Raw genomic sequence first — 133,516 nt, forward strand, 5'->3', positions numbered from 1 at the left:
ATATCTAAAAGAAATGAAAATACTAATTCAAAAAGATACATGTGCCCCAGTGTTCATAACAGCATTATTTACAGTAGCCAAGAAATGGAGGCAACCTAGTGTCCACCAACAGATGAACAGATAAAGAGAATGTGGTATATATGTACAATGGAATACCACTACTCAGCTATATAAGTAAGTTCAGTTTCCAGAACATATCATGTTCTTTTTTAATCTGTTTTCATCCATTCATCCATCCACCTGTTTATTCACTCAACAGGTCCAATGCCAAAGCCATTCCTGCATTTAAGGGTTTTGTTATGGCAGCAGTCCACTTCCAGGTAGTAGTCTATAAAGAGAATGAAATGTTGCCATTTGAAACAACATGGATGGACTTTGAGGGCGTTATACCAAGTGCAAAAGTCAGACAGACAAAGACAAATACTGTATGGTATCACTTACATGTGTAATCCAAAAAATACAAAAACTAATGAGCAGAATTAAAAAAAAAAAGGCAGACTCACGTGGTTATGAGTGGGAGGGAGCCAGTATAGGGAAGAGGGATTAAGAAGTACAAACTATCAGGTATAAAATAAGCTACATGGATATATTGTACAACATGGGGAGTATAGGCAATATTTTATAACTATAAATGGTGTATAACCTTTAAAATTGTGAATCACTAACTATAGTATACACCTGTAATTTATATATTATGTAGCAGCTATATTTCAACAAAAAATTAATATTTAAAAAATTCTCCGTCCAGATGAGAATCCTGAAGTTGGTTCTGTAGTCGATCACTGGACCAATTTCAAGTAGCCTTTTAAATTCCCAAGAGGGTTTACAGAGAGCCATTGTTTTCCCCTTGGTTTCTGATGGTCACCTCTTTGGAGGAGTACTTCTTCTTTAGCTGCCCATTTGGCTGTTAAGCTGTCTGAACTGCATCATGATACCAGGATAAAAGGCGATGCCTGAAGAGCTGATGCAGGCCTGTAACTGTTGTGTCTCAGACAGGGCCAGGGTCCCGTCAGGGCGGGGCCTTCAGGGCAAGGCAGAGGCGAACTCAGTTCACTGTGCTCAAGGGGCTTTCAGTCTGGTGGGATATGCAGGAAATTTAAAGTATACCCACATATTTCTGGTACCTGGAAGTGGACTGCTGCCATAACAAAACCCTTAAACGTGGGAATGGCTTTGGCATTGCACCTGTTGAGTGAATAAATAAGTGGATGGACGAATGGATGAAAACAGATAAAAAAAGAACATGACATGTTCTGGAAACTGAACTTACTTCAGAATTACTAGAGCAAGGGGTCCATTTTGATGGGAAGTGCAGGAATTTTCCTCATTCAAAAACTATTTATTGCTTATTTTGTTCCTGATACTATGCTGCTATCTAACGCTGCAGTGATGGGCCCAACACACACTGTGCATGAAGCTGGGAAGGTGAGCTGATGGAACCCAGGTACACATAAGGCTCCTCTTTCTCCCTCCACACCTTCAGGGTTTCACAAGGTCTCGACTCAGCTCCTTCTCTCCCTCTGTCTCTGCATCCACCTCCCTCTCCCCTTGGCTCTGAGTCTATATTTCCTGCCCAGACTCGTCTGAGCCCCAGCTCCATCTGTGGCAGGTTGAACTGGTCCACAGAGAGAAGCCCTGAAGACTTCTGCTGGGTGACGACCAGGCTTTTGTTATGCTCGCTGAGGGGTGCCAGCTGGGAGCCAAAGAGGAACACCTCAGTTAATGGGAGAGTTTAGAGAGCTCATGAGGGAAGGGAAAGAGGAAGCAGGAATGAAGAAACTATGTTTCTGCTGTCTGGTGGACAATGTCATTATTATAGCCTAATTCCCCTTGAAATCTTTGGCATATTATCTGTTAATCTATATATAATGTCTATTTTTTATGAATACAGTATCTGTTAGATTAATGGATATATTAATAATGCATTATCATATCTACTGATCATTAAGAAATACTTATTGAGCACCTCCTATGTGACAGTCAGTTAATACACTGTGAAGTGGGCTCTGAGGGTGAGAGTCGCAGAGTGAGGGCAGCATCATGATGGGTATAGGGGCACTTCCCTGGTGGTCCAGTGATTAAGAATCTGCTTGCTAACACAGGGGACATGGGTTCGATCCCCAGTTTAGGAAGATCCCACACGCTGTGGAGCAGCTAAGCCCATGAGCTGCAAGCACTGAAGCCTGCACCCTAGAGCCCGCGAGCCGCAACAAGAGAAGCCACCGAAGTGAGAAGCCTGCGCACCACGACAAAGAGCAGCCTCTGCTGCCACAACTAGAGAAAGCCCATGCAGCAATGAAGACCCAGAGCAGACATGTGCTGTACTGTGCTGAGTCGCGTCTGACTCTTTGTGACCCCATGGACTGTAGCCCGCCAGGCTCCTCCGTCCAGGGGAATTCTCCAGGCAAGAATACTGGAGTGGGTTGCCATGCCCTCCTCCAGGGGAATCTTCCCAACCCAGGGATCAAACCCAGGTCTCCTCCACTGCAGATGGATTCTTTACCAACTGAGCCGTAAGGGAAGCCCCAGTGCAGACATAAATAAATAAATAAAGATGCGAGTAGGGCAATGGGAATGTCTTCCCTAGGGATACCCCTGTCTGACTTGTACGCCCTTCCACAGATATCCATGGAGCACCTGACATGTGCCAGAGGGCTGCAGAGTTGGGCAAAGTAGGCAGAAAGCCCTGTCCTCCTGGAACATATCTGTCTATGGCCTATTTCTTGAGGTCCCACCTCAAGTGCAACCTACTGAACTATTCTCACATTCAGCAAACTTGCTTCTTTTGTATTGTTCCTCTCAGTTTGTGGTGCCTGGGTTCCATATCTTAGCAAAGAACACTCTTATGCACATAATTACTTGAACAGAGTCATCCCTCTCCTTTCCCTGTTATTAACTCATTATTGGCTAATAGCACCTGTTATATTAGACCAATAGCCATTGTTGCTTTACATGTGTGTATTCTCCATTATGAGCTCTATATCAAAATGCCTGGCACATAGGAGAAACTCAGCAAATGTTTATCCAACAGAGGAGGGAAGCAATTGTAATATAGTCAGCACAGGTAGAATACATCCCCCCAGACCTTGGGAAATAGTCCATGATTATCATCCTCCTAGCCTCTCCTCTCCCTCCTGCCTTTCCTAAGGCACTGGCTCGGCTCAGGTAATGACAACTCTTGCTGTATATTTCAGCTGCTGTTTGGCATCAAATCACATCACTGCCCCTGCTCCAAAATCATCACATCCAGGTTTCTCAAATTCCAGTCTGAATGCCTGTCTAGGCCAGGCTCACGCTCACTCCGGGCGCCAACTCTGCTCAGAGAATCCGCATTTTTCAAGCAGCCTCCTCCATCACTGCTCATTCTTCTCTCCACCAGATGTACACAACACTCTTCTATGAGCACCTGCTCCTCTCAACCTAGCAGTGGGGAACCAGCCTACTCATGTATGTCTCATTCATCCATTCATGTTACACCTGGCCTTGCTCTGAAGCTAACAAAGATGTAAGAACACAGCAAGATTCAGTAGAGCCACCACATCCAGTTGTGCAGGGTGTTCACTGCACAAAAACACCCACTGAAGAGGAAGTTGGGGGCTAAAATCCAGTCCATCTCACCCAAGCCATGCAGCCCAGCTCAGGCTACACCTGCCCAGAGATGGCTTCTTCCTCTAATGTGCATAGTCTTCCACGTGCCAGTGAGAATTAAAAGTACAATGAAAGATGAAAGCGAGAAATAAGGCTGAAGACAAAGGACAGCCAGAAAAGCTATGAAAGCCCCCAGCGGCAGACATCTGTTCAAATCCTTGCCCAAGTGTGTCCCTTACGAAAAAGAGAGCCAAAAACATCCAGGGGCTAAAACGAAGAGAAAGGGTAACCACTGCTGCTCCACGGGGAAAGACAAGAAGGATTTTGAAGAACATGTGTCACGCTGCCTTGCACTCTGGTTGTTTCACTGGCCTCATTTCTAGACACATCAGAGTCTAATCAGGTAAGGCAGATGCTTGTGAAAGGGAAGGCAGCAGCCTCGCCTTCTCCCACATTGAAGAATCAGCATCACCAGTTCACAAGAATACACTTACCTGGGAAATGCTTGTGCGTGGGCTCTGGCCCCACTGTACCAGCTACCAACCAGGTAACCTGGGACTATAGTTGTTTTCTTGGATATTTCCGTTTGCACAATTCTGATATGAATTTTGTGGGTAGAGAGAATGGGGAATGGATTCTGTAAAGGCCACAAGACTCTCAAATCTGAAAAATAAAGATCAGTGGCGATCCCTGGCCCTCCCATGCCTGATCCTACTTACTGGCTTTGCTACCCTTGGCAAAACAATTTAAAAGGGCTTTGGCTTTAGCATCTGAGAGTCAATACTGCAACATGTTTCTCACTCTGCCTGACCCACGTTTTACTGACACAGATAACTCAGAGCTACTCAGGAATTTAACTCACCAGTGGGACCAAGAAAGAACTATAACCTCTGCTTACTGGCCCGAGGGTCTCAGATTAAGAATTTTATAAACACTTTGCTTTGCTTAGTATGTGAAATGTGTGAGGAAAACTAGTACAATAAACCAAATGATGGTTTACCTCAGGTCCACATCTTATAAGACCCACTCACAAGATTATATTAACAAATGTAATCAACAAAATGACAAAATATAACATTGAGTCAGCAAGTGTTTCAGGAAGATGATACAGCCACTCACCTGCCACCCCAATGGGGGATGTGTCTGGCTTTGTGGGTGGGAGCTGGGGGTTGGGGGGTTACACAGGGCCCACCGTCCTGGAGCCTGTCCAGGATCTTGGTCTTGTATCTTCTGGGGGCCTGCAGACCACCCGGCAGCTCCCACCTGTGTGCTGGCCACCTGCCAGCCCTCAAGACTCCAGGGCCGCCTCTAGCTTCAGAATAGCCCTTCCATTTCTTTCAGGTAGTCTCTTAACATCTCTGAGTTTGTTAACTTATAAAATGAGAATAACACTCTACCCCATACAACAATTCTTTTGAGGTTTTTTTTGTTTTTTTTTTTTTTGAGATAACATGCCAAGCACTTACTTAAAGTACCTGGCACATTAGCAGATCCTCAACAAATTATAATCATCATCAATCTTCAGAGAAATAAAGCGATAGAATGTAGGGGTACTACTTCTCTCCCTGGTCTTCCTTCTCTGAGTTAACTAGCATCCCAGAAGCTAAAGCAGAAAGTGGACCTCTTCTTTACAAATAAAAAAAACTTTTTATTTTCTATTGGTGTATAGCTGGTTAACAGTGTTGTTATAATTTCAGGTGAATGCAAAGGGACTGAGCCATACATGTTCATGCATCCATTCCAGAGAGCGGGCCTCTTTTTGCATGCCATACACTGTGCCTGAGTTTAGGCCTGTGTGCTGAACACTTGCAGTGAAGACTGCTTTGTATTCAAATCACTGTGGGACTAGAGGCTGAACACGGTCTGGAGAAAGGTGCCCAGCTCTTGACCTGGATAAGCTGAGAGTCTCCTGGAATAATATATCTTCATCAATAACAAAAGGCTCTTTATACATGTAGGGCATAAGACACATAGCCACTTTTTAAAAAAAAAATCTGCTTCAAAGGACAAGAGGCGACCTTTAAGAAGGTATAACTTGACAGCAACAAAAACAACAAAAAAGAATCACCATCAGACTCCTGTCCAAACCCCCACACCGTCACACGACGGGGAAAGAAACCCAAGCTGTCAGGCTTACGTTTGAGAGGAGAGACAATTCAAGTACTTTGTGCAGAAGGAAACAGAGGTTAATGCAGAGCAAATGTTCAGAGGGTGACTCCTGAAAATTGAGTCAGAAAGGCTTCAGTGAGGCCTTGGAGTCAGAATGGGCTTGCATTTTGCAAGCCTAAACAAAAGCCCCCGCCCCAAACCAAACCCAAATGTAAACTGTTACCATCACTGGTGAGACAATCCCTGAGTGATTTTGGCCCCCATACTCTGCCCATAATTAGCTTTATAATAATCAGGGCTCCAGCCAGCGGGGAACATGATAGGCTGAGCATGAGAAAATCGGACTACTTCCATGGAGGCCTGGTACAAGCCTTGGTATAACCCTGTTACAACAATCAGGATTTTCTTTCCATGGCAAGTAGCAGAAACCCACTTCAAAGGAGGATAAGCAGAATAGGAGATTTACTGGCTCCTGGGAAGAGGTGGATTCAGGGGCTCAAACTGTGACTTTAAGGTTCCCTTTACCTTTACATCTCTCAGCTGTGTTTCTCTTTGCTCATTGTCTTTATTTCCTCCAGATGGTGTGGTTTCCTATACCCCTCAACACTGGTGGAGATGGCTGAGTGGAGCTTCAGAACAAGGCTTATTATCCAAAAGGAAGGCAGAGCCTCTCTCCTCTGGCTTTCCTAACAATGACTAAAACAGATGCTGATTACCTGTGTTTCAATCATGTGCCCGACCCTGTGCCAATCATTGGTGTCAAGGGTGAGAGGTCTATTCTCATTGGCCAGACTGAGGACAGGTACCTCCCTGTGTTGGGGGAGGTGAGGGCAGTGGCACCTGAACCACGTGTGATGGAGAAAAGAGTGGCTTTATTTCTAGAAGGAGGGTAAGCTGGGCAGGCAAAAACATCACAAGTCCTCGACTTCTGGTCAATAGGAGAGAACCATTTGGGGGCCAAGGTGCAAACTGATATAGCTAGAGCCTCTATCCGCTAGACTAAATTCTAGATATTTGGAAGGAGAGCAAGTCAATTGGCCTTAAATTGGAATCAGGTTCTCATGAAGAGTACTGAGCCCTCTCCTCCCCACACCATGTTGGAAACCCAGGGACCCAGAGTGACTGTAAAATTGGCGGGACCAGCTTCTGTGCCACTCAGGGAGGGCTCGTGGGTAAGCCAGACATGTCTCTTCCTGATCTCCCTAAAAGACCAAAATAACCTAACAGCCCAGACAGCCGGACTTCCTGACCGGACCCTCCTCTGCTTCGCTTTACCTTCAGCTTGTAGTGTCCACAGAAGTGCAGTCCCAGCTCCTGACACTGCGACAGGTCTCCTCTCTTCCTCGTGGGTCAAGCAGAGTGTTTGCTAAGTGAGCCAAACTACCCCCCCCACTCCTCAGTTGGCCCCAGGCACCAAGGAGGCACCTGATAAATGTTTGCTGAGGCCTTTTCCCAGCAGGTCAGAGTAAGTACTTTTGAAAAATGACGTGGGCTCCCTATTTGTGGTTTATCCATCAGCAGATGAGAGCTCCTTAAAAGACCTGGATGGGCTGTTCTCTAAGACACCCATCCAAGTAAAAAGAGACAAACACCCACAGCCCACACAAACCTGTTTCCCCGTGAGTTAGAAGCTATTAAGTACTAATAACTCCTTTCCTACAAAAAAGCATCCTGAACCCAAAGGGAAGACGGCTTGTTTATTTGCTGAACAAGACTGGTGGCAGCAGAGCTTGAGAAGGTTTTGGCCCTGCAGTGAGAGAAGCTCACTCAGAGTTTTGGCAGCTGTCTCTGACTGCCTCTTGCCTTGATGCCATAATAGAAAATGACCAGCAAGGCTCTTTTCCACTGTGTTCTAAAGGCCCGTCATGGGCAGTCCTGGGTAGGTCCAGAAAATTATTTATATAGTACTGTTACAGGCTGAATCTGCCTAAAATTGACATGTTGACGTCCTAACCCCCCATGCCTCAAAATGTGACTATATCTGGAGACAGGGTCTTTAAAGAGGTAATTAAGTTGAACTGAGGTCATTAGAGTGGGCCCAAATCCAATATGACTGCTGTCCTCATAAGAAGAAGAGGCGATTAGGACAGAGACAACACAAGAGGAAAGACAAGATGAAGATACAGAGAGAGATGGCCATCTCTATAAAGCAAGGAGAGAGGCCTCAGGAAGAAATGACTGCTTCATCTGACACCTAATCTCAGACTTGACTCCAGAATTGTGAGAAATGACATTTCTGTTGTTTGAACCACCCAGTCCATGGTATCTAGTTATAGCAGCCCTAGCAAACTAATACATATGCTTTACGATTTATAAAGCTGTTTTCTCATACCTGAGCTCACTTAATTTTCACAACAATCCAACTGAGTGGAGAGTATTATCCTCATTTTATTGATGAAACACTGAGCCTAAGAAGCTATTAGCCTAAAGTCATACTGCTCAAGAGTAACAGAGCCTTGGCTTGAATCCAGAGTTTCTGATTCCAGACCCCATGTTCTTTCCAATAGACTTGCTTTGTTCTCAGAGTGCTTGGTGCCATTGTTGTCATTTGTTTTTCTGACCATCAGCCATTTAGAGACAGGTTACAATTGGCCCCTTAATCTGGAGAGTGGCTGAGCAATTCTCTCCAGTTTACACAATAAGTTGGTGGCAGGAATGGTATTAAAGCAGCTCCTGAAATTCTGGGTCATTGTTAAGTGATGATTTCTTATTTCTCCTATTCACTCAGCCAAACTCAAAGAGTCAGGAGCTTTGGGGTGGGTGGTTTTGTTCCCAGATCCAAACAGTAACTGGCCCTGCCTCTCACTCCTACTTCAGGTGAGCCTGCTGAAGGCAATCCTGGAATTCAGATGCTCAGCACCTGAGGTCCCGACCCCCCACCCCGTTGTTAACAGCCCTCAGTGCAAGGGCGGGATTGATTTGGCCCTTAAGGATCTGCTTTCATCGTTTACCACCTACTGGGAGGAGAATTGAAGAGGCTTCATCTGGAGTTTGCTTTCAGCTTAAAATAGTCGTGTCTTTTCCTGAGAACATTGAAAAGTTGATATCAAAATAAGCAAAGGAGCCAGACTAGCAAATTCCAGTGGTCTGAATTCTTTTTCCTTTTTGGGGGTGGGGCAGAAGTATGTGATAGGTGCAAATAGCAAGAATTGATATCAGAATACATAAAAGAAAGACAAATTGATACCTATAACCCTATCACCTCCATTTTTTCTTTTGGTGTTCCTTTGTTTCTTTGTCCAGATATGCATGTAATTTTTACAGTTATGCAAAGATGAGATTTTATATTTTTATTTAACATCATAATAGAAGCATTTTCTCACATTGCCACATAATCATCACAATAATCTTTTTAATGGCGCATAAGATCACTTGAAGTGATGGAGCCCTCATTTGCACAATCCTCCTTTCCTTAGTCATTAGGTTGTTTCCAAGTTTTCACTTCAAATGACCCATTCTTTAGCAGACTGCAGAAAAGCGGCTGATTCTTGATTTACCTGGGAGTTTTCTGGTATCAAACAGTGGTTCCGTTTACAGGTGGGTGTCCAGGAATCACCCTGAGGCTGTGGTGACTGATGGAGAGGTCAGCACAGAGGGAAGGCTGGGTGGGGAGGAAGGGCTGGGAGCCAGCGAGCTAGAGTCAGGCGGGATCATGCATTTTCCCACCCAGACTTTCCTGCCTCTCAGGGACCCCTGGCAGCTACTCAGCTAGCACTGAGGTAGGAAGCAGCCTGTGAACACAGCGGGTAAATGACAGAGGGTCCCATTTTGGCTGCCGTAAAAAACCAAACCAACAACAAGCTACCTAAGAAGGTTCTGTGCCTTTGGCTCTTCCCAGGCTGCAGAGCACTGGGTCTCCTGATAATAAATACTCAGGCAACTTGGAGGACCTAACCACTAATCCCAGGAGGCTGAGCAGAAGCGATATGGTAGATTTTGCTCATTTCATCAAGTTGCATTCTGTCTAACCTGATCCTGGCATATTTTCTGCTTTCCTGCAACTTCTGCCTGAAGGGACAGAAGTCCCAACCCAAATGCACAACCCCCCTCAGTCCTGCCCCAGCCAGAAATCCCTTCTGGCTCTCCACACTCCTCCTCCCAGAGCTTCTTACCTGACCCCTTTGGGAAAAGCCCCCAGTTGGTGAGAACTACTGACAGCCTTGGGAAATAGAAACAAGCAGGAAGACAGAGGACGTTCTCATTGCATTGAAAGTCAGCTCCATTTGGAGGCAATTCAAAATGCAAGCGTACTCGTGCAGTCGCTGTTGACCAAGTTAATTTATTGCCTCGTGGTTACAGCAGTGGTCCCACCCCCTTAGAATGAATTGAGTTTGGAGTCTCGTGGCTGGGCAGAATCCTATGGAATTTTCTCCATCATCCTCTTCATGGCCCATCCAAAGGTCATTCAGGGTTTGCCCTGACTGACAATAGAAGAAGCCAACTATGAAGAGTATTTACTGCTAGGTACTAAGCAAAATGCTTTACATAAATATCTCAAATGATCCACATAACTTTATGAAGAAAGGAGTATTATTACCCCCATTCTATGGATGAGAAATTCTATAGATGAGAAAAGGCTCAGAAAGGTCAAGTAACTAACCCCAAGTCATATAGCAGGTAAGTGGTATTAGTTAAGACCAGATTCAGACAGTCTGACTGGAGTGCACAAGCTCCCCACTAGGGACGCCTCTTTTTGCCAGCCTAGCCGCACCACGGTAATAATAATCATTAAACTGAACCATTTAAGTCCCAGGTGCTTTGCTAAGGCATCTGCTTGCATTCCTCAAACTCTTGAATGAGGAAACAGAGAATCAGCGAGGTTAATTCACTTCCCCAAAGTCACATGATTAGTAAGCAAGTATGACAGGGACTATTTTCTTCTAAGGGCTTCCCTGGTGGCTCAATGGTAAAGAATCTGCCTGCCAACGCAGGAGACACAGGAGACGCAAGTTTGCTCCCTGGGTCTGGAAGATCCCCTGGAGAAGGGAATGGCAAACCACTCCAGTATTCTAGCCTGGAAAATCCCATGGACAGAGGAGCCTGGCAGGCTATAGTCTATGGAGCTGCAAAGAGTCAGACATGAACTTAGCGACTAAACAACCACATCCTCTAAAATCCATTTTCTCCTTGTAGAATAATAGATTCCCATTATTAGCTGAATATGTGGCCTTCTAGAATCAAGACTATATTTATTTGCTAGATTTTGTTGAAGCTATTCAAGTCCATGTGACTAAATCATGGATAACAAGATGTAAGCAAAAATGCTTTGTACACAAGGACCTACTGTACAGCATAGGGAACTCTCTTCACTGTTGTATGGTGGCCTGGATGGGAGGGGAGTCTGGGAGAGAATGGATACATGTGCATGTATGGCTAGGTCCCTTCGCTGTTCACCTGAAACTGTCACAATATTGTTTGTTAATTGGCTATACCCCAGTACAAAATAAAAAGTATAAAAGATGCTCTGTGCAACTTCCTGGAAATGTCAGTCTTCTTTCCTCCTTCCTGCTGGTGGAATGCTGACCTGAGAGCTGGAGCTGGAAGGGTGCCAGCTTGAGCCGTGACATGACCAAGGCCACAAATAGCAGAGCCACGAGGTAGAAGGAGCCTGGGTTTCCACGGACTCCATGGAGCCAAGTCCACTCAGCCATCTTGAGGTAACCACATCTCAACTTTTACATGAAGGAGAAATAAACACCCAGCTTGATTAAACCACCATTATTTTGGGTTTTCTGTCATTTACAGCCAAACCTAATCCTAATTAACATAGTGGTGGAGCTGGAATCTAAACCAGTTTGACACCAAAGGCCCAAATTAACCACTCTGACATGCTGTTTCTACTGTACAACTCTATGCCCACACTGGTTCACAATATTATCAGTCTTCCACTCCCTTCATTTGGAGAATCATACAATAAATATTTACCAAGTGCCAGGGCCTGAGCTAGGGAATAAACCAAGAATATAAATACGAATGATTTTGTCAGTGCCCTCAAGGAGTTGGCAGTCCATCTTGAAAGACAGATGGCTAAGCAAATAAATAAAATACAGTGGGACGAGTCCTGTAATCGAGACATGAGCCAGATGCTGTGGGAGCACAAAGAGAGGAGCGACTCACTGCCTGAGGATCAGGGAAGATTTCACCTAAGTGTCGCAGATGAGCTGCACATACTAAGCAGCTGCAGGAAAGTGTGAAGTGTCCTTGGTTCTCATACACCAATACATGTAAAGGTGGTGCTAGTGGTCAAGAATCCTCCTGCCAGTGCAGGAGAAACAAGAGATGCAGCTTCAATCCCGGAGTCAGGAAGATCCCCTGGGGGAGGGCATGGGAACCCACTCCAGTATTCTGGCCTGGAGAACCCCATGGACAGAGGAGCCTGGCGGGCTACAGTCCACAAGATCACAGCGAGTCAGACGCGACTGAAGCTGCTTAGCACACAAGCACCAACGACCTGCCATCTTTTGTCTAGAAGTGCAGCCCATTCTCCTTTCCCTGGGGTTTTAGACTCGGATTCTTCATCTTTTGTCTAGAAGTGCAGCCCATTCTCCTTTCCCTGGGATTTTAGACTCGGATTCTTCATCTTTTGTCTAGAAGTGCAGCCCATTCTCCTTTCCCTGGGATTTTAGACTCGGATTCTTCAGCAGTGGAACCCCGTGGAGCCCCTTGGGGATCCAGACTGCTTTTGTTTGCTGGACCTTCAGCCATGAAGAAAAAACTTAGGTGTGACTCGTAAGGCCAACCTTCCTCACAGCAAGGAAGAAAATAGAAGCAGGACACAGAAGGCCCCCAGCAGCAGGGCTGGATAAATACAGATTCTTCAGCATAGCTGTGAAAGCCAGACTGAGTTCTGTCCGTAATTACTCTGCGTTCGGAAATGGTGTTTCCAATGTGACCTTTCTACCTGCGATTCTAACAGAGGAGCTGCTGTCAGTGTTAATAAAGCCTGGACTCGGCTCTCCTTGATTGGAGCCAATTAGAATTACCCAGAGAGGGCAGCCAGGGCAGCGTGGCCGCTAATGAGGGCAGATGGTGTGTTGGCATTGGCTTCTTTGCCCAGTGAGGAGGGGATGGGAAACTCACCCTGCCTAGCGATCCCCTCTTCCCCCCTCCCATGGCCTCCAACAACTCTACTGAACTATTTCTTGAGCACCAGCTTTAAATCAAGGCAATGAGATCTACTGGGGAAAAGAATATCTCCTGGATAATGAGGCCAAGCAACACTTTTTCTCACTCAGCCTGTATTTATTAAGCAAACTACCACAGTCCCCCTTACCCAAGGGGATATGTTGCAGGACACCCAGTGGATGACTGAGACTGTAGTCTCCTATATACACTGTTTTTCCTTATACATGCATACCTGTGAAAGAGCTTAATTTATGAATTAGCACAGTAAGAGATGGAACAATTATAACAATATATTAGAATAAAAGTTATATAAACATGTTCTCTCCCTCTCTCTCACTCTCAAAATATCTTATGGCACAAATTTAATGCCTTTTCCATTTGAACTAAGCACTTATCACACACTGTGGCATTAACTTTTGCAGTCTGAGCTTCGACAAAGCTAGCACAAACTTCTCAGTGTTGTGTGGCAGTCTGGATGGAAGGGGAATTTAGGGGAGATTAGGTACATGTATATGCTGAGTCCCTTCACTCTTCATCTGAAACTATCACAACATTGTTAATTGGCGATACCCCAATACAAAATAAACAAAAAAAATTAGCATGAATTTCTCTTCCTCTTCACAATTTCACAGACAGAAGTTTCATTCTTACCATAGATCTTAGCAACCTCAGCATAGGATTTTTTTCTTTCCTTATTAAATGTAGAACTTTCACCTTTTCACTGAAAGAAAGCGTTTTGTGACTTCTCTTTGGCGTGTCCGAATTGCCAGCATCACAACTCTTGCACTTTGGGGCCATTATTAAGTAAAACAAAGGTGACTCAAACACAAGTACCACAATATTATGATGGTCATGCTAGTAACTGAGATGGCCACTAAATGCTAATGGGAGAGATATCCTGAATGAAAGGATGATTCACGTCTCAGTGGGAGGAGGTGGGATGAAGCAGGACACTCAGATTTCATCACACTATTCAGTTCAGTTGGGTCGCTCAGTCATGTCCGACTTTGCGACCCCATGGACTGCAGCACACTAGGCTTCCCTGCCCATCATCAACTCCTGGAGCTTGCTCAGACTCATGTCCATCGAGTTGGTGATGCCACCCAACCATCTCATCCTCTGTCATCCCCTTATCCTTCTGCCTTCAGTCTTTCCCAGCATCAGGGTCTTTTCTAATGAATCATTTCTTCGCATCAGGTGACCAGAGTATTGAAGCTTCAGCTTCAGCATCAGTCCTTCCAATGGATGTTCAAGTTTGATTTCCTTTAGGATGGACTGGTTGGATCTCCTTGCAGACCAAGGGACTCTCAAGAGTCTTCTCCAACACCACAGTTCAAAAGCATCAATTCTTCGGCTACTAAGAATAGCGTGTAATTTTAAACTTATGAATTGTTATTTCTGAAATTTCCCATTTGATGTTTTCTGACATGGCTGACTACAGGGTAACTGAAACTGTAGAAAACAAAAAGATTAGGGGGACCACTGTACTCTGGGCCAGGAGAGGTGCCGGGGCAACATGCAATAACAACCAAGATACAAACTTACCATGACGTGAAGGAAGCTTAAGCTTTAGGGCATCCCGTCAGCACAAGTCCTGAAAGGGATGCTAGCAATGCTGTTCACGTTTTGGTCAACTTTGAAAAAGTAAGTTAGTTTAACCACACTCAGTTAGGAATGCGGTCTCTTTCTGCTTAGACTCTGTCACACTTCCCCCAGGGTAGAGCATCAACGAAGTGGCATTGACGGGATCTGGCCAAGGGCAAGTAAGTAGGGGATACGACTAGGTTTGCATTCTGCGGGGGTGTATTAGGTGGTTTGCAGTCACTTTTTAAAAACGTTATTTCTTTGCTATGATTTTTTTGGCTGCACTGGGTCTTCATGCTGCTCATGGGCTCTCTCCAGCTGCGGGGAGCTGGGGCTGCTCTCTCGTTCTAGCGCATGAGCTTCTCGTTGCAGTGGCTTCTCTTGCTGTGGAGCATGGGCTCTGTCGTTGGGGCGCAGGTGCTTAGTTGTTCCTCGACATGTGGGATCTTCCCAGATCAGGAATCATACCCATGTCTCCAGCACTGGCAGGCAGACTCTTTACCACTGGACCACCAGGGAAGTCCTGCAGCCACTTTTTAAATAAACTTCTCTAGCCATCTCAGTGTGGAAGTAGCTGCCAGGAACCCTCCTATTGCCCATGGTATCTTCTCCTCTGGCATGTGGCACTAAGGAGCAGGGCCAGAGTTCGTATCAGATTTGAATACATCCTACAGAAACTGGCAGTGGAAGTATGTGGGTAGTGGAGGAGAAACAAGATTTGAATTGTACAGAGCCAAAAGCTAGTCTATGGGAAAATCTTCTATGTGTAAAATTCTAAATGCAGGATTCAGTTCTCACAGACACCAAGTCATATATACTAGGAATATTCAGTAATAATACAGTGATGCAATTCTATCCTATACCTTTTTTCTTTTTTGGTGACAATTATGCCAAATAGGACTTATCAGAATATGTTTGTAAACTGTAGCAGCCCTACAAACAGCCAGTATGTCTGGTTGTGAAGTCACATGTTTTATGCATCCCAATCATCAATAATAAATCTTATTTTTATTATGCTGGAGGAAAGACTTAATTCACTTTCCTTTTTCTATATAGAAAAGATGACAAAACTGTTGTTATATAAAGAGGTGAGAAAAGAGTATTCAAACAAAAACTGCAGAGGAAGAAAAGTATTGCAGCAGTGTGCTAGGCAATTAATAAAAACATTGTATTACTTTTCCGTATCTTGTGATATTTGTGAAATATTTCAACTTCAAGAGTCCTACAGCTTTCAGCTTTCGGCTGGGAGGAGGCAAAGGTGCAACTTTCTTCAGTTGTCCCAAATCCAGGTTCATCCGACACCAGCTGCCTCCACCATGCCGCCTAAATTCGACCCCAACGAGATCAATGTCGTGTACCTGAGGTGCACCAGTGGGGAAGTCGGTGCCACGTCTGCCCTGGCCCCCAAGATCGGCCCTCTGGGTCTGTCTCCAAAAAAAGTCGGTGATGACATCGCCAAGGCAACTGGTGATTGGAAGGGTCTGAGGATTACAGTGAAACTGACCATTCAGAACAGACAAGCCCAGATTCAGGTGGTACCTTCTGCTTCTGCCCTGATCATCAAAGCCCTCAAGGAACCACCAAGGGACAGAAAGAAGCAGAAAAACATTAAGCACAGTGGAAACATCACTTTTGATGAGATCATCAACACTGCCCTGCAGATGTGGCATCGGTCTCTAGCTAGAGAACTTTCTGGAACCATTAAAGAGATCCTGGGGACCACCCAGTCCGTAGGCCACCACCCTCACGACATCATAGATGATATCAACAGTGGCACAGTGGAGTGCCCCGCTAGTTAAGAACTGCAAAGGAAAAAGAAAAATAAAGGATCATTTGACAACCAAAAAAAAAAAAAAAAAAGAGTCCTACAGTTTGTTGTCATTTTTCTCAATCTAAGCAAATATCCACTTTCACACCCAATTTTGGATTTGTAATTTTTTATTTTTCTTAAAGAGGGTCCTTCAAATTGTCTTAAGTTTCAGGTCCCACAGACATCCCTGGAGCATCCAGTCATGGTTTACTCCCTTTCATAGTCTGATGAGAGAGCACAGTTGCCTTCCCTTGCTCCACACGTGTGTGACCAATGCCCACTGAGTACCCGGTTCAGAGCTAGGGCTGGGCAGGCGCACGGTGGGCGATGGAGCAGATACAGCATCTTCCTGGGTGTGGAGAGGGAGACAGCACTGTCGAGTAAGCTAAATCACACAGCATGCTGTGAGAGAGAATAAGGAAGCAAAGTTTTCATAGGAAATATTTTAGCTGAGACCCAAAGGTTAGGAGTGGTTCAGATGGACTTCCCTGGTGGGACAGTAGACAGGAATCTGCCTGCCAGGCAGGAAACATAGGTTCAACCCCTGGTCCAGGAAGATTCCACACGCTGTGGAGCAACTAAGCCAGTGTACCACAGCTCCTGGAGCCCGCGGGCTGCAACTACCGAAGACCATGTGCCTGAAGCCTGTGCTCCGCAACGAGAGAAGCCTCCACAATGAGAAGCCCACACACCGCAACGAAGACCAGCCCCTGCTCACTGCAATTAGAGAGACCCCATGCACAGCAACAGACTCAGAGCAACCAAAAATAAAATAAATAAATAACTTTTAAAAAAGAGTTGGTCAAACGAAGAATTTTTTAAAAAGAACATGGCAAGCAGAAAGAACAGCATGAGTCTTTACTCATCGTTCTGGGATGGTAAGGGTTTGATGTATGACAGGTATTCAGTAAATATCTCTTGAATTAACTTTTAAAATAAATGCTACAATTTGTGCAGGGCCATAGTGCTATAGGAGCACACAGGAGAGGCGCTGAACCCTTGCCAAGGGCAGCTGGAATGAAGTAATGAGGAATAAGCAAAAGTTGGGTTAAAATTGACTTCCTGGCTTTCAGGAGAAGAAACAGCATGTGCAAAGGCCCTGGGATTAGAGATTAGAAAGCAGTTCTGTATGGCTGGACAGATAGCATGCTAGATTTAGGAAGGAAAGTTTGGCTGAGGGAAGATGGAAAAGTAGAACCGGCAAGAAATGAGGCTGGACATGTAAACCAGAGCCAGATCATGATAGAGCCTCATAAGTCATGGTAAGATGTTTGGACTTTATGTTGGTGAGGTGGTTTTAGCAAAGGAAATGACATGCTCAGATCAGTACATTAGAAAGATTTGGTTGCCAGGTGAAGAGGGGACTGGATAGGGGCTAAGGCAGGAAGACCAAGCAGGAAACTTGGAGAAATGCAAGGGAAGGTGGTGGCCAGAGGCAGTGACAGTGGGGATGGGAGACATAGAGAGATCCCTAGAGGAAGGTTATGGTACCTGAGGCAGTTAGATCAGCAAGGTAGAAGAATCACAACAGGGGCTGGAGCCACGATTGTTCCTAGTTCCTCTTCCTTCAGGAAGCTAACCAGTCTCTTGTTTTTGGTGGAAGGTTTCTTTCCAGTATCAGGGCTGCCTGTGTCCTACTGGTCACACTGGGTTCCATATCTTCATTCACTCCTCGGATCCTGCTCTTTTTTCTCTGACTTCTCGTTGGGTTCAGCCAATGGGAGCTGACAGAAGACTGGAGGTCAGGGGGAAAAGGTCACAGTATTTAATCCCTGTGGCCTCCCTGAGAGAAGGACCCAGGCTAGTTATACCCTTCAGTCTCTCTCGGGACAGCCTTCTCATCTCTACTTTCCCCCTCCCTGGTTTCAGTATTCACTTCCCTCCCCTTCAATTAGGACTTAGGGAGGTTACAGCTCCACTGACCTGTGGCAGAATCACCCCAACATCTCTTGGTTTCCGCATGTCTCATCCACACCTTGGTAAGAGCTTTTGAATCAGACCACATCCCCATAAGCCCGGCAGCCAAATAAGGCCAAGATCATACCTTCAACTCTTTTCCTGGTGACCAACCATCATCTTCCTGTGCACTTTGTCCCATGTCAAGTCCAGTTTCCTCCCGCAGTGTGAAATTCATCTCTGATTCATGGCTCTGACTCTCAGGACTTCCCTAGCACTGCCCGTCCCTGCCCTGTTCAGTCCCTGGGGCTTTCCTCCATCACTGGGGAGACCTGGGGAGCCAGTCATCAAATGACTAGTGGCCAAGGCCCCTTCCTGCCTCCCTGAGAGGTCAGACTACACCTGCCCAATTGCTGTTCTCAGACTCACCATCCTCTAGGCTCCCTGCTGACCTGTAACCTTCATGTCTATCAAGGTGTATGTGTCAAGGTCAGTCGCTTAGTCATGTCTGACTTTTTGCAACCCCATGGACTGCAGCACGCCAGGTTTCCCTGTCCATCACCAGCTCCTGGAGCTTGCTGAAACACATGTCCATTGAATCGGTGATGCCATCCAACCATCTCTTCCTCTGGCGTCCCCTTCTCCTCCTGCCCTTCAATCTTTCCCAGTATCAGGGTCTTTTCCAATGAGTCAGTTTTTGCATCAGGTGGTCATGTAAATAAGTATAAATAATTGTACTTGGAACAGAATCCAATCTTCTTACCTTTCCCCTGCCTATTCTTTTCCTCTACTTCTCATCTCCTTTCTCATCAGGGTCTTTTCCAATGACCTGGTTCTTTGCATCAGGTGGCCAAAGTATTGGAGTTTCAGCTTCAGCATCAGTCTTTCCAATGAATATTCAGGACTGATCTCCCTTAGGATTGACTGGTTGGATCTCTCTGCAGTCCAAGGGACTCTCAAGAGTCTTCTCCAACACCACAGTTCAAAAGCATCAATTCTTTGGTGCTCAGCTTTCTTTCTAGTCCAGCTCATATCCATAAATGACTACTGGAAAAACTGTAGCTTTGACTAGATGGACCTTTGTTGACAAAGTAATGTCTCTGCTTTTTAATATGCTGTCTAGGCTGGTCAGAGCTTTTCTTCCAAGGAGCACACATCTTTTGATAGCTCAGTTGGCATGTGTCTCAGTCTCTGGTATTTGTCTGTTCCTCCCTCCCCACCCCCGGGGGGCAAGGATGTTGCCCCGTTCTTGCTTTATTCCAGCACCTACCCCGGTGCCTGGGACCTAGTGGTTACTGGGTAGCTTTCTGTCGACCAACAGACCAACCAATTGGACTGTCGTTTTCTGCTAGACCATTGATTAGGCTACAGATTTAGTCTTAAATCTTAGAGAAGCATCTCATCAGCATCACAATTATTTCCCATTCATATATGACAACTCCTCAGTCATATATGTATAATATTCATGTGCAACACTCCTTGGGCCCAATTAATGTCTTCATTGGCCCTAAGCACTGCTAAGTACACAAGGACTGACTTCACATGAAAATAAAAATAACATTTTATTTTTTGATCTAACAATTGCTAAAAATTTTAAAAGCAACTTTCTTCTAGATGTTTTGCCTGCAAAAATATGAATAAACTCATTACAGCTGTACTTATGTTTCTTCCTGTTTCTCAGTTTAGTAGGATCCCAGGCATGTATTTCCTCTGTTGGGCGATGGTTTCCATGATGCAGAATAATTCCATTCACTCTATGTGGGTTTTACTAGTTTGACTTGACAAAGTCAAGCCAAGGTGGGGGCGGGGTAGGGTAAACCTCCCCCTCTTTTGTCATCTTGGAAAGATGGAGGGGGCAAGGAGGAGTGAGGAGGAGTCAATTCCCCATTGCATTGCATGTGTTTTTCAACCTTGGCACTACTGAGGGACAAATCTTTGCATGAGACTAACCTACTCATAGCAGGACATTTATCATTTCTGATTTCCAGGTACTAAAGGCTAATAGCACCTTTCAGTCATTGTGACAATTAAAAAAAAAAAAAAAAAAAAAAACTCCAAAATCTTCCTAGGGCGCAGTACTACTTCAGGGTAAGCTGTACCACCTCAGGTTAAGAAGCACTGTGACCTGTGTGGTTGAATGCAGGTGGAAAGAATGTCCTGAATGGTCCTAGCCCAGCTCTTTACATCCTCTCTGTCCCTCCCTCCTGGACGTGCTGAGCCCAGGTCAGCAGATCGCTATGCCCTCAGCCTCTCCCCACTCTGAGCAACGATGGCTCATGTAGTATTTTGTCATATGGTGTGACTCTTGTTATAGCATCACTTTTCATATTAACTCTGAGGGTTTGTTCTAGAACATTTCCAAACCTGCTTGTGTGTCTCTGAGTAAATCATAAGCTCCCAGAGGGCAGAACCCATGTTTTATACCTCTTTATGGAGAAGGCAATGGCACCCCACTCCAGTACTCTTGCCTGGAGAATCCCATGGATGGAGGAGCCTGGTAGGCTGCAATCCATGGGGTCGCTAAGAGTCGGATATGACTGAGCAACTTCACTTTCACGCATTGGAGAAGGAAATGGCAACCCACTCCAGTGTTCTTGCCTGGAGAATCCCAGGGACGGGGGAGCCTGGTGGGCTGCCATCTGTGGGGTCGCACAGAGTCGGACACAACTGAGCGACTGAACTGACTGAACTGAAGGTGAAGTTCGTCCTTGTATACAGTTCAGGAGGTTCTCCTGACAAGTATACTAGGGTGGTTTGCCATTCCCTCCTCCAGTGGATCAGGTTTTGTCAGAGCTCTCCACTATAACCTATCTGTCTTGGGTAGCCCTACACGGCATGGCTCATAGCTTCATTGGGTTACACAAGCCCCTTTGCCATGACAAGGCGGTGATCTGTGAAGGGAGGCATGGTGCGCTGCAGTCCATGGGATCACAAAGAGTTGGACACAACTGGGCGACAGAACCACAACAAGGTGAAATTTAGGTGTAAGGTGACTCAGGAAGAGGCATCTGGAGATCAACGTGGAATGTGGGTCTGAGGAGGAGAGAGGAGTTTGGAGCCTGACACAGATTTGGGATGCAGCTACCCACAGGAGAGCTGACACTGGTGGGAGAAGCTATGGCATTGTTTGAAAAAATGACCACCATCAGGATGTGGGAGGAAATATAATGCCCAACTGAGGAAAAGACAGGATGACAGGCTTGGGGGAGTTCATGGGAATGTTGCTGACTCACAGAAGTCGGCAGGGAGGGGACAGGTCACCAGGACCAGAGCACGCAGGAGTGAAGAGGGGCTGCTCCACAGGTCAGCTGAGGAGTTGAAGGTGCCTTCTGGGTCCTCGTGGTACAGTGCCGAGGGTGGGCCATGCTGCAAGAAGCCAGCAAGTCAGCAAAGTAAGGCAGCAAGTGCAGTTTCCAAGAATTTCAGAAGTGAAGGAAAGAGAGGGCAGTCCCATGAAAGGGCAGCTTGGCACAAAGGAGGCATTCCTTAAATATATCTATTTATAAAAATGTGTAATCAATATGTATATTTATTTTTATAAATATATATGAATATATAGGGGAGACAGAAACAGTTTGTTGGCAGAGGTGGAAGAACTGTTTGCAGTGGAGTGTTTGAAGATGCAGGCAAGCCAGGTCTGGATAGGAGAACATGAGCTCCAGGTGGGGGCTCTTGGACTTGGTCAAGAAACAAACATTCCTGGAAGACAGGAATGATAGCATGCAGGGAGGGTGGGAAAAAATGTATATTTTGCAGTGAAGGGATGGCTTCCCTAGCAAGTTTGCCAAAAACATGAAATAACTCTGACTCTTTATTTATGCAGAGTCATTTTGATGGATGTCAGAAGCTCTTGAGCCTCTTATAGAATGCAGGATTTCTGTCATTAGATTTTAAATGTCTACCCTAGAACATTATAGCTCTAGCCTAGACAGGGCATTTGAGGGCAGGCTCAGAAAAAGGAGATAACACTAAACAACACTACCAATGAGCCCAGAAAACCAAAATGTCTCTTTCATTCCAAGCACAGAGGTCAGTAATAAAAAAGCATTTAATCCACAGCCTGAATGCAAAGGTTAGAAGCGGGGGGAAAAAAAGGCAACCCTAAACTATATGATTCCCACTCTTCCTTTTTACAACCCTGACAAAAGTAGGCAGGAGACAAATCCCATTTGTAAGGACAGCAAAATCTTGATCTCCTCTCTGACCCAAACCGTCTCCATGCATCATAAATATTTCCATAGTCATAAATATCACTGATGAGGAAGCAGAAGGCTCTTAATTGGCTCCAACTCATTTCATGGTGGAGGAAGCTAGGAAAAATGCACTGAATAAGAATAAGACAGGATGAGAGATCTCCTGGGATGAAATTAAAATAGACTCTTCAACCAAAATGATGCTCAATCTATGTGCTGATTTACGCCAGGAAAGAATTAGCTGAAGACTCATTGTGAGAAGTGTCTTTTCCCACTATCCCAGGGCCTTTTCTATCTTAGAAATGCCAATTCTCTTCAAGCTGAGTTTTATGGTGGTTGATTTCATTGAAAATGAGCCACTGTAAGGAAAGAATGGAGCTTGCTAGCATTTATTAAAACCTCATAGCAGGATAGTGGATAAATAAACAGTAGTATATTCATACAATGGAACACTATTTGACAGCAAAAAAGATGGGCCACTAATCACACGTCATCAGGGATGGGTTTCAGAAACATTATGCTGAGTGAAAGAAGCCTTATATGAAAGAGTGCACACTACAGGTTCCATTAGTATTATGCTCTCTAACAGGTGGTCTGTGGTGGGAAAAAGTCCAGACAACGCTTGCCTCTGGGGGTTGGGGAAAGATGGGAAGGGATGCGAGGGAACTTTCTATAATGATGGAAATGCTCTCTGCATCTTGATGGGAGTTCGGATTACACAGGCACTCACATTTGTCAAAACTCAGCAAAAGTACCCTTAAGATCTGGGCATGCCATTGTATCTAAATTTTACATCAAATGAAAAATCTAAACAAAGACCAAGCTTTAGTAATGATATGCATGCTGAAGTATTTAGGGAAAAGTGTTCTGCCGTCTACAAATTACAGTGAAAAGTGCCACTAAAATAAAACGGATTCATGGATGGATACAGAAATGGATAAATACGTGAGAAAGCAATTTTAGTAAGATGTTAATGGTAGAGTTTAGGTGGCTAGTAGACAGCTGTTCCCTGTAAAATTCTTTCCACTTTGCTATGTGTATGAAAAATGTCACAATAAAATGGGAGAAATAAGAATAGTGTGATTCGTTAAAAATACCAAACATTTACTGATGCCCGAGGTTCGCCAAGTGCTTTACATAAATTTTTCCTTATCCTATCCTGATTTGACAGACCAGGAGGTTAGCATTCAGAGAAATGCAGTTTCAGGGTCAGGGACACTTCTTTGCCCTTCTTTTATGTGTGCCCTCCAGATGAAGGCACTTATAGTTTGGGTAACAAACACTCTCTTCTGCACTCACGACCACTAAACCTCCATCCTCAGTGCTGGCTTCTGGTTAACTGGGAAGGTGAAGAGGCGTCCTTGACCACCAATCAACAGTGCCACCAAGCCTAGCTAAACACCTGCTACTTCCCAGGTGGCTCAGTGGTAAAGAATCTGCCTGCCAACACAGGAGACACAGGAGACTTGGGTTTGATCCTTGGGTCAGGAAGATCCCCTGGAGGAGGAAATGGCAACCCACTCCAGTATTCTTGCCTGGAGAATCCCATGGACAGAGGAGCCTGGTGGGCTGTAGTCCATGGAGTCACAGAGTCAGATGTAATTGAACACACACATTCATTATTACATGTAGGGAATTCAAAGAAATAGAAAACACAAGTCTCGGCCTTCAAGAGGCTCCTGCAGAATTGAGCCTAGCCTGGGAGAACTGGACTCTGTGTGTGATTTTGGCACTAATTAGCTGTGTGACCTTGAGCAACTTACTTCAACTCTTGGGCTTTATTCTCTTTATCTGTGAAATAAGGGCTTGAACTAGACCAGCCCTCAGGCTCCTGACCACCCTCATGTTTCTGTGACTCTTGACCTGTAGTAATTTAAGGGTCAACAGCTGGTCCAGATAGTGTTTGCTAACAGAATGCTGACGAAGGAAATCTCTAGATGGAGGGGAGTCGGGGAGGGAAAATCTCCAGGCAATGGGGTCTAAGCAGTGCCCGTGCGGATGGGGGGAGGAGTTGCAAACAGGGGGCCTGGAGAGGGGGACACACAGGACTGTGAAGAGGGAGTGTGACTGGAGAAGGAGCTCAGTTACCAGAAGCCGAGGCAAAAACCAAGCAAACGATCTACACTTTAACTTCTGAGAAGCAACATCCCACCAGAGGTGTGAAGCATGGGAAGTATGTGATGAGATGGTATCTGAGGAAGATTAATCTATTTATTTTCAGTCCTGGAAGAAAAGAGCAGCATAAATAATCACAAATGGCAGATCATTATAAGACTATGTGGCAGACTCTAGAATACCCTTGATCCACGGCTGTCAGGTTACTATCTTGAGAACACTAGGGCTCCTGGGAAGCAAGGGGACACTGGGGGGAGGCAGGCCCCAGCACCCCCTCCCATCCCCACCCTAACCGCAACAGCACTGCTTTCAATGGCTTCATACATGGGAATTCCAGATCAAATTTATTTTTAAATAATTCAACAGACTTCAACTGCACGATGCAAATTAATTACACAAATAAACAGCCAGACAAATGCGTCAGGAGGGGGTTGTTGGAGGAGAAATAATTTGCTGGGCACATGCCTCACACAGCTAACTGATGACTCCACATTTTCACCTGTGAGGTGCCAGCTCTGACAAAGGAGAAGGGTCTTAGGAAGAGGGCAGATTTGGAAACAGCCGTGCCTGTGCCCCATGAGGTTAATGAAACATCCTCACTCCGTGCAATATGCATGTTCAGGGGACTTTCAACTATTAAGCCCCGGGGACCTGACTCAGGCTCAGCAGGGCTCTGTCCTAACTTGATTCCCTCAGCAGGTCCCAGGGCCTCACTCACTTGCCTCTCTTCCTGGTAGCTGCCTCCAAGTAGCTTTGGGTGGGGCACTGTCTCTCCCCACTCCCCGACTCTTTGTGACGTGCTGCCCTAAACAAACATTCAAGAGCTTTCCACTCTGTAAAACTAGACCAGAGTGGCAAAAACAACAAACTTCGGGAGGTTCCACAGGTTCTAGATTCTTGCAGGTGTATTTTGGTTGGCTCTCCTGGCTTTTGTCTTTTTTGCAGGAGATATTAACTGACAGATTCTGCCTTCCACATTTATTCTTGAGTGGTCTCATCAGTGGTCTTCTTTCAGACCTGACTCTTAGATGCCCTTAGGCACAGCATTAGCTCTCCGCTTGTTTCAAGTGCTCCCTGACCCTCTGTCCCACAGAAAAAGGGACTTCCTCATAGCTGTGTTTTCACCCCACTACTTCATGCATGACTTTACGCTCTGCACCCTGGTTCTCTAACACTGCCTGGCAAGTTGCCCAAAGCTTAATGGCTTAAAAAAAAAAAACAAACAAAAAAAACACATCATTTATTCTCTCTCACAGTTTCTGTTGGTCAGGAACTTGAGAAGGACTCAGTAGGGCAGTTCCGGCCCAGGATCTCTCACATGATTACAGTCATACATCAGCTGGAGCTGCGATCATCTGAAGGCTTGGCTGGGGCAGGAGGATCCACTTCCAAGGAGGCTCACTCACCTGACTACTGAATTGCTGCTGGCTCTTGTCAGGGGGACCCAGTTCCTCTCCATCTGGGCCTCTCCATGTTGCTGCTTGAGTGCCCTTGTGGCGTGGCAGCTGGCCTCCCCCAGGCAAGAAACCAAGAGTCCAAGTCAGATGCTGCAATGACTTTTATGCCCTAGCCTAGCCTTGAATGTCATACCCTGTCAACACACAGGGACAGCCCTGCCTCAGGGTGAAAGAGGACCATGAAGGGAGGCAAGGATCACTGGAGGTCACCTTGGATGCTGGCCCACCACACTATAGGAGCGTCAGAAGAGGAGGACCAGACTCAAGCCATCAAGTAGTTTGCAACTTAGTTGGTAGGAGATGGGGGAGAGAAATCTTACATACTTGTAATAGTACGAGGAAGAAGGAGGAGGAGGAGAGGAAGGAGGAGGAGGGGAAGGAGGAGAAAAGCAGCAGCAGCAGAAGGGGAAGGGGAAGGAGGAGGAAGAGAAAGGAAGGAAGGAATAAAGGGAACAACAAAGGAAGGAAGAAAAGGCAAGCAGTACATGCCCTAGAATGCAAATGAGGTATGGAGTAAGCATATAGGAAAGATATAGTCTCTGCTCTCTTGAAGTTTGTAATCCAGTGGGAATGACTGTTTTCATGTCAATTTGGCTCAGTTGCTCAGTCATGTCTGACTCTTTGTGAGCCCATGGACTGCAGCACACCAGGCTTCCCTGTCCATCACCAACTCCTGGAGCTTGCTCAAACTCATGTCCATCACGTTGGTAATGCCATCCAACCATCTCATCCTGTGTCGTCCCCTTCTCCTCCTGCCCTTCAATCTTTCCCAGCATCAGGGTCTTTCCCAATGAGCCAGTTTTTTGCATCAGGTGGTCATGTAATTAAGTATAAATAATTGCACTTGGAACAAAATCCAATCTCCTTACCTTGCCCTGCCTATTCTTTTCCTCTACTGCTCATCTCCTTTCTAATTGAGCTTCGAACATTCGACAACACTGGCCCTTCCTCCCACACACCAAGCTCCCATCTCCCTGGGGACCTTCCACTTCTGTTCCCTGGAATGCTCTCCAGATCTTGCCACAGCCAACTCTTTCTTGCCATTCAGGTCTCTTCATTTAGTTGCCACATGATCTTTTCTGGTTTTGTCATTCAATTCCTCCAACTGGAACGTAAGCTTCATAAGAACAGAGACTTCGTTAACGCACTTGTTACACTGCTGCTGCTGCTGCTAAGTCGCTTCAGTCGTGTCCGACTCTGTGCGACCCCATAGACGGCAGCCCACTAGGCTCCTCTGTCCCTGGGATTCTCCAGGCAAGAACGCTGGAGTGGGTTGCCATTTCCTTCTCCAATGCATGAAAGTGAAAAGTGAAAGTGAAGTCACTTAGTCGTGCCTGACTCTTGGCGACCCCATGGACTGCAGCCTACCAGGCTCCTCCGTCCATGGGATTTTCCAAGGCAAGAGTACTGGAGTGGGGTGCCATTGCCTTCTCCGACTTTTACACACCAAGTGATAAATATATGAGCACATAATGAGTAAATGAAGTACCTCTTTCTGACATGGTTCTAAAATTATATAAAATCATCCTTCTAGAATGTTGTAAACTGAAGCTCCAACCCTGTCTCTTGTTCATCTTGCAATCCAAACCAAGGTTGGTGAATTGCAGGCCTACCCAAAATCTAACCTTGCTGACTCCTCGACTCTGAGCAAACAACATACCTCTGCCGCACCTGATTTTCTGCCACATCTGAATTCAGCAGATCCAGTCTGGTCTGACTGTGTTGCTTGTGTTTTCCCTCGGAGTGGGATCCTCAATTTCTGATTGCCTCCGCTTGGCTTCTGGAACAACTCCCCTTTCTCTCCCCTCCAAGGGAAGGGCCTTCCAGCCTGTTTTGCTGCACTCATGTTTTCAGCTTTCCTGGGCTGAAATATTGAAAACAGTTGCTCATTAATATCCCAGCTTTCCTGCTTTTCAGGAGAAACAATATGACAGAGATCCCCACGCATATTCGTTTTGAAAAAATGGTTTTTAATTTGAAAGTAAATGGATGCTGCTGGTCTGCAGGTCTTTTCACCTGCTGTGGTGTGTGATTAGTGAGGCCTTTCCTCCCTGGGTGGTGGTGCCAGCTAATGGACTCACGCTTCCTCTGTATGTTTATTTATCTCAGTTAATTAAAATTTTGCCAAGTCTTCCTCACCGCCCTCGTGCGTGGCAAGGCCAAACACTGACTTGTGGCACCGATCCAGGCTGGCAGGCTGGGTGGGGGCAGCCATTCTATTAAATATTAATCGAAGAGGGCAATCAGGCCTGTGGGCTTCCACCCCTGGGGTTCTCCTGCTGGGAAGTCACAAATCGATGCCAGAGTTCAGTGCTGGTGGCAACTGTCCCCACCAGGCCTGAGTCAGCATCAGATGCAATTATTTGGAATGGTTATTTGACAATAAATCTGAGAAGAATTCTGGGAGATGTCTCTTAAAAACTGGAATGAATTACATGCACATCTATCTTGAAAGGGGATGTTAACCATCATGTGAAACTCTGTCTTATAAATGATGACGGAGTCAATTTGTCAGCATTAATTTTGAAATTATGGGTTAGATTAAGGCTAGAAGAGTATCCTACACTTCAGATGGTATGAAACTGTGCCTCCACCAGGGCTGGGGGAAGAGATTAAGAACTGAGTGGGCACTCAAGGCCTCTGCTGCCCCATTTTTGGAAATGCTCACAAGTTCACCTTCTCACCAGCCTCCTCCCTTCAGTCACTGTTAGTTGTGTCCTAGCTTTTGAATCATTTCAGCAGGTACCGTGGCTGACAGACTTGGAAGATAAGAACAGTGCTCTGTTGAGCACTGTCAGCAGTGTTGAACACTGTGAGTTGAAGTGTTCTATATGAGTTGAAGTGTTCTATATGAGTAGAAGATGAGAAATCTTCTGGGAAATCTTAACCTCCAGGACCTGTGAATGTGACCTTATTTGAAAATAGGGTCTTGAAAATAGTCAAGATAAGGCCATACTGGATTGGGCAGGCCTGATCCAGTGACTGGTATACTTATAAGAAGAGATCACAAGGACCTACTGTACTGAAACTAACCCAACATTATACATCAATTGCACTTCAATAAAAAAAAGAAGAAAGAAAATAAGAATAGATCACAGAGCCACACAGGGAGACCACCATGTGAAGTGAGAGGCACAGATTGCATTGATACATCTACCAGCTAAGCTGTGCCAAGGATTGCCAGCAATGCCAGAAGGTAGGAAGAAGCAAAGAAGGACACTCTCGTACAGCCTTCAGAGAGAGCAGCCCTACTGACGCCTTGATTCTGGGCTTCCAGTCTCCAGAACTCCAGAGAGGATAAATTTCTGTTGGTTTAAGTCACTGAGTTTGCAATACTTTGTTACAGCTGCCCAAAGAAACTTATACACACTCTACTCCAGGCCCCACTGGTGCCTGCCTCAGCCAGATTGCCTCTCTGCTGGACATCTTATAGGCTTGGTCACCCTGGTTCCCTTCCCTTTCTGAGAGGTCAATACAGTGAAATCCCAACTGGCTAGTAGGTTTACAAAGTGGGAAGTCAGCCTAAGAAGAAAACCTCATCATATCTCAAGTCTTGTGGATGACTTTTGAAACATCGTAGTCTGCCTTCTTGCCTAACTGGAGGTCAGTGAACATAGTAAGATGGTTCATTGACAAGAGAGGATGTTGCTCTGCCTCAAGGGTCATCACTCTAAATTCAAGTCTCCCTGGTTGGCATCACAGATAGAGAGAAAATAAAATATTGGCATAAAATTATACTGACCTCAGCACTTATTCTGGAAATTGAATTTTTATTTTCACATTCCTGACTAGCTCTTTGTCTCTTCTAAAATTTGAATGTATAACAACAACAAAGTGCAGTTAGATAGAGAGCTAGTGAGTTTCTGGTAACCAACCTATCGTTAGGTGAGTTTCCAGCAAACAAGATTCTATATTATTCTGTTGTAGCTGGGGGGAGGGATATTGAACTTGAGGTCAGAAAACCTGGACTTGAATTCTAGCTCCGCTCATCCTTACAACGGCCTTGCAAGATAAGTATAATTATCCCCCAGTTATGCATGGCAGGATGGACTGAGGCTGCCCCAGCCCTTCTCCAAAGAGATACACTTGAGAACTAGAAGGATAGCTTCTTCTTGGTCTTTGTTTTGCTGAGTGGGGCACACCCACTGAAGGCAGAGGTGAACTACTCCCAACAACAGGGAGAGTTTTAAGAAGATATAAAGGTGAAAAGGAGAGAGCAGGAAAATGATTGACAGGGAAGAGGTATTTTGGAGGGTAGGTGGGAAAGAAATGTGTGATGCAAGTGCTTAAGCTCCAAAACATCCAAACACCCATACAATTCAACAAAAATTAAATAAATAACCCAATCAACAATGGGCAGAGGACCTTAACAGACATTTCTCCAAAGAGGACATACAGATGGCCAGTAGGCACGTGAAAAGATGCTCAACATCACTAATTATTAGAGAACTGAAAATCAAAACTATAATGAGGTACCACCTCATACCAGTCAGTCTGGCCATCATTAAAAAGTCTACAATTAACAATTGCTGGAGAAGGTGTAGAGAAAAGGGAATCCTCATACATTGTTGGTAGGAATGTCAACTGGTACAGCCACTATGGAAAACAGTGTGGAAGTTCTTCAGAAAACTAAAAATAGAATTACCATATGATCTAGCAACCCACTCCTGAGAATATACCCAAACAAAGCTATAATTAAAAAAGATATATGCACCCCTAACATGGAAATAACCTAACTGTCCATCAACAGATGAATGGATAAAGAAGATGTAGTACATATATACAATGGGATACTACTCAGTCATAAAAAAGAATGAAATAATGCCACTCGCAGCAACATGGATAAAACTAGAGATTATCACACTAAATGAAGTAAGTCAGAAAGGGAAAGCCAAACATCATATGATATCGTTTACATGTGGAATCTAAAATATGGCACAAATGAGCCTATCTGCAAAACAGAAACAGACTCAAAGAAAACAGGCTTGTGGTTGCCAAGGTGGGGGGGGGGAGGGAGAGGGAAGCACTGAGAGTTTGGGGTTGCATATGCAAGCCATTGCATTTAGAATGAATAAACAACAAAGTCCTACCATACAGCATAGGGCACTATATGGAATAATCCTGTGATAAACCATAACGGAAAAGAGTATTAAAAAGAATATATAAATATGTATATAACTGAGTCACTTTGCTGTATAGCAGAGATTGGCACAACATTGTAAATCAACTATCCTTCAATTAAAATTTTTTTAAAAAAGGTGTCTGATGGAGAATTTGATTTAGTATCTATTATGTAGTATGTGTGTGGGCTTCCCTGGGAGCTCAGGGAAAGAATTCACCTGCAATGCTGGTTCAATCCCTGGGTTAGGAAGATCCCCTGGAGAAGGAAATGGCAACCCACTCCAGTATGTGATCTGTGTCTTCTTCCCTATGTCCCCCCCCAAAAGATTTCTCGCTAATATGTTATTGAGTTGGATCTGGTTGGGCAGTAGGAATCTGATGAGGAACAAAGACCATCCATGAGGATTCAGCTGTCCCAGTGCGAAAAGGGAGCTGAAGTTCAAAGAGCTTGAGTACCTCACCCAGGGTTACACAGCCTCAGGTTCTGAAGTCAGATCTGTCTGACTCCACACCTATGTTCTCTCCTGTAATATACAGCTTATTCTCATCGTCAACTTGCCAAACTATTTAAAGCCCAAGAAGCAGTTCAGGCTGAAACTTTAAATATTTCAAAACTATTTGTATAAATGACCTGAACAACAAGCAATAATGACTTATTAATTACAATTTTCATGTGGCTAGACCTTTGCAGTTTTGAGACGCAGCCTTCATTTACTGAGTGTTTGCTGCTGCTGCTAAGTTGCTTCAGTCGTGTCCGACTCTGTGCAACCCCAGAGACGGCAGCCCACCAGGCTCCCTCGTCCCTGGGATTCTCCCGATAAGAATACTGGAGTGGGTTGCCAGTTTACTCAGTGCCAAACCCTTCCCTGTGCATTTTATGATCTAATCTTCTGAGGAGGCCTGAATAGTAGACGTTTTAATCCCTATTTTACAAATGAGGAAATATTAAAGAGTTACTAAACCAGGTTGCTGGTGAAAAGCAGCAGATCTAAGACCTAACGCCAAAAATCATGTAATTTACTTTCTCAGTAGGTAACATACACATAGGACAATGTTTACCAAGGAAAAGGTCAGCAGTGAAGAGTTAAAGCCTCTCTCTTCACCACCCCCCAGTTCCCTTCCCTGCCAGCCTCATATTACCCACTCTGACCATTACCCACTCTGACTAGTTCCTGAGTGTCCTTCAGAGATATCCTAGGTATTTACACATATTTCCCTGAGGGTGTAGCCTTCAGGGAAAAAGAATGTTTGAAGTTAACCAGAAGAAACAGTGCCTCCCCTCAGCCCTCTCTAAGCTTCAGTTTTAAACTTCTGGAGCTCAGATACAATGGAGTATGCTTTTATGTTTTCCTAGGAGCTGGTGAGGGATACAGAACAGAGCATGCGGTCTGGAATCTGATAGGACTAAGTTCAAGTTCATGCCGAGCACTGGTGACTTGACCTCGCTAAGGCATTTCCACACCTAAAAACAGAAGCAAATATCCCTACCTCCAAGGGCTGCTAGGAGGATAAGAAAATAAAAGTAAAACATTTGGCACATCAGACAGCCTTCTTCCCTCCCTCCTGAACAAGAGCCCATAGCTTTCTCAATGCATCTTTAAGAACACATCTACATGCAGTTTAGTGATCCGCTTTGACCCAATTCTACTTCAAAGCCTTTCCTTCTCTTTCCTACCTCCCACTGCCTCCCACCCAGCTGCCAAGTATAGAGAATACATGAAACTTAGGCCAAGTGGGAACCTGGGATGTTAAAGCCTTTGAGAAAACAGCTGTTTGTTTGTTCATTTATCACCATACTCTTGCCCCTGTCTCATTTGATTACAAGAGTCTGTGGGAAAAATGAAAATCCGTCGGCTTAGACTCGTCTACACAGGGATCTCCCACCCTTGGTTTCACTCTGCAGCAGCTCTGTGAAAGAGGCAAACTGCGACTCGGGTATTAAATGCTTTGGCTAAGAGGCGCGAGGCAGAAATGGGACAGGACCCAGGTCTTCACTGATTCCCTTGCCTTTTGGTTTCTCTAGTAGTTTTTTATGTATTATCACTACTGTATTGGTTAGGATCCATTTGGCTGCAAGCAACCAAAAAGCCAAGCAACACTTGCTCATATAACTGGAAACGCAGAGGTTGGATGTCTTTGGTAGGAACCAAGGACTGTGACTCTGTCCACTCTGCCCCTCTCTTGTTTCTTTCCTCATCTGTGTACTGGCTTCATTTTCAGGCTGGCTTCTCCCATGCCAAAATTATTTATTGCCCTCCAACCAACACATCACAATGTCCAGAGGAAAAGAAAGTCTCTTATTGTGTCTGTCTTATAAATGAGGAAGGTTCTTCCTAAGAGATTCCAGCCAACAATGCTGTTGGGCCTCATTTTCTCAAACTGGAGCCAATCTTGTGGCAGAGTCTGTCATATGTGTAGTCACTCTGTCTCTTTGGAACACTCATCCTTTATTTGGACAAGGTTAAAATTTTGAGTCTCAAACTTCCCTGGTGGTTCAGTGGTTAAGAATCTGCCTCCTAATGCAGGGGACACAGTTCAATACCACATGCCACAGAGCAACTAAGCCTGTGCACCACAACTCCTGAGCCAGACAGGAGAAAGGAAGAAAAGTTAAGATGGCAGGAATAGAGGGGCAGATTAGTCTGGGCCCCAACCTGGGCCATCCTATGGCTGAGCCTCTCTCACCTGCTCTCCTCGCCTCCTCCTATCTCTGCATTTCATTCAGCCTCCTCTTCCTGCCCTAGGTTTGACCGGTTCTGCTACTCCAGGAGTCCTGGACTTTCCCTCTCAAAATCTGGCCATGTTGTAGTAGATGTTTGTCTTTTAGGGGGTATCCATCATTCCCTTCAACTTTAACTTCATATTGCTGCCCTTTGGGAAATAACATATATCCATGCAAAAATTTGTACACCAGTGTTCTTAGCAGCATTCATCATGACAGCCAAAAGTGGAAATGACTCAAAAGTCCGTTAACTGATAAATGAGTAACTGAAATGTAGTATATCCACACAATGGAATACTACTCAGCCATGAAAGAAATGAGGTGCTGACAGATGCTGCAACACGAATGAACTTTGAAAACATACACTAAGTGAAAGAAGTTGACACAAAAGACCACATACTATGTGATTCCATTTATGTAAAAGCCCCAGAACAGGCAAACCTATAGAGACAGAAGGTGGATTAGTTGTTGACAGGGCTTGAGGGGGAAGGTGATTACCAATGGATATGATATTGCAACCCACCTAGTATTTTGCCTGGAAAACTTTTTGGACAGAGGAGCCTGGTGGGCTATACAGTCCATGAGGTCGTAAAGAGTTAGACATGACTGATTGACCACACACTCATGTACTGATATTGATAGTGATAAATGTCCTAATATTGACCATGCTGTTGGTTAAACCCCGTAGAATGACACACTTCAAAAGGGTGAATTTTATGGTATGTGAGTCATATTACAATAAAGCATTATTTAAAAACAAAAGAGCCCTGAGGATTTCTTGGTTCAGTGGTAAAGAATCCACCAGCCAATGCAGGAGACATGAGTTCAATCCCTGGTCCAGGAAGATCCCACGTGGAACTAAGCCCATGTGCCACAACTACTGAGCCTATGCTCTGGACCCAGGGCGCAGGATCTACTGAAGTCTGTGCTCCCTAGAGCCTGTGCTCCACAACAAAAGAAACCACTGCAATGAGGAGCCCATGCACTGTGATTAGAGAGCAGCCCTCGCTCACTGCAACTAGAGAAAAGCCTGTGCACAACCCAGCATGGCCAAAAATAAATAAATAAAATTATTTGGAAAAAAAAAAAAAAAGAGCTCTAATCAAAATAGCTTCTGGTTAAAAAAAAGAAAAAAAAATGCCTTCTGGTGCAAGGAGCTCAAGGTGGGAAGGTGGCCTGGGCTCCTAAGAAGACCACCACCCTGGGTTCTGGAGGGTTCACTTCTCAACCCAGTTCTGCTTCTTGACAACCTAAAACTTCACTTTTTTGGACCTCTGTGTTTTCAGCGGTAACAAGAGGGGGCTTATAAGATCAGTGTTTCCCATACTTGAGTCATTCGTGAGCCATCTTCACGATTATTATTATGTCAGCTGAAGGATTATTTACCTGGTTCTTTAAATAAATGCATTCTTTAAAACCTAGCATCAGCCTAGACAAAAATATTGATAAAATCATGCATTTGCTGTGCTGGTTGCATTTTCCCAAAACACACTGAAATCAACATCAGGTGGTAAATTTAGAAGTGTTCACTCCCCACGTCACCGTCTGATTCCTACCATTTGGGGATCCTGGACTGGGGTCTTCAAGGCTTGTCTAACAAACCAGCCCACTGGGTAGAGGACCAGGCCTTGCCTTTGTTCCTCTCTCAGCTTACATGGATTTTTAATTATTGCCTCTTAGGACGTGGCCTTGTCCCGTGGCCATCCCTCGCTCTGGTTGTGGGAACTTCCAGTCAGAGGATGAAAGCTGTCCCAAAGCTGTCAAGGGGTACTTCCTGAGATGCTGGAGATGGTTATTGTTAATCTAATCTTACAGAGTGGGGAGACTGTCTCAGAAGAGACAGGATTCAAATCCAGATCGTTTCAAAATTCCTGTATTCTTTATATCATAAAAGACTATTGGGTCAGATAATTTGGGGTGGATGTAACTCTCGTTGCCATTAAATCATGCCCTAGACATAACCATCACCTTTGCCTAAGGGCCGGAACAGCACAGAAGGAATGGGACACTACTGTGGCTTCTGGGATGAAAACTATATCCATCAAATTTCTATCATTTTTCTATAATAGTAATAAACAGTAACAAACTCTGCTGTACTTCCTTCATTATGTACATCCCACTAATATTTCCTTGTTCAAAATCCCTGTTCCCCACTAGTCAAGGACCATGTCTTTCTTATTCATTGCTGCTTCTGAACACTAGACCCAGCATTTGGCACAGAGTAGGCCCTGCTCCTGTCAATGCGGGAGATGTTGGTTCGATCCCTGGGTTGGGAAGATCCCCTGGAGAAGGAAACGGCAACCCACTCTAGTATTCTTACCTTGGAAATCCCATGGAGAGAAGAATCTGATGGGCTACAGTGCATGAGGTCACAAAGAGTTGGATACAACTTAGCAACTAAACACACACAGGCCCCTAATAAGTCTCAATTATAAAAGTTCAATTCACTAATAGTCCCTCACCTCAAAGGTCCTCTAGCCTAGGTGCGTATGTTTGGGACGGGGAATGAGGTGGGCCGAGACAAGCCCACAGGCAAGAGCAGGACTCACCGCTGTGTCCCAGCGCCTGCACAGCAGGCAGGAGGAGGTTGGTACGGCCTTCAGTCGTGTACCATACGTGGATCGACGTGGATCCCACATCCTCTGCCATGGAGCAGACGGCTGCAGCCACCTGGGTCCATCTGTGGAAATGGCTTTGATCTGTCCAGATCAGAGAACAGAGCTGAGCAGTGATGCATTTATTCTACCCAACAAGTAATTGTTGACAGTCAACCCCATGCAAAGTCCTGTGCCAGGTACTGTGGAGGAGACAAATGCAACTCAGGCTTGCGCTGAGTCCCATGCCAGGCTCCTGGGTACACAGATCCACCAGCCTAAGTCTGCCAATTCCTTGCGTGGTATTCTTTCCACAGCAGCACTGCCTTCCAAAGAGGATGTCTAAGCTGCCAGGATTAGGAGCATTCTTCCCTTCTGTATCCTCTGGAAAGATGAACCTGGGACTTCTGTACAAGGGTTCTGCAGTGAGCCGGTGAGAGCATTCCTGGGTGAACAGGACTCGTCCTATCCCAGGATCCTTCCAGTGGTGGCTGGGTCAGTATCTAGATGAGATGGAGAGGGTAAGAAGGACCTGCTCTCCGAGGTCTGGATGAGGTAAGATACAGGGTTAGTACCGGGGCGGGGTGGCTGGGTGCAGGTATGCAGGGCCTGTGACATGCTGTGTTCGGGGGCTTCAGTGACCTGGGACTTTTTGGTTGGTTCCTGTCAGGGGACGGGGGCACTCCTTCCTACGGTAACAAGCCCACGAACTCCTTCCGCAGCCTCTGCCCTTTGGGACCAGCAATGACTATGGACCTAAATGCTCTTTGTTTTCTGCTTCTGGCACTCAGCATTCTTTCCCCAGGAGGTTTCTGCCCTTCAGGCTCCCAGAGAGCCAGGTGTGCCCTCCAGGATGAATATAGTGGCCCACCCTCTTGGGAGGCATTTCAGCTGCACAAGCAGATCAAAGAACCAGGTAAGAGTTTTCAGGGAGTCCTAAAGAGATGATGTGGAATGGTTGATCTACATGGGATTTCTCAACCTTGGCACTACTGACATCTGAATCATATCAATCTTTGCCTTGTGTTGTGTAGAATGTTCAGCAGCTTCTGTAGCCTCTACTCACTATGTGGTAGTGAGCAATTCCCCAGTTGTGACAACCAAAAATGTTTCAAACCATTTCCTATGTACCCTGGTGGGTAAGACTGGTCCTTGATTAGGAACCACTGCTGTATAGGCTTCAAGGCTTCAGGCTTGAATCTTGGCTCTATCATTGGCTGCTGCGTGAGCACTGCAGTTTGTTTAATCCAGGCCTTAGTTTTCTTATCTGTAAAATGGGATAATAGTAATATCTATCTCAGAATATTGTTATGAAATAATATGTGTAAGGAATAGTGTCTAGCACATAATAACCACTCAATAAATGCTATTGCTCTTATCACCAGAAACCAAAAGCAGATAAAGTAGAATATCAAAAAAGACTGCTCCATGAACACTTACTGTAGTACAAAATAAGAAATTTAATTAGTTCATTCATTTTCTGCCCTGCTTATTTCTGGAAAACTATTTGAAGCAGCTTAAAATAAAAGCACACACTCTATTGGGCAATTTAAAAAAATTTTTTACAACACAAGGGTAATTTTTATATTTAAAGAAATCATACAGATCAATAAGTAAGCACTAACATCACTTAGATTGATGAGGACAGGACATAAAGCACAAAAATTTATAGGAGAAAATAACATGAAAAAGTGCTCAATAAAGATAAACCAATTTAAATACCAACCAAAAAACAACTTATTAAAAATGTCAGATTAATAGAGGAGGCGATGAAAGTGATAGTCTCATATATTGTAGTTAGAAGCATGACAAATGAAAACTGATTCAGAGATGAAACTTTCTTGGTGGTCCAATGGTTAAGACTCCATGCTCCCAATGCAGGGGGCATGGGCTGGATCCCTAGCTGGGGACTAAGATCCTGCATGCCACATGGCATGACCTAAAAAAAAATTGATTCAGAGATTAATACACTTTAAAATTGGAGGGAAAACTAGACAGGGGGGAGTTAATTTCATCAAGAACTCAAAACTGGGTAGAGTATTCTCTTAAGCAACAAATAGAAACCCGAGCTTCCTAGTAGCCACTGCAAAAATAAAAACATAGCCAAGAGAACTCACTACCAGGACTTCCAAGATCCATCTAGATTTACTTAAGTGAGCATAGTTCACCATCCAACCATCTTTCTTTTCCCAACTTCCAAATGAGATAAACTTTGTTCACGAAACCCAAGAGGAGCTTTTACCAAGTGAGTCTTAACACAAGGGCCTTGAGTAACAGAGTTAGACAACGTTTCAACAGGAGTTCTGAGGCCATATAACATGTGCCTCAGCTAGAACAAAAACTCATCTCAGACACTACATGCAACTCTATGCCTCTGCTCCCGCCCCTCTTTACCTCGAATGCCTTCCCTGCATTTGCTTGCCCCTCTAAGCACAAGTTGGGGCTGGCAGGAGAAGCAGGCTCTCTCCACTGCCTGCTCAGCCGGCCTGCAGGCCCCCTTCCAGGCTGACTACAGGACTGATGGCTAGGACATGCTGCCAGCTGCTGAAACCATGTCGATGGCTTGGCTCTCTGACTGTAGCCCCTCAGTGAAGGAGGCCCACAGCAGCCTGGCACTGGGGGCAGCACTATAGCCAAACTCCCCCAGTGCTATTCTGAGTGACTCCCTGGGGACAAGGAAGCAGGGGAAGGACCCAGCTGTGTGTGTGGAATAAAAGAAGTAGAGGCTAGGAGTGCCCCCAAGGCAAAGGAACACAGTCACCTGAACAGGATGCGGTGAAAGCAGCTCCTTCCCCTCTTAACCTTGCTGTGCCTCAGTTTCCTCTTCTGTAAAATGGGCATAATATTGACTCATGGGGTTATTGTGACGATTAAGAGTTCTACACATGAAGTTCTTAGAGATACAGTGCCTGACATACAGTAAATGTTCACTACTATTACTATTATTTTTATTTTTGCCCTCAGCACTCTTCTGTGTATAGCCTAGATTCAAGCAATATATCTCCTGGCGGGGCTCACAGTGCAGGGAGGTGACACGAAAAGATTTCTGAACCTTTGAATCATTGTGTAGCCCTCAGCCTGGAGACAAGCTATGGGACCAAGTACTAGTTCATGATACACTGGAGGAGCCCTAAGCATGGAGCACTAGTCCAGACCTGCCACTTAACTAGTGCCCTGGTGCCAGGGCCTAGGGCCTTGGGCACATCCTTGCTCTAGTCTGGGCCTCAGTTACTCACCTGCAAAATGAAGAGAAGGGACTCAGTAATTCCTGACTTTGACCATGCATCCACATCATTTCAGTTCAGTTCAGTTGCTCACTCATGTCCGACTCTTTGCAACCCCATGAACCTCAGCAAGCCAGGCCTCCCTGTCCATCATCAACTCCCAGAGTTTACCCAAACTCATGTCCATTGAGTCGGTGATGCCATCCAACCATCTCATCCTCTGTTGTCCACTTCTCCTCCCGCCCTCAATCTTTCCCAGCATCAGGATCTTTTCAAATGAGTCAGCTCTTCGCATCAGGTGGCCAAAGTATTGGAGTTTCAGCGTCAGCATCAGTCCTTCCAATGAATATTCAGGACTGATTTCCTTTAGGATGGACTGGTTGGATCTCCTTGCAGTCCAAGGGACTCTCAAGAGTCATCTCCTACACCACAGTTCAAAAGCATCAATTCTTCTGCACTCAGCTTTTTTTATAGTCCAACTTTCACATCCATACATGACTACTGGAAACACCATAGCCTTGACTAGACGGACCTTTGTTGGCAAAGTAATGTCTCTGCTTTTTAATATGCTGTATAGGTTGGTCATAACTTTCCTTCCAAGGAGTAAGTGTCTTTTAATTTCATGGCTGCAGTCACCATCTGCAGTGATTTTGGAGCCCAAAAAATAAAGTCGGCCACTGTTTCCACTGTTTCCCCATCTATTTGCCATGAAGAGATGGGACCGGATGCCATCTTAGTTTTCTGACCATTGAGCTTTAAGCCAACTTTTTCACTCTCCTCTTTCACTTTCATCAAGAGGCTCTTTAGTTCTTCACTTTCTGCCATAAGGGTGGTGTCGTCTGCATATCTGAGGTTATTGATATTTCTCCCAGCAATCTTGATTCCAGCTTGTGCTTCTTCTAGCCCAGCGTTTCTCATGATGTACTCTGCATAGAAGTTAAATAAGCAGGGTGAGAGTATACAGCCTTGATGTACTCCTTTTCCTATTTGGAACCAGTCTGTTGTTCCATGTCCAGTTCTAACTGTTGCTTCATGACCTGCATATAGGTTTCTCAAGAGGCAGGTCAGGTGGTCTGGTATTCCCATCTCTTTCAGAATTTTCCACAGTTTATTGTGATCCACACAGTCAAAGGCTTTGGCACGGTCAATAAAGCAGAAGTAAATGTTTTTCTGGAACTCTCTTGCTTTTTCAATGATCCAGCAGATCTTGGCAATTTGATCTCTGGTTCCTCTGCCTTTTCTAAATCCAGCTTGAACATCTGGAAGTTCACAGTTCATGTATTGCTGAAGCCTGGCTTGAAGAATTTTGAGCATTACCTTACTAGCGTGTGAGATGAGTGCAATGGTGTGGTAGTTTGAGCATTCTTTGGCATTGCCTTTCTTTGGAATTGGAATAAAAACTGACCTTTTCCTGTGGCCACTGCTGAGTTTTCCAAATTTGCTGGCATATTGAGTGCAGCACTTTCACAGCATCATCTTTTAGGATTCGAAATAGCTCAACTGGAATTCCATCACCTCTGCTGGCTTTATACATAGTGATGCTTCCTAAGGCCCACTTGACTTCACATTCCAGGATGTCTGGCTCTAGGTGAGTGATCACACCATTGTGATTATCTAGGTTGTGAAGATCCTTTTTGTACAGTTCTTCTGTGTATTCTTGCCATCTCTTCTTAATATCTTCTGCTTCTGTTAGGTTCATACCATTTCTGTCCTTTATTGAGCCCATCTTTGCATGAAATGTTCCCTTGGTATCTCTAATTTTCTTGAAGAGATCCCTAGTCTTTCCCATGCTATTGTTTTCCTCTATTTGTTTGCATTGATCACTGAGGAAGGCTTTCTTATCTCTCCTTGCTATTCTTTGGAACTCTGCATTCAAATGGGTATATCTTTCCTTTTCTCCTTTGCTTTTTGCTTCTCTTCAGGACATCATAAAATGCAGATTCCCAGGCTACAGCAAGTTTGGGAAAGGACTTTCCCAGACTTGGGAGTCTGGAAAGGGAGACGGAGAATCTGCATTTTAATAAGCTCCTTGGAGAATCTGCTGTTAAGACATGTTGGAAAGCTATTGACTAGATAACCTCGAAGGCCCTTTCCAATATTCATGTGCTAAATTAAAACGACAGACTCCTGGAGCAAATGGAGATTGGAGTGATCATACACCTTAGGGGCCCGGAGCGAGTGGCCACTTGCCTGTGAGAGAGTTCCAGAAGAATAAGGCTAGTGCCCTTGGTGCTCTCCCAGGGTTTAACCATCCCCAGAGGTGAGAAGTTATACTTTCTGTCTAATCAAACATTCTGTCTTGGCAATCTGCCTCCCACCCTGCAGGTTTTGTTCCCACAGTTGCAGAGCAGGGCTAGTTGGTGCTCTTCACCACACCCTGCACGACCTTGAGTGCTGCTTGAAGTCAGCCTGGTCCTAACAATACCACTGGGGAGATGGATCTTGATTCGGGCCCTTTCTCTCTGTTCTTGATGTCCTAGTTTGTAGGCTGTTAATTCTTTTTGTTTGGACCATATAACAGCTTCTCAGCTAATCTTCTGCCCTTCAGTCTCCCCAGTCTTCAATCTCTCCTTCATGGCACCAGAAGTTATTTTCCTAACCCCAATTTTGATTGCATTACATGCCCCACCCACTCTCCTCAATGCCTACCAATCAAACCTTAATTCAGCCAATCATTCAAGGCCTTTCCGATTCAAAACCAAGCCACATTTTTGCATTTGTAGCTAATTGCATTTCTCTTCCATAACACCCCTCTGGCCAAGAGTCCTCTTGGGCTACCATTGACTATCTTGACTATTTTTGACAGAAAGTTCCCCAGACTTGAATACTGTGGAACTCCATTTCCCCACTACTGCCTGTTTTTTGTGGCAAAATACTGATAACAGCTCATAGATACCAAGTGATTCATGGAACTCAATTTGGGAAACACTCCCTACGCGCTTCCACCTGCTTATCAATAGCTTGACTCTGGGGTCTGCCCAGGTCTTGAACTCCAACTCAGAACAACTGCTAAGGTTGTCACGCCATCTGACATGACAGGTTTCTCTCCATCTGGCTGCTTTTGAATACCATCAAGATTCTACAAAGACATGAAGCCAGAACATTATTCTGTCCCCATACTTAATCCTCCTATGCCTTCCTTCTTGAGCTGGTACTACATTTCCCCCCAGAGTTGAATTTCTCAAGGTCCATCTTGATTTACTTACATGAGCATAGGTGACCATTCCACCATTTTTGTTTTTCCAACTTCCTAATAAACAGCCTCCTCTTCTAATGAAAATTTTTAGCAGGTACATACCTACCTCTCTTGGGGTTACTCCCCTTTCCCACATCTACAATGGATGCTGTTGACTGATCACAGAACTTGCTCCCAAGCCCCACATGTGATGATGTAGATTCAGACTTTTCAACACTCTTCCCCAAGCAGGTATTATCCATCAACCAAAGTTGGCTTGCCAGTTGAGACAGTCCTACTTACCATCAATGACCTAGTTGATTAAATGGCTAATGTGTTTACTAGAAAAGCTCTGATGAGTTTCAGTTTCAACTCTCTTATGGAAACTTAAACTAGAGTAGTCTCTAGTTACATTCTATCTACTCCAATCTTTGAGGCTGGAGGATCTGGGCTGTGGGGGAGGCTCTATTAGAAGTCTCATTTGGCATAAGAATTGAAATAAGATTGCCACGGTCAGAAGGGCTTCAACTAAGAACTGTCTTGGGGCATTGTCTACTTCCCCTCTCCTCCTGCCAAGACCCACAGAAATGTCTGGTGAGCTGGCTGGTCTCTTGTGATTAAAAGTAGCACCTGAGAGGCTATGAAACAAATAATAAACTACCTCTAGAAAGATGAATCTCTGGGGCAGAGAACAATTGGAGATGCCTTTGATGTCCCTGAGCAGTGGCAAGGTTTTCAATTTGGCCTGAACCAATGGAAAAATCATCATTGGAAACACCGATATCTTTGGTCAGATAGCAGGCTGCTCCAGTTTCTTCTCTCTCCTCCACCCCCTCCTTCTCCTCCAAGCTGATCACATTTCCTTGGTGATTTTCATGCTTAGTCAGTAGGTCTTAGGGGACAAGTGTCAATTCCATAGGGACCTTGTCCATATAAACTACTGGGTACTAATGCTATCCTCTGTATGGTTTCTTCCTGCCTGTCCTCCTGCCAAAAGCGCTGATTAAACTACTACTATGTGCTATCGGGTGAGCCCCGCTATGGAAAGCATTTGAACTGCAAACAGGAGTCACCAGGGGAGGCTCTGAAGAGACAAAGATAATAGCATTGCGCAGATCAGCAGAAAAGTGCATTTCAAGTTACGTTCTCTCTTCTTTAGATCTCAAAGGAGCTGTAACTGAGTGGGAGCAAATTGAGAGCCTGGCAGCTAGAACGCAGGAATTCCAGGGATTCCACAAAATCATGAAGAGGTGAACATAGGGTGAATACAAAACAGTCTCAAATCCAGAATACAACTGAGAGAGGTCAGCAGAATACTTTCTAGCCTTTAATTATTACCTGGGACTGTTAAATTGTTCTATACATATTAACTCTCTAAATCCCCACAATAATGCTCTGAATTAAATAGCTCATTATCATCACTCCAAAGATGAGAAACAGAGGCACAAGAGGTTAAATGACTTGCCCAAGGTCAGCAACTAGGAAGAAGGTGGTGGAGTCGGGACTTGAACTTATGTAGCTCTCATTGTAGACTCCTAAACTACCTGAAATATGGACATTTAAACAACAAAGAAAGTGTTAATTCATGGATTGGAGTGAGATAGGATGGATAATAACTGGATGGGGTTTTTGACCCAAAGATATTCTGTCAGTCAGAGATAGAAGTTTTCGGGACTTCCCTGGTTTCCCAGTAAAGAATTCGTCCTGCGATGCAGGGGACACCGGTTTGATCCCTGGTCTGGGAACTAAAATTCCACATACTATGGAGCAACTAAGCCCACACATTGGCCACAACTAGAGAGCCCGTGTGCCGCAATGAAAGATCTGTCATGACAGAACAAAGACCCCATGTGCCTCAACTAAGACCTGACACAGCCAAAAATAGGTGTTTTTGTTTTGTTTTGTTGTTGTTTGTTTGTTTTGGCTGTGCTGTGCAACTTACAGAATCTTAGTTCCCCAGCCAAGGAATGAATCTCGGCCCTCCAAAGTAAGAGAGTGGAGTTCTAACCATTGGACTGCCAGGGAATTCCTGATAGAAGGGTTTTGATAGATGGGAAGCTCAGAGTGCCTAGCATGCCCTCACGCTCCTAAGGAAGGACACACGAGGGCCAGTCACTCCCCTAGACTCACTCAGATCTGCTGGTGTGCCCTTGACAGATGGTCGACTGGGGCTCCAGGGCCTGAGCCAGATTATAGTGTTCATGTTCTTTAACGCCAGACATGGAGACAGATCTGCATGGGTCCCTGTAAAAGCAACCTATATTTTTTACTAGAAAAACATGTGATGTAATTAGTAGTGCAGCAATGTTGCTGGTCCTAGAAGCCTGAAACCCTGCTCTCTGCACTGGACTCTACACTACCTACTGTCCCTTGATTTGGTTTCTTCAACTGTAAACATTTATTCATTCAGTAAACAATTTTGAGCACCTCTCTGTGCCAAGTACCACATGCTAAACTCTGAAATCACCAAGTTGGATTCAGTAGTTGGCCCCCAAAGGTCTATTTACTGGCAGAGACAGACAGGGAAAGGGGTCTTAGGGAAGGCCCCACTCTGGAGGGCCGCACCCTGCCCCTCCTCCCTGGGAGTCAGTGAGCAGCAAATGAGATCACACCGCGGAAAGCGCTTGGTAAACAACAGAGGGGGAGAATGAGGTGCGCAGGGAGGAGGGAAGGGATGTAACCCAGAAACTGTCTGCAGTGTCTGGAGACCGTGGGCAGGCAGCTGACCAAGAGTGCTCAGTCTGGGGCTGCGGACCTGAGTGAGGCCTCCTGGATGCAAGGGGACCAAACCTGAAGCCCTTGAGTCTCTGTCCCAGCAGGCTGAGCCCAAACCCTGCAACCTGGCCAAGCTTCTCTGGGCTCTGCCAGGCAGGAACCTAAACCTGTATGATGTTGCCAGGGACTAGGTGATTTTGTGGCACTGCGCCACCCACGATGTCTTCTGGGTCGTAGCTTGAACGTGACAAAGGCCAGGTCACCCCTCTATTGTGCAGCCCATGAAGCCCAATTCCCACGAATCCCCTTATATAATGAATATCCCCAAGAAACACAGGCCCTAGGCAATGCCAGTTACTACCATTCTCTGTGCTAATGCGCCACCTAGAGGTCAGCGCTAGCTCAAACGATTGTGTGGGTTCGTCTCACCATTTGCCTCGGCCCAGAAAACGTGGAAAAGAAATGTTCAAAGGACTAAAAGGCAAGAAAACGGCAGGTGACAGGTAAGAGGACCCCATCATTCCTCCACCAGGCCCCCTGTCACTTGCTGATGAGATAGTCAAGGGCTGAAATGTCTCAGCTTCTCACTGGACAGGGTTTCCTCTATGACTAGGGACCAGTGTGAGAATGTCACTGTATCTCACATACTGTAAACTCTAGATCTGAAAAGCAAACAGGCCAAGAAAACCCTCCAGTTTGCCCTGCAGCCTAGACCCCAGTCCATCTGCTCCTCCTCTCCTACCCCAAAGTTTAGACTCTCTGTCGAGCTTGGGAAAATAGTTTTTCAGCGGAATAGCCCTCCTCTTAGGGAGAGTTTGCTGATGCTGCTTATATTTCTGGGATCAGCTACCCTATGCAGAGCATGAACACACATTTATCGTGGGCCATTTATTCAGAAGTAGCTGGATGAATCTACAGAGGCATCAAAGATAAGCCAATACTTCAAAATCAGCACAGAGTTTTTTTTTTTTTTTTTCCCTGAAGAAAATCCAAGCCAGATGGTAGTAGAGTATCAAGAAAAGTAAGCCAAAGCTCCCAAACTGAGCAAGGATCCCTTTTTTAAACACTCTTACTTTAGGTTTTTCTCTTCAATCTTTTGCCAGACCTGCAATTTAGTTTCCTACTACTAAGCTTTTTGAACTCAAGCATAATTGGAAAACAAGATACATAAAATATCCAAGCTCCCATTATCCATCAAAGTGTCCTAGTTCAAGCTGCTTGGAGATAGCACTATGTGCAGTATCCATGGATGCCCACAGAGACAATACATCTTTGCCTGCAGGCAGCTTCTGGTTGTTCTTCACACCAAGGACAATTCAAACATGGGGTAAACCCTGAAGAGCCTTAGGTAAACTAGAATGATGTTTCGAATCTATTTTTAAAAAGCTATAGCTGTTTGTCATGGATAAAGTGCAGTCCACTGATTGGCCAAAGGGGCCAGAGGAAGTGAAGTTGCCATTTCCCTTCACCTATACTCTCAACTAAGGTGGATGAACTAAATTCCCAGGTGGTACAGTGGTTAAAAATCTGCCTACCAGTGCAGGAGATGCAAAAGACTTGGGTTCAATCCTCTGGGTCAGGAAGATCCCCTGGAGGAGGTAATGGCAACCCACTCCAGTATTCTTGCCTGGACAATTCCATGGACAGAGGATCTTGGTGAGCTACAGTCACAGGGTCATAAAGAGTTGGACATGACTGGGCAACTGAACACACACACACGCTATATCTAGTAAGTCCAGTTTGCTTCTCCTGGTAGTAACAATTCACTCAGTGCTCACAGCAATCTTGACGTGAGATCTTGAGATGAGTAGTATCATTATCATTGCTGTCTTTCAGAGAAAGAAACGGAGGCTAAAAGAAACTGCATAATTTTCCTATAAGTGAAGTAGCCAAGATTCGAACTCAAGTGTTCTGCTTCCAGTTGTCCCAAGGTCAGCATCTCTCTTGGCATGAAGTCAACGTATTAAGTACTGAAAAGAATGTTATGAAAAACAATTCAGTCTGCCATAGATTGTTGCAAGAATTCTTACAGTCATTAGTACTACACAGTAAGTGGAATTTGTAGACCCTCATTCAGGGTCACTGGAGGTCAGTTCATACAACACACTTTCTGGGAGGATCAATATTTCTCCAACAAAAAGACTTCTTTAGATGTTGGTTCCCACTTCATTCCTTTCATTTAAGCTAGACAGGTTCTTTGCCCCCTATAAAATCCCATGAAAGTGTTGTAATTATTATTCTCTGATAAAGTGAGTTCCCTCCTGGGGCTGGGAGACTGGGTGGGGCCAGCTGGATGCAAGGGGACAAAACCTGAAGCCTTTAGCTTGCTATCTCAGCAGGCCAGGCCCAAACCTTGCAGCCCTAGCCAAGAATGAAGAACCACTGAACAGTAACTGGAAGAAATGAAGACACAATAGGGACAGTGGTGAGGATGGGTCTCTGTGCCCAGAAAAACCAGTGTTTCAGAGCTGGAATGGGGCCTCTGAGAGCATCTGATGGCATTCCAAATGCTCTCTTGGCAGATGATATCAAGACCCAGCAGTTAAGCTACTTTCCAAGATCACAAGGTCAGCGTGTGGCACAGCGGATCAGAATGTCAGTCCATTTGATTTCTAGCTAAAGCCACTTTTTCATTTAACCATAGATTCAGGAGATTGTATCTTGTTTCTAAATAAAATCCAACTAGGAACCCAAATCTCTAGGGATACCCTTGAAATGACTCTTGAGGGAAACCTGACATTCCTTATCTTGAGCTGTTTCAGATGGGATGGAGATGGGATGGGGAGAGCAGGGACAGGAGAGGAGGGAAGGGGCGGGGAGTGTTCTTGGGTGCCCATAACAATAGCTAATAGCTGAAGTTTCCCCCACAGTTTGCTGGGAACTGTGCTTAGTACTTTAAATGCATTACCTCCTCACAACAACCAGATATGGTAGGCATGATCCTTTCTACTTTACAGAAAATGAGAACAAGGCACAAGACTTGAGCTTTCACAATGTGTAAGAGGTGAAGGCAGGACTGGAACAGCTCTGTTCTACATTAAAGACGTGCTTCAAATCACTGACTTTAAAACTGTATGGTTAATTCAGGGCCCAGGGAAACTTAAAATTTTGTTGGTCATAAGAAATCCTCACATACCAGTCAGTTGTCCCTGGAGAAAAGCACAGCTCTACTGAGCCTGAAAGAGGGTATTTCCACCAAGGATGGCAAATGGGGTACTTACAAATTTAGTTTTTTTTGCTTCTTCTGCCCAAACTCTCTTACTGGCGCATGAGAGAAGAGTGCGATGTGCAATACGGAAGGGAACATTCAGGACTGGAGGTTTAGTGAAGACAGAAAGGAAACAGGTTTGCTTTCTAAGCCAAGGTGTGCTTGCTAAGTCACTTCAGTTGTGTCCAATTCTTTGTGAACCTACGGACTGTAGCCCTCCAGGCTCTTCTGTCCATGGGATTCTCCAGGCAAGAATACTGGAGTGAGTTTTCATGCCCTCCTCCAGGGGATCTTCCCAAGCCAAAGGTATTCTAAAAGCCCAGTCCGCCTTCAAGAGCTACAAAAGAAATTCTGTGCCATTCTTTCTATTATTATTTTTCAAGCCCTCCCCTGCCCCCTCCCTACCTATGCCATTCTTAAATTCTGTCACTACCCTCAGTAGCCATTTCACTAACAAATCCTGCATCTGCTAGAATTTGAATTAGACACAAGGAAAGACTTCTGGGGAAAATCAACCAGTCATCTCTGTAAACTGGAAGTTTACAGAGGGAGTAAACAAAGGGAGCCTTTATAGACTCCTTTCCTGGAGTAAAGAAAGTAATATACCCAGCCAGTTCTTAAGGGCTTCTCTAAATTAAGGCTGAAAGGAAGAAACATTGAGACTTTCAACAGGGGAAGACAAGGAGGTAGTTTTCAAACTTCTTCCCTCCTTGAGTATTAAAGTCTTTCCACCTCAAAGGACCTTCCAAAAATGGTACATATTCACAGGTAAGACAGCTGACTAAGGGGCCAGACAAAACTGGTGCTTGTGGAGGAGTGAGGCCCGGGAGGTAAAACTCCAGCCGACAGGATGCATTGCTTTTTCCCCAAACCTGCAACTCATTGTGATTTATTCTGCGCTTCTCCAAAAGTCCAAAGTCCTCAACATTACACACTTGAGTCGTAACCTGAAGTTCCTTTTCAGTAAGAGCTCATCTGTGTGGTCCCCATGCCACCTCCAGATTACTCATATGAAAACAGGGCCCTGGAAGCAGTAATTCAGTTTGATGATAATTGTATTTCTTCTCTGCACTAATTGTTCCTAGCATGGAACATATACTCATGCACTTGTCTCTGGAGCTTGCCCAGAAGAATAAATAATTCAAGCTAGCCTCTAGCACTGCCGACCTTAACCACATGCCTACTGTTTTTGAAAGAGAGGAATTCACACAGCCTTTGATGGCACATTTAAAAAAGACAAAAATTAAACTACTTGATCTGGCATATGACTCAAAAGCAGCCAGTCATTCCACATATGGGATTCTACTTATTGATTTAAAAACCTGGCCTCTCCTTTGGAAAGAAGAATAAAACAGAAGCTTAAAAGCACTCACTTCTAAATGCTTCAAATACCTTGCTTTTGGTTCCAGAGGCACTCAACATACAATCATTTATGCCGTAAACACGTGTCACTTTTTTGTGTTCTGGCAAAGCATCGTTCAGCACTGTAGTAACTGTTGCAACCGCTGTGAGGTTGGCGATGTGCGATACTTCAGAACTCCAAGCATGCCAGCCAGTGTTCACCGGTTTCATTTCCAGTCTCTCTACATTTCAGTAGATAAAGCAGAGAAGCAGCAGCAGCTCAGTAGAAGACCATGGGCTTCGGATCACGTGACTGCACAATTCACTTAGCCTGAGGTGTAAGGTAAGTCTACCAACCTGGCTGGGTTACTGAAAGCCTGAATTAGTTTGCTGGGGCTACTATAACCAAAGACCACTGAGTGGGTGGCTTAAATGACAGCTTATTTTTTCACAATTTTGCAGTCTGGAAGTCCAAGGTCAGTATGTCAGCGGGTCTGGTTTCTTTTGAGGCCTCTCATTGGCCTGCTTTCTCGCTGCATCCTTCTTGCACGTGGTTTTTCTTTGTGCACTTGCAAGTCTGGTGCCCAGATTTCTTCTTGTTAGACACCAGTTACATTGGATTAGGGCCTACGCTAAGGACTTCACTTTAATATAATTACTCTTGAAGATCTTACACAGTCACATTCTGGGGTACTGGAGATTAGGGCTTCAACATGTGAATCTGGGGGGTAGGGAGGTGGGGCACAGAATTCAGCCCATAACAAAGACTAAATGACAAAGTAAGGCCTTGATAAAAAGTTTATTTTTTCCTTTCTAGGTATGGGGTAAGAACCTGTGCTTTGAAATCATGAAGCTCATTTTAACTCCTGCTTCTATTGCATGTTAATTATGTGAATTTGGCTAAGTTTCTTGTTTCAACATCTGTGAAAACCTCCTGCAGGGCTTCCCTGGTGGTCCAGTGGTTAAGAATCTGCCTTGTAATGCAAAGGTCCAGAAAGATCCCTTCTGCTGTGGGGCAGCTGAGCCCCATATGCCATAACTAAGGAGTCTGTGCTCTGGAGCCCGTGAAACACAACTACTGAAGCCTGCGTGCCTAGAGCAAGAGAAGCCACCACAGTGAGAAGCCTGCACACCACAACTAGAGAGTACTCCCTACTCACCCCAACTAAAAAAAAAGCAGCAATGAACACCCAGCACAGCCGAAAGTAAATAAAATTTTAAAAAACCCTCCTCAAACCACTGTTGTGAAGATGAAGTGCTGAGTATGTAAAGCACTTAATGATACCTGAAAGGGGTGGCAGAATATGTTTGCTAAAACTGCATTATTTGTTCCTAGCAGTAACTGATTAATGCTACCAGAGCACCTTCCTTGTCTCCTTAGAAACCTGTATGCAGGTCAAGAAGCAACAGTTAGAACCTTACATGGAACAACTGATGGGTTCAAAATTGGGAAAGGAGTAAGACAAGGCTGTATACTGTTACCCTGTTTAACTTACACACAGAGTTCATCATATGAAGTGTCACATGGATGAATCACAAGCTGGAATCAAGACTGCCAAGAAAAAAAGCAACAACCTCAGATATGCAGATGATACCACTCTAATGGCAGAATGCAAAGATGAACTAAAGAGCCTCTTGATGAGGGTGAAAGAGAAGAGTGAAAATGCTGGCTTAAAATGCAAACATTCAAAAAACTAATAAGATCATAGCATCCTGTCCCATCACTTCATGGCAAATAGAAGGGGAAAAAATGGAAGCAGTGACCGATTTTATTTTATTGGGCTCCAAAATACCTGTGGATGGTGACTGCAGTCATGAAAAGGCACTTTTGCTCCTTGGAAGGAAAGCTGTAACAAACCTAGACAGCATATTAAAAAGCAGAGATATCACTTTGCTAACAAAGGTCCGTATAGTCAAAGCTATTGTTTTTCCAGTAGTCATGTACAGATGTGAGTTGAACCATAAAGAAGGCTGAGTGCTATAAGAATTGATGCTTTTGAATTGTGGTGCTGGAGAAGACTCTTGGGAGTCCCTTAGCAAGAAGATCAAAGCAGTCAATCCTAAAGGAAATCAACGCTGAATATTCATTGGAAGGACTGATGCTGAAGCTCCAATACTTTGGCCACCTGATGCCAAGAGCTGACTCATTGGAAAAGACCCTGATGCTGAAAAAGACTGAAGGCAAAAGGAGAAGGGGGTGGCAGAAGATGAGATGGTTAGATAGTATCACTGACTCAATGATCATGAGTCTGAGTAAACTCCAGGGGATAGCGAAGGACCAAGAAAGCCTGGTGAGCTGCAGTCCATGGGGTCATGAGGAGTCAGACATGAGTTAGAGACTGAACAACTGTGCTTTTTACTTGTCTCTTTTTGTCAAGAGCTTTGGAAACTGGCTTTGATGTTGGCCTATGACCTAAATAAACAAAGTGACCAAACTTGGCCTTAGAAAGTTCAAGATTTCTTGATTGGCTGAAAAAAGCAGCAGAGGTGGCAGATGGAACATTCCCTATAGAGCCTTGATTACACAAGGCTTAGTGTATTTTACAAACATGTAGGTCATAGCAACTGGCCCTGCAACACAGACAGCTTCAGCACTGGGTTACAAGCTTCCAAATAGCTGAGTACAAACAAATACCTTTCATAACTCAGCAGGACTATTACTTGGGCCCTAGTACATCACACTTCAAGACAAAAAAATGAAAAAATCATGGCATTTTTCTTCATTCCACCTAATAAGAGAAGACAATGACAGTGTGTTTTCCTATCAGGAATAAAGTAAAAATCAGCTGCCACTGTACATTTCCAGTCTAGACTTTGACCATATTGAAAGTGATCAATGCCCAGAAGGTTTTTATCCAATGTTTGTGAAGACTGTAAGCACTCTTCAGAACTGGAAAATATCACAGTGGGAAAAATCCTGAACATGAATCAGAAGTTCTGAATTCAAATCCTGGCTCTACTGCCTAAAAACTTCTTAACACTGTTTGATGATCTCAATGAGCCATTTTTGGTAACTACAAAAAAGGAGAGATTAAAATCCTCTGCCCAATCTACATCTTAGGAGTACTGTGTGAGTCAAACAAAATAATGTTTGCGGAACATGCCTCAAAGAATAAACAGCAACAGAGGTGATAATGGGATCAGTATTATGAGCTCGGCCTTCAAACAGTTGACAAACTCAGAGGAAATAGCCCCTAAAACCGTACAGCAAGGAGGCTGACCAGAATACCGACATTCTTCAAATATCTTATTAAAGATTTACCAGATTAGAAAACAGTCTTCAAATTCTTGATGCAGAAAGCACTCTTATTTTAGTTGCCCTGGATCTTCATTGCTGTACACCAGCTTTCTCTAGTTGGAGAGAGCAGGGGCTACTCTCTAGTTGCAATGTGCAGGCTTCTCATTGCCATGGCTCCTCTTGTTGTGGAGCACAGCCTCTAGGCACATGGGCTCAGGAGTTGCGGCTCTCAGGCTCTGGAGCTCGGGCTCAGAAGTTGTGATACATGAGCTTAATTGCTCTGCACCATGTGGGATCTCCCTGGATTAGGAAGCCAACTAAAGTCTCCCGCATTGGCAGGCAGACTTTTTACCACTGAACCTCCAGGGAAGTCCAGCACGCTTATTTTCTAACAAACTGTCAGATGTGCTTCTTTCCATCCACCAGGCATACAGCACCACAGTGGGTAGCGTAAGGAGGAAGAGGAGAACCAGCAGTGCCCGCCTGGGGCAACTCACAGTGCAGGCTGCACCCGAGGCAGGCTGGAGGCTGTGTGTGACTGCTAAACATGGCAGGACTACAGGAGAGTGGCTTTTCCCCATTTTAACATGTACAGCTACTTGGAGTCCCTCTCGAAAGGACCACAAACTTTAAAATGCACCATTTCATTCCTGTCCTTTAGGCAAGAAAAGACCAGAACATCATCATGTATTTTAGCTTTATTGAAGACATTACAGTAGACAAACAAGTAGACAAACACATGCTTTATAAAATATACATTCTCATGTGTGAGAAAATATAAATAGATACTAGGGAAGGGCCACACTGAACGACAACTTGGCTTATAATTCTCTTTACATACATCGAGTACCATGGCTGCTCGGACTGACATCCTCTGACGGGTAAAAAGGGAGAAGGGGAAAGGAGAGGGGAGAAGTAGTGTCTCAGTGGATCAAGAGGCCACTTTAGGTAGCCAAGAGATATCCAAAGAGCACTTGACCACCTGCTGATCAATTAGAGCTGACAAAGATCACTTTACTCCTTACATTTGGAAACAGGTTCAAATCAAGCTGTTTCTTTACCTTCACCCCACCTGTTGGTAGAGATTATCAGAACTGCTAGGAAACACTCAACATACAACCTTGAGGGAGCAGGTCCAAGTATCACTCCTCACACATGCACACAAACACACACACACACGTCCCTCACTACCCACAAAATCTCCAGGTGATTCACGGGCTTTCAGGTGTTGTTAAGAGAAGTTTGTAACATATCTCAATTCAGAACATGTTACTTTTGTCAACAAACCAAGCAGCTGTAAAAGGAACTGAGGAAAGGAAGGAAGGAAGGGAAGGAGAAAGGAAAGAGAGAGGAAGAAGGAAGAAAATTAAGCTTAACTGATGTTGACTTAGACTGTACTCCAAACAAAATTTTTAGGTTAGAAGCAAGAGGGAAAAGCATCTGCCACACTGAACTAGGAAAGAGACCACGTAATGGAAAAATGAAACGTTACTAACAGGTTGCCTAGCAATCTTAACTCAACTTTCTGAGGTCCAATTGCTTCACAATTACTTCTATAATTTGCATCAGAAGCAAAGTAAGAAATGGAAGACATAGCATAAAATGACAGCCAATTTACCTCTGTTACTTCGCCACTCTTTTGGCATTTCTGGGGCTATTAACATGATTAGAAGAGGCCACAACACACTTGGGTAAAACACTGGCTACAAAACTGAACAGCACAATCCCATTCCCATTCCCATGGAATCCCACTGACAAAAAAAGAAATGGTGGTGGGTGGGGAATAAAAAAAAAAAGAAACAGGAATAAAAATTAAAGAGTAAAAGGGTTATACGCTATAACATTTTTTATTATGGTAATGCCATTTGGGTTAGGAACATTATGGATTTTCTCAAAAGAATAAGCCCAGTTTCATGTTTGCCATTATTAACACAGAACAGGCTCCTTTTGTCAACCAAAGAACATAATCTTTTAGTTAAAAATAAATTTTTAAATTATACAGTAAACTTACTGTATACAAAGGATTCTATAGGGTGAAGATTTTAGATTGTCTGACTGCTTCTGGAGAATTCCAATGATAAAACTGAAACAGGGTTTAGGTCATCTTGTCCATATTCCATTTCAGTACAGAAATTTCTCCAATGCTCTTAATAGATGATTACTTAGCTTCTGTGCATACTTCTCCCATGAAAGGCTGATGATTCCTATTGTCAGATAAATCTAATTTTTAGAGTGTTAGGGTACATAGAATTATTGGCAGGTATATATACTCTATTTCCCTGTAACTTCTGTCCCACTGATATGACCCGTCCAATGGAAGACGAGTGCATCTAATCCTTGTTTCCTATGACAACCCTCTACATAACTAAAGACTTTCTCTCCCTCTTCTTAGGAAAATGGGTAAGATTCTTAAGTTGCTTAACATCTTAATGTTTCTTTTACAAAACCTCCCAATGGGCAACATGAAGGCAACTGTTTTTAAACACAACATTTACTTTACAGAAAAATACACATTTAGAGCATTGTAAGATGGCACATTAGGGGGACAGCACATTGGGCTGGGTTTCTGGTACCTCCTGTTCTAAAGATTCCCTTGCATCTAGGGAAAGCACATCAGAGGCTGAACGACAGAAAGCTCATGGGGTCCACTTGTCGATTCTGTGGCAGGGAAGCTTGAAGTACAAGGAAAACATTATTTCTTCTTCAAGGTAGACTTACAGAATCAGTCTCAGAGGGACACAAACAAATGAAGAGAATTTATGCATCCCTACTGATATGAAGTGGTAATTGGGTGGGAGACAGAGGATTTCTCTCGGCATTTGTTTGCCTTGCTCTTACAACATTTCTGATTAAACTGGTGGCAGGCAGACATTACACTGCTGAGAAGAAACAATGATGAGCCACTAATCCTGTTTACAGCAGAGCATCTGCTTGGTCAAAAACATGCAATAATGAAAAATTTCAGGAATTCCACCTCCTAAGATTAGAATTTATTACATTTACTATTTTTAAGACCAGGGGTAGACTATCCCCATTTAATCAAATTCCTGACTAGTTTTTCAGGCAAGTGTTTTTATTTAGGAAAGCTAGCAATATCTGGGAGGACATCTCAACCAGCTGACACGACAGAGAACCTGGCTGTAGATTAGCAGCCTGACACCAGTGGCAGCAGAGGGACCACTGCTGAAGGAGAGGCAGCGATGGTAGATTTGAAGTTTTCTAGAGCACTGGTTTTGTCCTCTCCCATGTAACAGCTGATGCTCTTTGCAGCCTTGCTCTAACTCCACCTTTTTCACTGAAGAAAGTCCCTCAGAATGTGAGTCAGAGTACTATAATTAGAAGAATGACCTTGAATACATTAGAAAGGTGAGTCATAAACTGGTCACACATTAGCAGTGGCATACCTCTCAACAGATTCGGATACTCTGGTGTGCTGTAACACACCAAGGGTAGTTCTCAATCTAATCAAGATTCTTCACGTTTACTGATACTGTTTTAGAAGCTGAAGGTTTTTTCTCCTCGTGAAAGGTTCTTATAGCATTACTCTTGCTATAGAGGAAATAAATCTGGCTCAAGTCAGAGTAAGCAGCATCATTCCTGTTCTACTCTAACAAATATTTCATGAAAGCAGCTTTTTATTAGAGTAGATAATCCTCCTTGATTCCTGGAGGGACCACAGATTCATAGAACGTTACAGCTGGAAAGGGCTTTAGAGCATCTAGTAAAACGTCGTTTCATAAATGAAAAAGTCAGGCTGAGAAGTAAAGAGACTTGCCTTTGATTATAAAACTTTTAAGCAGCAGAGCTAAAACTAAATCAGGTTTCTTGATTCTAAGTCAGCCCAGTACAAGCTACACTATTAATTCAACCTAGTAAGTAGGAAGAGGGATCCAAAATTGAAAGGAGAGGAAAATAGTGGTACTTAAGAAGTTCAAAATGAAAATGAATGAGGCTATTTTAAAAGAAAAAAAAAAAAAAAAAAAGACAGACATGGTGGTATAAAACAGCTAAAAAAGTGCTGCTGCCTATGGGACAAAAACTTAGGATTGAAAACTAGTATGAAATTCAGCCAAACTTCCTGGCAAAGAGCTGAGAAATTACATAAAGTTTAAAACTCTTGAAATGTACAATAACTTAAAAACTGATATTTTCATTTAAGTGACTGAATTCATCTAGTACATAATTACTCCTCACTAAATTCAGAGGACAGAATCCAACAGTCTTTCTTTCTGAAAGCAGAAAGAAAGAAGAGCTTTAGTTCATTACACTTTATTACAGCACTAAGTCTTTTGTTAACATAAAGCTTTTTCCTATCAGAAATTCAAGAAAACGTTTTGGCTTAAATAATCACTTGTACAAAACAAGGACCATGCTGAAGTTTTATGAGTTTCTGCATGTTCTTCCCCAAAGCAATATTCCCTTAAGATATACTGTGCATTAGTAGAAGACATATTAAACTGTTTAAAACAAACATACACACAGAGAAAAAAAGCATTCTTTGGTTTCCTCATCAACAAAGTACTTTGCTCACAGTAGATATTCCCAAAACAAGTTTTCCTTTATCTGTGTGTATATGGCAATAACAAGACTACTAGTCTTTTGAAAGTCTTTTTATGCTAGAAAGATTATATTACCTGGCACTTGTAAACAGATGACAAATGATTAGATGCATGAATCTTTAGGTACCAAGAAAGTGGTTAATTACACCAAGACTGTGTTTGTGTGTACGCAATCACTAGGTACCGTGCTTCTGTACTTATTATACTTCTTAACAAGTATGTATTCAAAACTTGAAACGAAATCTTTGGATTCACTAAACCAAGCTGTACAAAATCTGTGGTCTGAGAAGCTGTTGTCAATATTATACGTGGATATTATATATATAATTTTAGCATATCAAAAATATTTACATTGCAACACATATGATCAATGAATACAAAAGTTATTTATAAATGCACATATATTTACAATGAGACCCCTGGATGACAGGAACCAAAAAAGAGAGAGATTCACAAGAATACAAAACTCTTGACCTGGTCATAGTTGGTCAAGTCTGGGATTCCTGTCGACGACCTTGAATATCAAAGCCCCACTCTCAACTATACGTTTAAAATCACTGCAGAATCCCAGGCACACTTCTCAGGGGCCTCCAAAGTTATTTCTTGTCCTTGGAAGGCAAAACAAAATGGCGTTGTTTATTCAGGGTCATTCTGCAGGTTGAGACAATCCAAGGTGTTAAGCAGCAAGGAGAGTCTTCCTAAGAGGCTATGCACACCTGGGCACATCCCGGTAGAACCATCACAAAGCACTTTGTCCTGTATCTTCCTCTGCCCGGGTTGCACATTTTCTATTAGATGTACCCATTTCTGTCAGCCGTTACCCTTTCTTCATCAAGTATAAGCCAAACGAATGCCTGGCCTACCTTGGTGTGGTCAGATAGAACTGTAGACGTAAGTAAAGCAAATGCTGACTTTGGGGTTTCTTCTGAACACTGAGGTAGTAAATACAAAATCAATTAATCTGAGTCTGCTGAAACTGCATCCTAGAGTGAGTTTCATGTGCCCTCACTGCCATTGTGAACGTTCCGAGTCCTACTAAAATCAAAAGTGTGGTCGTGTAACCTGTGACAGGGCATGGGGCTAGTGGAACAGTCTGGATCACTCTCTGCCAGGCCCTCGTTTTGATGGAGTTGTGATGACTCAAGGACTGACTGCTGGGGAAAAGGAGGATGAGGCATACCTGGTTCTCTGCTTACGTTCCACAGAGGCCGCTGCAAGGTTTCTGAGAATGAAACACAGGAATAATTACCAGTGGTGAACGCAAGTTTACATTTTCTAAGACTTAATTTTCTTCTACCCAAGTCTTCAAAGAAATTAAGATGCCCAATATTCCTAAATAAGGACGTTAAGATCAAATGTATACTTGCCACTTTTCTTGCAACAACCAAAAAAAGAAAACAAAAACTGGAACTATGGTCTTTCAAACCCTTCTAACCAACAACCTCACCAATTAATTACTGAAATCATGCTATATGTCATCTACTTTCACCTATTATTGGTGTTTCTGTTACTATAAAAATGAAAGCTTAAACTCTTTACACACATGGGAACAGACTAAAAGACAATTAGTATCCAAATAGTAATGAAAGTTGCGTAACAGACAGAAAAAAACATGGACTAAGCAGTCATTATATCATTAAATAACAAATATCTTTAAAAAATCATTTTAAAAATAAGCAACCATTCCTCTTCAGCTTCTAACATGCCAGTAATTAGTTAACAGAACAACAGAGCACATAGCAAAAGTCCATGCTATTCCATTTATTCCAGCCAGAACCATCCCTGGAATCACCACTACACAACGTCTTCCACTGGAGACCTGCAGTGGTCAGCCCCACCCTACTTCCAGTGCTCTTCCATTCCAGGCTGACAAGAGGGTGAGAGCTGATGAAGAGCCTGGATGGAGAAGAAGACATCTTCATGGTCTAGAAAGTTTCATTTGGCTTTGTTTTGATTTGCTTTACTGGGTTGTTTCAAATGCCCCATCTTCACAATACAACCTGTGTTCCTCTTCCTCATCTGCACAACACAACTGAAACCAAACACCTGCCAAGTCATACTGACATTCAACATTTACCTGATAGAACAGCAACCAAATAAAATGTTTTTAAATCACAGAAGTGAAAATATTCACCAAATTATGCCCAAATTATTGTATCCTTGGTATTTCAGGTCTCCATTATTTAAATAAATACGGAAGAAAAAAGTACTGCCTATGTGAAACTTTTTTTATAGAAACTTTTTCTGTAACTTTTCCTAAATCTTTAGAAATAAGATCTTGCTACTCCCACAAAAACTGTTTTCATCCTACAACTTCAGACTTCTTTCCATAAAAATCTCTGGCTCTAGTTTATAGAAGTTAACAGTAGCTAATTATTACAGTATACCAATTTGTTTGTTTCTGTCAAATGAGAGTGCCACGGACATGATCAAAGGAAAAATCAAGTAGGTGAAAGTGAAAACAAACCAAAACAACAAACAACGCCGTGCCCTTTACCACTGCTCATCCGCGTGGAGGAAGGCTTCTTCTCATTCATCCTCTCATGGTTGGTGGGAAAGGCACATCTCTCTCTCTCTGCTGACGACACCAGGCTCTCTAGGGTAGTGGCATCTTGGGGAGGATGTGCCAAGTAAGTCTCTTTGGGCATCTGGACCATGAGGCTGGACAGTGTCTGATCCAGAACATCCTCTTCAGTAATATAGGTGTATGGACAGTATTCTCGGGTCCGGGAGTAGATGTTAGCATTGTCATAACAATCTGAGCAGATAACTCTGGTGCCAGCGCCACCTAATACAACCCAGGAAAGAAACCAAACATCCTTCAGTTAAGGACTCAGTTTTGCCAATTGTTAGTTTTCTCTAACAGCTGTCATCATTGTCATCACAGCTGGCATTTGTTCAAAACTTACATTATAAACGTGATGAAGTTTCAAGGTCTTTCTGTGAATTAACTTATTTAATCCTTATAATATGCTTATGAGGTAAGTACTAATTATTATTGCTATATTACACACGGAATAATTACAACACAGAGAGGCTGGGTAACTTGCCCGAAGACATATTGCCCAGCGGAAAGCTGAAACTTAAACTCTGGTCCTCTGACTTCAGCACGCACGCTCTTGAATAGTACATTAAATCATCCTTGTCCAGCCTAAATAAAGTCATGTTAAAATCAAGAGAGCCAAGATAAGGTTGGCACTGTGCTACAAGACACGTTTGGCTTAAGCAAACTAAAGCAGAGAAGCAGCAGCTAGGATGACTTCACTTCACAAAAGCCCCTATAACTTTCATAAGTCAAGAGGTTAAGCAACACTAATTGCTAAAAGGATTCCTAGAGAAAGTTTCTGACGGTCAAGGGTCCTGCCTGACAAGTGTGTGTGTGGTAGAAGTAGAAGTTTAATGAGCTCCCTGGACCATTAAGTGTTTGAAAACTGAATGATAAAAGAGAGGAAAGTGAGAACTAGAGAGTGAGTTACTTATTCATGATCAAGCAACAGAATTGTTAGACTCGGAAAAGAACTGAAGTAATTAAGTTTAACCCAGAAAGTAGTATTATTTCCTACAAATTGCAAAGAGTAGAGGCTTTTAAGTATTCTTTAAACAGCCAGGAATTCCCTGTCAGTGCAGTGGTTAGAATTTGATGTTTTCACTGCCATGGCCCCCAGTTCAATCCCTGGTCAGGGAACTAAGATCCTACAAACTGCTGAGTGCAGCCAAAAAAAGGCTAGAAATACCCTCCTTTTCATGGAAAGCCAAAAGAAAATCCAATTTGTTGATTTACACAGAAGTTCTAGTAACATCCAGTCTAAAAAAAATCTCTGTAGAAATGAAACAGACCTTCCATTTGATTAGTACTTGAAGTACTACACAGATTCATTCAAAGAATCTTTAAGAATCTTAAAAGAACATTGGGGTACACGTGTCTCCCTTCTGGTTTCCTCAGTGTCCATCAGCAGATGAATGGATAAGAAAGCTGTGGTACATATACACAATGGAGTATTACTCAGCCATTAAAAAGAATACATTTGAATCAGTTCTAATGAGGTGGATGAAACTGGAGCCTATTATACAGAGTGAAGTAAGCCAGAAGGAAAAACATAAATACAGTATACTAACGCATATATATGGAATTTAGAAAGATGGTAACAATAACCCGGTGTACGAGACAGCAAAAGAGACACTGATGTATAGAACAGTCTTATGGACTCTGTGGGAAAGGGAGAGGGTGGGAAGATTTGGGAGAATGGCATTGAAACATGTAAAATATCATGTAAGAAACGAGTTGCCAGTCCAGGTTCGATGCACGATATTGGATGCTTGGGGCTAGTGCACTGGGACGACCCAGAGGGATGGTATGGGGAGGGAGGAGGGAGGAGGGTTCAGGATGGGGAACACATGTATACCTGTGGCGGATTCATTTTGATATTTGGCAAAACTAATACAATTATGTAAAGTTTAAAAATAAAATAAAATTAGGAAAAAAAAAAAGAATCTTGAGAGAAATGCTTTATAAAATATTGTTGCTTTATTTTTAAAATGAAGAAATTAAAGCTCCGATTTTAAATAACGTGTTCATGGCCACATGGCTGGAAAGAAGAACTGAGTCAAACCCAATTCTATCCCTTAATTCTCCTCCTTGTGCTCTGTAACTCCCCATAGGAAGGGTGGAGTGGAGAAAAGTACTGTTGAGAAGTTAGGTTCTTAATTATTTAGAACTTAATTATTTTATATCTCTTAATTATTATTTTATATCTTAACTATTTTCTCTCTCTCTGATACTCTCCAATATATACTGAGAATCATCAATGCCCTTTAAACTTGAGTGAATGTCTACCTGTCAGCAGACAGACCAAACTTCCTGGACATGGTCTGAAGGGTGCTCATGCCTGAAAAGGATAAAAGACACCTGAAAGAAGTTTCTAGAACATCTCTCTCCCATAACAATACTTTGGTTTGGAAGCCTTTGCTGTGTTCGCCAATCCCTTGTTTAAGAATATGTTCCTCTGGAATAGGAAATGGCAACCCACTCCAGTATTCTTGCCTGGACAATCCCATGGACAGAGGAGCCTGGGGGGCTGCAGTCCATTGGGTCAAAAAGAGCTGGACATGACTTAGCACATACACAAGGAAATAATTACTGTATATGTGTCATTTTCTCTTTATCTGCTTATAATTTATAATATATTTGTCATGTAGTAGATTAGCTAATGATATGGGCTGTAGAAATAGATCACCTAGGTTTGAATTTTTTCTCCCTCTAAATGATCACTAAGTGTAGTCTTGTATAAATGTCTTAATTTCTCTGTACCTCAGTCTTTTAATCAGTGCATTAGTGATTATACTGGTACTGAATACATAGACTGTCATGGGGACTGAGTGTGCACATGTAAAAATATTTAAATGGTTTCTGATACATAGTAAACATCATTCAATAAATGTTAACTATTTTTCTTTTTGAAAAAAAAAATAAGAAGAAAGTGTTCCTCCTTTCTGTCAAATGATTTTCTCCTCTGTTAGGACTCTAGTCAATTTTCATCCTATTTTGCATGGATCCAAATGTTTTCATTGTGTATCTTATTTTAAAATACTGCTTCAAGTTAGTGGGGAAGACTATCCACTGAAAACTAAACCCAACCGGGTAGGCTGAAACGGTAAGCACAGACAATGAAGAGTCATTACCATCAGTGCCTTTGTGTAAATATCCATTGGCAGGAGGCATAAGTTGCTGATGACTGCCTGCCTCAGAGTTGCTGTAGCCTTCTTGTGGCTCAGACAGCGTTCCTTGGGAAGACAAGTAGCTGGGAATGTCTGCAGGCAGGTTGAGTTCCTCTGTAAAAGAGACATCTGTAACTCTCAAATAAAGTTAGGTAATTTATTTACCTAACTCAGAAGACTATTTTGCAAATGTATTCTACTTCTCTACTAATGACCAAAAAAATGTTATGTACCCAGGAACTCAAGAGCTCTTAGAATTTTCTCTTAAAATTATTTCTTATTAGAATTCTCCCCCAAGCTTCATTTTAAAAGTATTAGCAAAAGAAACAAAACCTAAAGTCTGAAATCCACAGACGCACTTTCACAATCTATCTGGCTGTATTGTATCTCTTCTCTCACAGGACTTCAGGGTGAGTGAGAAGTGTCAAAGACTAACCTCTGTCATAAGGATTCCATTCTTTCCCACAGGAAAATTACAAGAGAAATGAGCCTTAGGAATTAAAGAAAGAAGGTGCACTGCAACTGTTTATAAGAGCAAAGTCTGGGGGGACTGTCTAGAAATTCTTAAAATTCTTCACTAGAGAGGTTCCATCACATCAAGGAAGTAGGACATTTTAACAGAAAAACTCTCCCTCTATCACACATAAAGTATCAAAACTCTTCACTACATTCTGACTCAGACACAAGCCACAGTGGTCAACCGGATACCACTTACCTGTGTTCGTGATACTATAGTCTTCGTTTTTCCTTCTCATGTGGTAAATAACAATGACCCAGATCAAAGAGGTTCCCACTACACAGCAGACCACAACAATGATCACAATGCCAACTGTGGTCCACCCATCATCTTCATGTCCAATGCTACTCTGGGAAGAGTCACAATTGGGGGATGAAATCACATTTAGGTAAATGTGACCACGTTCTGTCCCAAGGGTGTTTGACATAATGCAGGTATATTTCCCAGCATCATCTAGCCCAGCATCTACGATGATGAGAAGCTGGTTGGCTGCAGCAAAGAAGTGCCGTTCTGTCACCAGCAAAGGTCCATCATCTTTGGTCCAGTTGAGGCGAGGGGCGGGACTCCCTCCAGCTATGCATTGTAATACTGCAGTTTCACCTCGAGTTACTGTCTTGTCCTCCAGGGGTCTAATAAATGAGGGTGTCTCTAACAGAAAGATGCATTAAAAAAAATATCAGGCAATTTTATCCTTAAAATTCTACTGAATTAGACTAACGAGGTTATGATGAAATAAGCATTTTCATAAGCTCATGGGAAGATCAGAAGTTTTTCAGAAAAGCAAAAGCCTCAAAAAATCTAAATTTCCTCTTAGGAATTCTACCTAGAGCAAGCGATCCTAGGTGAAGAAGTCAAGATTCATATACAAAAAATGTTTATTACAAAATTAATTGTGATTTTTAAAGATGAAAAAATCTAGCAGAAAAATGAGTAATTTAACAGTACAGTCACATATTTCATGAAGACTTAATGACAATGTAACCCTGTGATACAATATTAAGTGGAAAAAAGTAGGTATACATAACCACATGAAGATGAGTAATTTTAAAAAGTCCAGAATATGTCAAAATCTAAACAGGGTTTGAGTGACCTTCCTTTTTTCAAATTTTCTGCATATCTTAAAATTTTTAAACAATAAATTTATTTTCCTGGTTACACAAGTAGTTAAACAAACCAACATTTTTAAAAACCCTAACATCTGGAGGCAAAGAGAATTTGCCTTGATTTGAGTCCCATAAAGACAAATGTTCTAATAAGAAAAAAAAAACTGGCTTATCAGGGGAAATCTACAGGGAAAAGACATTTTACCAGAGCACAGGATTAATAGGAGCACACTGGAAGGAAAATAGGAAATCTAACCAGAAGACAGATCTTTTCATCTTTTACAAATTTTTTTTTTAATGAAGGGGGAAAAGTTAAATTGTCCCAAGTTCTCTGAAGCAGTATGATGAAAATTCACTGAATCGTAGAAAAAACATATACATGAAGCAGAAAACTGACAGAGATGAACAGAACAGGGTAAAGGGATTTGAATTTTCAATTCATGGGATAAAAATCTCCAATTCTGCCCTCAAAATTTCTCCAGATTCCAGTTAACTGTTCCACTAATATCCAAGCTTGACACATACCTGTATAAATTGGCAGAACAATGATCCCAACTGAAATCTAACTTGAGATTTTTCTTGCCATTAAGACCAAGAGTTGATCCACAATAAAAGGACTCCCACAAAAGTATGGATCCACAAAGCAGTAAACATACCTAACACGATGAGCGAGGCATTTGCTGAGAGACCGCCTGCTATATTCTGTGCCATGCAGCTATAGATCCCCATGTCTTCTATTTTCACATTTGCAATGAAGAAAACATCATCCTCAGGCATGACATGCATGCGTCTCTCTCGAGCTGCAGGAAAGTCAGTACCACCATCTTTCTGCCAGGAAATCTGAGGTGCAGGGTGCCCCTCCGCAGCACATTCTAATCTGGCCATGGCACCAGTGCGAATAGTTAGATCCATTGGAGTTTTCAGAAAAGATGGCATCTCTGTTCCAAAAAAGATCACCAAAAGATAGTGGGTGGGGAAAAATATATATATATAGACACACACACACACACACAAGGGAGAATCTACTAGGCAAAATACCAACTGTTGTGCTGCTCCATTTTTTTGAGAAGACATGCTCTCTGCATTGACAGTAAATACAACTGCAGAGGCCATCTTTTCTCTAAGAATCTCAGAGCGTGGAGTACAGTGATGACTAACTCTTCCAGAATGCATGACAAATCTATCTGATCTCCTTGACAGGGAAAGAAAAAGCTGAGGCCGTAAACTTTTCTGAACCTATATTTTAGCATTTAATATTTACTATTCCTTACTTAAGAGATGCATGATAAAAAAAAATTTTATGCCTTCAAACAGCTCATAAAACAGCCCGGAAGCAAGACACATGTACATCTTTCGTTGCACAAAGCCTGAAGTGCTGTAGTTATTCAATCTAATAGGCAACAGACCAATCGAGCTGTTGTATATTTTTTCAACAGACACAAAGAAAAAGAGCATTATTTTCAAAAATGGTTTCATTGACTACCTTTAGACAATGATAATGATCAATGGTCCCAGAAATGTTAATACTCCCAGTTACTGGACGGCCCTGGGAACAGTGTCAGGAATAAATTTTATAGTTTTTAGAGCAGAATTACAGTTCTAGAAAGAAAATGGAGAATTAAAAATAATTTTTTTTTCAAAAACACAAAAGAGAGTAGTTCATCTCCTGAAACCATGGAATTCACCTTTACCCCTGAGTCAAACACTAATTAGGGACAGCAAGTGGGTAAATTAACAATCCAGCCTGTATACCATCATAACCCTAAAGACAGAAACAGTAAGGACCCTCACCCAGTGTCAGGTTTAATGTAATCTTCTTGGTCAAAAGTTCAAAAATTAAACATGAAAAATCCTTCTAACTATAAAACCATCAGGGAGCATAATTTCTTACCATTCACAGTCAGTTTGGCTTTATGAGAATAGTTAGAACCAAAGTGATTAGTAATAATACACTGATATTTTCCTTCATCTGTGAAATTCACATTGAAAAGATGTAGGACACTAGTATATTCCAGAGCTTCTCCAGCCTGTTGCTGATAACGAACAAAATTCTCAATATCAGCATCATACAAGACTTCACTGTCTTTGCGCCACAGAGCAGACATGGGTGAATCACTGCTGCTCACCGCAGTGCATCTCAGAGTCACATTCACGCCTCTCAGAGCAACTGTGGTTTCAGGATGAGTTCTTATCTGTGGCTTGAGCAAATCATCTAAGAGGAAAAAATACAGGGCAGGAGCCAAGTCACTTATTTATTTTTGCTTCTACAGATTCAATTTTAAAACAAATAATATAAAACTGCATGTTCTGTTGACAAAATGTCATAAGGTTGAAAGGGCCTATAGAACTAGAACCCAATTCCCTTATTTCAACATGAGGAAAATGATGCCCAGAGGGTCAATGACTTGCTCTAAGATATGTAAATCAGCAGCTCAGCCTGGAATGGAACCCAGATTTTCAAACTTCAGGGGTTAGTATTCTTTCCACCCTCCCTTACTGTCACTTACGCTTAGAATGCACTATCTTAAGTATTACCAGTTACTGGCAAAAGCAAAAACTTAAATTAGAATTTTAAAACAAGCTTTAATTCTATTACCCTTTGTATGTATGTGTATGTGTATATATAACATATATAAAAATAGATATTCTATTAATAAAACATACTATCTGATAGTACTTTGTGCATAACTTTCAACTAAAATAGTGAAAAATTTGAAATATGTCCAAAGTCCAACTGAAGACTGGCTTAGGACTGGCTAATAAATATAGATTCATAAATAATAATATATTATTGAATTGATTCAGAGAAGCAGGTAAATGAATTTTTAACGAAATGTCTTTACTCAGTAACATTTCACTGTGTCATATATAGGGTATATTTACACATTTAAAACTAAGTAAAGTGAGAAGGGCATTCATGGTAATATAACTAGGTTCTTTGCTTTCTTCCTTAAAATTTGTTTTACAAATTTTAAATTTGTAAAAACATGTTAAGTATTTTATGCACCTGAACTTCCAAATGTCCTAAGCATTTTTAAGTGATCTGGCAATATACAGGGATCTAAATGCTACTAGCAACACAGATACACTGACCTAAAAGTTCCATCGTGTAAAAGTTAAGAATTAACTACTTTAAAGGAAATGTAAGTGTAAAAGAAAAATCTCCAAAATGAGAATACAGATGTATACTTGAAATGACGATTAAGCGTTAGAATTAAGACAACTTGTCTACCATAACTTGTCTATGTTCCCTCTGGTCCTCCAAAAAACTGCCAAACCTTGCTGCCTTTGTCTTAAGAAAATGTATTAAAAATAGAAAACAAATGAAACTGGTACATCATACATTGCTAGTGACCACATAAACCAGTGCTCTCTGTTTGCAAACGCCTGGGAGTGCTTTTTCAAGATCTACTAAATATAAAATCATACTTCTGAATGAATTCATAGACAAACAAACTCATACTTTTTGATGCAGGAATCTTACTAGATATTTATTCTACGGCTAACAATCCCCTAAAAAGAAAAGGCTTACATTCACAAAGACGCTATTATACTGACATTATTTTAAATGATTGTTTAAGAATACACAGAGGAAAAAAGACTTCCTAAGTTATATTAAGTCAAAGAACACAAAATTTAAGCTACAATTACAATATTAGTGAAAAAAGTAAAGAAATGGAAACAGGCTAGTGGGAAAGTATTCTACTTTAAATTTTTTTAATTCTGTTGTTAAGACAGTAAGGAATAAGATACAAAATTTAAAACAAAAATACAAACCACAGACAAAATCTTTCAGATCCACATTCAGGATGCTTTGCCCTGCAAGCCATTCAGGGTGTGCACAGCTTACATTCACAGAATGTTGAAAGTTATTATCAACCAGCCACTGAAGCAACCACTTCAAATGGCAGTCACAAAGCAAACTATTTGTGTTCAGAATCCTGTAGAAATAAAGAGGAAAATAAATGCTCTTTATTTTTCATTCCAAGTTTCTCCAGCATTTAAGCTTACTACATATCTATTCACTTTTCTTGCCAAAAAAATGCCTAACCTGACTCTAACCATAAGAAAACAAATTCAAGCGGTCAACTGTTTCCTGAAATATGACAGCGTGATGAAAGACGCTAACAAAAGGTGTTGGGGAATAAGGGTAAGGGATCTATTTTTAGTCTAAAGGAAACTAAAGAGTCATTACAATCAAATGTAGAGTGAGAAACTTCATTCAGAAAATATATCTACAAAGGACATTTTTTTGGACACTGGGGAAATCTAAGCATCGACTGCATATTAGATATTATTTTATCAAAGTTAATTTCATTAGGTGTGATAATAGTATTGTGGTTATGCAAGAAAATAACCTTACATAGGAAATACATGCTAAGATATTTTAGGAGTAAAATGTCATATGTCTGTAGCTTACTTTCAACTGGTTAAACAAAGTAATAATATATATATGTATATGAGTGTGTGCGGAAAGAAGGAGAGGGACAGAGAGAAAGGGAGGGAAAAGGAAGGAAGGAGGGAGAGAGAAAAATATGTAACAGACTTAGCAAATAGTTCTGAATTGATGAATCCAGGTAAACAGAATATCGATGTTCACTGTGCCTTCCTTTAAATTTTTGAGGTCTAAAAATTTTCCCAAAGAAATTTGGGGAAGAGCTTACTATATATATTAGAGCAGAGACAACTTTGTTGTGGAGAGGGCATAATTATTCTCAAATTATTTCATCAAGATTAAAAACATTTCAGCCCTGTGGCAACATGTACTACAATTTAAACTAAGAACCACTGAAAAATGGTTTGTGGTCATAATAGGCCTATAAAATACATTTGAAAAGTCAGTGTTTTCTTTTAATCACCCTTAAATGTCCCATCCCCTTGGAACTAGGGAAAGCAAGTGATTTTGACAATATTATAACCTGCTTTGTGTGCATCTCTAAAATCCTCAAGTAGTTTTACAGTTCGGTATAAAAATACCTAAGATCTGATTCCAAAGAAGTTTCAAACAGTCTTTAAGGGTACCCCAAAAGCCACAGTTTATTAAGGGCAATTTTAAGTAAGCAGGCCAAAGACTACCTTCTGCATTTAAGAATTCTTATGCTATATGCATTCATTCACAGAGAAATATTTGAGACTACTATATGCCAGGCACTGTCCTAGGCTGTGGCACTATCGCCCTCACAAAGCTTGCATATTTAGACTCAAGTAATAAACAAACAAATGCAAAGTAGAGTTACAAAGTTAAGTCCTATCAAGGAGAAACAAAGCTGGGCAGAGACAGAAGGAAAGCAGCTACCACTTTAGAGACAGCAGCTATGAGTTTAGATAAAGCAGTCAGAGAAAGAAAGCAAATCACGTGATCTGGGGTAAGTGTGTCACAAATGGAGGAAACTGCACAACACTTTGAGGCCAATGCTTTGGAAAAGCATCTACCAGGAAAAGCTCCAGGAAAAGAAAGGGGGTCGCTGACGGCAGAGCACAGAAAGTGAGGGACAAGGATGGGAATGAGCTCCAAGAGCTGGGCAAGAAGGACCAGGCCATACAAGTGCTTTATAAACTTAGGAAAGAAGCTAAGTTGTTCTTTTCCTACATGTGCTGGAATACGCTGGAAAGTAAAGAACAAAGGAATAATACAGTCTGATTTATGCTTTCTTAGGTATAATGTAAGTTGGCACATGAAACCTGGACTCATATCCTAATTTCACTACTTATCTTAGGCAAGATACTGAATGCCTCCAAAATCTCAGTTTCTTTTTCTGAAAAATGGGATTGACAGTGCCTACCTCAAAGATTGTTTTGAATAAAGCATTTAGCACAGTGCCTGGCCACAGATACTACAGAATCCACAGTAGTTCACTTCACTTCTACTTCTTTTGCATCTTTCCACTCTTCACAAGCTAATGAACCCTGTCTCACCAACGGAGTACACCCTGTGTTCTCTCCACAAGTATATGGAGAGATACACGTCAAATACTAACAGTGGTTGTCTTTGGAGTACTAAGGATTCAGGGTCTTTCTCTCCCTTGGTTTAATTATCAAATTTTCTACCATGATTATGTAACTTTAATACAAAACAATTTTTAATTTATATTTGACTCTCCCATCTCCCCTCAAAATTTTCGCAAAGCACTGTGAAGGATACAAAAAAGTATCAAGAGATATTTTAACAAATGGTGATGTCGAACTCAGTATTATAATCATGACTTAAATTTAAGAGCAACTAAAACTTCTCAGTAAAAAAAATCAGTATTAGAATTCCTGCATTAGCAGCCTATTCAAACCAACTCACAAAATTACCAAATTACTCTCTTAAGAATGAAACTACAGTATTTGCTTTCACCTACTATATAAATTATATTTAAAACAGAGTTCTCTTTAGAATTAAAACTTTCTTGCTGGCCCTCAGATTATCACAACCAAAAACTGGTAATACTGATATACTGTTATGCAGTAAGTTGTGCCTTTTCAAGTAAGCCTTAAGAGAAATAACTCAAAATATGTCAAGAGACCAAAAACAAAAAAAAAAGCCACTTTAAAAATCTGGCAGAAAGTAACAAAAAATGATCTCCATATTTTAACTTTTGCTGTTATCTTATTCATCTCTGTGTGCCAAGCTCTGCGTCAAACATCTTCTCAAAAGCTTTCTAAAGCATTTGTGGGGGGAATCCTAACTATTCACGGCCTATTAGGCCCTACATGGTCAGGTCAGCTTAACTCTTTGCCTCATTTCCTACCACGTTTCCCCTCGCTCTTGTCTTCCAGCCACACCAGTGTGTCTGCCATTTTTCAAGCACAAAAAGCAAGTTTCTACCTCTGGATCTTTTCACCTGCTCTCCCCTGTGCCTAGACAGCCCCTCACCCAGTATAAAATGGCTTGCCATGTCATCTCACTAAGGGCCTGGCTCTAAGGCTGTTATCTTCAGAAAAGCCTTCCCTTACTATTTCAAATAACAACCCCTGTCACTCTGTACCACCTTTGACCCAGTTTTTTCTTCAGAACATTACCTGATGAGACATCATATGCCTACTTGTTCACAATTTATTTCCCTCACAGCAACATGCTGTGAGGACAGAGGCTTTGTCTTGTTCACTACTGCATTTTTAGCATTTAGAACAGTATCCTACATACCAAATGACAATAAATATTTCTCAAACAAACAAATTATCTCATTTTATCCTCACACAACCCTGAGGACAGTGCTATTCCCATTCTGAGAAGGGAAATTGAGTCTCAGACTAAATACATAGTAATAAAGAACGGAACAAGAATCCAAACCTAGACAGCTTGAACTCACATACTTCCAGTGTATTGCAAACTATATGTGGAGAAGGACCAGTTTTTTAAATTCTCAATCTGTTTTGATCAATACTTTTATAAAATTCAACAAAAGTATCATAGTAATGTCAAATTGTTCTTAAAGTTTCTAAAACCGTGTGTTCTGAATTTCTGTCCTTATCTCGTCATGCATCCATTCTGAATCCACAGACTTCCCTTTGAGGTAGATAAGTTGATATACCCCATTGATTCTCACCAGTGGCTAAATATTCAAATCACCAGAGCTTAAAATTAATAGCAGTTCCCGACTAACCACCCTTCCCCTGGGAAATACCCCCCTAGGAAATAAGAATAATTTTTTAAAAATCATGAATAAAAAATGGTTAAAATGATATGTATTTTTCTATCCTAACTATTCAATAGTTTTGGAACATTTTAGTAGTTTGAATAGATTACAGACATCCTCTCTGACCGTTAAAATGAAAGTGCTATGCTGCTGCTGCTGCTAAGTCACTTCAGTCATGTCCGACTCTGTGCGACCCCAGAGACTGCAGCCCACCAGGATCCCCCGTCCCTGGGATTCTCCAGGCAAGAACACTGGAGTGGGTTGCCATTTCCTTCTCCAATGCATGAAAGTGAAAAGTGAAAGTGAAATCGCTCAGTTGTGTCCGACTCTTAGCGACCCCATGGACTGCAGCCCACCAGGCTCCTCCACCCATGGGATTTTCCAGGCAAGAGTACTGGAGTGGGTTGCCATTGCCTTCAGATCACCTCCAAAAAATTATGTAATATCTTAACTGTAACCCACCCCAAGGGAACACATGTCTCCAACAGTCCAAAAAGGAAGAAAGGAATAAAAAAGGAACAGAAGGATAAACAGAAAGCATAAGGAGTAGCGCTAAGGTCTCTTTTAACTATAAGCATCAGCAGCATAGGAAAAGAAACAGAAGGTCTTGGAGCCACACACACTGGGCTTTTCAATGTTGAGTTATTTTTAAATTACATCCAACCACCAAAATAACTGAATGTTACCACTTTCTTTTTTCCTGCCTGAATTGTGTGCTTTGGGAAATATCTGGGTCACATTCATCACACATACACAACAAGCATGGATAACTATCTAATTAGTGACAAAAAAAGACTTAAGTTACTTACAATTCTTTCAAGCGAGTCTGGGAAAAAGCATTTTCTTGGATAGACATTATAGCATTGTTGTTCAAATCTCTGAAATGAAGAGAAATGAAACATTCCCAGTCACCACTTCTATAATTAAGTTATATAAACACTTTAAATGGTCATGAAAACCTCTGCTAATAGCAAAGATTATTTATATACTAATCAAAATGAATGATAAATACTCACAGATGCTCAAGGGACTCAAGACCAATGAATGCTTTCTTTGTAACTGACTTAATCTGATTTCCTTGTAAGATTCTGAAATACAAACAAACCTTTCTAATAAAGCTCTCCACTAAACAAAATTAAGTTCATTAAAATAAACATTTACCTATAAAAAGTGAAAATAAACTTAACGTGCATTTTTAAGAAAGTTGTGAATCTTTATTATCAACTAATGCAAAGCATAGAATAAAGGCATCTATTAGTATGTTGGTACTCAGTGAGGTACCTGTAAACAACTATCCTGACCACAGATAACACTTGTGGTTTTCAATAATAAACTGGATCATATTCCCAGTTTCTCCCTTCTCAGCAAAAGATCATTCAGTCAAAGAAATTCAGGCAAGTGTGAAGCCTTGGAGACACTGTTAATGGGAGATCTAAAATCTCACTTGAGAGAATTCTCTTTTGTTGGTTAAATTACTCATAAATCTCACATGATTAAAAAGATCACTGGTTCAATTGTGGTTTCAGTGCATTTCTTTTACTTAAATTGAAATTTTAGTTCCACAAATAACTTCTCTTTAAGTGACCTTAGCAATGCTCTTTCAGAGAAGAAAGTGCCCCACCACACACACACACACACACACAAAAGAGAGAAAGAAAGAAAAACAAACCAAAACACAAAACCTTAATAAACAACAAAGCTTCTTCCTTTAGTGGATGAGTCAGAAGGCTGACTTTCTAGCCATAGCAAATAGATACAATCCAATCACATTTACAACTGATTCTTGACCTTTGTAAACATACATAAATGTGAAAAATACATACAATTTAGTGAGACTTGTGAGTCCAGCAAAGGCTTCACTAGCATCTTCTATGGCCCATGAAATTTCATTGTTTCTTAAGTTTCTGCAAAAATGTCAAGGATAAACAGATTATTTTAGTCAGCATGACCATCACACCATCAGGCATCATCCTGAATGCTAATTTTGACCCTTATATTAAAGGTTATTTATGATAAACATTCCTCTTTTTGAAAAATACTGAGATAAGCATGTAAGCGCTAATTCTCATAAGCTAAGAATTAAGCCAACCTTGATAAATACATTAAGCAACCCCCTAAGAGTATTAATCTTCCTAGTTAATAGCCTGTAACTGTGTTAGTTTATTAGAAATTAATCAAGGACCTACAAAAAGCAGGAGGAATTCAAGATGCAAGGTGTATGGCTTACCAATCTGATTTCAGACTGATGGGATTTGGGGTGACCCACACCTTCCCCTGAGACCTCAAACCTGACAAAAACTAATGTCAATAGAGAGCTTCACAGCTCAAAAGCAATTAAACACGACCCCTGGGAAGTAACAATGATATACCCATGTGCTAGAGTGATCACTCTGCTTTCTTTAAAAGAAAAAATATGAGTCTTTTAAAAATTCATTCTTCCATTCTCAGAAGGTACAACTGCACTGCACCTTGTCCTCATGGAAGAAATCCAGTCAAAGATATTTAGTCACTTTTGTTCCTTAAGTCATCTCAGAACAAAGCACAAAGCTTTTGCTTTGTAAGACATATGTAAAGTTATGTGAATAACAGTAAAGAGATAGATCACTCTTCCCATTTAGCTATGTCTTTACTTGAAGTGAAAGCTACAAAAGATCTTATTTTACCAAAGAATAAACAACTGATGGCTCAACTCTGCAGCACTCTGCACTCCTCCGCAGAACTCACTCACCAAAGTGAGTAACAAGTATATCTACTCTGACAAGAGCATTGATCCAAAGCCAGAATATTTCAGATCTGTTCCTAATTCTGCCTTAACTATCTTTGTAGCATTAGTTATTACTGCTGCAATTACTTTCCTAAGCTTTAATACTAAAAGTAATAATCAGTGCTGTACTAAAAGAACCTGTCTGCCATCCCATGCACTGCCAAAAGGCTACAGCTGCTTCTAATATAAATTCCTAAAGAAATAAATTCCTGAGATTGCACTGATCTAATTTAACCTCTGATAATGTAGAAAAAATAAGCATTTTTAATTTTTCAAGGTCAAATCTAAAGGAGGACTATTTCATTAAGTTAAAAAAAAAATCAAACACATACTTGTGCACCCACAGACGCCTTCACAAAATCATCATGCTTTGTCACTGATGGTTAGGTCCCCAGGTTTGGAACTTGCCTCTTTTTTAAGTCCATTTATCAACTAAACCTGATGACCAGAGAGTCCCCTAAGGTTCTTGAATAACCTTAACAATCTACAAATTCTACTAATTACTCTTACTTTATTATGCTCTATGTTTGAGATTACTGTATCTCATTAAAATATCTCTTCATTCAATTATATTCCATGATAAAGATAAAACATTCAACTTACAGAACCACAGAGTTGAAATTGCCTTTTCCAACTATCTAATCCTATGTCCATCCTTCACTGAACAAAAAGATAAAGAAAAAAATAACACCCAGGAAAGGTTAAGTGATTCCATTTGTCTGGCAGTAAAGTAAAAAAATCACACGAGCTTTAGTATAAAAAAGACCTGGGTTCTAATCCTGGCCCAAACATTTACAAGGGATATGACTTTAAATAAATCATTTTAATCTCTCTGAACTTCAGTCCCCCAATATGGAAAAGACCAGTAATATCCTAATACTCTGAAAGCCCTTAACCCATATCAGATCATTAATAAATGTTAGTTTTTTCTGTCCAAAATCATGCAGCAAATTGTTAACAGTAGCAGGTCTCCTGCCAGAAATGTTCCCATAATATATCCTGCATTCTTCTGAATGAGAAGCGGTAGTTCTGGAATACTACTATTAGCAGAAGGTCAGAAGAGTAAGAAAATGTGCGTTCTTGACACTAGCAACTGTGTATTATTCCACAGTAAGAGATGCTCTGTTGTTTAGTTAACTCAGAATTCAAGTACAAGCTGAAATCACTAGAGATAAGTAAAATTTATGTACAGGGATAGAGATAAGCAAGACTCTCTTGCCCCACGACATAGGAGAGAAGAACTGCAAATATTAACATACATAAATTTGTAGATTCATTAGTTATTTTGCTTCACTGCTTTAAAAAAAAAGTCAGCAAAAAAAACCCCAAAAGGACAGATGTACTTACAGTGTTTGTAGATTGGAAAGAAACCTAAATACACCATCAGCAATGTGAGTGACTCTGTTGTCCCCTAAATTCAATCTCTCCAGTAAGCTCAGACCCACAAAGGCAGATTCATCCAGACGGGTCAACTGGTTATAGGACAAATCACTAAACACAGGAAACATGGTAAACAAGGTAAAGAATTCACTCTCTTTCAGTTCAACTTTCATATTCTTACTCTACTTACATGATAGATTTAGGGCTTTCAAACTTCTAATAAAAAGGGATATTAGATCTCATTACTAGCCATGGGAATGACTTACTCAATCTGCTCTAGTCTCACAGCCCCCACTGAAATCCCATCCCACACTCACAGTTCAGACAGTCTTTGGCAGAACTCCCACGCATCAGGGCTGATTCTTTCAACAGCATTCTGGCTCACATAGAGCTGCTGTAACATTCGCAAGCCGTACAACCACCCCTTGTTCACTTCTGTAAGGTTATTATGCTCTAGTTCTCTGCAGAATTTGAGAAAGGAGGAAATATGTTTTAAACAAGGCACTGCAATGGGAGATTCCAAAATCTTCATTAATGCTTGAACAGAGAGCCATACACTTTTGCTCAACCCAAGTGAACAAATTCTTTTCATAAATGTTACTTTAGATTTAGTGCAAGAAAGTGGTGAGACTGTCTAAAATGTATCTATAAAACAAACTCACCAAAAGATATAGTATACCTGGTTCTAGATAAATTCTGATAATTTTCACCTACCAAACATTAAGGGAATATAAACATTTTAGATGAAATGTTTGGAAAAATGATAACAAAAGTACTGGTTAGATAACAAAGCTTAAAGTTTAACTTATTTCACGTAAAAGCTAAAATACTTTGTTATAATTAAAGTTACTATCCTAGCTGTTTAGCACTGAAAAGTCCAAGACTCCTTTCCTAACAATCTCCTATTCTAGTTCACAGTACTTACAATTCTTCCATGTTATCCAAGCCAAAAAAAGCTCCATCCTTAAGTTTGCTAATTCCATTCCGTTGCATTTTCAAAGATCTTAAGGAGTCAAGCCCTTGGAATGTGAGGCCCTCCACAACTTTAATCCTGTTTCTTTTAAGTTCCCTTTAAAAAAATTGTTTTACAGTCAGAAAACCGGTTTGCTGATTTGCCCTAATAATAATAAAAACAAACAGACACTGTAAGAAAAAAACGATCTTCTTATAATCAATCTATTCAGTTACTCACAAGAACTGGAGGTGAGGTAGCTTGAAGATCTTGGGTGGAATCATGCTAATTCTGTTCCTGTTTAACTTCACCACTAATAAGGAACTTGACAAATTGTCAAAGCAACCAGCCTCCAAGACGGTTATCCTATTATTACTCAAATTCCTAAAATGAACAAGGTAACGACAAAAAAAATTTAATGAAACTAAATAAACATTCTACCACCAGAAAGCCGCCCCAAGTCTATGACTGAGTCCCAGTTCTACCACTTAGCAACTGTAAACAACTTTACAAATCATGTAACTGCTTTTGTGCTTCTTCAACACAAAACAAGGGTAATACCTACTTCATTTGGGCTGAAACAGTGTGAACATGTTTTGTAAACTGTAAAACACCAGCATACATACTAATTATCATCATCATCACACAGAGTAAGCGCCTATTTAACAGACCACTACCATTTATCTTTTACAAAACTGTTAGTAAAACACAATCCACAATTAAATCTCAAAACTTGCCCTGGATACTTAATATTTTCTGTAAATAGGGTACTCTTTCTTCAAGGGCACGGAAAAAAACAAAAAAATCTAACTTAAGTTTGTTTCATACAAGCAAAATCACAATGAACAACAGACATATCTGGGTACCAATGAATAATAAACATGCACTTCAAAGTAAATCTAGTTGAAACTCTTATTTTACTTACAGATACTTAAGTTGCATGCGAGGAAATGAAGATGTCTTGATTTCTGATATTTGATTTGAGCTGAGATCTAAAGTCTCGAGAGCAGGGTAAAACTGGAACACTTCTGCATTTATTTCTGGGATTATATTATGAACTCTACAAAACAAAGATTACATTGAAGCTATTGCCAGGGATCCACCCTAGAGCACAAAAATAACTACGGTTAACAACAAGGGTCCCTAAAACAAAAATTAAAAAACCGTGTACTATTCACAATTTAAGTAGAAGACCTGACATCTTATTTACTTACAATGAGAGGAGAGTAATATTAGAAGTTGGTTCTCCAAAATACGGGATTTCTGTTAGTTCATTATAATTCATTTTCCTGGATAGGAGGAAAAATAGATTTAAAAATTTAGTGAGGGAAATGTTACCTCTCGAGTTCTAGTTTCTAGCTAATACATATTCTTTAGAATAGACACCACATTTGGAAAAAAAGCCTATGACCGAGAATGAGTCAGACTAAATGTATTCTACTGAGAAATTAGAAATTTTAATTAACAAGTTTTCCTAGTATAGAACTATAATTTGATACCAACATTTGAAAGGTTGGGAAATATTTTGCAACACTATGTATTTTTAATTCCCAGCAAGGTTCTTTCAATAGTTATGTAAGTTATTAAATACAGTTTTAAAATATACACACACCAATTTTTTTTAAGTTACTCCAAGTTAGGGAAAGCTGTTTGAGACCACAGACCTAACAGATTATCTCAGTTGTTTTAGTAGCAAATCTAATGCAATCACATTTCACCAACCTGGTTTTCAATCTAGAATACAGCAACCTCAACAATCTAGAATACAGAAAAGAAGCCAGGAGTAAAATGCCTCCAATCAACCAAATGAAGTAACGAAGTCCATGCAATATATAATAAAGCTCATGCACTTCCCACTGAGCATTTTCCTTTCCTCAGGGCCTACTCTTGCAGCTAATAAACTTGTTAATTGTTCATTCAGTCTACAGCAGATTAGAGGTGGTCAATTTGAGGCAAGGAAGAAGAGAATGCAGAGACAATGAGAGCTCAAAGTACCCTCTGTCACAAAAATATTCAAAAGAAAAACTCATCTGAGATTCTGGGGGGTGTTTAGTATAGAGGTAAACAGTTGTGCCTCTGAGAATATCACAATGCAATAACTACATTAATAATATTTTAGAAAATCCTCTCCAAAAACTAAGTAATAATACATTTCAGTACTAAAGGAAAAATGTCAGTGAAGTAGAATATTGAATTACATTAAACAACATACTTCACATGATACCAAAAATATTGTATTTCATATAAATTTACTTCAGACATGACACTTCCACCTCAGACAAGTCAAAGGGTAAAAGATAAATAAATTTACACAACAGAGAGTTTTAAGGCTAAAACTCTGGCAAAATATATATATATACACACACACACTCATCACTCTAAAGAGGGGAGAAATCTTACTTTAGGGCCCTTGGAAGTAGAACAGTATTGCTATGTAGTTTACAACTGGAAATCATCAACTCAATGGCATAATACCCAAAGAGTTTGTGATAGTAACAAAGCTAAACGTAAGTTTAGGTTTTTAAACATATTTTAATCTAAGGTTTTCTTTCCTTCAAATTTCTTTTGGTGACATTTTTGGACTGAATATTCTGTAATTCCTAATTCAACAAATCACCTCAAAGAATTTAATGTAAATTTAAGTAAATAAAAATAACTTACACTTCTTGTAATGTTTGAGACTCCAAGCTGATGTTCCAGTTAGACAACCGATTATGACTCAAATCCCTAAATGGAGGACAAAAGACCATTCTTAGGTTAATGTTGGGAATCACACTTAAAGGAAAGAAAAAACAATGAAACTAAAATAGGAATTTAAAAGCACTACCAAACATGAATCTGAGTAGCACAGATAAAAAAGTGTTTACAAAGGATGAATAAAAATTCATCTAGATTTCAAAACAGCTTTTTCAGTTTTATTGAGGGCTTTTTAATTTTTGTTTTTACTCACTAGGAAATACATTCAAGTGGTTCAACAATCAAGAAGTTATAAAAGGATGCACAGTAACAAGTCTCCCACACTCTTCTCCAGTCATTCAACCTTCCTCCCCAACATCAAGTGAAAAATATATTAATACCATTTTTTTATAGCCTGTCAGATATACCAGAAAAATTTTATACAAATGGTAGAATAATTTACACATTATTTTGCCTCTTGCCTTTTTCACTTAACAATACATCTTGTAGATCATTTCAGTGATATGGTTTCTTCATCCCTTCTAGTGATTATACTTTTTTATTATAATGAACTATATTCTTATTCTATATACTTCTGAAAGAAATACATTTTAAAGAATAAAAATACATACTTGTAAATTAATATAAACTTCACATATGTATTACACTTTAATTATAGATAAACTTGCAGATGGACTGGATTTCACAAGTCAAGACAGTGAGTTTCTATTTTAGAATTGAGGTTGACCACATCCCTGATAGAGATGCAGTCTTCCTTAAAAAAAAAAAAGGGGGGGGGGTGGGAATCTAGCTTCAGAGAAGGGGAATTCATCTCACTCCAAGTTACCTTAATGATGATGATAGTAGTGGCAGCAACAGCTAACATTTATTAAGTGCCATGCACTCTTCTATGCACTTTATACATATTAACTGTCTAAATCCATACAACAACCTTATGAGGCAAATACTTTTACAATCCTCACTTTCCCAACACAGAAACAGATGGAGAAATGAATAATTTGGCAATCCAAGGTCACACAGCTAATAAGTGAGGAAGTTGTAATCTTGAAATTCCATCTCACTTCTTGTATTCTTGAAATTCCATCTCACTTCCATCATATACAGCAGAGATTTCACTGATATTTAGTCATGAGTCTAAATATTTAAATAGGCTTAAAAATTCACCTTGATGCTTTCTGGCATCTTTTCAAGGCTGAGATGGAATCCAGCCCACACAAGCTGTCTGCCCAAGAGATGTATTATACATTACAATATGGCTAGCAATGGGACACACTAGAGACACATTACAGATCACTTTATCTCACTGTGCCACCATGGGCAGCTGACAGATGCATGCAGTTTGAACGATGTCTCTATCACAGCAGAACAATTTGTTCTCAGCTAGATTCCTGTCTGTGCATCTGTAAAACCTAGCCACTTTCATGTAAGAGCCTAATTTACACCATAATGTAATTAAGGCTAGATCCAACCATCACTTTTTCACATAGTTTTAAAGCCTTTTTCATACAGTTCTAAAATCTATATTCTAAGATACGTGGCACCAGATATCAGCTCAAAGACACTCATGAATGGAGGGATGTGCTAGAAAATGTTAAGAAATAAAAATATGAATTCACTCCACATAAAAATCTTATATGCACTTTCTTTTATTTAATTTTAATTGGAGAATAATTACTTCACAATATTGTGATGGTTTTTGCCATACATCGACATGAATCAGCCATGGGTATTCATGTGTTCCCCCATCCTGAACCCCTCTTCCACCTGTCTCCTCACCCTCTCCCTCTGGGTTGTCCTAGAGCATTGGCTTTGGGTTCCCTGCTTCACACATCGAACTTGCACTGGTCATCTATTTTATATATGGTAATATACATGTTTCAGTGCTATTGTCTCAAATCATCCCATCCTAGCCTTCTCCCACAGAGTCTGTTGTTTACATCTGTGTGTCTCTTGCTGCCCTTATGCAGACACTTTCATCCAATTCACACTTGTTACTGAACAATAAACACAGAATTTCATATTAATACAAGCGAAAAGATATTTATTTATTGTGGTGCTTCAACTGAAGGAGAAATTCAACTGTTCTAATTTAAGTTAGATACTCCATATTCTGCTTCAAGGTGGCTGGTCTGGCAAACAGAGAGCTAACATCATCTGTATAGTAGGCTACCACAGTATGATTTAATTTTATATTTCATGCTTTCTGGAAATTAGGTTTTTTTCCTTTTACAGATTAAGGGCTTTCATTTTAATCAGTGCCTCTAATGCCTTTCCAAACCCTAATCTCCTTGACATTATAACTTTTGGCTGTACGATCCCCTACAGTTCTCTCATGGATGTCAATGATGATCAGACAATCAGTTTTAAAGAAAACCATTATTAGAGAAATCTAAAGCAATCAAATGAAACTCAACTTATATATAGTATAAACCACTATGTATTCAGTATCAGCGAAAACTGTCCAGTGTCTTGACTGGAGTAAAGAATAATTTTCTCTGTATGTTTGAAGAACTTCTAAGGATTTTCAGTGGAACGCAAAAGATACCTGAAAAACTCTGGAGCCTCTCTACAGACTAATGCTGTCTTAAGAATATACGGCTCATAGAACCCCATATAATGAGGCTCTCTGGACTTTTCTGCCACAAATCCACATAGTACAGATTAAAAAATACAGCAAACTGAAATTCACTCCCCGAAGTAGTACTATAATATAAAGCAACTAGTATAAATCATATACTGCTGCTGCTAAGTCGAGTCAGTCGTGTCCGACTCTGTGCAACCCCACAGACGGCAGCCCAACAGGCTCCTCTGTCCCTGGGAGTCTCCAGGTAAGAACACTGGAGTGGGTTGCCATTTCCCTCTCCAATGCATGAAAGGGAAAAGTCAAAGTGAAATCGCTCAGTCGTGTCTGACTCTTAGCAACCCCATGGACTATAGCCTACCAGGCTCCTCCATCCATGGGATTCTCCAGGCAAGAGTACTGGAGTGGGGTGCCATAAATCATATAAATCATATAGCTGCTCTATCAAAATACCAGGTTTGTAACTACAGTTATACGGACTGATCTGATCATCAGATATTTATGTAATAAGCGTTTACTGAACCATATGCCAGGTACTGTGCAAGTGCTAAGGTTACAACCACTGTCAACTTTAGTAATCTTTTTGTCTTTTTCAAAAGCAGCATGTATAGTACTCTGTGGAGTCACTTCAAAAGAGTAAACATGAATCCAACATCAACTCAGCTACTAGCCTTCATGGAAAAGGTGTAAATTAGCTTTTTTAAATCTTAATTTCACTCTGGCATTTAATGTTACATGGGCATGTGAAGGGGCTTCCCAGGTGGTCATAGTGGCAAATGCCCACCTGCCAATGCAAGAGACATAAGTAGATGCAGGTTTGATCCCTGAGTTGGGAAGATCCCCTGGAGCAGAACATGGTAACCATTCTCCAGCCTGGAGAATCCCATGGACAAAGGAGCCTGATGGGCTATATAGTCTATGGGATTGCAAAGGGTCGGACACGAGTGAAGCAACTTAGCACACCCACAGGCATATGGAGGTGTGTGTGCATGCATGCACACATACATATACACACACACTTGCTCTCCATAAGCATGCCTTCCTTCTTTTTTTTTTAAGTACTCCATAAAGCCCAAAGAAGACAAATTTGAAGACTTCAAATATCAGATATAAAAACCCTTAACAATTTGAATAGTTTTCAAAATTAAGGTCTCTCTCACTATTGTTGCCAATATCCAGTCACTAATTTCATTTAATTCAATAAAACTAATGCTAGTTTGTTTTTTAAGTGAAAGTCCTAAAATGGAGAACTGTCTTTCGAAGATTTTCCTCTTGAAGTATCCTTAAAATGCACTTAAATAGGTGAAGCAATTTAATGCCTCATAAACATAACCTAAAGAGTCTAGCTTTCTAACAGTCAATAATCTTTATTTTTTAACAGCACTAATATCTGAATATTTACTGATATGATATTTGGAGAATAAAGACCTGAGCAAAGGCCTTAGCTCAGTGTTATACTCAGCTCTCACTCATGCTAATCTACTGGGATGCAGCTGTAATAAAAGATGAATTATTTAAGTTCTTGATATCATGTGGAGCCAGAGGTGCCATTAATGCAGCCATTTAGCATCATCAGGGTGTAAATAATTTATAGGATGTGCAGAGCAATCACAACAGTCTGAGGAGAATCAAGTTCTGCAAACTAATTGCAAAGAAGTCCTGTAGCACTGGAGACACTGGAGTTTTCTTCTGTCCAGTCATATATGTACATTTTTGAGCCATCATCAATATTTTTTGTTTTTCAGAATATGTAGCACTAATAGTTCTGAACTGTGAACTTCAACAATAATAAAATTTCTGATAAAGGGGCTCTTTGCAAAAGTTACAAGATAGTAACAATATATATTAAGTCCAATAGTTTGGGTATGACAATGCTTTATGTATTTATTCAGTATAATTCACTTTTTTTTTCTGTAAATGGAAATCCCTGTTTTGCTAATTAGAGTGTATCCAGGATAATTTATTTTTAAAAATAAAACTCAGGATTATCATTTTGGTAAATTATAGCACTATGATTTAACAGGCTGATGTTCAATCAGCCTTAAGGGCTCTTGGAGTACACTAAAGACAAAGATTCCAAAACAACTCGAAATGCTGTCTGCTTTTAGGTTTACTTTTCGTTTACCACTAACGGCTGTATACAAAGCTATCCTTTCCTGGAATTGTCAGTCTTCCTGTCTCTAACAGTACTACTTGCATTTTTTTCTAATTTGTTGATTCTTATCAACTACCACAGGCTAGAAAACCCAGTGCGTCTTAGAACTGTCTGAAACAGGAGTAAATGAGATAGATGTGTGTGAGACTATAGAAGCTCCTTTACAACTTAGTGCTTCCTGGAAGCACTTTTGCTTTTTTGGTTGAACTGTCAATCCTAAATGAAATCAACCTTGAATATTCGATGGAAGGATTGATGCTGAAGCTCCAATACTTTGGCCACCTGATGTGAAGAGCAACTCATTCGAAAAGACCCTGATGCTGGGAAAGACTGAAGACAGGAGAAGGGGATGACAGAAGATGAGATGGTTGGATGGCATCATCACTGATTCAATGGATATGAACTCTGGTGAACTCTGGGAGATGGTGAGGGACAGGGAGGTCTAGGGTGCTGCAGTCCATGGGGTAGCAAAGAGACGGACACAACTTAGCAACTGGACAACAAAAGGCAAGGCTGGAGATATTGGGCAAATATCTTTTAGTATAAATAAGACTGTATTATGGCATGAAACATAATGCTACTCCAAATTAAAGTGTCTATCCATCATTTGCATTACTTATTTGCAATACATTGTGTAACACTTTTTGCTGCTGCTGCTGCTGCTAAGTCGCTTCAGTCGTGTCCGACTCTGTGCGACCCCACAGACGGCAGCCCACCAGGCTCTGCTGTCCCTGGGATTCTCCAGGGAAGAACACTGGAGTGGGTTGCCATTTCCTTCTCCAATGCGTGAAAGTGAAAAGCGAAAGGGAAGTCACTCAGTCATGTCCGACTCTTAGCGACCCCATGGACTGCAGCCTACCAGGCTCCTCTGTACATGGGATTTTCCAGGCAAGAGTACTGGAGTGGGGTGCTACTGCCTTCTCCATGAATATAAAAAGATGAAGGTGGTAGGAAAATGGGAGCATTAACTTCAAGAATAAGAGGCATATCTTATTTTCTTCCATTATCTTTCTCAGAGATCTTAATGACTGAAAATATTGCTTCATTGTGGGGACCAAACAACAAAACAAAAAATACAAATTCTATAATTACATTTAAGAATAGAGTTTCTGCATACCCAGTCTTTGTACCTGGGGCAACTCATTTAACCTCTCTAAACTTGAGTCTTATCTACCATTAAATAAGGATACTATTAATAGTAACAACCTCAGTGGATGGCTCAGATGATTAAAAGAATACAGATAAAATGTTTAGAATACAGGTCAGTGTGTAAACTGTAGGTAGTCACATAATTGTTGTTCAGTCACTCAGTTGTGTCCAACTCTTTGTGACCCCGTGAACTGCAGCATGCCAGGCTTCCCTGTCCGTCACCATCTCCTGGAGCTTGCTCAAACTCATGTCCATTGAGTTGATAATGCCATCCAACCATCTCGACTTCTGTCGTCCCCTTCTCCTCCCACCTTCAGTCTTTCCCAGCACAAGGGTCTTTTCAAGTGAGTTAGCTTTTTGCATCAGGTGGCCAAAGTACTGGAGCTTCAACTTCAGCATCAATCCTTCTAATAACTATTCAGGGTTGATTTCCTTTAGGATTGGCTGGTATGACTTCCTATCTGTCCAAAAGACTCCCAAGAGTTTTCTCCAGCACTACAGTTCAAAAGTATCAATTCTTCAGCACTCAGCCTTCATTATGGTCCAACGCTCACATCCATACATGACTACTGGAACCACCACAACTTTGACTGTATGGATCTTTGTAGGCAAAGTAATGTCTCTGCTTTTTAACATGCTGTCTAGGTTTGTCATAGCTTTTCTTTCAAGGAGCAAGCGTCTTTTAATTTTATAGCTGCAGTCACAATCTGCAGTGATTTTGGAGCCCAAGAAAACTAGATTTGAAACAGAATGGTGCTTCAACACTATCACCTCTTCTAAGTATTTATTTTTTTGTATACAAAGGCATAATCCATTCCCCAAAGTAAAATCTTTTTTTTTTTTTTTGGTCATGCCACAGAATGTGGGATCTTATTTCCCATCCCAGGGATAGAACCCTCTGCATTGGAAGCACAGAGTCTTAACCATTAGATCACCAAGGAAGTCCAGGCAAAATTTTAATTAACTGGAACTACTCCCTTAAATTAGTTTATTACAGTTAATAAACTATATATTGCTTCTGAATTCCAATTTCATGAGAAAAATGTAAGTAATAAGGCAGTCCATCAAAGATTTGGTCAAATTATTGAGGTATAAACCTACATCACAAGGGCTTCCCGGGTGGCTCAGTGGTAAAGAATCCACCTGCCAATGCAGGAGATGTGGGTTTGAGCCTTGTGTCGGGAAGATTCCCTGGAGGAGGAAATGGCAACCCATTCCAGTATTCTTGCCTGAAAAATTCCATAGACAGAGGAGCCTGATAGGCTATAGAAGTCCATGGGATCTGAGAGAGTCAGACATGCCTGAGCAAGAAACCTGTATCACAAGATGTTTTAGAATAACCCAGTAATACTTCTAAGAAACCATTCTACATATACAGCCATATAATTATTAAGAGATACCTACCAGTAACAAACGCTTTACTAGCATGTGAGATGAGTGCAACTGTGCGGTAGTTGGAGCATTCTTTGGCATTGCCTTTCTTTGAGATTGGAATGAAAACTGACCTTTTCCAGTCCTGTGGCCACTGCTGAGTTTTCCAAATTTGCTGGCATATGGAATGCAGCACTTTCACAACATCATCTTTCAGGATTTGGAATAGCTCAACTGGAATTCCATCACCTTCACTAGCTTTGTTCGTAGTGATGCTTTCTAAGGCCCACTTGACTTCACATTCCAGGATGTCTGGCTCTAGGTGAGCATTCACACCATCGTGATGATCTGGGTCATGAAGATCTTTTTTAAACAGTTCTTCTGTGTATTCTTGCCATCTCTTCTTAACATCTTCTGCTTCTGTTAGGTCCATACCATTTCTGTCCTTTATCGAGCTCATCTTTGCCTGAAATGTTCCTTTGGTATCTCTGATTTTCTTGAAGAGATCCCTAGTCTTTTCCATTCTGTTGTTTTCCTCTATTTCTTTGCATTGATCGCTGAAGAAGGCTTTCTTATCTCTTCTTGCTATTCTTTGGAACTCTGCATTCAAATGTTTATATCTTTCCTTTTCTCCTTTGCTTTTTGCTTCTCTTCTTTTCACAGCTATTTGTAAAGCCTCACCAGACAGCCATTTTGCTTTATTGCATTTCTTTTCTATGGGAATGGTCTTGATCCCCGTCTCCTGTACAATGTCACGAACCTCATTCCATAGTTCATCAGGCACTCTATCTATCAGATCTAGGCCCTTAAATCTATTTCTCACTTCCACTGTATAATCATAAGGGATTTGATTTAGGTCATACCTGAATGGTCTAGTGGTTTTCTCTACACTAGTAAAGTAATGCTCAAAATTCTCCAAGCCAGGCTTTAGCAATATGTGAACAGTGAATTTCCTGATGTTCAAGCTGGTTTTAGAAAAGGCAGAGGAACAAGAGATCAAATTGCCAACATCCGCTGGGTCATGGAAAAAGCAAGAGAGTTCCAGAAAACATGTATTTCTGCTTTATTGACTATGCCAAAGCCTTTGACTGTGTGGATCACAATAAACTATGGAAAATTCTAAAAGAGATGTGAATACCAGACCACCTGACCTGCCTCTTGAGAAACCTGTATGCAGGTCAGGAAGCAACAGTTAGAACTGGACATGGAACAACAGACTGGTTCCAAATAGGAAAAGGAGTATGTCAAGGCTGTATATTGTCACCCTGCTTATTTAACTTATATGCAGAATACATCATGAGAAACGCTGGACTGGAAGAAATACAAGCTGGAATCAAGATTGCCGGGAGAAATATCAATCACCTCAGATATGCAGATGACACCACTCTCATGGCAGAAAGTGAAGAGGAACTCAAAAGCCTCTTGATGAAGGTGAAAGTGGAGAGTGAAAAAGTTGGCTTAAAGCTCAACATTCAGAAAACGAAGATTATGGCATCTGGTCCCACCACTTCATGGGAAATAGATAGGGAAACAGTGGAAACAGTGTCAGACTTTATTTTTCTGGGCTCCAAAATCACTACAGATGGTGACTGCAGCCATGAAATTAAAAGACGCTTACTCCTTGGAAGGAAAGTTATGACCAACCTAGACAGCATATTCAAAAGCAGAGACATTACTTTGCCAACAAAGGTTCGTCTAGTCAAGGCTATGGTTTTTACTGTGGTTACGTATGGATGTGAGAGTTGGACTGTGAAGAAGGCTGAGCACCGAAGAATTGATGCTTTTGAACTGTGGCGTTGGAGAAGACTCTTGAGAGTCCCTTGGACTACAAGGAGATCCAACCAGTCCATTCTGAAGGAGATCAGCCCTGGGATTTCTTTGGAAGGAATGATGCTAAAGCTGAAACTCCAGTACTTTGGCCACCTCATGTGCAGAGTTGACTCAGTGGAAAAGACTTTGATGCTGGGAGGGATTGGGGGCAGGAGGAGAAGGGGACGACAGAGGATGAGATGGCTGGATGGCATCACTGACTCGATGTACGAGAGTCTGAGTGAACTCCGGGAGTTGGTGATGGACAGGGAGGCTTGGCGTGCTGCAATTCATGGGGTCGCAAAGAGTCGGACACGACTGAGCGACTGATCTGATCTGATCAGTAACGCTGAGGTTGAACAGTTATATGAAGACCTACAAGACCTTCTAGAACTAACACCCAAAAAAGATGTCATTTTCATTACAGGGGACTGGAATGCAGAAGTAGGAAGTCAAGTAACACGTGGAGTAACAGGCAAATTTGGCCTTGGAGTATGGAATGAAGCAGGGCAAAGGCTAATAGAGTTCTGCCAAGAGAATGCACTGGTCATAACAAACACCCTCTTCCAACAACACAAGAGAAGACTCTACACATGGACATTACCCGATGGTTGACACTGAAATCAGACTGATTATATTCTTTGCAGCCAAAGATGGAGAAGCTCTATACACTCAGCAAAACCAAGACCGGGAGCTGAATGTGGCTCAGATCATGAACTCCTTATTGCCAAATCCAGACTGAAATTGAAGAGTTTGGGGAAAACACACTAGATCAGGCAGGTATGACCTAAATCAAATCCCTTATGACCATACAGTGGAAGAGAGAAATAGATTTAAGGGACTAGATCTGATAGATAAAGTGCCTGATAAACTATGGATGGAAGTTGGTGACATTGTATAGGAAACAGGAATCAAGACCATCTCCAAGAAAAAGAAATGCAAAAAAGCAAAATGGCTGTCTGAGGAGGCCTTACAAATAGCTGTGAAAACAAGAGAAGCGAAAAGAAAAGCGAAAGAGAAAAGGAAAGAAATATTCATTTGAATGCAGAGTTTCAAAGAATAGCAAGGAGAGATAAGAAAGCCTTCCTCATCAATCAGTGCAAAGACATAAAGGAAAACAATAGAATGGGAAAGACTAGAGATCTCTTCAAGAAAATCAGAGATACCAAGGGAACATTTCATGCAAAGATGGGCTCGATAAAACAGAAATAGTATGGACCTAACAGAAGTAGAAGATATTAAGATGAGGTGGCAAGAATACACAGAACAACTGTACAAAAAAGATCTTCACGACCCAGATAATCACGATGGTATGATCACTCACGTAGAGCCAGACATCCTGGAATGTGAAGTCAAGTGGGCCTTAGAAAGCATCACTACGAACAAAGCTAGTGGAGGTGATGGAATACCAGTTGAGCTATTATTTCAAATCCTGGAAGATGATGCTGTGAAAGTGCTACACTCAATATGCCAGCAAATTTGCAAAATGCAGCAGTGGCCACAGGACTGGAAAAGATCAATTTTCATTCCAATCCCAAAGAAAGGCAATGCCAAAGAATGCTCAAACTACCACACAACTGCACTCATCTCACACGCTAGTAAAATAAGCCAGGCTTCAATAGTACGTGAACCGTGAACTTCCAGAAGTTCAAGCTGGTTTTAGAAAAGGCAGAAGAACCAGAGATCAAATTGCCAACATCCGATGCATCACTGAAAAAGCAAGAGAGTTCCAGAAAAACATCTATGTCTGCTTTATTGACTATGCCAAAGCCTTTGACTGTGTGGATCACAATAAACTGTGGAAAATTCTGAAAGAGATGGGAATACCAGACCACCTGACCTGCCTCTTGAGAAATCTGTATGCAGGTCAGGAAGCAACAGTTAGAACTGGACATGGAACACAGACTGGTTCCAAATAGGAAAAGGAGTATGTCAAGGCTGTATATTGTCACCCTGCTTATTTAACTTATATGCAGAATACATCATGAGAAACGCTGGGCTGGAGGAAGCACAAGCTGGAATCAAGATTGCTGGGAGAAATATCAATAACCTCAGATATGCAGATGACACCACCCTTATGGCAGAAAGTGAAGAAGAACTAAAGAGCCTCTTGATCGAAGTGAAAGAAGAGAGTGAAAAAGTTGGCTTAAAGCTCAACATTCAGAAAACTAAGATCATGGCACCCAGTCCCATCACTTCATGGCAAATAGATGGGGAAACAGTGGCGGACTTTTATTTTTGGGGGCTCCAAAATCACTGCAGATGGTGATTACAGCCATGAAATTAAAAGACGCTTACTCCTTGCAAGGAAAGTTATGACCAACCTAGATAGCATATTCAAAAGCAGAGACATTACTTTGTCCACAAAGGTGTGTCTAGTCAAGGCTATGGTTTTTCCAGTGGTCATGTATGGATGTGAGAGTTGGACTATAAAGAAAGCTGAGTGAAGAAGAATTGATGCTTTTGAACTGTGGTGTTGGAGAAGACTTTTGAGAGTTCCTTGGACTGCAAGGAGATCCAACCTGTCCATCCTAAAGGAGATCAGTCCTGGGTGTTCACTTTAGGACTGATGTTGAAGCTGAAACTTTGGCCACCTGATGCAAAGAGCTAACTCATTTGAATAAGACTCTGATGCTGGGAAAGAGTGAGGGCAGGAGAACAAGGGGACGACAGAGGATTAGATGGTCAGATGGCATCACCGACTCAGTGGACATGAGTTTGGGTGAATTCCGGGAGTTGGTGATGGCAGGAAGGGTTGGCGTGCTGCAGTTCATGGCGTCACAAAGAGTCGGACATGACTGAGCAACTGAACTGAACTGAACCAGGAAGTTACTATAATAGCAAAACCATAAAATAAAAAGAAACCTAAATGTCCATTAAAACATGATCAATTAAATAACTTATGAAAGTTCCATACAGTGGAAATCTCTGCAGCCAGTAAAAAGAACAGCATCAGGAATATAGTCAATGATACTGTAATAACTTTATATGGAGACAGATGGTTATCATGACACCAGACTTATCATGGTGATCACTTCATAATGTATCCAAGTGTCAAATCATTATGTAGCACACCTGAAATGAACATAATACTGTATATCTACTGTATATCAACTATATATTTCAATTTAAAAAACAAAAGAATAAGAGATATTTATACATAGTACATAGAACAGCATTGGGGAGGGCTGCTTAAAGAAACAGGAGGACCTCCAGGAAGGTTCCACCAGGGGGCACCTCCTAAGACTGCTGCTGCCAATGCCTCTATCCCTAAGGCAGGCCACTGCTAACCCGTGCCTCCAAGGGAGACCTTCCAACACTAGCAGGAGGAGATGAGTGCACATCCTCCTACTCCGCCACCTTGAAGTAACGTCCCATGAAATCATTAAAGAGATACTGGCCCCTTGTGTTCAATGTGGCATTATCTAAAATAGCCAAGATGTGGAAACTAAGTGCTCACTGATGAATGGATAGAAAAAGGAAATATAAGAATATATGTATATGTGTGTGAATATATATATACACACATATATCTGTATTTATATATTTATATATAATATATAATTTATAATTATATATGTATATATCTATATTATAAACATACATATACAAATATTATTCAGCCACAAAAATAAAAGAATCCCTGTGATTTGTGACCAAAAAAAAAAGGAAAAGCCATATATGTAAAACTTTGTGGAAGTACACCCAAGAAACAGTTAACAGTGACCTTCCTTAGATGGAACAAAAGAACTTTTCACTTTTCTATTTTTTATGCTCCTGTACTTTTTTAATAGTTTACCAGAGGAAAATATTATTTGAAAATAAACTCACACATAAAACCTATCTTTAGCCCAAGATATGACTGGGAAAGAAGATTTTAATTCTGTTTTTTTTCCAAAGAGATTAGGAATCTCCTTCAGAATAATGCCCTAAATTGACCCAATAAGGTTAATTATGACACTGGACAAAGGAAATAATAATAATCAGATGTTTTTTGTATTCCTAATTAGTAATATACCTCAGAAAGAGAGTGGTAAATACATATATACTAGACTTAGTTTTTGGACTGACTTATGAAACAGTGCATTGCACCTTATATCCCAGTGTCTGGCCCTCAAATTTTAAGCCAATGAACAGCTGAATTTTTAGTAAGCAGTACAAAACCATGGCATACTAATCCCATGCTTTTATTTTTATTGGATATTAACTGCTTTGCAATATTGTGTTTCTGCTGTACAACAAAGTGAACCAGCTATATGTATGCATACGTCCCCTCCCTCTTGGACCTCCCTCCCACCTCCCCTCACCCCACCCATCTAGGTCATTGCAGAGTAATCCCATGTTTTCAATTTTTTTTTCCATTTACTCAATAAAATAAAAAATAATTCAGCAACAGCAGGACAAAGGCTGTTGCTTATATATGAAAATATACAAAAAGGTAAGATACATTCCATCATCAGTTTCTGGGTATCAAATGGGTTCACATCTGTGTATCGGACTATTTTATATTTATATTTGCACAGACTATATTTTATTATATTCAGTTCAGTTCAGTCTCTCAGTCATGTCCAACTCTTTGCGACCCCATGAAACTCAGCATGCCAGGCCTCCCTGTCCATCACCAACTCCCGGAGTTCACTCAAACTCATGTCCATCGAGTCGGTGATGCCATCCAGCCACCTCATCCTCTGTCGTCCCCTTCTCCTCCTGCCCCCAATCCCTCCCAGCAACAGGGTCTTTTCCAGTGAGTCAACTCTTCGCATGAGGTGGCCAAAGTATTGGAGTTTCAGCTTCAGCATCAGTCTTTCCAATGAACACCCATCCAGGACTGATTTCCTTCAGAATGGACTGGATGGATCTCCTTGCAGTCCAAGGCACTCTCAAGAGTCTTCTCAGTTCAAAAGCATCAATTCTTCAGCACTCAGCTTTCTTCACAGTCCAACTCTCACATCCATACACGACCACTGGAAAAACCATAGCCTTGACTAGAGGGACCTTTGTTGGCAAAGTAATATCTCTGCTTTTCAATATGCTATCTAGGTTGGTCATAACTTTCCTCCTATATTAGGTTGGTGCAAACATAACTTTGTGGTTTCAGATGATGAATTTTACATGAGTATAACTAGGCTCAAACAACATCTTTATTAATTAAAATAGGAACCATGATCTTCAACATATCTTTGCCAAAAAGAACTAAGTTTGTTTATTCCTGTAGCATAAAAATGTGTGCTTTGCAATTCGACACACTCTTGAAAACATCCTGCTAGTTGTAGAAGCAAAAGGCTGTCAAGATACTTTAAGAAGTGGTAGTCGGTTGGTGAGAGGTCATGTGAGTATGATGGATGAGGCAAAACTTCATAGCCCAACTCATTCAACTTTTGAAGCACCGGCTGTGCAACGTGCAGTGGGTGTTGTCACGGAGAACTGGGCCTTTTCTGTTGACCAGTGCCAGTTCCAGGTGCTGCAGTTTTCAGTGCATCTCATCGACCTGCTGAGCATACTTCTCAGATGTAAAGATTCTGCTGGAATTCAGAAAGCTGTAGGGGATCAGACTGGCAGCAGAGCACCAGTGACAATGACCTTTTTCTGGTACAAGTCTGGCTAAGTGCTTTGGAGTTTCTTCTCAGTCACAATCCGATCTTCTCATGCCACAATCCAATCTTCTCATGCCACAATCCAATCAAGAAATGGTGCATTTTTGTTGTGTAGAATAAGATGACACTTCAAAATGACAACTTCTTCGATTTGCAGTCAGCTCATGAGGCACCCACTTACTGAGCTTTTTCACCTTTCCAATTTGCTTCAAATGCCGCATGGCTGTAGAATGGTTGATGCTGAGTTCTTCAACAGCTTCTCATGTAGTTTTAAGAGGGTCAGCTTCAATGATCCTCTCAATTGGTCACTGTCCACTTCAGATGGCCGGCCACTATGCTCCTCATCTTCAAGGCTCTCATCTCCTTTGCAAAACTTCTTGAACCACCACTGCAACTTATGTTTGTTAGGAGTTCCTGAGCCACATGCGTTGTTGATGTTGCAAGTGTCTCCACTGCTTTATGACCCATTTTGAAGTCAAATAAGAATATCGCTCAAATTTGCTTTTGTCTAACATCATTTTCCTAGTCTAAAATAAATATAAACAGCAAATACAAGCCATTAGTAGAAAAAAAAAAAAAAAATGGAGAAGGCAATGGCACCCCACTCCAGTACTCTTGCCTGGAAAATCCCATGGATGGAGAAGTCTGGTAGGCTGCAGTCCATGGGGTCGCTAAGAGTCGGACACAACTGAGCGACTTCCCTTTCACTTTTCACTTTCATGCACTGGAGAAGGAAATGGCAACCCACTCCAGTGTTCTTGCCTGGAGAATCCCAGGGATGGCGGAGCCTGGTGGGCTGCCGTCTCTGGGATAGCACAGAGTCAGACACAACTGAGCAACTTAGCAGCAGTTGAAGAAAGAAAAAGGGAGAAATGTGTATTAAAATTATGTATAACATAACCCACATTTATTTAAGAATGTATTCCAGTATCAAATGGCAAAGCTCAATAATGAAAAACTGGGATTACTTTTGCACCAACCTAAAAATTATTAAGTTACTGTAAAGATTTTGGGAAGTGAATAGATATGCAATAAGTTTAACATAAGTTATCTTGTCACAATATTGGCAGAGAAGGCAGGTCTAATCAAAGCCAAGCATCAGCTGGTTTCTCATTATTAACATAATCCATCATTCCTTAATACTCATGTAGCTTAACCTGGCACCAAGTCTAGTATCTCCTCAAATATGCCTAATTATGCTCAGGGTTGGCTATGGTTTTCAGGCTGCAACCTGCCAAGATTTTTATTATATAAGCAGGATGTCAGAGTGATTTTGAAAAGGAAATACAAAAAATAAAAACATATTAAGAGAAATCCAAAGTTAAGAAGCATTTAGCAACAAATTTATTTACACCACACTTCATTAATGTTGCACTTTTTATGGTTTAACGTCTAAACTATTCTTCACTACTAGTAATTCTGATAGTTATTTAAGTTTATTACAAACAACATAGTTATGGTCTCTTTTTTGGGGAAAAGTTAGGGAACAACAAGAGAAGCAGAGGAAAAGAAGACACACACTTAAAAAAAGGTTTACAGCAAAGTAAAAAAAGCTTGCATTAAATGCTCTATTCTGGTTTTTATTCCAAATATGAAATGAATAATTTGGATGGAATCTAATTACTTAAATTGCTTTTGTTTTTTATTTGTACTACCAGAACATCTTAACATTTTTGATGACTTGAATAATACAGAAAAAACAAGCTGTGTCATTTAGTTTGGCATAAAAAAGAAAATACAACATACAAATGCATTTTTTTTAAACATTTTTGCTAATCTCTTAATATGATTTGTTTTCTCTACTGCTTAAATGCCAGTCCTCCATTATGATTAAAGAGTCCTTAATAAAGAAAGTATACTACATAAAATGTCATGAACCTAAGATGAGGGAAATGTATTTTCTAGCATTGGGAAGCCAAATGATTATCTTAATGTACAAGTAATTCTTTGATTATTCATTCACGTGCTGATTATATATGTTGTATATAAGCAAACGCAAAATACTTTTAATATAATGAAACATAATTAGGACAACAATCTCTATAAAAATAAAAGTGTCTTCCAAAGCATAAAGGACTTTTAAAGAATTAAGTAAAGCACAGATCTTTCAATTAACATTCAGTAAGCAACAACCATTTATGGTTCAGCAGTTCTTCACCACCACTATACATCAGCATTACCAGGGAATATCTAAAACACTGATGCAGGGGTCTCCTTCAGACCAATCAAAGCACAATCACTGGGGTGTGCGCCCCAACCACTGGTATTGTGCTAAGGTTCTCCAAGTAGTCTAACCTGCAGCCAGGGCTGAGAGCCACTGCGCTTCTCCAGAAATCTAATACCCAAAAGGATGCTCTGCAATAAACCTGTCAACAAATATTTGAGTTGGTGATGGACAGGGAGGCCTGGCGTGCTGCGATTCATGGGGTCGCGAAGAGTCGGACATGACTGAGTGACTGAACTGAACTGAACCATATGCCAGGCACTGCACTAAGTAGCACAGAATAAAATAGGCATTAAAGGAGTTATACAATCCCTCTTGGAGTTTACAGGATCATTTTAATATAAAGTCTCACTGACACCAAAATGTCACTAAACAGTATTCATTATCAAGACGAAATTCCTATAAATCCCTATTTGTACCACAGGAAGTTAGGATAGAAGGGGTAGAAGAAGGGATGGATGCTTTTCTAATTAATTCACCTCTGTTTTGCTTATTTCTTTTAATAAGAATATATACCCTTTTATACTTTATGCATGTTTTCTAAAATTATATTTTAAAAGTGAGGTCTTAGATAAACACAGCAAGACATACTAGTAGATTCTTGGATAGCTCCTTGGATATCTCACTGGAGAACAGAGTCAGGAAATAGGTTTAGGTAGGGGAGTCAATGGGATTCCCAGGTAGTGGTAGTGGTAAAGAACCTGTCTGACAATGCAGGAGACATAACAGGTGGGTTCGATCCCTGGGTTGGGAAGATCCCCTAGAGGAGGGTGTAGTAACCCACTCCAGTATTCTTGCCTGGAGAATTCCATGAACAGAGGAGTTTGGTGCGCTACAGTTCATAGGGTTGCAACAAGTTGGACACAACCAAAGCGACTTTGCCCGCGGGGGAGTCTAGCAAGGTAAAATGACTCTAGGTTTCCTTACCACTGTTCAGCAGTAGCCTTGTCTGTCTTCATCTCTTAACTACTGTTCCCTTGCCCAGCAAGAGCTTGTCAAAAAGACCAAAGGGGACAGAGGATGAGATGGCTGGATGGCATCACTGACTCGATGGACGTGAGTCTCAGTGAACTGCGGGAGTTGGTGATGGACAGGGAGGCCTGGCGTGCTGCGATTCATGGGGTCGCACAGTCGGACACGACTGAGCGACTGATCTGATCTGATGTGACCTTTTTAAATTTTAGTTATGCCAGTGGATAAGTAGTAGTATCTAATTGTGGGTTTTATTTGCATCTCCCTAATGAAGGCTGAGCGCCGAAGAATTGATGCTTTTGAACTGTGGGGTTGGAGAAGACTCTTGAGAGTCCCTTGGACTGCAAGGAGATCCAACCAGTCCATTCTGAAGGAGATCAGCCCTGGGATTTCTTTGGAGGGAATGATGCTGAAGCTGAAACTCCAGTACTTTGGCCACCTCATGCGAAGAGTTGACTCATTGGAAAAGACTCTGATGCTGGGAGGGATTGGGGGCAGGAGGAGAAGGGGACAACAGAGGATGAGATGGCTGGATGGCATCACTGACTCGATGGACATGAGTCTGAGTGGACTCCGGGAGTTGGTGATGGACAGGGAGGCCTGGCGTGCTGCGATTCATGGGGTCGCAAAGAGTCGGACACGACTAAGCGACTGAACTTAACTGATACTGAGCACACTACTCTCCTCTTTCCAAGTGGTTCTAACACCTAAAATTAAGTGCCATTCAGGACAAAGGAAGCAGTGGAAGCAAAGTTAATATTAAGAGAATCAAATTATATAAAGAAAAGCAATTAAACCAATATGATTTTCCCCTACCAAATTAACAAAAAATAATTTAGATGATGATAATCAATGCCAGGGAAAGTGTAATAAGAAAGGCACTCTCAGTGTCAAAACAAGTTTAGATGGTAAATCAAAACAGCAAGGAGGGAGAGGAAATCTCCCTGGAGATATCCTTCTTAAGTAAACAATACAAAGAAATAGAAGAAAACAATTAGAGAGATCTACTAAAGATCTCTTCAAGAAAACTGGAGATACCAAGAGAACATTTCATGCAAACACAGGCACAATAAAGGACAGAAATGGCAAGGACCTAACAGAAGCTAAAGAGATTAAGAGGTGGCAACAACACACAAAAGAACTATACAAAGGTCTTAATGACCCAGATAATGTGTTCACTCACCTAGAGCCAGACATCCTGGAATGCAAAGTCAAATGGACCTTAGGAAGCATTACCACAAACAAAGCTTGTGGAGGTGTTGGAATTCCAGATGAGCTATTTAAAATCCTAAAAGATGATGCTGTTAAAGTGCTGCACTCAATATGCCAGCAAATTTGCAAAACTAAGCAGTGGCCATAGGGCTGGAAAAGGTCTGTTATCATTCCAATTCCAAAGAAAAGTAATGTCAAAGAATGTTCAAACTACTCTACAAGTATGCTCATTTCACATGCAACCAAGGTAAAGTTCAAAATCCTTCAAGTTAGGCTTCAATATGTGAATCAAGAACTTCCAGATGTAGAAGCTAGGTTTAGAAAAAGCAGAGGAACCAGAGATCAAATTGCCACCATTCTGTGGATCATAGAAAAAGCAAGGGAATTCAAAAAAAAACGTCTACTTCTGCTTTATTGACCACACCAAAGCCTTTCACTGTGTGGATCACAACAACTGTGGAAAATTCTTAAAGGGATGGGAATACCAGACCCCCTTACCTGCCTCCTGAGAAATCTGTATGCAGGACAAGAAACAACAGTAAGAACTGGACATGGAACAATGAACTGGTTCAAAGTTGGGAAAGGAGTGCATCAAGGCTGTATATTGTCACCCTCCTTATTTAACTTATATGCAGAGTACATCATGTGAAATGCCAGGCTGGATGAAGAACAAGATGGACTCAAGATTGCCGGGAGAAATACCAATAACCTCAGACATGCAGATGACACCACCCTAATGGCAGAAAGTAAAAAGGGCCTCTTGAGGAAGATGAAAAGGAGAGTGAAAAAGCTGGCTTAAAACTCAACATTCAAAAATCTAAAATCATGGCATCTGGTCCCACCACCTCATGGCAAATAAATGGGGAAAAAATGGAAATAGTGACAGACTGTACTTTCTTAGGCTCTGAAATCACTGTGGATAGTGACTGCAACCATGAAATTGAGACACTTGCTCCTTGGAAAAAAAGCTATGACCAACCAAGAAAGCATATTAAAAAGCAGAAACATCACTTTGCCAACAAAGGTCCATATAGTCAAAGCTATGGTTTTTTCAGTAGTCATGTATGGATGTGAGAGTTGGACCATAATGAAGGCTGAATGCTGAAGAATTGACACTTTCGAACTGCAGTGCTAGAAAAGACTCTAGAGAGTCCCTTGGACAGCAAGGACATCATACCAGTCAATCCTAAAGGAAATCAACTCTGAATAGTCATTAGAAGGATTGATGCTAAAAAAATAAATAAATAAATAAGGATTGATGCTGAAGCTGAAGCTCCAATACTCTGACCACCTGATGCAAAGAGCTAACTCACTTGAAAAGACCCTTGTGCTGGGAAAGATTGACGGCAAAAGAAGGGAACAACAAAGAATGAGATGATTGAATGGCATCATCGACTCGATGGACAGGAGTTTGAGCAAACTTTGGGAGATAGTGAAGAAAAGGGTAGCCTAGAGTGCTGCATTCCCTGGGGTCACAGAGTCTGACACGACTGAGTGACTGAACGAAAGAATGTATATGAAATCCAATTAATCTAGTCCAGCAGTGGTTCCCAACTACATGATGAAGTTTCCACCAGTCAACAAGAAATGAAAATAAAGTCAAGGTTACAAGTTTTCCATGAAGCTAAATATACTTAATCTACAAAATTGCCCTTAACTCTAAAAACATGTATTTCCTAATCTTTTGATGTTATCATGACCATCAGTTCAGTTCAGTTGCTAGTCATTTCCAACTCTGCGACCCCATGAACTGCAGCACACCAGGCCTCCCTATTCATCACCAACTCCTGGAGCTTACTCAAACTCATGTCCATCAAGTCGGTGATGCCATCCAACATTATCATCGTCTGTTGTCCCCTTGTTCTCCTGCCTTCAATCTTTCCCAGCATCAGGGTCTTTTCAAATGAGTCAGCTCTTCGCATCAGGTGGCCAAAGTATTGGAATTTCAGCTTCAGCATCAGTCCTTCCAATTAATATTCAGGACTGATTTCCTTTAGGATTGACTGGTTTGATCTCCTTGCTGAGGGAGACTCTCAAGCATCTTCTCCCAACACCACACACAGTTCAAAAGCATCAATTCTTCAGTGCTCAGCTTTATAGTCCAACTCTCATATCCATATATGACTACTAGAAAAACCATAGCTTTGACTAGATGGATCTTTGTTGGCAAAGTAATGTCTCTGCTTTTTAATATGCTGTCTAGGTTGGTCATGACTTTCCTTCCAAGGAGTAAGCGTCTTTTAATTTCATGGCTGCAATCACCATCTGCAGTGATTTTGGAGCCCAGAAAAATAAAGTCTGACACTGTTTCCACTGTTTCCCCATCTATTTGCCATGATGTGATGGGACCAGATGCCATGATCTTAGTTTTCTGAATGTTGAGTTTTAAGCCAACTTTTTTCACTCTCCTCTTTCACTTTCATCAAAAGGCTCTTTAGTTCTTCTTCACTTTCTGCCATAAGGGTGGTGTCATCTGCATATCTGAGGTTATTGATATTGATATTTCTCCCAGCAATCTTGTTTCCAAGATTCATCCAGCCTGGCATTTCACATTATGTACTCTGCATATAAGTTAAATAAGCAGGGTGACAATATATAGTCTTGATGTACTGCTTTCCCGATTTAGAACCAGTCTGTTATTCCATGTACAGTTCTAACTGTTGCTGCTTGACCTGTATACAGATTTCTCAGGAGGCAGGTCAGGTGATCTGGTATTCCCATCTCTTTAAGAATTTTCCACAGTTGTTGTGACCCACACAGTGAAAGGCAGATGTTTTTCTGGAACTCTCTTGCTTCTTCGATGATCCAATGGATGTTGGCAATTTGATCTCTGGTTCCTCTGCCTTTTCTCAATCCAGCTTGACATCTGCAAGTTCATGGTTCACGTACTGTTGAAGCCTGGCTTGCATAATTTTGAGTATGACTTTGCTAGCATGTGAAGTAAGTGCAACTGTGCAGTAGTTTGAACGCTCTTTGCCATTGCCTTTCTTTGGGATTGGAACGAGAACTGACCTTTTCCAGTCCTGTGGCCACTGCTGCATCTTTCAAATTTTCTGGCATATTGAGTGCAGCACTTTCACAGCATCATCTTTTAGAGTTTGAAATAGCATAACTGGAATTCCATCACCTCCACTAGCTTTGTTTGCAGTGACGCTTCTTAAGGCCCACTTGACTCTGCATTCCAGGATGTCTGGCTCTAGGTGAGTGATCACACCATCGTGGTTATCTGAGGTATGAAGATCTTTTTTGTATAGTTCTTCTGTGTATTCTTGCCACCTCTTCTGCTTCTTTAGGTCTATACCATTTTGTGGCATAAGATGGCAGAGTAGAAGGATCTGTGTTCATTTTCTGTAAGAACTCCAAAACTACAATTCGCTACTAAACAACCATCAACTGGAGAATGCTGGATCTCCAGTCTTCAAGGAGAAGCCCCTTCAAAGGAGAAGCCCCAGCAAGACGGTAGGAGGGGTGAAATCACGTTTAGAATCAAACCCCATACCCTCCAGAGATACTCAGAGGGCTCAAACAAACCCTGGGCACACCAGGACCCAGAGACCCCACAGAGACTGAGCTAGCACTGTGCTTGAGTGTCTCCTGCAAAGGTATGGGGCGGCAGCAGCCTGCCACAGGGGCAGGAGCTCTGGGTGCAGCAGACCTGGGTATGGCGTAAGCCCTCTTGGAGGAGGTCACCATTAACCCCATCATAAAGCTGCCAGAACTTACATAGGACTGGGGAAACAGGCTCTTGGAGGGCATAAACAGAACCTTGGGTGTGCCAGGACCCAGGAGAAAGGAGCAGTGATCCCATAAGAGACTGACCCAGACTTGCCCGTGAGTGTCCAGGAGTCTCCTGCAGAGGTGTGGGTTGACAGCGGCCTGCTGTGGGGTCAGGGGCACTGAGTGATGCAGTGCATGCATGGGACCTTTTGAAGGAGGTCACCATTATCTTCATTACCTCCACCATAGTTTGGACTCAGGTCAAACAACACAGAGGGAACATAGCCCCGCCCTTCAAAAGAAAATTGGATTAAACATTTACTGAGCATATCCCCGCCCATCAAAACAAGACCCAGTTTTGCTCTCAGTCACTCTCTCCCATCAGGAAGCTTCCATAAGCCTCTTAACCTTACCCATCAGAGGGCAGACAGGATGAAAACCATAATCACAGAAAACTAATCAAACTGATCACATGGACCACAGCCCTGTCTAATTCAATGAAACTATGAGCCATGCCATGTAGGGCCACCCAAGACGGATGGGATATGGTGGAGAGTTCTGACAAAATGTGTCCACTGGAGAAGGGAATGGCAAACCACTTCAGTATTCTTGCCTTGAGAACCCTGTGAACAGCATGAATAGGCAAAAAGGACCCTAAAAGATGAACTCCCCATGTCAGTAGGTGCCCAAAATGCTACTGCAGATCAGTGGAGAAATAACTCCAGAAAGAATGAAGAGTCTGAGCCAAAGCAAAAACAACACCCAATTGTGGATGTGACTGGTGATGGATGTAAAGTCCAATGCTGTAAAGAGCAATATTACATAGGAACCTGGAATGTTAGGTCCGTTAATCAAGGCAAGTTGGAAGTGGTCAAACAGGAGATGACAAGAGTGAATATCGACATTTAGGAATCAGTGAACTAAAATGGACTGGCATGGGTGGATTTAACTCAGATGACCATTATATCTACTACTGTGGGCAAGAATTCCTTAGAAGAAATGGAGTAATCATCATAGTAAACAGAGTCCAAAATGCAATACTTGGATGCAATCTCAAAAATGACAGAATGATCTCTGTTCATTTCCAAGGCAAACCATTCAGTATCACAGTAATCATGACCATAAAAACAAATGTTGGAGAAGAGGGGTTCTAATGCCCTTACTTGAAACAAACAAAAAATTAACTAATACACCTGGTCCTTCAATTCTCTGTGTATAGGGGGTGGTAGAGGTGTAAAATCAGAACAGTGTGATACAGCCCTCACCACTCATGAAGAATCCAGTCAGTTTTTAAATAACCGAATAAAATTTAGAAGTTTCTGACATGCAAAGACAGTATCTAGGGAATTCCCTGGCAGTCCAGTGATTAGGACTCGATGCTTTCACTGAGGGGCCTGGCTTCTATCCCTGGTCAGGGAACTAAGATCCTGCAAACCAAGTAACATGACCAAAAAAAACCCAGAACCTATAACTGGTTCAACCACTATGGAGAAAAGTATGGAGATTCCTTAAAAAACTGAAACTAGAACTATCATATGATCCGGCAATCCCACTCCTGGGCATATATCCAGAGAAAACCACAGTTTGAAAAGATACATGCATCCCAATGTTCACTGCAGCACCATTTACAACAACCAAGACACAAAAGCAACTTAAATGTCCACTGACAGAAGCATGGATAAAGACCATGTAGTACATATACACAGTGGAATATTATTCGGCCATAAAAAGGAATTAAATAATGCCATTTTCAGCAACATAGATGGACCTAGAGATGGTCATACTAAGTGAAGTATTTATCATACTAAATCAGATAGAGAAAGGCAAATATCACATACTGCTTACATATGGAATCTAAAAAAGGAAAAAAAGTACAAATGAACTTATTTACAAACAGAAAGAATCACAGACTTTGAAAACAAACTTATGGTTACCAAAGGGGAAACATGGGAGGGAAGGATAAATTAGGAATTTGGGATTAGCAAAATATACACTATATATAAAATAATCAACAAGGACCTACTGTACAGCACAGAGAACTCTACTCAATATTCTGTAATAATCTATATGCTAAAAGAACCTAAAAAAGAATAGATACATGAATATATATATATATATATAATGAATCCTTTTGCTGTGCACTTGAAACTAACACAACACTGTAAGTCAATATAAAAAATTTTTACAGACAGTACCTAAAAATAAATAAAGTTTCTGTCCAGGAAAAAAAATTTTATCTTTACTCACACACACAATGCTCCTAACACCAGATATTTTGGGGTTTCCCCCCCACACGAACCAATTCTCCAAAACCCACTGGATATCCTGCGATTCAATTCTGACACTAACTAGAGTCAGTGCAGACCCCATAAGTTAAGGGTTTAGTCCCACAAGACTGCCCCCATCCCCACTTCAGACACCAATCACAAATAGAAGGTCCCCATGTTACCCACTTCTGTCTGACTTGGCTACAAACTGGAGGTTTCCATGACCCCCTCCTTGGATTCAAACACCTGCTAGAACAGTTCATAGAACTCAAGAAATCACATATGTTTACTAGTTTACTATAAAATAAGAAAATATGATAAAGGACTCAGATAAACAGCCAGACGAAGACACACACAGGGGGAGATCCAGCAGGGTCCAGAGCAGGAGCTTCAGTCTCCATGGAGTTGGGATGAACCCCCCTCACAGCATACCTACCAGCAGGTGTATTCATCAACTCAGGAGCTCTCTCAACTCCATACTTTCAGGATTTTTATGGAGGATTCATCACACAGGCATGATCAAGTACTACCTCAATCTCTACCCACTCTCCTTCTTCAGGAGGATGGAGGGGGCAGGGGAATGCAGCTGAAAAGTTCCAAGCTTCTAACCACAGCTTGGTCTTTCTGGTGACCAGCCCCCGTCCTGAAGCTATCTGGAACCTACTAACAGTCACCTTATTAGGTCAAAAGACACTCCTATCACCCAGGAAATCCCAAGAGATGTAGGAGCTCTTTGTCAGGAATCAAAGGTCTAAAAACAAATATTAGACCAGTACGCATTCCAAATACTCTTTTCACTTTGGAAATCACAAGGGTTTCAGCTTTGTGCCAGGAACCAGGGGCAGAGATCAATTCACATATTTTGTTACTTCACACTCTTGGTCTCTGGCCAACCCCCTTTACAGCAAAATGACACACAACTCAAAAAAGACACTGGCATATTGTTAGAATCCCATTCAGTCATTAATAACTGGACCATCCGTCATCATATGATATGAAAAATAAATTTCCAGGCAAGGCCACTTGGGTTTGCATGCTTCCAGTTAATCTTGTCAGGTTCCAAATGCAGGTATGGTCTAGGCAAACATACGATTTCATTCTTTTAGTTGTCTGGTTGAACTAAGATATGATATCATCTACTACTCTGAGCCCTTCTGAGGTGTTAATATTGGATTTCCCTCACTATAACCACCCATTTATTTCTTTATCTTCAGCTCTTCCAACCCAAACTCTTCCAACTTTAGAAGGAACATCAGGTTCAGCCACTGTGCTGATCTAGATAACAAACAACAATACTAGTTTAGCAAGTTCCTCCCCTTCAATCCACTCATTCATTTAGGGTAAGGTTACACAGGTACAGAACTACTGGGCTATTTCTACCACCAGGCAATATAGAGACACTCACTGTTGACCTCAATTTTGCGAGATGGAATGAAAGCACAACATACCCAACTAGACACTTAGGAACCTTGACCCCAAATTTTAAATTAGAGTTAGTTTCTTGCTTAAAAAATCATCCATTTCCAGCACTTATATTTGCAGCCCTGGTCCTGGTAACCACTGCATCAAGCAGGTGAAAAAAGCTGATATGATATGGGGAAGAAAGAAAAAAGTATAGTTATTACACCAGCATTCTTCTCCCTTGGTAAGAAGTGCACAGTCATTCCATACCCTCTTCCCCAGACTCACCTATAGAGTACGGCCACTCCTTTAACCACACCCCATGTTGTGAGTACACTTTGATGGTATATAATAAGCCAGCCCTTCATGTCTTTATCTCCCCCATCTTAAATAACCAATGTTTTAACTGCCCATTCCAGTTCTCCATCAAACTAGTACCCTGAGGAGGATCTCTCTCTGCGCACTGTTGGGACATTATGGGCTATAAGGTATATACTTTGATGTGAAGAGATGGCGGTCAACCATCTAAATTGGTACAATTATCTTCTCTTCTGGTTAATGGCAACCCACTCCAGTATTCTTGCCTGGAGAATCCCATGGACAGAGGAGCCTGGTGGGCTACAGTCCATGGGGTTGCAGAGTCAGACACGACTGAGCGACTTAATTTTCACTTTCTGGTTCTTTTAAAGCACCCTTGAACATTGGCATCTACCATCAAGTAAACAAAGCCTGGTCCAATGTCAGTATCTACTCTATCAGGACTCATTTGTAGCCCCTCAGGCCTACCAGCACCAGGCTCATTTACCAGCTATGTTCAAGCCTTTCCACCAGAGCAATCTGACACAACCACCTGCTGTCTTCGTCTCTTTCACTTGAAGACAGAACATTATTCTGTCAATGATTACCATCATTTCGTGCCTCAGGGGTACAAGACAACTATGTCTACAGATTCAGACTATCTCTGCATTCCTGCAGTGTCCCCGTATCTACTCATTCAGGGACCCAGGTGGCCACCTCAAGAAAGTACACAGGCGTATTGGCTTATTGATCCTATTCACCTTCTGAACCTAGAAGGGGCTTCTCCTGGTGGGCATCAAGAAAGTCCCACTTTAATACACCCTTCAAATTCCCACAGTAATTCCCACAGGGTTCTGCCCCTTAAGGGCATTCCTTACACAGGCCAGGTTTTCACTGCTCTTCTGCCTGACCATATGGCCTGGCCACTGCCCATGAGTCAAACTCAAACACAGGGCTTTTACCACTGTTCAATTCCTACTCTAGGAAAGAAGAGGACTCTAGGAAAATAGCATGCAATTCAACCCAATTAGCTCATGTCCTTACCTTCTTCAATCAGTGGTGACCTTCCAAATAGAATGCTGTCCATTCACCTTGCAACTGTCATTCAAAAACTAAGCAACTCTTTGCTGGTCAGTTATAGGACACTGCTAGGTGACAAGAGAACCCAGCAGCTCTTCACACAGTTTCAGAGCCAGTCCTAGGGGAAAAGAGGCTCCCTACTCTTCAGGATCTCCTCCTCACATTCCCCAGGCAGTATGATCCTGTGTAAACCATTTCCACTTTATTACTCTTCTGGGCACTGCCCTCCCCTGGAGTGTTTATCAGACATTATGCAACACATCATGACTATTTCATATTTCAAGATTACTTTATGAGTTTTAGTCATAGTGGCAGTTTCAATGAATGTGTGGTAGCAAGCCAACAGCTACCCTTCAACTGGGAATTCTGCAGTCTGAAGTCCTAGTAGTTGTTGCTGGGAGGCATTCAGGTACACACAGGGATATCACACAGAGAATTTGTTCATACCAACACTCCAGCTTCTACCCTATGATGTGTGGGCCTGGTCCATCTGATTGGCTCCCACTTAGCAGGTCCAATTAATATTGCTCGAAGGGTAGATTTACATGCCTTCTGTTTTATGATACTATGTGGTAGAGGAAACATTCCCTGATCAGATACAATGTCTGTCCTCATTATATAATCAGGTAAAAAGTCTGATCAAACATATCATTCTCCTACAAACTTTAACCTTACATTCTTAACTGTAGTCTCCACTAGGGCTGATATTAACAGGTTTTCATTTTACAATACTAAGTAAGAGAAGCAATCCCCAGATGTAACACCCATTCCCATAAAATATTCAGATAAAGAAGATACAGCTTTTTTACATAAAGCCTGTTTAAACATTCCTACTTATCAACTCATATTTTTATGTTCTCAGCTGCGTCAGATTTCACAAATGGTTTTGGTACCAGAGGGCAAGATGCTCTCCTATCAAAAAATCCTGGCAAATTCTCTGCCTTCTAACCATTATCCACTCTACTGCAAAAGGTTTCACGGTACTCCCACCATAGGCTGAGCCAAGGGACCCTGGTCCTCTTTGTCAATTTTTTTTTCATCCATGCCACAAGGCATGCAGGATACTAGTTCCCCGACCAGGGTTCAAACCTACACTCCCTGCAGTAGAAGTGGGAAGTGTGGCATCCCAACCACTGGACTGCCTGAGAAGTCCCCCTTTGGGTCAGTTTTTATCCCATTTAATCTGCCTAACCAATGACTCAAGCATTTGCTGGTCATGTTCTTCACTGCACTCTCAGTCTTTGGACTTTTAGACTTCTTCAAACTATTAAACAGAGCAGATTCAAGGCCCTTTACTCTCCGGGGATCAGGAAGAGGTCCCTTCAGCCTGCCCAGCCTTGGATAGTGCAGTATTAAAGCCTTTGTTTCAACCCCATTAAAGTCCGTTTTATTCATCCCATTTCTTAAAAGTCATCTTAAAGCCTTCCATTCTCTATTCTGCTTTCCATAGGTTGGATCCCATGATTGTTCCCGGTTTCGTTTTGCTAAAAATATTTGCTTTATTCCCCACATTTCTAAAACCTGTTTAAAAATGTTCACCTTGCTAAGATCAGTTCCTTGACTCTCTCCTTTGCCTTTCCTCATTATTACTAACCTAATGTTTCTATTGGCATCTATGTAAGATCCCTTGTAGCTCAGTCGGTAAAGAATCTGCCTGCAGTGCAGGAGACCTGGGTTGGGAAGATCCCCTGAAGAAGGAAATGGCAACCCACTCAAGTATCATTGCCTGGAAAATCTCATGGACAGAGGAGCCTGGTGGGCTGCAGTCCATGGAGTTGCAAAGAGTCAGGCATGACTGGGCAACTAACACTTACTTACTTATATAAGATCCAAAGGACAAGCTGAAGCAGCAAATGCAAAAGGCTTCCCCATCTGTCCCTTGGCTTTGCATCAGCAAGGTTATATGGGGTGTCCATATAAGAGTTCCCCCTCAACCACAGCATTTACCATGGACTGGGTAACTATTCAGCAGCTGACCATCTCAATTATCGGAAAGATAAACCCACATGGCTTATATACGAAACACACTGTTTGTTTTCACTTAATATTTATTGGAGGAGGTGGGCAGTCCTCTTTTTCAGGCATAAAGAGATGTTACAGTGGCTTCTGTCCAATCCATTAGGCTGGCTGTTCCCTCAGGAATAAGCTGCTTTGTGTCTGAATCACATATGGCCATCAGTGGTTGTTTCACGCTAAGCTGTGGGTCCTTCATCAACTCAAACATGCTTTTCTCCACTGTAGCATCTAAAACCAGATACTGTTCCTAATTACTCCACAATCCATTTTAATAAAGGTTCTTCAGGGTATGCCTTGGTCTTCAGTAAGCTGGTATTACTGATCTACAAAAGCAAATGTCTTCTTCACACTATACTGCCTGATTTCAGTAGTTTCTTGGTTTTCCTCTCCTCCCACCCTGGCTACATTCTTGGTGACCAGAGGTCTAAGAGGTACTTTCTGCTGTCCTTGCATAATTTTTTCCTTGCTGGGCAGCTTTGGGCCAATGACCAAAGCTCTGACTTAGTGAAATCTGACCTTGGTCCAATATCAAGGTCTGACTCAGGACTCGCTTTTAATTTCAATTTTAGCTCTTACTCATAATATTACAAGGAGAAGGCAATGGCGACCCACTCCAGTACTCTTGCCTGGAAAATCCCATGGACGGAGGAGCCTGGTAGGCTGCAGTCCATGGGGTCTCGAAGAGTCGGACACGATTGAATGACTTCACTTTCCTGCATTGGAGAAGGAAATGGCAACCCACTCCACTGTTCTTGCCTGGAGAATCCCAGGGACGGAGGAGCCTTGTAGGCTGCTGTCTATGGGGTCGCACAGAGTCGGACACAACTGAAGTGACTTAGCAGCAGCAGAAGCATTATATTACATTATTTCAATGTCAACTATTATAATTTGGTTATCACAACAACCAAGAGATTAAACATTTCACCTTCTTATTAGTTTCCATGTCCTTATGCATCCAGTGGACCAACATGCTGGGAATTGGATTCATCTCTAAATTCCATTGGTAACTTTCACCTTTAGTAACTGAGAGCAGCAAAGCTGCTGCTCCATACCATGGGTGACCACATGCTCTCCCAGGAATCAAAGGTTCTGTATCCCCTGCCTTTTATCCTTTCTCTTCCCAAACCATGTTTCCATGAGCCAGGTCCATTCTAGCAAGTCTCACTCCTGTGATACCAAATGTCCAGGAAAAACTCCCTGTGCTAAAAGAAAAAATAATCAATGACACTTGTTAAAACCTGGTAAGAAAGACTTTATTCAAGGTGATGCAGGTTATCTTTATGAGTACAGGGACTAAAATGATGAAATTCTGCAGTGGGGGAAGAAATTGAGCTCAACTCCAAATACTGCATGGGCTAATACAAATTCATAGCCATGAAGCAGGGTGGACAGACAAGGTCAATGGATGGAAAACTGGAAACAACAAGGGTAAGGGGGGTTCTGGCTAAATAGACCTAAGTGGATTCTTGCTGAAGATGATCCATGGTGATCAGACATCACCTAAGAGGTGGCAGAAGATGAGAAACCAGATCATAGGTCAAGGGTGATCAGATATCAGGGGTTTATTGCTAAACTGACTTAGCAGGATTCTTGCTAAAACTGCATCTTACAAGGAAGTATACAGATGAGCCTAGTAGAAAGTGGTTCAGGAGTCCAATTAAAATGTAGTCAAAGGATCTTTGTCAGGCCCCTTTCTGTTCAAAGAAAGGAGAAACATAAGTCTGTTTTCTCATTCAGTGGTCTTTTGCTCATGAAGGACCAGGGTAAACCTTCTGTGGAGACTTGGTTTTAGTGGATATTTGCTCAATGGTGCCAGCAGTCAAGCATTTAATAATGGCAGTTTCTATGAAAATAAAAGAGAAACCAAAATTAATAGCTAGAGACCCAGTTTCTCAACCCAGACGCAGCCAGTTGGGATTCTTAGATTTTGAGCTTGAAGCATCTTTTAATGGTAGAGTGAGGATGGCAGTGGTCACCTGAAGTTTCCTGGTTTGCAGTTTGAATGTCTGTGGTGATGGCACTAAGTATTCAGCAGGCCCAGAGGCTGCCCATATGCAAGGTGTCGTGGTCTTTTTTTTCAAGTTTATACCAAGTCATCCAGCTTCATCTTGCACAATTTCAGGAAAACAGCAATTTTAGTTCTCAGGGATGCCGCGTCAGGAGGGTGGGAGAAAAACTGCAAACATCAGTTTGGAGCGTCATAGCCAGATATCAGAGGAAACTAGAATTGAAAATGTGGTAAGGACTGGCCAATGAGCAAGACAGAATTCACAAGACTGCATTACAGTTTTATACTGAAACAAAAAACTTTCTCTCTACAGTCAACCTTTTAACTCTTGCTTACAAATTCCGATCTCATTAGATTTGTCCTGATTATTTACATAAGTGCAGCAGGAACAGTGACTGACCATATAAGTAGGCCATATAAGAAACTTGCTGAAAGAAAACTCAGATTAGGCTTTTCAAAGCCTCTCGAGGCTAGGAAGACAGCTCAGGAAGCAGCCACCAGACTTTATCTCCCACTCCTAAAGATTCAGGAGAATTTCGCTTTTCTTGGGGTCCCCAAGATATCCTACGGGTCCTGAGCCAGCCCAGAAGCAACTTTCCTTACTCATTTATGGGGTTGGGAACCTTATCACCTAGATACCAGGCCAGTTTTCCCAAGAACACTGGTCCATGACCTCAACCTTGGTAGCTTAAACCAGATTCCATACACAGTTCACTCTTCAATATAACATTTCAACCAAAGCCATGGTAATATATCAATCATTTCCAAGTTCAATCCTGTTACAAGAGCAAATTACTGAACTTATTCAAATTACTACATTGTCATGAAAATAAGAGTACTAGCTAAAAGTTTCTGAATTCTGGAGGAACCAGGTAGGGAGAAAAAGTAACTGTTTCTTCTTTGTTCACAAAGGTATTACTGTTGTAAGCTATACATAACACAACAGAAAAGAAAAAGGTTATTTAAATTTGAAGGAAAAAACATTAAAGAACCAGCACTGCTTCAAATAAAGAGTGATAAAAAATTATAACCATTCTCATTAGCTTATCAGTCTGATGTAATTAATTCTTATTCTACTTGATCTTGGGTTAACAGTTTTACCAATCCATCAGCCTCACTACTTCCGGAAATCCTCAGTCTTGTGGCATGGCCTTCCTGATGCCATCATGGAGCAGTCTTGCCTGTGGCTGACTGTTTGTACTTTCAGAGAAGGAGAGTAAAACAACAACTTGTTCGTGAATGAAAAAAGACTTAAAATGGCTATGATTAAAGTTCTGATGAGAGTTCATCTGATAAAGAAAATTATCTACCTCTGTGGCATACAATACTTCAACCTAACAACCAGACAACAAGGCTATTTCATATCTCTATGAACTTCGTAACTTTTCTGAAACACCTATATTAGTAACTTATATCCATACATGTATAACCTAAGGTTTGTCCTCATTTATTTACTATGCTTCTCATGTAATTTAAAATATCAAATAAACCTAATTAGTTTAACGTATCCTTTTACATCACCGACTTGATGGACGTGAGTCTGAGTGAACTCCGGGAGTTGGTGATGGACAGGGAGGCCTGGCGTGCTGCGATTCATGGGGTCGCAAAGAGTCGGACACGACTGAGCAACTGATCTGATCTGATCCTTTTACAAGGTCAGAGACATATCCTTTGAGATTTTCCAGGGACCCTCTGGAAAGTCTCAAAGTTAGTATGAAATCAAACAGATTCCATTCAGAATTTGATTTTGTGACGTTAAAAATATCAAAAAGTTTTAAAAATCTGACTAAGATCACAGGTCATTGTGAAATAATATGTAGTTATCCATTTAAACAAAGTGGAAAAAGATTTCAAAGGCTCACAGTTCCTTAAAAAAAAAATAGCTCTTCTAATAAGAGACAACTCAATTTTTTAAAGTAATCAAAGATCTGAAAAAGACAACATGAAATACAGGAAATTATTTTGATAAGATACAAAATCTTTGTTTCCTAGAAAGATTACTTAGAAGGCAAAGGCACAGGAAGGACCGCCCTGGTGCGCCAATGGTTAGGAATCCACTTGCAGGGGACTAGCATTCTATCCCTGGTCCAGGAAGATCCCCCATGCCACTGGGCAACTAAGCCCACGTACCACAACTACTGAGCAGATCTTAAAAGGAGCGGATCAATAATCCAATAAAACTTTGGGATTCTAGTTTTGCATCAGGAATACTTATGTAATCGCTCATTTATCTCTAAGCCAATTTGAACAGACCTGGATTTTATAAATTAATTTGGTAATATCATCTAGAAATAGAAAAATTCACGTATCTACAACATATCTACAGACCTATATAAACATACAGATTCTAAGAGATCTCAGTTTTCAATGGAAAATTTTAGTCATAAGTTAGTAAACACAGAAATATAAACTTACTGGTTTACATAAAATAATAACCTCTTGCATTTTCACTGTATTTTTATGTGAGTTGTGTTTATGGCAAATGGGACAAGTTAAGGTTATCTGTTTACCGATTTTGTACAGACCACCTTCCCTTGCCCTAATACGTAATCATATGGAGACTATGGACCAAATTTTTTAGGTGTTGACTGAGGAGATATCAAGAGACTTATATGGATGTCTCCAAAGCCCATTCAAGTGGTGAAAACATCCAGAGTATTTCCAATTAGCCTTTTTCTTTTTCAGTTGTTTTTGGGGGTCCCTAAGTTTCTTTATAGTCTCCAGTGGACAGCAGGAGGTCCAAAGTTCAAGTGACTATAAAGATGGAGGTGGAAAAAGGTTTAGCAGGGTGGACATACGGATGAAGGATGAAGGGATTTTGAGGGAGACATATCCCAGGTGGTGCTACTGGTAAAGACCCTGCCTGCCAATGCAGGAGATGTAAGATACATGAAATGGGTTCAATCTCTGGGTGAGGAAGAGCCTCTGGCGAAGGAAATGGCAATCCACTCTAGTATTCTTGTCTGGAGAACCCCAAGGACAGAGGAGCCTGGCAGGCTACAGTCTCTGGGGTTGCAAAAAGTCGGACACAACTGAAGTGACTTAGCACGCACACATGTATCATAGGATTCAAGGGAATTGGAAGAAAGACTGAAGGCGGTGAGAGGGCAAAGGAGGAGTAGAAGCAAAGAGAAAGGAGAGGGCTTAGAGGAGTCAGTGTAGAAAGATCTCCAGTTTCCCAAAGAAGTCAGTGAAATTCCACATTATCCTCAATAAAAGCATGACAACAAGAATGGACGCAGACAGAGTCAGCAGGGATTCAAGAAGGGGGTTCGGGCCATCTGATGAGTTCTCATGGAAGAAGTAGGACCCAAGAGAGAGAGAGGCCTCACAGACAGCCAGGAAGAAAGATTTCCAGTGTAAGGAGTCAAGGAATAATCCCCACTCAGGAAAAACAGAGCTAGGAAGAAGAGATTTCCAGGCCAGTAAGTACGGTTCAAAGAAGCCTAGGACTCTAACTGAGCTTTCTTACAAACACAGAATCTGGGACTCTAACCCAGCCTGTGTTTATTTAGGACTCTATCCCATTTTCTGGAGCATACAGTTGACCTCTGAACAAGATGAAGGTTAGGGGTACCGACCATCTGCAAAGTTAAAAATCCACAGGTAACTTGTAATTGCCTTCCAAACATGAGGTTTCTCTGTATTCAAGGTTCTGCATCTGTGGATTCAACCAACCATGGACTGTGTAGTACTGGAGTATTTATTTACAGTTCAAATCCATGTTGTTCAAGGTCAACTGTACTCAGACTCTTAAAAATCTAAATCTGTCCTTACCAGCTTCCACAGATGTTTGTCCGGTGCAATGGTTCAGGAGTCGGACTCACCAATGGATCCCCGATCAATCAGTCAGGAGTGAAGATAAAGACTTCAAAGGTATGCACTTAGGGTCCTGGGTGAGAGGTCCGGGGGTCCAATGATGAATCTGATCCTATCCCGAGTTGTGGCACCACAAACTGTTAAAAGGAAAGAAATATTCAATGATACTTGTTAAAGCATGATAAGGAAGACTTTTGGGGATGCTTTCTCCATATAGGAACCACTGCAAAGAAGTTTTGAAGTTGGGGAAAAGAGAGTGGGCTTAACTCTGAATACTCCATGAATAAGAGGAAACTCACAGCTAAGGAGCAAAGTAGGGTTGGTGAATGGAAAATTACTAAGAGTAAACATCAAGGTAAGGGGGTTTTTAACTAAACAGATCCAACAGGATTCTTGCTGAAGACAGGCCAGGGTAATCAAATATCACCTGGGGGGTGGTATAGGTGGAGGAATCTGATCAGACACTGAGGATGGGGGATTCCCACTACACTGACTCAGTAGAGATACTGCTAAAACTACATTTTACAAGAATGTGCAGAAATGGTCTGGGATAAGGTTCAGGAACCTGACTGAAGTTTGGTCAAGCAAAAAATTTTTGTCAATGGTTTTTTCCTTTACTCACACATACAGTACTTCTGACACCAGATGTGCGCTTTTTCCCCCCAACACCAACCAATTCTCCTTCACCAGCTGGATATTCTGCAATTCAATTCAATTCTGACACTAACTGGCATTACTACAGACCTCACTGCTTAAGGGCTCAGTCCCACAAGACGGCCTCCCACTTCAGACACCAATCACAAGTCCCCACGTTGCCTGCAACTTCCGTCAACCTGGTATAAATTGGAGGTTCCCAAGACCCACCTCCTTAGATTCAACCACCTGCTAAAGCAGCTCACAGAACTCAGGCAAACACTTACATTTACCGGTTTACTATATAATAAAAAATACGATAAAGGACACACATGAAGAGCCAGATGAGACATACAGAGGGTGAGATCCAGAAGGGTCCAGTGCAGGAGCTTCTGTCTCCATGGAGTTGGGAGGCACCACCCTCACAGCATAACGCCCTGTGGATGTGTTCACCGACTTAGTAGCTCTCTGAACTCCATACTTTAGGACTTCTATGAAGGCTTCATCACACAGGCATGATCAAATACTACCTCAATCTCTAGCCCCTCTCCTCTTTCAGGAGGATGGGGAGGGGAGATGGGGCTGAAAGTTCCAAGCTTCTAATCACAGCTTAGTCTTTCTGGTGACCAGCCCCCATCCTGAAGCCATCCTGGAGCCAACTAAAAGTCACTTCATTTGGTCAAAAGACATTCCTATCATCCAGAAAATTCTAAGAGATGTATGAGTTCTATGTCAGGAATCAGGGTCAAAGGCCAAACACAAAAATGAAAGGCGCTCCTAGTTCTCCTATCACTTTGGAAATTACAAGGGTTTCAGGGGCTCTGTGTCAGTAACTGGGGCATTTATATTAAGTCAGTAAATCATGTCCAACTCTTTGTGAATCTATGAACTGTAGCCCGCCAGGTCCTCTGTCCATGGGATTTTCGCAGCAAAAATACTGGAGTGGTCCTTCCCAACCCAGGGATCAAACCTGCATCCCCTGCATTGGCAGGTGGATTCTCTACCAGTAAGCCACCTGGGAAGCCTGTAACTGGGGACAGATACATATTTTAGAACCCAGGATTAATGAATTTTGTCTGCCAACTTTCTGATGACTACAAGTTAGAGCATTTGAGTTTGAATCATTAATAATTTAAAGCACTGCATGTGTTTTAAAGATTCAAAAATACATAAACCCATGTACACTGGTGGTTTCATAGCTGAAAGCAACTGATTTTTTTTTTTTAATGTTACACTTCTCAGTTTAAAATAGCACAATCCCATCTTTTAATATCCTAAGAGTTCTTTTGCTAATGTAAGACTTCCCTCCAGTTACATTTCTTCAAGAGAACTGCTCTCCAAGGCATCTCACTTCAACTGAAAATGTCAATTTCACTAGAGGACACAAAATTTTTGAATTTTATTTGGCTTTGGGCAATTTGTCTTCATTACACAAAAATCAAACCTCAACACAAAATAAATGTACCCGACATGAAACCACTGCTAATTATTGTTTATCTACCAATGGATGAGCTTGAAAAGTAGGCCACATTTATTTCAATTACAGCTAAATGAAGTTGTGTTGTTTTTAAACCTGCACCAGATTTAGTTTGTCATAATCAGATAGCTGTTTCAAGAATTTCTTAGGAAAAGGTACTTGTTGCATTACAGCAGCAGCAGCAGCAGCATGCTAGGTTTAATTCAGACTATGCTGCACATTGATATAAATTTTTACCTTTTATCTGTGTCAACAGAATCAGAATTAGTTAAAGGTGTCACTATCATAAAACAACAGAAAACACCATATTATTACACTGCAGATCTATGCTATGACAACACTTGGTTGTTAATATGAATTTCCTCAAGGAATTTACAAGGTAGCTTTCTTTCCTAACATAACCTATTTACAAATGTATAAATGCTTTAACCACTGCAAACAGAGACATTCTATTTGTATTCCATTTCTTTTTTAATTTTTTAATTAAAAGATAATTGTTTACAGAATTTTGCTGTTTTCTGTCAAACATCCAACAGCCCCTCGAGCTATTTTTAGTCACACCTCCAGCTATTTTTCATGTGTGTGACAGGACTTTTTTCAGAGACGACTCTATTAGAAGTCTGTCAATTAATAAATACATTGTTCAGTTAGTGGCAGGAAAATAACTGTATGTTAGTGGTTAAGAAGCTCCATAATTGCAGCATTTAATACCTACTGTTGTTCCTAATGCCATCAGGCTGACTCAGACTAATGAACTCTCCAGGTGCCACTGTCTAACACAGGCCTGTCAAGACGAGGACTCAGCAATGGAGTCCCCAGAAGAATTCATCCAACCACTGTACTTGCTTCTTATACATAAACAAAGAGTACTGATTCTTAGGTTATTTGCCACAAAGAAATGCACATCACTTAATTCTGTCAAGGATAAGTCTTCTTCTTTACAATGACTCTTGCTGCAAAATCGCTTCAGTCGTGTCCGACTCTGTGCGACCCCATAGACGGCAGACAATGACTCTTAAAGTAGAACAAAAATTCTATTTATAAAAATGCTTGTTCGAGGTAGTACTGGATGTAGTAACACACTAAGTTTTAACCCAGTTAAATATCAAAAACAGCACAAAACCTGCCAAAACGTGAACGGCAGCCAAAAAAAGAGTAGACAAGTCTTCATGAAAAGGATATAAAACCACATACCTGGGGATCATTCAAGCTGATGCACTGGATGATGCAGCCCAAAGTGGCCGAGGAGCCCCAACCATTCAGAGCCAATGCCGGTGCCCAGAACCAGCGAGCCCTTAACAGCATCCCGCCCCAACTCCTCCCAGCCCAGGACTCACATATTCCCTGATCCCGAGAATTTTAACTGTGGTCTTCATACAAGTCTCCAGAACCTTAACACCAGGATTTCAGGCTCCCACCATCCTCCCGAAAAGTTCACAACATCGCAATGGCATTTCCCTTCAGAACTTGGGCTCCCGGCCGCACCCTCCGGCCAAGCATCTCTCTCCTGCCCCTCTGGGAGGGGGAGCACCCACCCACTCTCCCCTGCTTTCCTTTGGTCCCCGCCCAGCAACTCTACTCACAGGCTGACGGCATCGGGGGGCAGCGAGGTCGACAGCGCCCTCCAGCTGGGCGCTGGTAGTTTCCTGCGACTGCAGTCCAGCAGCGGGATGCGGCAGGAACAGGGCACGGGGCAGAGGCCTGCACGGGCGGCTGGCAGCAGGAGCACCACTGCCTGAGCGAGGAAGAGCAGTCGGGAAAGCAATCTTGACCCACACTCCAGCAGCGGCTCCTCCCGAACGCCTTGGGGCGCCGGCGCCATTTTTCCCTACTCCCCACCCCCCAGACCTGGACCCAGCAGAGAACAGCAGCCAGCTAGAAAAAGCAGCTCGGCGGAGACGTCTGGTGGCTGCGCGACCACCCAGAGAAACGGCGGTCGCCTGTACCCTCTAAAGGAAGGCGAGGGGCGGATACAGCGCGGCAGCGGGGGCGGCGGCCGAGGACACAGAACACAGGCCCTGTGGTCAACGCTGCTTCGCCCCGCCCCACGACGCAACGTCTTCACGCACAGGAGCCAACCAATCGGTGCCACAGGACGAGGCGCGTAGGGGCGGGACTCCACGAGGGGAGGTGTCGGAGACAGCGAGCTCCTTAAGGAGGACTTTAAGGTGTCCAGAGCTTGGGGGCGGCCCCTGGAGTTCCACTGCCATTTCTCCGCTGGAGGGCGCAGTGGCTCCTTAGGAGGGAGTGAGGGCAGAAGCGCTGAAGTCCGAAGTCCTGATTTGCAATGTATCCGCTATGGTACTAGAAAAGGATCTTTAATCGTCTCTGGGCATCAAGTAAGGGGAATGGCAGAAGAGGTGCCTCCGAGTGGCAAACACTAAGGGGGTGCGGGAGCTTTCATCAGCCCATTGGACTCCAGAGCCAAGCTTGGGCCTCCTCTGCAAATCCTGCTCGTCTATGGCTCCTGCAAATGCAAGGCAACTCCCAGTCTCCTAAAAGGAAGCCCCATCCGTTGGTGGACTCTTACGCTTATCAGAGCAGACAACCTATTTATTCATCTGTGTACCTCCAGCTTCTGTTCTGTCTTGGAGTTCAGTAAATGTTGATGGGGCCACACTTGCAAGGCATGTGTTTAAGGAAAATACTCCTCTTTCCTCTGATTCGGAGAATGCTGTGGTGTATTTACACTCACTCTCACAGAAGCAAGCAGGACATATAGACAGAGACTGTTGAACTGTCAACAAAGAAAAGGCTTGGGTGTGAGGAATTTTTTTTATTCTAAAGCAGAGCCTGTGGAAAATGTAACAAGAACAGTGAAGTCTGGCCACCTTGTTAGTGTGAATTCATATGACCAAGGCACAGTAAGGCCAAACAACCTGAAATGTAAGAGTTTGGAGAAGAGAAAGGTTTATTGAGGGTCATGCAGAGAGACTGGTGGCTCAGGCACACAAAAAAGGTTTTAGTAAATAAGTGTTAGTCGCTCAGTTGTGCCCAGCTCTTTGCGACCCCATGGACTGCAACCCACCAGGTTCCTCCGTCCATGAGATTTTCCAGGCAAGGATACTGGAGTGGGTCTCCTATACTGCAGGCAGATTCTTTACCGGCTGAGCTACAAAAAGGCCAAGTGAGGGAAGGGGTCACAGAGTGTGTGATCAACTCAGGCACAGTTCTCTGACTGACAGTGAGGTAACAGGGTGGTGTCACCGGGTTAACCTGGAGGAGCCCACCAGGCTCCTCCATCCATGGGATTCTCCAGGCAAGAATACTGGAGTGGGTTGCCATTTCCTTCTCCAGGGATCGAACCCAGGTCTCCTTCATTGCAGGCAGACGCTTTAACCTCTGAGCCACCCGGGAAGCCCAGCAAGATGGTAGGAGGGACGAAATCGCATTCAGAATCAAACTCCATACCCACCAGAGACACTCAGAGGGCTCAAACAAACCTTGGGTATACCAGGACCCAGAGAACCCACAGAGACTGAGCCAGAACTGTGTGTTTGAGTGTCTCCTACAAAGGTACCAGTCAGCAGTGGCCTGCTGCAGGGGCAGGAACTCTGGGTGCAGCAGATCTGGGCATGGCATAAGCCCTCTTGGAGGAGGTCTCCATTAACCCCACCATAGAGCAACCAGAGCTTATACAGGACTGGGCACTGGGCACTTTGGAGGGCACAAACAGAACCTTGTGTGCACTAGAGCCCAGGAGAAAGGAGCAGTGACCCCACAAGAGACTGACCCAAACTTGCCCATGAGTGTCCAGGAGTCTTCAGCAGAGGCGTGGGTTCATGGTGGCCTGCTGCAGGGTCGGGAGCACTGAGTGTAGCAGTGCTGCATGGGACCTTTTGAAAGAGGTTGCCATTAACTTCATCTCCACCATAGTTTGGCCTCAGGTCAAATAACAGGGAGGGAACATAGCCCCACAACAGAAAATTGGATTAAAGATTTACTGAGCACGGCCCTGCCCATCAGAATAAGACCCAGTTTCCCCCTCAATCAGTCTCTCCCATCAGGAAGCTTCCATAAGCCTCTTATCCTTATCCATCAGAGGGCAGACAGAATGAAAACCACAATCACAGAAAACTAACCAATCTGTTCACATGGACCACAACCTTGTCTAACTCAATGAAACTATGAGCCATGCCATATAGGGCCACCCAAGACGGACAGGACATAGTGGAGAGTTCTGACAAAACGCAGTCCACTGGAGAAGGGAATGGCAAACCATTTCAGTATTCTTGCCTTGAGAACCCCATCAACAGCATGAAAAGGCAAAAAGAAAAGACCATGAAAGATGAATTCCCCAGGTTGATAGATGCCCAATATGCTATGGGAGATCAGTGGAGAAATAACTCCAGAAAGAATGAAGAGACTGAGCCAAAAAAAAAACAACACCCAATTGTGGATGTGACTGGTGATGGAAGTAAAGTCCGATGCTATGAAGAACAATATTGCATAGGAACCTGGAATGTTAGGTCCATTAATCAAAGCAAATTGGAAGTGGTCAAACAGGAGATGGCAAGAATGAACATCGGCATTTTAGGAATCAGAGAACCAAAAGGGACTGGAATGGGTGAATTTAACTCAGAGGACCATTATATCTACTACTGTGGGCAAGAATCCCTTAGAAGAAATGGAATAGCCATCATAGACAATAAAAGTCCAAAATGCAGTATGGTTGCAATCTTAAAAATGACAGAATGATCAATGTTCGTTTCCAAGGCAAACCATTCAATATCACAATAATCCAAACCTATGCCCCGACCAGTAATGCTGAAGAAGCTAAACGGTTCTGTGAAGACCTACAAGACCTTCTAGAACTAACACCCAAAAAAGATGTCCTTTTCATTATAGGGGACTGGAATGCAGAAGTCAAGAAATACCTGGAGTAACGGGCAAATTTGGCCTTGGAGTACACAATGAAACAGAGCAAAGGCTAATAGACTTTTGTCAAGGGAACGCACTGGTCATAGCAAACACCCTCTTCCAACAACACAAGAGAAGACTCTGCCCATGGGCATCACCAGATGGTCAACACTGAAATCAGATTGATTATATTCTTTGCAGCCAAAGATGGAGAAGCTCTATACAGTCAGCAAAAACAAGACTGGGAGCTGACTGTGGCTCAGATCATGAACTCCTTATTTCCAAATTCAGACTTAATTGAAAAAAGTAGGGAAATCCACTAGACCATTCAGGTATGACCTAAATCAAATCCCTTACGATGGAAGTGACAAACAGATTCAAGGGATTAGATCTGATAGACAGAGTGCCTAAAGAACTATGGACAGAGGTTTGTGACACTGTACAGGAGACAGGGATCAAGATCATCCCCAAGAAAAAGAAATGCAAAAGGCAAAATGGTTCTCTGAGGAGGCCTTACAAATAGCTGAGAAAAGAAAAGAAGCAAAAGGCAAAGGAGAAAAAGATATACCCATATATGAATGCAGAGTTCCAAAGAATAGCAAGGAGAGATAAGAAAGGTTTCCTCAGTGATCAATGCAAAGAAATAGAGGAAAACAATAGAATGGGAAAGACTAGAGATCTCTTCAAGAAAAGTAGAGATACCAAGGGAAGTTTTCATGCAAAGATGAGCACAATAAAGTACAGAAATGATATGGACCTAACAGAAGCAGAAGATATTAAGAAGAGGTGGTAAGAATACACAGAAGAACTATACAAAAAAGATCTTCATGACCCAGATAATCATGATGGTGTGATCACTCACCTAGAGCCAGACATTCTGGAATGTGAAGTCAAGTGGGCCTTAGGAAGCATCACTATGTACAAAGCTAGTGGAGGTGATGGAATTTCAGTTGAGCTATTTCAAATCCTAAAAGATGATGCTGTGAAAGTGCTGCACTCAGTATGCCAGAAAATTTGGAAAACTCAGCAGTGGCCACACGACTAGAAAATGTCAGTTTTCATTCCAATCCCAAAGAAAGGCAATGCCAAAGAACGTTCAAACTACTGCATAACTGCACTCATTTCACATGCTAGCAAAGTAATGCTCAAAATTCTCCAAGCCAGGCTTCAATAGTACATGAACCATGAACTTCCAGATGTTAAAGCTGGATTTAGAATAGGCAGAGGAAAAAAAAAAAAAAAAGAATAGGCAGAGGAACCAGAAATCAAATTGGCAACACCCATTGGATCATGAAAAAAGCAAGACAGTTCCAGAAAAACAACTACTTCTGCTTTATTGACTATGCCAAAGCCTTTCACTGTGTGGATCACAACAAACTGGAAAATTCTTAAAGAGAGGGGAATACTAGGCCATCTAACCTGCCTCCTAAGTAATCCATATGCAGGTCAAGTAGCAACAGTTAGAAATGGACATGGAACAACTGACTGGTTCCAAATCGGGAAAGGAGTACATCAAGGCTGTATATTGTCACCCTGCTTATTTAACTTATATGTGGAGTACACCATGAGAAATGCTGGACTGGATGAAGCACAACCTGGAATCAAGACTGCCGGGAGAAATATCAATAACCTCAGATTTGTAGATGACACCACCCTTATGGCAGAAAGCAAAGATGAACTAAAGAGCCTCTTGATGAAAGTGAAAGAGGAGAGTGAAAAAGTTGGCTTAAAACTCAGCATTCAGAAAACTAAGATCATGGCATCCGGTCTCATCACTTCATGGCAAATAGATGGGGAAAGAGTGGAAACAGTGAGAGACTTTATTTTGGGGGGGCTCCAAAATCACTGCAGATGGTGACTGCAGCCATGAAATTAAAAGACACTTTCTCCTTGGAAGGAAAGTTATGACCAACCTAGATAGCATATTAAAAAGCAAAGACATTACTTTGCCAACAAAGATCCATCTAGTCAAAGCTATGGTTTTTCCAGTAGTCATGAATGGATGTGAAAGTTGGACTATAAAGAAAGCTGAGTGCCGAAGAATTGATTTTTTTGAAGACTCTTGAGAGTCCCTTAGACTCGCAAGAAGAGTCTAACCAGGAGATCCAACCAGTCCATCCTAAAAGAAATCAGTCTTGAATATTCATTGGAATGACTGATGCTGACGCTGAAACTCCAATACTTTGGCCAACTGATGCGAAGAACTGACTCATTCGAAAAGACCCTGATGCTCGGAAAGATAGAAGGTGGGAAGAGAAGGGGATGACAGAGGATGAGATGGTTGGATGGCATCACTGACTCGATGGACATGAGTTTGAGTAAACTCCGGGAGTTGGTGACGGACAGGGAAGCCTGGCGTGCTGCAGTCCATGGGGTTGCAAAGAGTTGGACATGACTGAGTGACTGAACTGAACTGAACTGAACTTTCACATATGTAAAACAACTCAGGAAATGTGCATCAAATACTGTTATCTAGGTACTTCAGACAGGAGCTAAAGCAGAAGATATGAGGGAAGGCCCCATAGGGTCCTGCTTGATTACAGCCTTATATTCATTCAGTCATATGTTATACCCAAGATTATGAATAGACGTTAAGAATAATAGTGATAGTCCACTTACATATAGTGCTTTTATGCTCTTCAGGGAGCATTTACATCAGTTACATGGTCTGATCTCTCAACTACTATGAAGTTGGCAAGACAGTTACTACTGTTGAGGAAACAAGCCCAGAGAGGTTAAACTAACTTAGCCAGAAACAGAGGCAAGCTGGCATTACTGTGGGTTTTCTGACTTGTAAATTAAAAACCTGAGCAGGTTAAAGTGAATGATAATGCCTAGGTCATAGAGTTGTCCTAGAAAGTAATAAAAATCAATCTTCCCATGGCAGGTTTGGAGTCACAATTATGGTTTTAAGGACCTTTTTCTGTTTCTTAATATTGAAATATTTCTTGGACTCAAGGACATATCCAATGCTCCAATGCAAACTAAACTTAAAAATCCAAGAGAGCAGAGTGAAACTTGCTCTTAGCCTCACTTCCCTGCTGTTGAGAATGCTTAACAACCTCAACTAAGAAACTGGGCCTAGAAAAGAGCCCCACAAAAAAAAAGAAAAAAACAGTGAGGCATCTTAGTACCACTGTGCATTATAGTTTCAAAGCTCCCCATGGGCCCTTTAGACGTACTAAAGGGCTCTCTAGCCAGTGTCTTTTCCAATAAGTGGTGCAGGTCACACCCGCAAGGTGTCCCTCCCAGCTCTTAATTTCTTCTGCACATTATTTTTTCCATTTTGATAGCACTTATATGTACCTTATATATCTTTATACTCCCATACGGACTAGCACAGATACTGCCACATAATAAACATTCAATAAATGTTTGATAAATGACTAGATGATGAGATTACACTCTACTTAATAAAGTCATCTAAACATTTTTCTGGGGCTCAAGTAAAGAATCCACCTGCCAAGGCTGAGGACATGGGTTCGATCTCTGATGCGGGACAACTAAGCCCAGTGCCTACTGAAGCAGGCATGCCTAGAGCCCACGCTCCACGAGAGAAATCACTGCAGTGAGCAGCCTGTGCGCCACAACTAGAGAGTAAGCCCAGCTCACCACAACTGGAGAAGGCCTGAGCACAGCAGCAAAGACCCAGCACAACCGTAAATAAATTAAAAAAATAAACCTTTAAAAAATAAAAGAAAATTTTCCTTTTGAAACTATTTTAGTGTGAAAAAACTCCAAATAAAGAGAATCACAGTATAACCCCCCATGCAACCAAATAGATTTAGCAAATGCATGTTTTTAATAAAGAGTTTAGTGATTCGCTTCTCATTAAAAATGGAATAAAGAGTTTTGTATTCATTGCTCTAGAATTATCTAATTAATCCTTGGGTGCCATAGTACCTTTAGAGTTCAGTGTGATCTACAAGCAGAGATAACTCAGTTCCAGACTCCTAAATAAAACAGGTTGGGATTTTTTGGTAGTCCAGTGGCTAAGACTCGGAGCTTCCAATGCAAGAGGCCCCCGTTTAACCCCTGGTCAGGAAACTAGATCCCACATGCCATGACTAAAGATCCCATTTGCCGCAACTAAGACCTAGCACAGCCAAATAAATAAATATTTTAAAAAAGAAAAATAAAACTGCTTACTTTGGCTACCTTGTTCCAGACCTTTGTATAACACCACCTTGTTAAAATTTAGCTGCCCCATCTTCCATATCTATCTCCCATTACATCTCCCATTGTCTCTATTTCAGTACAGAGATATATGTACTGAAATAACTATAAGGCTTTTCTTTTTTGACACACACACACATATCCTAGTATATGATATATGATATAGGTCACATATACCATCTAAGATACTTGTAAACATCTACTATATGAGGTATATCATCTATGTGTGAGCTAAGTCACTTACATCAGTCGTGTCCACCTTTTTGTGATGCTATGGGCTGTAGCTCACTAGGCTCCTCTGTCCATAGGTTTCTCTAGGCAAAAATACTGGAGTGGGTTGCCATGCCCTCTTCCAGGGGATCTTCCCCACCCAAGGATTAAACCTGTGTCTCTTGCGTCTCCTCTATTGGCAGGCAGGTTCTTTACCACTAGTGCCACCTGGGGAGCCTGAGGTGTATCACATATGTGTATAAAGCGTAATGTTCCAGACATATTCATTATAAAACTCTTCACCAGCTTGGAATATGTGAACCTCCCTAAAGTGATAAAAGGCCTTTACCAAAAAGCAACAACAAACTTCATACTTAACAGTGAAATATTAAAAAATATTTATTTTACATTAGGATCAAGATAAGGATGCCTATCACTGTTGCTATACAACAGTGTACTAGAGGTTGTAACAAGTACAGAAAGAGGTCCTAACAGATACAAGCAAAAATATTAAAGGTACAAGGATTTTTAAATTGAACTACAGCTGATTTACAATAATATGTATTAGTTTCAGGTGTTCAACATAGTGATTCCATATTTTTATAGATTATTTAAAGTTATGACAGGAACTTCCCTGGTGGTCCAGTGGTTGGGAATCCACCTGCCAATTCGGGGGACATAGATTGAATCCTTGGGAAGAGCCCACACACCACTGGCGGGGGACATAGATTCAGTCCTTGGGAAGAGCCCACACACCACTGGCGACTAAGCCTGTATGCCACAACTACCGAGTAGGCGTGCAGCAACTACCGAAGCCCAAAGCCCACACACAGCAATAAAGGCCCAGCACAGCCAAAAACACATGAATAATTGTTTAAAGTTATTACAAAATAATGGTTATATTTTCCTGTGTTGTACAACATGTCCTTGCTGCTTATCTATTTTACACAGGGCTTCCCTCATAGCTCAATCGGTAAAGAATCTGCCTGCAATGCAGGAGACCCAGGTTCGGTTCCTGGGTCGGGAAGATCCCTTGGAGAAGGAAATGGCAACCCACTCTAGTATTCTTGCCTGGAGAATCCCGTGGATAGAAAAGCCTGGCAGGCCACAGTCCATGGGGTCGCAAGAGTTGGACATGACTTAGGGACTAAACAACAGCAACAAATCCCATATGCCTATCTTGTCCCTCTCACTTCCCGCCTCCCAATGGTAACAACTGGTTTGTTCTCTATATCTGCAAGTTTGTTTCTTTTCTGTTATATTCTCTAGTTGGTTAATGTTTTAGATTCTACACACAAGTGATAACAGAATATTTGTCTTTCTCTATCTGACTTATTTCACTAACCATAATACTCTCTAGTTCCATCCGCCTTGTTGCAAATGGCAGAATTTCATTCTTTTTTAGGTCTAAATAATATCCCATTGTATGGATATGGACTTCCCTGGTGGCTCAGATGGTAAAAGTGTCTGTCTACAATGTGAGAGACCTGGGTTCGATCCCTGGGTTGGGAAGATTCCCTGGAGAAGGAAATGGCAACCCACTCTAGTACTCTTGCCTTGAAAATCCTATGGATGGAGGAGCTTGGTGCAGGCTACTATCCAGGGGGTCGCAAAGAGTCAGGCACAACTGAACGACTTCAGTGGTATGTATATACCACTTCTGTATCTATTCATCTGTTGGTTGGCACTTCAGTAACCTCCATATCTTAGTAATTATAAATAATGCTGCAATGAATATTGCAGTGCAGGTACCTTTTCAAATTAAGTGTTTTGTGGGTTGTTTTTTGGTTTTTTTTTTTGGATAGATACCCAGGAGTAGAATTGCTGGGTCATATGGTAGCTCTACTTTTATTTTTTTGAGGAACCTCCATACTGTTTTCCATAGTGCTTGCACTAATTTGCATTCTCACCAACAGTTTTCATTCCCTTTTCTCCACATCCTTGCCAACATTTGCTATTTGTGGTCTTTTTGATAATGGCCATTCTGACAGGTGTGAAGTGGTCTCATTATGGGTTTAATCTGCATATCTCTGATGACTGTCAATGTTGAGCATCTTTCCATGTGCCTGTTGGCCATCTGCATGCCTTCTTTGGGCAAATGTCTACTCTGATCTTCAGCCCATTTTTTTATTGGATTGTTTGTGGTTTTTTGGTATTGAGATGTATTAGCTCTTTATATATTTTGGATATTAACCCCCGGTAGTCACATCATTTGCAAATATTTCCTCCGATTCAGTAGGTTTTCTTTTCATTTTGTTAATGGTTTACTTTGCTGTCCAAAAGCTTACATTAGGTCATGAATCCTTTTATTTCTGAGTTTATTTTTGTATATGGCATAAGGAAATTTTCTAATCACATTCTTTTACAAGCAACTGTCCAGTTTTCCCAGCACCACTTATTGAAGAGACTGTCTTTTCTCCATTGTATATGCTTGCCTCCTTTGTCATAGATTAATTGACCGTAAGGGCATGGGTTTATTTCTGGCTCTCTATTCTGTTCCTTTGATCTATGCATCCCTTTTCTTGTGCCAGTATAAAGAAATAAGGATTTTAAAAGAAGAAACAAATTACCCTTACTCACAGAGGATAAGAATGTCTGAAGAAAAAAAATCCAAAAAATCTTCAGGTAATCTGTTGGAATCAGCAAAAAATTCCAACAAAGTTGTGCCTACAAGATCAAAATACTAAAACAAATATTGTTCTAATAAGTCAGCAATAATAAAATACAATTTTCAAAAGATAGCATTTGTAATAGCAATAAAAATGAAAAGATTCTTAGGATAAGCTGAGAGATAACTAGATCACACAAAGAAGTGCAAGAGAATACATATGTACCAAATATTATAAAACATATTGAAAACCATTTTTAAAAGACCTAAGCAGATGGAGAGTTTTTCATTATGCATTTACACTGAAAGAATGGTTATTATAAAGATGTCAATTCCCTCAGATCAGTTTGTAGATTTAATACAATCTCCTCAAAATTCCCAAATGTACATGGTATTGCAAGGGGAAAATAATAATGAAAAAAGTCTTGTATATATGTACTTGCTTTACCAAATTTCAAAATAGGTTTTAAAGTAGTAGTGATTAAAAAGTGTAGTATTGGGGGGAATTCCCTGGTGGTCCAGTGGTTAGGACTCCACACTTCCACTGCAGTGGGCATGAGTTTGATCCCTGTTTGGAGAACTAAGATCCAGCATGCCTCGCAGCAAGACCAAAAAAAAAGTGTAGAGTTAATTCAAATCGATACATGCACCTCAATATTCATAGAAGCACAATTTACAACATTTAAGATACAGAAGTAATCTAAGTGTCCATCAACAGATGAATGGATAAAGAAGATGTGGTGTGTGTATACAATGCAATAGTCCTCAGCCATAAAAAGGGAGTGAAACTTTGCCATTTGAAACAATGTGGATGGACTTGGAGGGCATTATGCCAGGTGAAGTAAGTCAGAGAAAGACAAATTCTGGATAATATCACTTACATGTGGAATCTAACAAGTAAAACATATTAGTGAATACAACAAAAAGAAACAGACTCACAGATATAGAAAACGAATTAGTGGTTACCAGTAGGGAGAGTGAAGGGGAGAGGGACAAAGTAGAGATAGGGGATTAAGAGGTAAGATGCCATGGAAAAACCTGAACAAAATTTCTGGCTAACCCAATACAAAAATCAATTCAAGACCTAAAAATGAAAAGCAAAATCAAGACTCTTTTAGAAGAGAATAGTAAAGACTATCTTTTTCACTTGAGTACAAAATTATATCTTAAAATGAAAAAAAAAGTCATAAATACAAGAACAGTAAATTTTAATACATTATAGTAAATTTGAATTTACAAAAGACACGACAAAAAGATTTTGGCAACATTTTAACTTCTGCATTCGGGCCACCTGAGAGGGAAGTGAAACTTCATGAAAGACCCTTTATATAATCCCATAGTCTTGCAAACAGTCCTACTTACATTTCTGTTTTAATTTAGTCACCTTTCTACATTGTAATTTTTTTTTCAAGTTATACACAAACATATAGCTTCAGTTCTTGCATTTCAGCAAGTATCAGCACCACCTGAAGGGCTTGTTAACACTCAAATCCCAGAGTTTCTGATTCAGTAGGTGTGGGTTGACACTTGAGAAGTTCCTTTTCTAACAAGTTCCTGGGTGATGCTGAAGTAACTGGTCCGTGGGCCACACTTTGAGACCTACAGTAAAGTGTGTCTTACACCGTACATGTGTTTTTGTGGTTGTGGGGAATTAGGAGACAAAGCAGTGAAAGAAAGTGCGGCGCTCTCCACCTTCACCTTGGGCGGAGGCCAGCATGGAAGCTCATAATTCTAGGTGGAGAACAGTAGTGCTGACAGGGCAGCAGTAGGAGCCAAGCGTCAGGGGAATGAGCTTGACTTGAATTCCCTTTTCCCTAAATATATGCCCGAACAGGTAGGTATGATGTAACTGGTTGAGAAAGTAACTTGACTGACTTCCCATCAAACCATGCCCCCTCCCCATGAGCCCCTACCCCCCACCCGCACTGTCCCCACTTCCCCATCCTCAGAATAAACTCTAGTTTCACACCCTGATGGTAGGAGGGAGGGAGTTGAAAAGGCTGACTCCGTTGTGTGTACCCAACGAACCAACTGTCCCTGGGCTGCTGGAACTTCTGAGGTAAGCTGTTAGTCCATTTTCTTGTTTTCAGCTGGCGGGGCCACTCCCCAGGTCTGCTCCTTTATCCTTCCCAGGTCGGGAGGGAGCCCACTCCCACTCTGGATGAGGCACTGCATGTGCCTGCTAAGTCACTCAGTTGTGTCTGACTCTTTGCGACCCCTGGCGGACTGTAGCCCGCCAGGCTCCTACGTGGTGATTCTCCAGGCAAGAATATTGGAGCGGGTTGCCATGCTCTCCTCCAGGGGACCAGAGGATCGTCTAGATCCAAAGATTGAACCCGAGTCTCTTACCTCTCCTGTATTGGCAGGCGGGTTCTTTAGCACTAGCGCCACCTGGGAAGCCTGGGTGAGGCATTAGTGACGGTTTAATGGGTCCTTGGGAACCTGGGGGTTTGCATATTCTCAGCAATCAGCAAGAGCAGTCGTGCGTATCTGGCCCCTCCAGCTTGACTCTGCTCACCAGCCTTCCAGGCCTGGAATGCACCCACAAACTCTTCAGCTGACTAAAAGCCCAGGGAACTCTGTGTGTGTGTGTATGAGAAAGTGCGCGTGCGTGTGCACGTGCCGAGGGGCAGCCGAAGGCCAGTGCACAGAAGAAAGCTAAAGGCTTCCGGGTAGTCATTATCTCCAGGCCAGAACCTTTCAGTCCCTTAATGGGACTCTTCCAAACAACCAGACTCTCTCTGTATAATGAAGTGCTCCCTGATTATCCTGATGATGTACCAAAAGACTAGGGCCCAGGATGATCCATCTGCTGCCAACTCCGATTCCTTGTTCGACTCCCCCATGGAAATGAGGATGTCCCTGCAGCTCCCCTTCCACCTCCCTTCCCCAGCTTGATGCACATCCCTAGAGGACCCTGCTCCTCGGGCGGGGGGGGGGGTGTTGAACTGACAGGACAATGACAACAACAGTTTATTAACTGGACTAATGAGAGGCTTAGGCAGGGAGAGAAAGAGAAGCTGGAAGAGTAAGAAGGAAGGTGATAAAGACAGGAACATCTACAGCACAGGAGTTCAGGACAAGATTTCAAACTGGAACCAGCAACTCACTTTCTGTGTATCTAGGGAGTGGGCAGGCAGGGACTTGAAGAGTGGCTTTACAAGCCTCACACTTTTTATAGGGAACATGATCATTTTCATCAGCAAGTTGTACCATCCCATGTCCTAAAAGCCTGTGCTCTGGGCACTTTATCGTTGGCTTGTTTGTTATTAATATTTATGTGGCTGTGTCGAGTCTCAGTTGCTGTACATGGGATCTTCCATCTTCCTTGTGGCATATGGGATCTTTAGTTGCAG

At 41.8% G+C, this 133,516-nt stretch overlaps 2 protein-coding genes across 12 annotated transcripts; one reads left to right on the plus strand and one right to left on the minus strand.

Annotated features, from left to right (window-relative positions):
* The first annotated feature begins 15,668 nt into the window (after positions 1-15,668).
* LOC109557032 (large ribosomal subunit protein uL11-like) lies at positions 15,669-16,220 on the plus strand. Its single transcript, XM_070780871.1, has one exon. The coding sequence runs from the start codon at positions 15,723-15,725 to the stop codon at positions 16,203-16,205; it is 483 nt and encodes a 160-aa protein (XP_070636972.1). The 5' UTR covers positions 15,669-15,722; the 3' UTR covers positions 16,206-16,220.
* Positions 16,221-53,898: 37,678 nt separating this feature from the next.
* Positions 53,899-120,371, minus strand: LRIG2 (leucine rich repeats and immunoglobulin like domains 2). Of its 11 annotated transcripts, none has more exons than XM_070785894.1 (20): positions 119,890-120,029; positions 116,205-116,333; positions 111,295-112,212; positions 80,489-80,554; positions 79,042-79,116; positions 78,753-78,887; positions 78,068-78,211; positions 77,801-77,944; positions 77,193-77,336; positions 76,843-76,986; positions 74,555-74,635; positions 73,748-73,819; positions 73,541-73,609; positions 68,887-69,050; positions 67,001-67,321; positions 65,766-66,047; positions 64,205-64,654; positions 63,454-63,603; positions 60,242-60,562; positions 53,899-58,996 (listed from the first exon to the last, which is right to left on the minus strand). In XM_070785894.1, the coding sequence occupies exons 5-20, from the start codon at positions 79,110-79,112 to the stop codon at positions 58,770-58,772; spliced, it is 2,919 nt and encodes a 972-aa protein (XP_070641995.1). In that variant the 5' UTR covers positions 79,113-79,116; positions 80,489-80,554; positions 111,295-112,212; positions 116,205-116,333; positions 119,890-120,029; the 3' UTR covers positions 53,899-58,769. The 11 variants fall into 11 exon arrangements, with proteins under 11 accessions (XP_070641995.1, XP_070641993.1, XP_070641991.1 ...); XM_070785892.1 differs by having other exon boundaries at positions 116,155-116,333; XM_070785890.1 differs by having other exon boundaries at positions 111,295-112,590; positions 116,155-116,333.
* Positions 120,372-133,516: the final 13,145 nt, after the last annotated feature.

The sequence above is a fragment of the Bos indicus genome, chromosome 3 (assembly GCF_029378745.1).
Source record: "Bos indicus isolate NIAB-ARS_2022 breed Sahiwal x Tharparkar chromosome 3, NIAB-ARS_B.indTharparkar_mat_pri_1.0, whole genome shotgun sequence".
Lineage (NCBI taxonomy): Eukaryota > Metazoa > Chordata > Mammalia > Artiodactyla > Bovidae > Bos > Bos indicus.

What these genes read in the sequence shown, in the direction of transcription:
- LOC109557032 (XM_070780871.1), top strand. Translation starts at nt 15,723, where the DNA reads ATGCCGCCTAAATTCGACCCCAACGAGATCAATGTCGTGTACCTGAGG.
- LRIG2 (XM_019956792.2), bottom strand. Translation starts at nt 120,128, where the DNA reads ATGGCGCCGGCGCCCCAAGGCGTTCGGGAGGAGCCGCTGCTGGAGTGT. An exon ending in CCCCCCGATGCCGTCAGCCT is followed by an intron (nt 80,555 to 119,889) that starts GTGAGTAGAGTT and finishes TCCTCCATTTAG; the next exon opens with GGATTTGAGTCATAATCGGT. An exon ending in AGCCAAACTGACTGTGAATG is followed by an intron (nt 66,048 to 67,000) that starts GTAAGAAATTAT and finishes TTTTTGGAACAG; the next exon opens with AGATGCCATCTTTTCTGAAA.